At 36.6% G+C, this 127,191-nt stretch overlaps 1 protein-coding gene across 2 annotated transcripts; it reads right to left on the bottom strand.

Moving 5' to 3' along the window:
- Positions 1 to 68,170: 68,170 nt before the first annotated feature.
- LOC114360679 (irregular chiasm C-roughest protein) lies at positions 68,171 to 118,218 on the bottom strand. Of its 2 annotated transcripts, none has more exons than XM_028315442.1 (20): positions 118,110 to 118,218; positions 105,258 to 105,641; positions 97,680 to 97,830; positions 87,810 to 87,890; positions 87,213 to 87,364; positions 86,797 to 86,888; positions 86,303 to 86,411; positions 84,858 to 85,031; positions 81,532 to 81,634; positions 78,183 to 78,316; positions 77,220 to 77,349; positions 76,442 to 76,587; positions 75,738 to 75,891; positions 73,606 to 73,841; positions 71,981 to 72,136; positions 71,536 to 71,633; positions 70,946 to 71,097; positions 70,452 to 70,553; positions 70,037 to 70,129; positions 68,171 to 69,078 (listed from the first exon to the last, which is right to left on the bottom strand). In XM_028315442.1, the coding sequence occupies exons 2-20, from the start codon at positions 105,552 to 105,554 to the stop codon at positions 69,041 to 69,043; spliced, it is 2,598 nt and encodes an 865-aa protein (XP_028171243.1). In that variant the 5' UTR covers positions 105,555 to 105,641; positions 118,110 to 118,218; the 3' UTR covers positions 68,171 to 69,040. The 2 variants fall into 2 exon arrangements, with proteins under 2 accessions (XP_028171243.1, XP_028171244.1); XM_028315443.1 differs by having other exon boundaries at positions 77,220 to 77,346.
- Positions 118,219 to 127,191: the final 8,973 nt, after the last annotated feature.

Here is a 127,191-nt window from a genome sequence, read left to right as displayed (position 1 = left end):
CTAGGTAGACCCGTCTAGACGCTGGGGACGATCGGACGTCCTTGGCTGGTGCTAGGGCGGTTTACTTATGCCAAGAAAATTTTCTGGATAATGTATAAGATTCAGTAAGATACTTACACCCGTATTCACAAACGATGCTTGCTTAAGTGAAGCAGCAAATCGAACGCACAGTGTTGAATAGCTGTGTAATTAGTTCGTGTGTGTCACTTTGCCACTCAAGTCTTGTCTATGAATAGGTTTTTGGGACTCTATTGTTCGCTATTGTTGTGGATGTGGTATCTAAAATGATATCGTATTTTTATGCCTATTTGAGGAAGCTCGGGGACAGATAGGAGTAGGGACAAGCAAACAGATATCGAATCATGGGAGAAGAGTAAGCAAAAGTGCAAGCACAGCTCGTTTATATTTACAGTTACAAAACGATGAGTCAAAGTGGAGTGAAAGTAAAAATCGTTCAAAATTTTAAGGAAATAAAATATTTTGATTAACTTTTGTGTAAAAACTGCAAGGATTCTGGGGGTTTTAAGAGTTGGGGTGGACAGCAACACTACTTAAGTTGCCGATACAAACAAAAAAACAGAAATATTTGAAAAATGGTGGTCGTGGTAATGTAAAATATCATAAGGGGTGTCAATTTTCGAAGAATTTCGTAATTTATTGTGTAACTTAAAAAATAATTGAGATAGATTTTTTTCCTTATTTTTCGTAAAGTAGTCATGATTATGTCCATCCTGCGGCGCCGGCTTATCTTTGAATTTTAGGACGCGTTGTATGTATAGGTAGGTATACCAAAAGAACCAAAGTTGTTATTTATAATAACAAAAACGCTGCTAATATTAGGTTCACGAACAAAACACGTCACTATTACAAACAGACCTGTCACAGGGTATTCAGGGTATCATATTACCTACATTAACCAGGCCACACGAAAAGCGGACACCGTTTGACCTATGACATGTGAAGGATTTACTTAATACTCTATTGTACTTCGACTAATTTATTGTAGTGATTTACCGTAATAGACATGAGTTTAACTTTATACTTATACTAGCTTTTGCCCGCGGCTTCGTCCGCGTGGTATTTTGTCTGCCACAGAAAAACTTTATTGCACGCGTCCCTGTTTCAAAAACCGGGATAAAAACTATCCTATGTCCTTTCCCGGGACTCAAACTATCTGTATGCTAAATTTCATCAAAATCAAGTTCAGTGGTTTAGGCGTGAAAGCAAGACAGACAGAGTTACTTTCGCATTTTTAATATTAGTACCTATAGAAGTATAGATGTAACAAACTTGTAAGGCTGGATTGCACCATCTTACTTTAACAAATTTTAATGTCAAAAATCTGTCAAACTCCATACAAAAAACACCGGTTATCGTTATAAGTTTCTGTAAGTTTATGGTAGGTGTCAACATTTTATTTTTTTAATCAACGATCCATAACATTTACTTATACCGGTGAAAGTGTACATTTGTATTGATTATTCGTATTGGTTTTGCGAAATTTCTAAAAGAGAGAGAGAGAGTTATGCCCGTTTTCACCATAACAGGAATTTGGTTTTCATATGGGTCACTTAAAAATTAGGGATTGATGGTGAAAACAGGCGTTAGATTCGCAAAACTTGTTTCCATAAACGACGATGAAAATGTGTGTTGTTTTCCAATTTAGGTACAAATATTTATCTTCGCTCTAAGCTTTTAACAATTTCTCCGAAGGACTTTCAATTTAGACAAGGTGATATCGAATACATAAACAAACTTGAGCGTGAAAATGTTTGTAAATTGAACCAATTTTTGAAGAAAAAAGAAAACCAAAAAGTTTAAATTGCAGCATTATCTAGTTAAATATTCGAATTTTCCGCGAGCAGCCTTCGCCATCAATCTGATATATTGATTTAGGTCTTGTTTTGGTGGTAAAGTACACGATGAGCTGAAATTGCTTTTTAGGATATAGCGGGCTTGGATTGAAATTGAAATACCTTTAGTTTCAAATACCTTTAGTTTCAGTTACTTCCATCTAGGAAATATTTTTCTTCTCAGCACTGGCCAGTTTATTGTCCTGAAGCAGTGGTAGGGTTATTAATGGGACGTGTAAAAGTGCTTTTTAAAGCCTATTTGCAGAAATAAATGAGTTTTATGAGTTTTAGATACCCAGCTCAAGTCCTATAGAATTTTAGCACAATTTGTAACCTAAANAAGGAACATCTGACAAACACAATAATAGACTTTCAGAACTATCGCCAGCCACCGTTGACGAAATAAACAAAATTATAAATAACCTTGACATCAACACAAGCTCAGGTATTGATGGTATCAGTACTAAGTCGGTAAAATGTATTAAGAGTGTCATACTCGAAGAACTCACAGAATGTATAAATAAATGCTTAAAGCGAGGCATCTTCCCTGACAACCTCAAAATTGCAAAAGTTACACCAATACACAAATCAGGGAGTAAAAATGACCCGGGTAACTATCGTCCTATCTCTGTGCTTCCAGTACTATCAAAAGTGTTTGAAAGAGTGCTCTATAACCGACTTGATCAGTATCTCTCTTCTATCAGCTTTTTGTATCAAAAACAATACGGTTTCAGGCCCAGATCAAACACTCTTTCGGCTACAATAGACCTCATATCAAAAATTAAAATAAACATTGATCAGAAAAAAGTTTGCCTAGGAATATTTATCGATTTAAAAAAAGCATTTGACACAGTAAGCCACCAATTGCTTCTCAAAAAGCTTTTGAGTATTGGTATCACAGAAAATGCTTTTAAAATATTTGAATCTTATCTGGCAAATCGCTGTCAAATGGTAAAGATAGGACAGTACCAAAGTAATGTAACGCCCATTTGTTGCGGAGTTCCCCAGGGTTCGATCTTAGGCCCTCTCTTTTTCTTAATCTACATAAATAACATACAAGATATTGGTCTTGTAGGTGACATCACCCTCTACGCAGACGATACTAGTTTATTCTATTTTGGAAATTGTATTGAATCTGTTATCGAAGATGCACAAAAACATTTATACTTACTGAATGAGTGGTTTCAATATAATTTACTCACTATAAATACGAAGAAGACAAATTACGTAATCTTCTCGGCTAAAAACAAAAATATTAAAAACTATCCACCATTAAAAATAAACGACCAAATTATTGCAAAAAAATCTGCCGAAAGATACCTTGGCCTCATATTGGACAGTCAACTAACTTGGAAACCACACTTGGAAAAAACTAAATCCCAATTAACACGTCTCACCGGTATGTTACGAGGTATTGTTCGTCATTTGCCACTAAAAGTGCGATACAATGTTTACAATTCCTTAATTAAACCACATGTTGACTACTTGGTGGAGGTCTGGGGAACCGCGGCTAAAAGTAATATTGAGCCCTTACAGATAGCGCAAAATAAACTAGTGAAGGCTTTGTTCCATTACGATTTTCTGACACCCACAGAGAAAATATACAAAGAAACCAAAATTATGACCGTTAAACAGACATATACATACTTTACCTGTGTATTGGTTCGGAAAATATTTACTAAAGAAATCCATAGTCAATTAACATTTCTACAAAAGAAAAATATTCACACTAAAAGTCTGCGACGCATGAATGACTTGTGCTTACGACCTCCAAGAACAAATTATGGAAAGAAAAACATTATGTATGAGGGTGCAAAATTATATAATAAACTACCTAAAAATATTAAAGAAGCCAAATCAATGTCTTTATTTAAAAAATCCCTTAAAATTTATATTAAAAATAATTTTGAAAGATAATTTGTAATAAAATATTTATATTAAATTATTTAAAAAAAAAAATTATTACAACATTAAATATATTTTTAATTACATAATTAAATCTAAAGTTTATTTGAATTTTCTGCACAAAACTGTTAATGAAACACATCTTTACCTGAGCGTAGTTAGAATAGGCCACTTCCATTCCCGCGCGGTTAACTCTGTGTTCTACGTTTAGTCGGACTCGGCGCGCGCTGGCTGGCGATATTTACGGATCGCGCGCAAATTGTGAAGTACCCACTTATAGTTAGTTTATGAAATTGTTTGTTTATCTTTTAGTTTGTACGTATATCCAAAGCTATTGTTATCAAAATATTGTATTTAATTATCTCACGTAAGTGAATTATAATTCTTGTGAGAAATAATAAAGATCTTAAACCACAAATCCTCTTAAAAAATGTATAAAGCCCGTATTCACAAACGATGCTTGCTTAAGTGAAGCAGCAAATAAAACGCACAGCGTTGAATAGAGCTCTGTGATTGGTTCGTATGTCATCCTGTGCGTCCACGCGCACTGTGAGACCTCATAGTGATATTTGTGAATACGAGCGTAATTTCTAAAGAACAACACATAATTTACATTAAAGTATGTCCGGTTTTGGAAGTCGAAAGTAGAAATACCACTAAATACTACGCTTTAATTATAACAAAACGTCAAAAGTCTGCCAAACTCCAAAAACACCGGTTATTGAGTTACGGTAAAGTAAGATGGTGCAACTCATCCCAAATGTATTCAATGCTTGCACCCAAATGAAGGTAGTTCGAAGTGTACCAACCTACTGGTAATCTCTAGTGCCGGGTAGAAAGCACGCTTCCAACTCCAGTTGTTTGAACGCTGTAACATCGACAGAACGCTTAATTAAATAACTATTTCGAGAACTTCGGCAGCTATTTCCATTTGCTATAGTATCGTTTCGATACTCACTCTCGTGGCAATTAGTGTTGAATAAGACCATACGATTTTAGCAATTAGTGGTCTTTGGCACTAGTTTGGTAGCTAAATTAACTTCATTACTAGTTTATTAGCAACTAATATTATCAGATTTTTCACCCATAAACATAGGTAGTCGAATCAAATCAAATTATTTTATTTGCTGGCAACTTTGTCCTGCTTTCTTAGTCTCCAGCACTATTTGTTTTTGTGACAGTAATACGGTATCTTACTAGAACCACTTAGAATTACTACTTAGTGACATAAAAACTCACTAATACTTTAGTCATCAATCACGTCATTAACTATTAAAAGGGTAACATCGATTATAAGAAACCTAATATATTTCTGTCCCAATATAAAGTAGTGCTCTTACAACGTTTTACATCAAGATTTCAAAAGATTTTCAGTACAAGCATTTCAAGCACACGATCTTGCGGTTCAGGATAACGACCTTTAGGTTAATATCATATTTAATTCAATACGCATCAAAGACAATAACTATCGGGACTTTCAAATAATATCTACTACTATTACTTTGACCTTTAGCAAGTCTGTAAGTTATGAATGGTGTATTTAAGAGGTAAATAATTCTGAAGTTCGTGCGTGCTACTGAATGCTAACCAAAACCTTCACGAAGTAGGTAACTTATTATTTCATATTCTATGACGTCAGAGTTAATATTAATTAAAGCTGAAAATAGCCTAGTATTTGTAAGTGCTCATTCTCATTCTAATTTAGTAACTGTAACGGCTTTTTTGATAGAGTTTGTAGTTTGTTTTCAAAAATTTATATAAACAAAGATGTGCCTATTATTACCGTTGGAAAAGAAATACAAAACGTTTTTATTATAAAATTACGATCTATAGTGAATTAAGAAAAGAGAGTGTCATGTGTATGAACACTCAAGAGTGAATTAAGAAAAGACAATTTATTATTCTCTCCAAAATCGACAAAAACTGTTTGCGATTGCGGGACGTCGATATGAATACATTATTGAATATCTTTCGGAATCCCGGATCAGTAAAATCCAGTTTGCGGAAAAACTTTTATCGTATGAAAAACAAAAAACGGATTTTTCTGAAAAAAAAAAACTATGAAATATCCGATCAAAAAATGAAAAGCTGCCGTGTAACAAAGCCTAACAAAGCTCGTAATTCGTAGCAATAGTAGATACGCCGTAGTCAAATGCTACGAGAAACTGCTACGAAATTCATCAGACTTAAGATAAGATTTCAATTAAATATTCTCTCCTTTGACAAAAAACTGTTTGCGATTGCGAGACGTCTATGTGAATACATTAATTGCAATGAGTATCTTTCGGTATATCGGTTTTTCGATCGGTAAAATACCGTTTACAGAAAAATATGATGTATCGAATCCAAATTCCACTAAAACTGCGCTTTCGATATGTGATGTGAAAAACATTTTATAATTGAGTAACTATGTTTCGGAACCCCGGTGAATCCAGTTTACAGAATATCGTGTGAAAAAACCGGTCCTTCAAAATAAAAAAAACATAATACAATCGAATAGAGAACCTCCCCCTTTTTTAAGTCGGTTAAAAATTGTATTCTGTTGTAAAGTCCGGTCACCGAGCACGTATAATTTCGTCCAATGACCCCAAGCTACCTATCCTTATCGCTGGCGCGTAATTATATTGCTGTCGGGACTGAGCGACGGGCGGCCGCAGTGAGTGTGCGAGCGAGAAATTGAACGTGCTCGGCGACCGGACTTTACATGAGAAGCTGCCGTAGATACGTAGCCTAACAAAGCTCGTTATATTCGTAGCAATGGTAGATACGCCGTAGTCAATTGCTACGAGAAACTCAGAAATACTGGTAAAGTTATTATTCTGGTGTAAAATATTAATGGATTACTTCACAGTAAGGCTTTGTTGTTACTTGATTGTCCTATTTTAGGAACCTGTGTTACTTTGTTGTAACACGTTATCTTACTTTTCAGAAAGTTTAGAGCACCTCCAATTTGCTATTGTTTTGAAGCTTAAATTCAATTTAAACTTTTATATTCCTTGTTTATAATTAATCAGATAACTTGTTTGTAATTGTAAAGTTGTGATATAAAATCCCTACAATGTTAGAATAATTTCTAATTAAAAGGAGAAGCGTAGTACTTATTATTATTCTGTGGGAGAGAGCTCATATACCCCATTGATATCGGCATTGTGCTTTCAGTGGGGTGAATTGTGAATTGAAACAACTGAAATCAATTTAGTCCCACTCGATTCTGGGTTTTTGGAAAATAATTTTTAAAGGTATTTTATTCTAATGACAGCGATACTTACCTAATTAATAAAATTGTTAATTAGTTCTCATTAATCAGAGAATACGTAACTGCCTGATTTTCATCACAGCCAAAGAAGATTTCATACAAATTGCGACAACAAACGTTTTTGACTCACAGAACCCGCACGCGCTTTATAAATCCCATTCTGATCCCAGTTTTGGTCGTGAGAAGTCCCTTTTGGGGCTCAACATTCAGAGATGTTAAACCTTTTTTGTAAATATGACGCACATGGTAATTTTGAAATTCCATCACTTTGTTGTATGCCTTAAAGAGAGGAATATAAGAAATAGTTTCGTCATTTAATGCTGTGCCAAACTGAAGTAAGGTGGCGCTGCTTTTAAGTTTAATTCTCTTCAAGGTCGAAAAGCTACGAAAGTCATAAATGATATAACAATAGAAAAATCATTCAACACGCTACGATAGACACAGGTTACCCCCAAAGGCACAAAGCTTTAAGCCGATTAAAATTAATTATTAACGGTCGGTAATGTGGCCGACCGTTAATTTCTCAATTTCACAAGTAAAGCAGAATCTGTGGAATTTTTTCAAGCTGTGAAATTTTCTGTAAGCACCCCAAGAGACTGAAATAAGGTTAATTCTTAAGGCTAAGCCTGCTGCCTTTCCTGAACACTATAATCCGGGCCTTTTCAAGGCGGGAGTGAATAGGCACTTACAGGGCAGATATGTACCATCCTAGACTGCATCTCACTTAACATCAGGAGCGATTGCGGTCAAATAACTGCCTTGTCTTGCATAAAAAAAATGTACGGATCCCTCGTTAATCGAGCAGGGTTCTGCATTTTCCGAAGCCTAAACCATCCCTGCCTTCCTAATTTCTGTTTTCATCCCGCCCCGTCTTGAGAGCTCTATTTTGCATACATAGGAGTTTTGTCAGCTTTTTTGGTAAAACGTTGGGATTTTTTGCCCTGTTGATACTTTCTGGATAATTACGTTACATCAGTAAGGATTTTTATACAAAGGGCACTGTAAAGTCTACACAATCTGGTTTTTTGGTACGCAATTTGTTTTAATATTCTGATGTAAAGGTTTAGTCCATGCCCTTTTAATTATGAAACTAACTAGCTTTTGCCCGCGGCTTCACCCGCGTGAAATTGAGTTTGTCACAAATCGTCATAAATTATGTTATTCTGGGTTATAAAAAATAATACTGTAAAGTTTCATCAAAATCTGTTCAGTAGTTTTTGCGTGAAAGAGTAACAAACATACATCCATCCAGACATCCAGTCATCAAAACTTTCGCATTTATAATATTAGTAGGATTAATAGCTAGCCTTTAATCATTGATATCATAATGAAATACGATTTCTCTGTCCACCAGTTGAAACCACGTAATTATTCAAACAAGCATTTGCGCAGGGTTCCTATACAAATAGTCTAATAGAAAATTTATTTACTCTGTGAACATTGTTCCACAAATAAACAACATAATTCTTTATTTTCTGCCTCTGAGAATTCGCCTTAGGATCTCCGGGAATCAGGGTATTCAACTCTCAAAATATAAGAGGCATTCACTGGGCAGATTAATTGAATTCCTGTAATTTTGTGTTACAGACAAAACCATAATCTACTTATCTTTTACAAAAACCAAAATCTTTATTGTGAATCATGGGTGAAATGGAGACATGTTACATCAGTTTTACCTGATGAATAGGGGTCAATACCTGGGTATTCCAGATAATCGATTTCATAGTAAAATCAAACAATAATTAACTTTTTACTATAGAAAGCCATTGGGTGAATCCATTATTTTTAAACAATGAACCAAAACGACGTTTGAACGTGTTACGGTAGCGGCTCCAAGCCGTACGTATCACAGGTGGTGCCGTGCCGTTTTGATGGGTCTGGGCTCCAAATCGGTAATTAGAGCCGTGAAGAACGAGTCCGAATAATCGAGATTCATAAAAAATAACATTACTGTAACCTAAAGTAGGGGTCATCATTAATTGTTAAGAAGCGTTTATGTTTTAAACACACTTATAATTTTCACTAATCTTAACTAGTAGGTATGAATTTTGGCTGAGATTTTGAAAATGTTGAATAAGGCGAAACCAATTTTGACTGATTTTTGCAATCAAACGTGGTTTTGACCGATTATGAGTTTTGACTGTAACATAAACATACTTTTCACTTTTGTCTGCTATGTATCTTTTGAGCTACGTATCTTCAAAGAAATTTTACCAATCAATTGGAATGAACAGAATTCAGAACCATTAAATGTACGAAGTTATCAATAGAAGTCGATATAACTTTGTTTGATAGAAGAGAAGTCGTTAAAAGACGTAAAGTACACGTAGCACTTTGAATGAATTTCGGCAACTGGCAACAAGGAACTATGTAATCTATGAGGTCTTTTAAATCGTTTGTTCATTCGTGTCAGACAAATGACGTCCACTGCTGGACAAAGGCCTCCCCCAAGGATTTCCACTAAGACCGGTCCTGCGCTTCGCATCCAGGCACCTCCCGCGACCTTCACCAGATCGTCGGTCCACCAAGTGGGAGCTATGTGCCCCGCCCACTGTCACTTGATTTTAGCGATTCTGCGGGCTTCACCGAGCAATAGATGAGAAAATGGCTCTCAACCTCAAAATTTAAGCAACAGCGCGCGAACTTAAAAGTTGAGAGTTCAACAAAGTTGGTGTATGTGTTTGGCATCTAAACTTATTCGCTGGAAACATCATCCTGCTTGTTATAATCGCGTTGGAGTAATTCCCTCCAAGCCATCGCCTGGGGTGCATAAATTTTGCCAACATTTCCAAATTCAAAGTAATTAAATTATTTAGTTTGTAAAGGTTATGGTGATTAGTAAATCACATCAAGTAATTAGTAAAATCTTTTGAAGTATCAAAAGATTTTTACGGTTGAATTCCGACGGCTGTTCAGCTACGAAAAAGGAAGAATATTATGGTAGACTAGCGGCCGCCCGCGACTTGGTACGCGTGGATCCCGTTTTACCCCCTTAGGGGTGGAGTTTCGTAAAATTCTTTCTTAGCGGATGCCTACGTCATAACATCTACCTGCATGCCAAATTTCAGCCCGATCCGTCCAGTGGTTTGGGCTGTGCGTTGATAGATCATTATGTCAGTCAGTCAGTCAGTCAGTCAGTCAGTCAGTCAGTCAGTCAGTCAGTCAGTCAGTCAGTCAGTCAGTCAGTCAGTCACCTTTGAGTTATATATATTTAGATTTGGGTGGAGTGTTTAGGGATATACGAGTACTTTTATTAAATGTGAGGCGTGAAACGAGGTTAGTTTTATAATTAAACTCAAGTAGAGATCTCAATATTGATAAATGACAATCTTGAAACTGAGTTTTGGATGTCATTTTAAAGTGCCCTGAAACACAGAATCCTCTATCCTATAAGATCTACGACGTACCACTTAACTAGAGCTAGTAATGTTTTAACTGAAAGTTAGCTGTTATTTTATAGTATTCAGTTAGAGCTTTCAGTAAATAAACAGAGTAAGATATCATTTTCCTTGTTAGCTTAGCAATTAGTAAAATAATCTTTTGATTTTCAACATTATAACTTTATCTTGTTTTGACTTATTATCTAATATACAAACTTGAAATGATTATATTATAACTATGCCCTAATTAGGTTTACATTCCATCAAACTGTAATCAAAATGTTTCACTATTATTATAAAGCTATGACGTCACGCCCTACATTGCCTACGGAAGTCAACTGACTGAATTATTGATTCATTTTCAATAGCATAACTTCTATTAGTAACCTATAGAATATGTATTTTGTTACGTTTTTGAAAGAAATTTGTTTTGTGCCAACGTCGTTGGTAGATAAATGTTGGTTATTGTTAAACATGAATAGAGAACATATCGAATATAGTCGTGTGTTATCTAAACTTGATATCTGTGACATTAAAAACTAATAAAACTCATTTATTTTTGCAAATACGCTTTCAAAAAGCACTTTTACACGTCCCAGTGTTAACCCTACCACTGCTTCAGGACAATAAATGGGCCAGTGCTGAGAAGCAGCAGCGCAAGAAACTCAGTTACTATACTATGGTACCTATGTCTTTTTGCTCGTGAATTCACATTTTTTTCTATTTGTCACATTTTTTCATTGATTCGTTGCCTGCTGCTGTCTTTCCCGAAAACTATAATCCGGGCCTCTTCAAGGCGAGAGTGAATAAGCACTTACAGGGCAGATATGTACCATCCTAGACATCATCCCACTTAACATCAGGTGCGATTGTGGTCAAATACCTACCTGCCTTGTTATGCATAAAAAAAATAAAAAAATGTTCTTCGATAAATGGACTATTCAACACAAAAATATTTTTAAATCAAAGCAAACCAGTAGTCCCTGACATTAGCGCGTTCAATCAACCAAAGAAACTCTTAGGCTGAGTTGCACTATCTTACTTTAACTTTGATAAACGTCAAAAATCTGTCAAACTCCATACAAAAAACACCGGTTATCGTCATAGTTACAGTCACAGTCAAATTTGGGTGGTGCAACTCAGCCTTAGCTTTATAATATTAATTAGTAACTAGCGGCCGCCCGCGACTTCGTACGCGTGGATCCCCTTTTACCCCTTTAGGGGTGGAGTTCCGTAAAATCCGTTTTTAGTGAGCACCTACGTTCTAAAATGAACCCTCATGCAAAATTTGAGACTCCAGCACTTGTAGTTTCTCAGATTTCGTGATGAGTGAGTCAGTCAATCAGTGACTAGTATCTTAAGTCTTTTTTTTGCTCGTAAATTCATACCAGAATAGTAAAGTAATCCGTACATGAAACTCAAAGGCGCCGTACAAATAGTTGCACGTTTGTTTCGCCGTAAGAGCACTTAGCTCGGAGCGCTCTTTATTAAGGCTGTATGTAATCCTGCAGCTCTTATAGTGTTTATGCCTTGAGGCAGTACGCTACGTGGAGTTTTGTCCTATTTAGTGGTATTTTATAATGTTATGACAAGATTAAAGTGTTAATATTGATGGTATAATGAAAGTTGAACATTTTTGAAGATTTGTCCTTCAAAGTTAGCTGTCTACATATTTCACAAAAGATCAAGATGAAGAGAAAGAATCATGGTTTCTGCACATTATATCTGTCTATGTTAGGTAATTTTTGTAATTGACATATTTTGTTTTCGTGTTCTTTATTTCTATGACTGAAAAAAGGAATTTGCTGAAAACTACACTTAAAATGCTAAAATATACTTACTTTCTTACAAGATGATACAGGGTAGGTACTTATTCCATTACTTAATCGTTGAAAAATTTGGATATTTGTTTACAAAAAGTATAACTAATGCTACAGTAATTAGAAAAATAAAACAGACAAAAAAAGTCTAATCACGAAACTCAAACAGTGTCTAAAGCAGACCCTTTCGGGTAAAATTAAAAAAGTTGTAAGGCTCTCACCGTGGGCTGCATGTCGCTGGCTACCGGCCAGCTGTTCTCAATCGGAGGCCGCTATAAATACGCCCAGGATATCGATTTTGCCCGGAACAGTTACGTAACTAACATGCACGTCTGACACGACACGGCAAGGTTGGGCACCACTGGCTAGCACATCTCACGACTTGCACTCTGTTACAATCAAAATAAAAACGTTTCTAATCCAATAAAACTAGAGTACAATTTTGGTGTGGACGTTAAAGGAGCAACAACTGTCAAAATTGGAACGTTCTTAATTTAAATTTTTAAATGGAAGGCGGGAATTGACGATTGGGAAGGGGGTTTTATGCACAATTGACTGGGTACCGGGACACCCGGCGCAGCGCGACTTCTCACACAGCCGTGGCCAGTGGCGCCGCCGAGCGTACTGACGGAGGTTTCAGGCGACTGCGCGGCGTTCCACGCACACATACAAACCCCAGCCATATTTATAGCCCATTAGCATTTCTATTTCGACTTGTATAAAGCTGAAATTCATTTGACCTCGTTTACGTCACCACGTAAAACATCGTGCACGGTTATTTTGCCATCATTGTAACTCTTATTTTTAAGCATATAAAGGCTGAAGCAGAAATTTAAAATGAACGCGTAACTTAGTGCTGTCCTAACATTGTTTCAGGGATGACGGAAAAGCAGACATGATGGCGTCTATTTCCATTCATTTGTTAAAGATATTGTTAATTTATTCTACGTTTCAGGCCTTTGTCATGGCCGGTGTAATTTAATTAAATTTAGAAAATCTTACGTAAAGTATATCTCCCCTTCTCAGTACGCAGAAATAAATTTCACATTTACACAAATGTCGCAGGTCAAATTGGTTCACGTGAGAATGATCCTTTGCTAATTTTAGATTCTGACGTAAAATGCGAGTATATTCTTGTTTTCGCAAGCTAATTTACATTTATAATTAGGAGTGTACCTTTTTGTAACGGAGTAAACATAATTTCATATTAATTAGTTCTTGGAAACTAACGCCCGTATTCTCAAACATATTATGAGGTCTCTCAGTGCGCGTGGTCGCACAGGGTGACACTCGAACCAATCACAGAGATCTATTCAACGCTGTGCGTTCGATTTGCTGCTTCACTTAAGCATCGTTTGTGAATACGGGCGTGAATCTCTTGCAAAGAAATCACTACGCCCTACTACGAAACTACGACGATTAAGAGCGCTACGACGTAGCGAAGACTACGATCTTCGTAGGGCGCCGATTCGTAACGCGTAGCATTCGTAGCACGTCTACGGCTAAGGGTTCGACCAAACCAACGCGATCACACCGCGATCAGCCGGCGTGCAGCGATGGCGACCAGACCTAAATGCATTGATCGCCATCGCTGCACGCCGGTTGATCGCGTGTGATCGCGTTGGTTTGGCCGAACCTTTAAATTACGTTTTATCGTAGAGCTTCTTCGGGACTGAAGGGATGGGATTGTGAAAATCATCATCAACAGCCCTTTACAGTCCACTGCTGGACTATGAGCCTCCTCCACTATAGTGCAGGGTTTTGCCATAATCTCCACGCTAGGCAGGCGGGTTGGAGATCGCAGTTTAAAAGATTGATGTTTTTCAGAGAGCGCTGCTGCCCATTCTCTGTTTGATGTGTAGTCCCTAAGTCGCCTCTTACGACACCCGCGGGAAGAGTAGGGGTTGGTGACAAATGTATTCTACTCTGCCGTCACCACACGGCTTTGTTTTGTTCAACTTACTTTTGTTTTGTTTATTAACAACTAGCGGCCGCCTGCGACTTCGTACGCGTGGATCCGTTTTACACTCTTAGGGGTGGAGTTACGTAAAAGCCGTTCTTAGTGAGCAACTACGTCCTAAAAGGAAGCTATTCAAAATTTGATATTCCTTGCACTTGTAGTTTCTGAAATTTTGTGATGAGTGAGTCAGTCAATCAGTGACCTTTCGCTTTTAATATAGATTTCATTGAGTGTTGAGGGTGGCTAAGGGCAGGTTATTCACTTTTGCTTTATTTATAAAGCTTTTAAGCTTGGGGAAAAATCGTACTGTTAATAAATGTTAAATGATTTTTGCTTATTTTTTATGGCAATCAACAATAGAATAAAACAAAGTTTCAAAATTTAACGAATAATCTTATTGGAATGTTACAATTCTACCATACAGTTCCCTATTCGGTTCTTCCTCAAAATCATGACAAATGTTTATTACGTCAACTTGTTGATCCAAGTAATAATGTATGTTTGTACGTCAAATCACGTAGGTCATGCGATTTACCTTTCTGGTGGGGACACGCAAAACTCGGCCACGCAAAGCTTGTCACAATAAATGTAGTTGACACCACCAATCAATTGACGTAGGTACTTACTTTTTAAAACTGTGAAAACGGAAACATGACATAACGTTTAATTTTTTTTATTTTTTTATTTGTTTAACAATGTTTCAACACCATTAAATTATATTTATTTAAGTGTAGGAAAGTCTGTGTCACACAGACCACACAGAGGTTGTGTGGTCTGTGCTGTGTTACCATAAAAGCTTATTAAGGCTGGGTTGCACCATCTTAACACATTGATGGACAGTAATGTCCACAGGCGTTCAGGTAGTAATCATTTTACTGTACTGTCTACCAAAGTGTTAATTTAATAAACAATCGTCAAAAGTCTGCCAAACTTCATACAAATGGTTATGGTTACGGTTAAAGTAAGATGGTGCAACCCAACTTTTTAGAACTTAGATGGAATACAGAATGGATGGAGTAATTACGTCCATACTAAGTACACACGGCCACACTGTTCACTATCAATTTCCGTTTTTGCTCTCGTTCTCATCAAATGGTGATTCTTTGCGATAGAACGAGACGACATGACAGGCAATGGATAGTTAACACTGTTGCCGATGGTACCTTATGGTTGACATAACGAGAACTTATTACGGTTTTGTCAGTAAATAATGTACAAATAGACCTTTTGTGTTATTTCTTTCCAGTTTCATGTTAATGATTGTATAGCTTAGTCCGATCACAATATTGATGTTTTGTGGTACAAATAATTACGTAAAGCCTGCCTCACATTCAAAATACGCTTACAATAATTCAATTCAGCTTTATAACCTTTAACCAAGTCTAAACTTTAAATTATTAATTTGATAACACAATAAATTTATAAGCATTCACTCACTACTGATCTTAACATAATAATAAATTAATTGTTTTAGGTATCTTCTATAGTAGGTAACTTTTAAGAATATGAAATTACTAGCTTTTGCACACGACTTCCTCCGAAATTATTGTCACAGATTATAGCCTATGTTATTCTGCTTTATAAACAATAATACTGTGAAGTTTCATCAAAATCCCATCAGTAGTTTTTGGGTAAAAGAGTAACAAAGTAACAAACATACATCATTACGAACTTTCGCATTTATTATATTAGTAGGAAGTAAGACCATACCATGAGTTTACGTTTAGGTGTGCTCGCTAGCGAGTACGTCAAAAATCTCTATGAAGATTTTGTTTCTTGAAAGTAGCCGCGCTGCACAATATGTCATACAATTAATGTCATTTTTTTACGCAGTCGCTAGCGAGCACAACTAACGTAAACTCATGGTAAGCACACTGACAAGTAATACACTTTTATTAGGATTGTAAACTAGATAAGATTCCATAGTGTTTATTTACTTTGATATATCGTAATCCGTATTATCTCTACCAATAAATCAATACAGGATTCCGATAAATCCATAGAAAAAGTTTCACCATAAAGTATGTACCTACCTACCTATTTACTAGTTGTTGGTTTTCAAGTACAATGTAATTTCTAGAATCAATTAAATAATGTTCTAACAGAAGATACGAGTACAAAATAATCTCATCTTATGTAATGATCGAAAAAGAAAACTGGTTTTTAAAAGGTGAAAAAAAAAACTATTTGACGTTTCATCTTATTTCACCATAAATTCTACGAAACCTGTCCAAATATCAAACTTGTTATTAGGCGAATGCCCTAACCTAGAGCATAACACATGCTGTGGCTGCCATTTTAAGTATGTTGTAGTCTAAGGATTTTGGACTAAATAAAAAAAGTTTCCTTTCCTTCTTTCTAAAAACGGCTTTGTTGTATCTCAAACACCTTTTATCCATTAATTTTTCCTATCATAATTCACCGACGCGTTTCAGTGAGCGACGTCCTTTAGCATTAGTAAATGAATCCCCGATCGAAGCTCGTTAATGCTTCCATTATCTAGGGATTTATTGTAACCAAACGCGGGCGATGACACAGTCAAATATAAGTAGTAAGGCAGTTGTTTCAGCACTAACCAGTAAGCAGGCCCTTTTTTCCTAGTGAAAATTTGAGCGAGTACTTGAGTAAAAGTTGTGTCCGTAACTAATCTCTGAAAAGTTCAATAATTTGCTAACTGTTTACCGTTTTTAGAGGAAAAGTGCTTCCCTGAATGCTGCATTTAATGCACAGGGTCCCCATTAGGTTAAAGACAGCCTTGCTAGTAAGAAAGAAGAAGACTGCCTATGAGGGGTCTCTGTACGCTAGCTTTTCTTTGTGATAACTGGAGGTTTATTTATCAAATGGTAAAAATGAACACAACACAACACACAATAAAACACAGAAGTTTTCGTAATATTTGTCACTGAAAACACTTTAAACACTGATATTATTCATTAATTTATATGTTTTTATGCTTGTCAAAATCACAAGTATAACACATTTCTCGTTAAGGCCGGGTAACAGAGAAAATGGCGAAAATGAGGTTTTCATTTTTCATTTTTGAGGTACTAAACAGTAAAATAAAAGGCTAAGTTTTTTTTGGGCATAGTTGAGGATATTTTCTAGGGCTATTAACGGATGGAAACACGATTTGATGAAGTTGACTCGATAGAATAAATTCCCAAAGTTACCTCTATTCGTTTTCTAATTATGGTTTTATTTTTAAAATAAGCGATTTGAGATTCTGAATCTTTTACTAAACTAAAGTTCAGAAATAACTTGAGGGCTTTTAACGGATGAAATTTTTATATTGCGTCTTATTTAGTTACTATGTTAAAAAATGTGGAAAAAATCGCCCATGACGGCTTGGACAATCTCAATCAGTCGCGCGGTGGCGCTTACGGAGGACGGACGCGTGCCAGTTTTTTGGCCGTGACAGTTCTCGATTTGTCAATATTTTTGACAATGATGACTTTGATGAGTCACAGTATAATAATACCAGTGTTACTGGAGAAAGCTAAAATTTTTGATAATTAAGAGACAGACAGACAGACAGACAGACAGACAAAAATTTTACTGATTGCATTTTTGGCATCAGTATCGATCAATAATCACCCCCTGATAGTTATTTTGAAAATATATTTCATGTACAGAATTGACCTCTCTACAGATTTATTATAAGTATAGATAAACAAAGAGACGAAATCTTGAAATGCTTTAAGCCGGCGCAGAACTTCCAGAAGGTCGGGCGACGCCACGGCCACTTTGAACCGTGTTTACTTCTGCAGTTATATTTTATATTTATTCGATTCTAGAATATATTCCCAAAAAGTCTGAAAGGTGTTTTTTGTATCACTTGGATATGATTTCTATTAGAAAGTGTTGTGAGTGTGACGCTTGAAGGGAAGGAAGTCAACCTAACCTAACCAACTGCGTATTTCTATACTGTGTAGCTGGAAATTGTGGCGGGAGCTCTTTGACGCGCTATTTTCGGCGAAGAATTGCGCGCGCAGATTTTGACAGCGCGAAATACCTACTTTAGAAGAAATACCAAGCCTTAACTCAAAGATGATTTACTATACTTTGTGTTTTACTGTGGCGATGTTTTATACAACGACAAAGGATGGATTTTTCAAAACATTTTCTTGTGGTGAAAGGGTGATTACGGTCTTAAGTAATTAGAAAGAAACCTTTTGAAAACTTAATTTTATCAGCTTAATTTGATATTCAGTCATTAAATTTTTATAATAATCCTATAAGACAAGCAACAAGATAAATGAATAACAAAATTAAATCTAATAAGATATTTCAGTAACCAAGGATTCCTATAATGACTGATAAGAATTTTTCACCCATTTCAAATGGAATACTACTACAAATGCTCAATAGGAATCTAACTACCAATACAATCTAACCGACCAAAATAAAGACAGACATGACAAGAGTATTTTAAGGCTGAGTTAATTGCACCACCTAACTTTGACCGTAACTATGGTGATAACCGGTGCTTGTATGAAATTTGACAGATTTTTGACGTTTATCAAAGTTAAAGCAAGATGGTGCAACCGAGCCTTATTCATGAGTTCTTGTTTCAAGAACCACCGACGGATCGGAAAAGATTTAAGTCATGGTAGAGACCTCTACAGTAGTCAAATGTCGAAATATTAAAGTACCAACATCAACGTATACTGTTCACATTATTTGCATCATAAGCAGAAATAAAGGGTAATACAGAATACTGTAGCTATTAATATCTTATAGGAAAAATAGGAGATGAAAGCGCCATCTGTTGTGGGGTAGACAAAGCGTTTTAAGGGATGCGGCGGTACTACTACATGCGCTTGGAATAGCAGTGTCGTCTTTTTATTTTTGTAGCTCCATAGATGGTGCTAGTGATCACTTTTTTGCATTGTAAATAAATAAAATCAGCGTAAAATAATGTGGGGTAGTTCATGACACAAAAAGTAGCCAAAAAGGTCGCAACACATAATATGAACAGTATCATATTATGTCAGTGCATTTGTAAGTAACTAAACATTTATTTGCAGCAAATAAATACTTTACATAAATTGTTAAAAAAGTTACAATTATTAGTATATTTCACATGCACATACAGTATATCGTCTTTGTTTTTTGACCGAATATTTAGATGAATGTCCGTATTATTTTAACTGTTAGGTAGCTAATAATACTTCATTTCGAAACTTTTTAACAACCTATGTTAAGTTATAACACCCATACACATTATACTACAATAGGTAGTCTCTATTTAATTTCGACTTTTTTAAATGATTGGATTGAAAAAGGGAAAGATAGAAGATTGCGTGTGCTCTACAACTGTCTACTTACCTGTTCAGGATTATGTAAATATTCATCATCATCATTCCAGCCACAGGATGTCCACCTGAGCATGGCCTCCCCTAATGATTTCCATATTGACCGATTGGTAGCGGCCTGCATCCAGTGTAAATAATATCACCATGTTTTAATTCACAAAACATTATTTTATTATACTCATCTAGAAGTCCAGTTCACGATTGGGATAGCAAATGCAAACACTAACAGAATTTTATTCATCATCATCATTTCAGCCATAGGACGTCCACTGCTGAACATAGGCCTCCCCCAATGCTTTCCATGTTGATCGATTGGTAGCGGCCTGCGTCCAGCGCTTCCCTGCTACCTTTACAACTACCTAACAGAATTAAATCACCAATAACAAAATCGATTTTCATAGACAAATCTACATTCATTATAGCCACGATTTGCAAAGGTGACATTGCGGTGGGGTGTCAGTAACGGGATGGGTGTGTCACACATGTCACGGTGCGTTGCATTGTGTGTTACAAAAAATGCATTGTATTATTGCGCTATTGCAACGACTCTTGAAGTGTGAATTGTGGTTTAGATTTATTTGTTTTCAGTACTTACTTATGCTGGGGATGAGTCTGTGGGGAATGCAGCTTGTTATTGAAGTTGTTATTGAGTTATTTCAGTTAGGTTCGCGGATTTGTTAATATCTGACTGACTGACTCACTCACTCATCACGAAATCTCAGAAACTACTAATGCTGGGAGTCTCTTTGCATGGGGGTTCCTTTTAGAACGTAGGTGCTCGGAATTTTGCAAAATTAAACCCCAAAGGGGGTAAAACGGGATCCACGTGTATGAAGTCGCGGGCGGCCGGTAGTACATAATAAATATACATTGTCATACCACAGAATAATAATAAGTACTACCAGTCATACGTCTAAGGTAGAGCTTAAATTATTATTGCGAGTGCATATCTTTCAAAATAGTTTGAAATTGAAATCGATCCGGCAAATGGTATTATAAGCTATCGAAAAAGAAAAAATATATATGGTGCATGAGCTTAAAGTTAAATTTTGCCTCTGGTTTTACAAATAGTGACTCTACATTCTAAACTGATTGTAATCACAAGCTGTAAAAGTTACTTAAACGAGTTTATGTTGAGGTTACTTACTTTTTTAACTGTACTACGATTAACTACCAGTAACTACTCTACGAGATTTTTTCTCAATACATACACAATCTCAATAATTTATTGCTTTACCACATTAGCAGACATCTACGAGTATTCTAAGGATTTAGAATTTACCGTTGATCTCAAAACCTTATTAGCAAACACCTGAACTTTCGATGTCAAGCTGAGTCGTCGATTGAAATGTCGCCGATTCGCCACGCCGCCTCGCCCCGTCACACAACTTTACCAAAGTCAAAATTTCAATTACTACCACCAGCACCAATCTTCACTTTCATTTAAAATCATGACTTCAAAACATTTGTAACTTTATTCCCTGGTAATAAAGGCAACAATGTGTTTGTAACGGCAGGGATAACTGTGCCAAAATAAGTACTTAGTATAGATGACAATGTTGAAAAGATCATGAGTGCATTAGCTTTGTGTGATCGTACACAAAGAGAGCTTCAATGATATACGTCAACAGTACTGAAAAGGAGCTCTGTGGGTTATGTTTGCAATTATTTCTGAACTAACACCCTTATTCCATCGAGATAAGGGCTGGAATTTAACAATTGTAAGTCACAAAGGACTGAATGGCCCTTTTTTCTGTTGCGTCTCTAAATTGGGTTAGGATTTTAAAAGCATTATGTCGGCTTAAACATTTGACACTTCGATTGGACCCCTAAATACTTGTTTACGGTTTTTGTTTGTAATCCGATTAGGTGTGTTTGTTATTGTTTTGTTCGTCTTGGTGACACTTATAGTTGAATGGACAAGCAGGTGTATGGAAAGTGGATTTGGACGTAGTTAAGTCGCTTCAATACACAACACACTTGAAACAAATTGGCTGGATATTATATTTTAATAATAAGATTGAGTTAATGGGCATTAGAAATTGTGTGACGTCTTTCGCTGTATTAAAATTATAAAAGAACGAAAGATATCCCATTAAACAAAAATTCGATAGAATCCATTAAAACATAAAAATTCGACCGCAAAAAATACTTTTGAAGTGGTTTCAAAGCCACCACACATATCTTGAAAAGTTTTTGGCCCGTGTCATTTTATTAATATTTTTTCATTCGCGGCAGATGTGCGCGGACGCAGCCATAGCTACGCATTGTGTTGTGGCCACATGTGTCTGTGGTCGCGCCGCCATTTATATTATTTAAATTAGGAACACAGAAGACCGTTTCCCGCGCGGAAATAGTTTGCTGAGCAAAACCAGTTACAATATGGCGGCCAAAATGTGTCATCCGAAAATGTTGCATGCAAAATGTATATTCAGTTGATAATGGAAAAAAGTTAAGTGTAGGTAAGTAGGTACACAACAAAGTAACTGAAACAGAAAAGTTAGTTGCAATATAGGTACTTTGCTCCTTTTCTTTTTCTCCAATTCGACCCAAAATACACCGTAAAATACTGTGTCCGTGGGGTTATGGGTTTCCTTATTTCTTAGTTTGAATACAAAACAACTTTAAAAAGGTTTCGTTTCTAAACACTAGTTAGTTAAAAGTTTTGGTTGAAGTAGGCAATTTGTGAGCCTTACAGTACTTAGGTAGGTACCTATTAGAAGAATAGGTAGATTATTAATAAGTATTAATATTCTGTGGCCTTACTTACAAATGAATAGCTTGTGATAGGTATATGAGAATAAAGCGCAGTCAACGAGTTTCCTTTTGTTCCGATGCTAAAATTAAAAGCTTTGAAAGCTGAATAAGACGTAAATAATCTAACTTAAGGGCTTTTTGTAAATGACAAGTCCAGTATTTTAATAAAAAGAAGTTATGAGATGAGTTGGAAGATGTTGGTGACTTTGATCTATCCCGCTCTCGTCAGCAAATACATTTCACAAACTTTTAATGGTGGGATACAACCAAACAAAAAAGTCACTCAAACCAAACAAAAATTCGCCACATCAAGGCTAGCCGGTGACTTTAGTGTGACTTACGATCGATATAACAATTGCATTGAAGATCACACTGGAGTGATGACATGTCAATTGTCGCATGTCGGCGTAGGCGGGGCGCGGCGACGCTTTGTCGGCGTCTTTTGTCGGCGTAAGGATCTTTGTCGGTAAATGTCAGGTGGTTATTGTGATGGAGTGAGCAAATAATGTTTGCACGTCCACTCACACCGTGCTAATGTAGATTGGCACTTGTTTTTTTTTTGGTAGTAGTAACGCCGATTGGTGTTGTTAACGCATGAAATGCTGTATAATGTTAGATTGAATTCCAAAAGTGAAAGTTACTACAAAATTAAAAAGTTTTTCTATAAAATCACAAACTCTATTTGGTTTCAAAAGCTCAAGTTTTGCTTTCCCATATTATAAAAATAGGTCAGCAATAATATTCAAATTCATGTAGTCATTGAAGGATGGAGTCCTTATTATGTATTACCTACTTATCAGGTCAGTGCCAGTACCTTTGCTTGTAGTAAATTGCCTGAAATCATATATTTGATAGTAAGCGCCTTTTACCAAAGAAAGTAACAATCGATGTACTTTAGAGTTCAAATCGATGCAATCCTGCATAGGTGGCGTGGATACCGCATCATATCTATTGTTTATAAATAGTCCCGTAATTTGATAAGCCGACAGAAATTGGCCGAATTTTTCACTAATCAATAGCTACTCATTTGGTGCTTTGTCTCGAATAACATTAAAACAAGTTTTTATTAATCACTAGAAACTATAAAATAAAGTCATAATAACGTCTGACACTAGGATTTAGCGTAGCGTGAAACATACACGACACAGACAGATTACAAATTTTTCTACCAATTTCCATTAAAGATCGCTATCAAAACCGTAACAAATGTTTGATTCTTCCTATCTCTCCATCGGCCAACTCAACAAGCATCGATTCATTTACCATCTGCGGTAATGTCAGCCGATTGGGGCCAACAATTGTACATAGGTTTGATCCAATGTTGGCGGTCAGTGAAGCGGAACGAGGGATGGACGAAGGGCTGAAGGGTGCACATGGGCAAGGGCAGACTTTCCAGCACTACTCATAGTTTAAAGTTTGCACGTGGTTAGTTTTAAGATTAATTTTAAAAAAATAACAAGAAGCTATAATAAGTCAGCTGCTCTACAAGCATGATATTTACTGTTGACGTTCCTGTAAAATTAAAATCATGATTCTTGCATGACCTAAACTAATTTTGGTGTGGCGTGTAAATAGCCACACCAGGAAATAAAAAAAATTGCGGGGAAGAAAGATGATGCGGGGGTCGGCTGGTGACTCCAAACAACTCAAAAATACAGCTGCATAAAACGGAAACCACCAACCTGCGGATCAGGAGACGGAGACCAGGCTTCGAGGGTCGACCCGTCGATATTTCTTGCGGTTTTGATTATTTCAATATCTTCAGCAAATATTCAGCGGATTTTTACATGACTTCATTGACAGACGTTTCAAGACAACATAGAGTTTTTTCTTAATTTTCCATAGAGGTTTTTCGCGAAGGTTGGCTCCTGCGAAGGTGCTGGCCCCGAATCCGATAAACAGATTAGTGGGAAACCATCTCATGCAGCTAGATAATTTTGAGAGTTGGAGCCACCGAAGAAAAGGAAGATAAGAAAGATAAGAAAGTTGGACATAGGCCCAACCATGCTCCCCGCCTTGAAGTTCATTAGGACTTCAATAAAGAAATTATAATAAGAAAAGAAAGAAAAAGGGGGAACATGACGTATAATTGCAATTTGCTAAGTATAAACAAAAACTTCAAAATACATCCAGGAAACCGTAAAGAATCAATTCCCTAAAGAAAACAAAATGTATAAAAGTCCTCACATCGAAGAGCTTTAAAGTATTTAAATTAATGCATAATAATAATGCGAATAAATTGAAACAAGGCAATAAATGAGTAGTTAATGTAATAAATACATGCGTTATAAGTTGTTATTGTGTAGGTAACGGATATAATTTAGTTACTGGGCGCTTATAGACACCAGTACTGGTTCTAACAGAAGCGACTCTGACCACACCATCGGAACCGGGAAAAACTTCGGTAATTACACCAAGTACCCAATGCAAAGGCGGTACATTATCATTGCCTATTATTACAACCGTACCTAGTTCGATTGAACGTTCAGGTGTGCACCATTTCTGACGAACTTGCAGCGTGTGCAAATATTCGAGGCGCCATTTATTCCAATATGATAAAACAAGCTGGTCTAAAAGTTTCTTGCGGTTGGTTAAAGTTAATTTTTCATCTTTCAGTTCTGTTGAAGGCAAGTAACGCAAAGGAGTGGACATTAAAAAATGTGCTGGTGTCAAGACGTCCGGATGTGGATCAGCTGATATCGCTACAAGCGGTCGAGAATTTAAAATGCATTCAATTTGCACAAGAACTGTTAGAAGTTCTTCATAAGTAAAAAGTTGTTTACCTACAACACGGTACATATGCGTTTTTATACTTTTTATATTCGATTCCCATATACCACCAAAGTGTGGGGCGCGGGGAGGGATCATTTTCCACTCTATGTGATGATCAATTAGCATTCGCTTAATCTCATCTTGAAATTCAGTATTATTTAATACGTTATATATTTCGTCGAGCTGGGCTTTAGCACCGACGAAATTGGTGCCATTATCTGAATACATAACAGATACTGGACCGCGGCGAGATATAAATCTTTTAAAGGCGGAAAGGAACGCATCTGTGCTAAGATTAGAAACTAATTCTATATGAATAGCTTTCGTAACTAGACAAATAAAAAGACATATGTATGCCTTTTGAGAATGTTGTCCCCTTCGTCTAGTGGGAATGAAGCTAATAGGACCTGCAAAATCAGTACCAGTATGTACGAAAGCTTTAGCATCTTGAATGCGAAATGCGGGTAAATCTGCCATTTTGGGAGATGGATGCTGCGGGTTCAAGCGGAAACAAACATTACATTGTCTACAGCGGGCGCGTATAATAGATCTGGCATTTAATATCCAATAGCGTTGACGAAGAATAGACATGAGCAATCCAGGTCCAGTATGACAATTAGCGGTATGATAATGATCGATAAGAAGTTCGACGACGCGGTCACGTTTGGGTAGAAGCGCAGGATGTTTGGCTTCATAGGGAAGGTCTGATTTAGACAGTCTTCCTCCAATGCGAATTACACCGTGAGGGTCTAAGAAAAGTGATAAGCCACGGAGATGCTTCGAAGGCAACTCACCAGCCTTTAACAATTCAATTTCTTTGTTAAAATGAACGCTCTGAATGCTTTTGAGTATAAAAATCTCCGACGCATTTCTATTGGCTACGAGCTCATTACTCGGCAACCTTTTTGTGAATTTCAGAATATAATAAAACGTGTTTAGAAGCTTATTCCAGGAATTAACGTGGTTCGATATTTCATCAATTAAAGAAGGCTCAGAAGGAGCAGCAACAATAAGCGTATTGCTTTTATCTTTAAACTCTGGCAGAGTTTCACTCTCTAATGGAGTAAATATATCGATAGGCCATTCATTGACAGGTCTTTGAAGCCAGACTGGACCATCCCACCATAATGAATGAGAAATCAGCTGAGAAGGTAACATCCCTCTAGATATACAATCACTGGGGTTCTCTTTGCCCGACACGTGATGAAAACAATGAGGCGGTAGATTTTCTTGGATTTTGGCTACTCTGTTACTAACGAAAATAGACCATCTATGAGGAGACGAATGTATCCAAGAAAGTGCTATCGTGGAGTCAGAAAAAGCATAGATTCCTACAATTGGAATGCGCTCGGATATTCTCTCTCGGACTACTCGCACAAGTTTCGAAAGAAGTAAAGCAGCGACGAGTTCCAAGCGTGCTAGCGTTTGGATTTTACTTGGTGAGACTTTAGATTTAGCACATAGAAGCCTGACAACAATATTACCTGCAGGGTCAGTTATGTGTAAATAAATACAGGAACCATAGCCATTGAGACTAGCATCGCAGAAAGCAACAATGTTTACTGCGCAATCCAAGTTAACACCTATATGACGCGGAATACTCATGGTCGAAAGAGCGGGCAAATCTAATAGAAAAGCAGCAAAACGATTTTGAATGGATTCCGGAGGCACTTCATCCCAGTCTATCTTGCTTAACCAAAGTTCCTTAACCAAAATCTTGGCAAACAGGACGACGGGAGCAACTAAGCCGAGAACGTCAAATAAGCGAGCAACCAGAGAAAGAATACTGCGTTTTGTACATTTACTGTCGACTGCGGCAGTAGTGAAGGAAAAATTATCATCAGCAGGTTCCCAGGACAATCCCAGTATTTTAAAATTATTATTACCTGTATCAGAGAAACTGACAGGTGAGCGGTGTGAGTCTGGAAGAGCCTCAAGCAGTGCGGGAGAATTACTTGTCCATTTGATAAGATCAAAGGACCCTAACTTGAACAAATCAATTAAATCGCGGGATAAATTAATTGCGGTCGGTACATCGGGTAACGAATAGACAAAGTCGTCCATGAAAAATTGAGTATTTACTACTTTAGCAGCATCAGGGAAGCGGTCGCTATGGTCGTGCGCTAACTTGCGTATCGTACGCATAGCTATACAGGGTGACAGGTAAAGCGATACATTCCTTGATAGGGGTTAAAGTAGAGCTTATTTGCAGTCATTTAAGTCATATGACACCATGTCCGAAACTTGTTCATTTCCAAGTTATTCAAGATTTAAGTATTTTTTAAAAAATCTCCAGTTTTTATGTTAAAATGTACCCTTGTAATGAAGAATGCGGAATAATGTTAACTTTTTTGTTGTATTCGTATAGCTAAATAATAAGATTGACATTTTAAATTAAAATTTGCAAGAAAGAATCGTCATTACTCAAGTAAAAGCTAAAAAACCATGTATCATTTTGCAAAAAAAATATGATTTAGGTAAATAAACGAAGAATTTCCAAAAAAAAATGTATGGAATGTTGTGTACAAATTACATAATTTAGTTCCTTGATTCATTAGCTATTCAAAAAGGTACAGGTGTTAAGAAACACTACATAATTTTTTTTTTAATTGAATTTAAACGTCTAGTAGAAACTTTCATAAAAAATAAAAAATAAAAAAAGTCACACTAACAACTATTCTTGGGTCTCAATAAATGAAAAACTTAGTATTTTAATAATTATTTTATTGCCTACTTATCTAGGTACATTAATTTAAGTCCTGCTCAAACTGTGAGCCCCGTCTTCTAATACAAGCTCGTAGTCTGTTTCTCACTTCTGTTTTTGTGACTCTTGTTGTCAAACTTTCCTGAATATCTTGAGCTGCCCTCTGAATGCGTTCACGAAGCTCTTGCTCGTTGTTTACGGGGGTTACATACACGAGATCCTTCATGTGACCCCATAAATAAAAATCGCAAGGGGTCAGATCCGGACTTCTGGCTGGCCAGGGAATGGGTCCACCGCGCCCAATCCAACGAAGTGGATATTGTTGATCCATCCACTGGCGTACACTGAGCCGAAAGTGTGCTGGACAGCCATCATGTTGGTAGATAAGATGTCTTCTCGTAGCTAGAGGGACGTCTCCTAATAAAAGATTCACTTGGTTTCTTAGGAAAAGTTCATAAGTTTCCCCATTCAAATTTTGAGGAAAAAAGTACGGTCCAATCAGTTGGCCATTAATGATTCCCATCCAAACGTTCACAGAGAATCTTCTTTGATGTGCTCTTTCTTTTTTCATCCTTGGGTTCTCTCTATTCGGCGCCCAATAATGTAAATTGTGATAATTACTGATTCCGTCACGGTCGAACTTGGACTCATCAGTCCAAAGAATTTTCTCGAGAAAATGAGAGTCTTCCATGTCGGCATTTAACATGAAACGACAGAATTCCATTCGCCGGGCTGGATCGCCTTCTTCTAGAGCTTGGACCGGTGTGTAGTGGTAGGGATGTAATCTTGCTGTATGCACGGTAAACCAAACCATCCACTGGGATAATCCAAGGCTTCGTGCTGCAGTTCTGGTGGATATTGTTGGATTTCCGCGAAATAAATCCAATATTTCTTCTTCTTCATCAGGAAGATGAACACGAGGTCTACCAGAATCGCTTGTTCGCGCTGCGAAGCGCCCTGTTTCACGGACGCGTCGATACGTCCCCGAAAACACTCTTACGTTTGGTACACGCCGGTCAGGAAAACGCTGCATGTACACTCGTTGCGCTGCTGCAGCGTCGCCATCGCATAACCCGTAAACAAACAGAATGTCCGCGTATTCTTCATTACGGAAGGCAGCCATTTCTCAAGATTTCAGGAGAGACGTAGTTAGAAAGCAACGAAAGGTCTAACTCGAGAAGATAGTTGTAACTAACTGATACAGATAACTAATTTTTTACGAGCATTTGCAATTATTGTCCTTCATGACTAATCCCTATTGTTATAGCAGGTTTCAAGTGCAAGGCGGTGTCATCAAAAGAAGAAAAACTGCACACGTGCGCGGTAAGATAATGAAGAGGATTTCTAGGAAACGGGTCACTTCTTTTATTAGCAGGGTTGTAGATCAACCTCTTAGTATTTTGTTATAACATCTGTACCTTTTTGAATAGCTAATGAATCAAGGAATTAAATTATGTAATTTGTACGCAACATTCCATACATTTTTTCTTGGAAATTCTTCGTTGTTTTTCCTAAAACATATTTTTTTTGCAAAATGATACATAGTTTTTTAGCTTTTACTTGAATAATGACGATTCTTTCTTGCAAATTTTAATTTAAAATGTCAATCCTATTATTTAGCTTTACGAATACAACAAAAAAGTTAACATTATTCCGTATTCTTCATTACAAGGGTACATTTTAACATAAAAACTGGAGATTTTTTTAAAAATTCTTAAATCTTGAATAACTTGGAAATGAACAAGTTTCGGACATGGTGTCATATGACTTAAATGACTGCAAATAAGCTCTACTTTAACCCCTTTCAAGGAATGTATCGCATTTCCTGTCACCCTGTATAAGGACTTGGTTTGAGTCCAAAGGGTAGACTACTAAATTGATAAGTGCGTATAGGTTCTTGAGGATCGAAACGGAAGAGAATTTTCAAATATTTGCGATGGTGTTCATTCACACTTACGCGAAGAAACATTTGTTTTACATCAGCAGTGACTGCAACAGGAAATATTCTGAAGTCTATTAGCAGTAAGAATAGGTCAGACTGTAAGTTCGGCCCAACGTAAAGAATATCGTTAAGTGACAAACCAGATTGAGTTTTACAGCTGGCGTCCAACACGGCGCGAGCGCTGTCCTTTCCAGCTTTAAATACAGCGTGGTGCGGAATGTAGTAACCCTCATCTGAGTCTGCCTCGGGGGCTTCAGATAAATAACCTTGTTGAATATATTCATTTATGGTTTTATTATAGTTTTGACGTAAGCCATCCACTTTGTCAAACTTTCGTTCAAGCATTTGAAAACGTCTATAAGCTACGGAACGGGAATCTCCCAATACAGATGGGTCTTTGCAGAAAGGTAAGTCGACACTAAAGTGTTTATCCTGGTAAATCACCGAGGAGGTAAAAATATTTTCGCATTCTGTCTCATCTGGGCTAAGAAAGCTTTTAGAAGGAACCTCTTCTAATTCAAAGAATTTATGTAAACTTGATTCTATTTCCGTGTGCGGAAGTGCGGTAAAAAATGCAGTTGAGTGCGTCGGCAATTGACTAGAGCGAGCCGGTACGTCACCCATAAGCACATAGCCAAAACTAGTAAATATAGCAGTAGGCGCGCGTGAACCTGATTCCACCTTATTCCCCAAATAAATATAAGGGAATAATTGAACACCCAATACTACATCAATTTCACTAGGAATGTTCCAGGATAAATCAGCAAGCGGTAAGTTATTGAGGTAAGTCATATCCTCTGTTATATCAACATAATTCGCGGGAAGACGATCTGTGATGCAGTCGATCACAAGAGCGTAAATATGATATTTATTATTCGGATCAGTACGAGATTCGATATCAAAATAAGTAAAACCATGAACAGGTCTCGAAGACTTGCCAACGCCTTGCAGGTAAGAGTCATGCAATTTATTAACGGGCAAGTTCAATTTATTACAACAATCTAAAGTTATCAAATGATTTTGTGAACCATTGTCAATCAAACAGCGTACAATCTGTTTATTTTTATTAGCGCGGTGCGATGCAAATACTTGAGCGGTGGATAATAATATGGTAGAACTCGGTCTCACCTCCGAAGTGAGAGTAATAGAAGCATCATTCATATTTCGTTGAGTTGGAGTAGTACTACTGCACTTCTCTNTTTTTATTAGCGCGGTGCGATGCAAATACTTGAGCGGTGGATAATAATATGGTAGAACTCGGTCTCACCTCCGAAGTGAGAGTAATAGAAGCATCATTCATATTTCGTTGAGTTGGAGTAGTACTACTGCACTTCTCTATGCACTGTGGCGCGGTGTTTACGGCCGACATTGTTTGTGACGCGGCAGAGGTAGCGGGCGAATATTTTCGCGGTGCGGGCACGTCAAAATGAAGCAGCGAATGATGTTGCTTGCCACAGTTCTTGCAAGTGTGTTGTGAATTGCATTTACTTGCAGTATGAGAAACACTAAGACAGTTAACGCAACCGCCCTTAGATTTTATAAATTCGAAGCGTTTTTGCGGGTTAAAATTGTCTCGAAATTGAGAACAAGAATACAACCTATGGTCAGCTTTGCATAGAATACACTGACTGGTCGTTTGAGTTCGCGGGTGCGGATCGTTACTAGAAACGAAAGATTTGTATGTATTATTATTTTGCGATGCGTCCCGATTGTTATTATAATAATTATTTTTACGGGGCTCAGAGGCAGCGGTAGTGTTGGAACTACTATTATAGCGAGTTCTCTCTAATATTTTAACGCGGTCTTGAATAAAAGATATGAACTGATCACACGTAGGTATTTCTTTATCACCTACAGAAATCTCAAAACTCTGAAGCGTTTGAGAATCAATTTTCCTCAAACTACATTGCAAAATAATAAAATCTGCTAAGTTTTCAATATCTAATTGTTTGAGAGCTGCAATAGATGAAGATAACTTCTCAACAAATGGATTAAGACTCGCAGCGGTACCTACACATGTTTTAATGTCCAGGATGTTATTGACGTAGTGAACACCTAGACTACGCTTATCTTGGTACTTTTTGACGAGACTATCCCACAAGATATTATAAGTATCGCCGGTAGGAACGATACCTGCGGTCATTTTTAGGGCGCTGTGTGTTAATTTACTCATCAAATATTGCACACGTTGTGAATCCGTCAGCTGTTTATTAGAATGTACGTTAGTGCGGAAGATTTCATAGAAAATAGGCCAATTTTCAGCCTTACCGTCGAACGAAGGCAGTTCGATTGGTGGCAGTTTAATCACACACACACACACACACACACACACACACACAACCTGCATGCAAGCCTATGTTTCTTTTTTTTGCCCCTTTGACTGTTTTTTACGAGATTGTAATAATATATAGAATCCATTATTGGCTGTAAGAACAAAAATACCTGTTTGTATTATTATTATAAAGAGCTGTGGTTTTCTGAATAAAGAAAAATAAAATAAAATAAAACACAAACATTGTTTTCCTATTTGTTTCAAACACATGCACTATCTTTTTTAATATCAAGTAGTATTCAACAACCAAGTTAAATTAGAAGCTAAAGCGTTTCTATTGTCATGAAAAGCGGCGTCTTTTTGTCACAAGAGACCAACTCACTCGATACTGTGTTATTGTCTCAAACTAGATACATTTAGAGAATAAACTGGCCTATTCGAGCATAGTTCACAACAATATCGTTGGAATTCGTGCTCGCCGCAATGAATCTATTTGATTCAAAGGCATGTACAGTCAAGCTAACTTTCGGATCAATGGTTTTGATCTCTAAAACTGAAAGGGTAGGGCAAGTTTGGTTGTGTTGCTTTTGTGGGGGACTGTATTTTGCTAGTATAAATATGAGCAGTAAGCTCAATGTACAGGTACTCAAGAACTAGCAAGTAATGTGAAATTAAGTCAGTTCTACATAGTGTCTTTAAAATAAGCGTTTGATTATTTTAGTGCAAAATAGCTTTCATAAAAATATGTTAAATTATTCAAAAAGATAAATTTTTCGTGTCTTGGTGTTTTCGAAATTTAATTGAGCCCTTTGAGACACCTATATGGTCGATCATTATGTCTAACAGTACTATCATCTCAGTTTTCTCTCTCTCTTCTCTTCTTCGTTGCTACACTCTTAGTAGAGTGGTCGTGGTATACTACACACCTGGTTTGGTAGCAAGCAGTTTTCTCTACAATAATAAATAAATAAAAAAGCCTTTTATTTCTTACTATACACAAAATTAACAATAAAACTAATAAACATGCTAATAAAACTAATAAACATGCTAATAATTAACATACTAATATTTAGAAGTATACTTTATTATTGAGCAAAAAAAGAAGTAAGAACCCCCCGTTAGTTGGAGGTGAACGCCTCCTCTAGAGAATGCCAAGTGTCCCTGTCGCCTGCCACGTTCATACATTGCTCGCCAGCCACTTGCACTATGTCGTTAGCCCATCGCGTAGTTGGTCTTCCTCTCTTTCTTGTACCCGATGGACCCAGCCAAGAAGTTAATCGCTTAGTCCAACGATTATCTGTCAGACGAGCTATGTGGCGCCACTTCAGTTTCTTGCTATAACTTGTTGTATGTTTCTTTCTCTACAATAAACTCTACCAAATTAAGTGGACCTACTGTTTCTCTCTACACTATACCGCTATAGTCCAACTACGACAAACAGCGGTTCGTCTGGCTATCGAGGTAGCATCGTAGCAGGAAATTAAAAAGTTTCGTAGCCCGTAGCTCTCGTAGTCCGTAGCACAGCGAATGTGTTTTGAAATACGAGTAGGTTCGAAGACAATGTAAACAGTCGATGGGCAGTATGAAAAGTTTTGAATAGAATCGTGACATTTCAGCATGGCTTGACAATCACTAAAGTCGATAATGGCCTAACGTTGTCGAACTGTCGCTGATACTCGTAGTTCGACAGCTTAACTATTGCGGCAAACGAATTTGGTACTTACTTACTTGCACAATAATGTAAAAGAACAAAATTCGATTTCAACCATCAAATATTGAAGTTTGAATAATTTCTAGTCATGGGTCTCGAAGTAAATGACTATTTAGGATTGATTTAAAAAATAAGTTAATTATTTGCCCTGTTTTTATCTACAAGGTATCCTACAGATTAAAAGTCCTCTTCATATAATTTGATTTAGTTGCTCTGTGAAAGAAATCCTACGAATTCAAAGTCATCTCCATAATTATTGCAAATATTATTGAGTTCACAGAATTCTAAGTTTTAAGTAGCTTGTTGTAGTCTAAGAAATTTGGACTAAATAAAAAAAAACTTTCTTACAAACCAAACCTGTATAAAAGATTGTGAATAGCTAACATTTTCTTCAAAACCTTTTTTTTGTTTCATTAACTGTTAGTCATCATTTCAGATGCAAACTTTTAAAACCTTTAGCTCTAGAATTAATAAGGTTTAACCAACACTTATTTAAATCTATCCAGACATAAATCACATAACAATCCAGACTGTATAACAACAACGGAGCGTATTTCACTTGTTATTAATACTGTAACAATGCCTGAAGACAGATTGGGGTAATCAAAATGCTTGTAATTTCTCTGCGAGTGTTTGTGTAATAGGCTGTAATATATGAGATGTGTTATTGTATGGCTGAAGAGTTATGAAGATTACACGTCAATCTAAATATTTTGATTGCTAGCTTGTGTAAAGACAGTCCATGTAATTGCCGTTTAGCATGGAATATTTGACGAAAAGCAAATTGAAATTATGTTTAAAATAAGATAATATTGGATGCCATCCTAGACTATCTCAGTATCTGGTGGAGCGGTCAAATACCTGCTTTGTATTGCATAAAAAATCTATATTATAAAAGCGAAGTTAACTGATTGACATTCACTGACTAACTGACACATCACGAAATCTCAGAAACTACAAGTGCTAGTAGTCTCAAACTTTGCATGGGGGTTTCTTTTAGAATGTATGTGCGCACACTATGCCGATTCGATTTGGCCGATTCTTCATATAATTTAAAATCAGGCACAACTATCGGCCAACTAAAAATCAACGGTGTGCGCCTACTCTATGACGGATTTGGCAAATTTCGGATCCACGCGTACGAAATCGCGGGCGGCCGCTAGTCCGCAATAATTTCTAGAAACTGAAAGCTTTTCAAAATCGAAAATATGGTAAAAATGGTTAGTGTAAAGTATGAATTTCTACCAAAAATGTTGTGTTTTATGCAGAGTACAATAAGACCACACCCACTCTTTCCGCGGATGTCGTAAGAGGCGACTAAGGGAGAAACATGTGAACATCAGGCCTCCAACGCGACTGGCCAGTGTGGAGAGTGTAGGCCAAATTGTCTATTTGTGTCTTAATGAGAGAGTTGAGCTTCAACCACACCAAAGTGTGCAAATTGCCATCGCCGGCTCGATCATAGGGCAATGACAGGTCGCGCGACCCATGACAATCCACGCGACCCATGACAGTCCGCGCGACCTGTCATTGGCCTATGATCGCGCCGGCGATGGCGATCTACACGCGTTGGTATGGTTGAAGCGTTATAGGCGATTAAGGGAGAAACATGTGAACATCAGGCCTCCAACGCGACTGGCCAGCGTGGAGAGTGTAGGCCAAATTGTCTATTTGTGCCTCAATGAGAGAGTTGAGCTTCAACCACACCAACGTGTGCAAATCGCCATCGCCGGCTCGATCATAGGGCAATGACGGGTCGCGCGACTCATGACAATCCACGCGACCCATGACAGTCCGCGCGACCTGTCATTGGCCTATGTAAGTTGGTATGGTTGAAGCATTATTAGGAGACTGAGGGAGAAACATGTGAACATCAGGANACCTTTAGCTCTAGAATTAATAAGGTTTAACCAACACTTATTTAAATCTATCCAGACATAAATCACATAACAATCCAGACTGTATAACAACAACGGAGCGTATTTCACTTGTTATTAATACTGTAACAATGCCTGAAGACAGATTGGGGTAATCAAAATGCTTGTAATTTCTCTGCGAGTGTTTGTGTAATAGGCTGTAATATATGAGATGTGTTATTGTATGGCTGAAGAGTTATGAAGATTACACGTCAATCTAAATATTTTGATTGCTAGCTTGTGTAAAGACAGTCCATGTAATTGCCGTTTAGCATGGAATATTTGACGAAAAGCAAATTGAAATTATGTTTAAAATAAGATAATATTGGATGCCATCCTAGACTATCTCAGTATCTGGTGGAGCGGTCAAATACCTGCTTTGTATTGCATAAAAAATCTATATTATAAAAGCGAAGTTAACTGATTGACATTCACTGACTAACTGACACATCACGAAATCTCAGAAACTACAAGTGCTAGTAGTCTCAAACTTTGCATGGGGGTTTCTTTTAGAATGTATGTGCGCACACTATGCCGATTCGATTTGGCCGATTCTTCATATAATTTAAAATCAGGCACAACTATCGGCCAACTAAAAATCAACGGTGTGCGCCTACTCTATGACGGATTTGGCAAATTTCGGATCCACGCGTACGAAATCGCGGGCGGCCGCTAGTCCGCAATAATTTCTAGAAACTGAAAGCTTTTCAAAATCGAAAATATGGTAAAAATGGTTAGTGTAAAGTATGAATTTCTACCAAAAATGTTGTGTTTTATGCAGAGTACAATAAGACCACACCCACTCTTTCCGCGGATGTCGTAAGAGGCGACTAAGGGAGAAACATGTGAACATCAGGCCTCCAACGCGACTGGCCAGTGTGGAGAGTGTAGGCCAAATTGTCTATTTGTGTCTTAATGAGAGAGTTGAGCTTCAACCACACCAAAGTGTGCAAATTGCCATCGCCGGCTCGATCATAGGGCAATGACAGGTCGCGCGACCCATGACAATCCACGCGACCCATGACAGTCCGCGCGACCTGTCATTGGCCTATGATCGCGCCGGCGATGGCGATCTACACGCGTTGGTATGGTTGAAGCGTTATAGGCGATTAAGGGAGAAACATGTGAACATCAGGCCTCCAACGCGACTGGCCAGCGTGGAGAGTGTAGGCCAAATTGTCTATTTGTGCCTCAATGAGAGAGTTGAGCTTCAACCACACCAACGTGTGCAAATCGCCATCGCCGGCTCGATCATAGGGCAATGACGGGTCGCGCGACTCATGACAATCCACGCGACCCATGACAGTCCGCGCGACCTGTCATTGGCCTATGTAAGTTGGTATGGTTGAAGCATTATTAGGAGACTGAGGGAGAAACATGTGAACATCAGGATTCCCCAACGCGACTGGCCAGCGTGAGGAGTGTCATCATTTCAGCCACATGACGTCCACTGCTGAACATAGGCCTCCCCCAATGACTTCCACATCGCACGGTTGGTAGCGGCCTGCATCCAGCGCCTTCCCGCTACCTTTATCAGGTCGTCGGTCCACCTTGTGGGTGGACGTCCCACGCTGCGTTTTCCGGTACGTGGCCTCCATTCCAGAACCTTGCTGCCCCATCGGCCGTCAGTTCTGCGTACTATGTGCCCTGCCCACTGCCACTTCAGCTTGCTGATCCGTCGGGCTATGTCAGCGACTTTAATTCGTTTACGGATCTCCTCATTTTTGATTCGATCTCGTAAAGAAACACCGAGCATAGCCCTCTCCATAGCACGCTGGGCAACTTTGAGCTTCTGTATAAGGCCTATAGTGAGGGGCCACGTTTCCGAGCCATAAGCTCTGGCTTTCTGGCTTTCTTAATGACTCGGTGAGGAGTGTAGTCTCTTAAAATGAGAAAGAGTGTTCTCTCTCTCTTTTACGAGACTCAACTACTACTAAACTACTCTTCTCTATTCTATGAGAAGACTACTTGACTATGACTTGATGATGATGATGAAATGGTGAAGTTTATATTTTTTCTAAAAGACAAAGAACTTGCCAGATTTGAATACACAATATCTTGAGAAATACGGTCTTGAAAGTTCATTTGCATGCAAATATAGTAAATTGGCAATACGGGGTTTAAATTGGTACGCGTGTAAGAAGGTTCCAGTCTGCATACGATCATTACCATATTATAATACTAGTCTTTGCCCATGTCTTTGTCTGTGTAAGTTTTATTATTGTAAAGTTTCATAAAAATGCGTACAGTAAGTATTTTTAAGGTGGACCGACGACTTCATAAAGGTAGTAGGAAGGCGCTGGATGCAGGCCGCTCCGCTACTAACCGGCTTTTGTAAAAATCATTGGGGGAGGCCTATGTTCAGAAGTAGATGTTCTATGTCTGAAATAATGATGATGAAGAAGTATTTTTTGAATGAAGAAGTACGTATGTAACAAACGTCCATCGATCTTTACACACCTTATATTATTGGCATGAGATAATATGGTATTTGAAATAAGTTACACCATAGGTAACATAATAGTAGATTAAGTTACATTATAAATCTAACAGAGTTCAAATGTTAAGTACACTAAAGTTGAATTTTAATAAATAATTATATTAGGTACATTTATTATAACTCTGCCTGTCATTCTTTTCGGAATATTACGGTAATTAAATTACATAACATGACAAAAAGAAAACAAACACAAAATAATATTGACAACAATGGATTTTTTTATTTTTATAAAAAAGGAAATTTCCAAATGTCCGACGATAAATACACGGGGACAAATTACCGGACATTTTTAAGGCAAATCAGAGTTTGATAATCAGAACCGTGTGTTTAGGATTCCTTAGTTCGGTTGAGCAAACCTTCGCAAAAATTCGCAACTTACCGAAAATATTTATTTATTAAATACGCAAAACAGGTTACAATTAAGGTTTCACAAATTGTATAGCACGTAAGCTTATGAACTAAATTGTAACCCAATAACATCCTATAAAGTATAAGTTAGGTACATAATGATGAATGTTACAACAAAACTTCAAAAAATCAGTTTACATTTTACGATTTAAATCACTTAATAAAAGATAGATAGATTCATCCTAGACTGCACTTTCACATAACATCCATTCCATTGTAGTCAAATACCTGCCGTGTTGCATAAAAAATAAGATAGTTAATCTTTATTGCAACACTCCAAAATATTGTTAAAAAATCATAGAAATTCAAAATAACACAAACAGTAATGACTCAATCAAGCTAAGTGAGACTATAAATGTAATTAATGATAATAAGAAAGGAGAGATTTAATCTAATAATTATTATTTAATGAAATAGGATGAAATAGCCCAAAAGATTTTTAGACGACTTGGAACTTTTAGGGAAATTGTTATCACTTGCTGGTAAAGTCCTTGATTAGCCCATTAGGAATTTATCTATCAGATAAGTTCACCACAAACTAGGAAGACTTAGGCCCAGAACATACGGTGAAACGCAGCTGCAACGAAACTGCAACTTTCTGATGATTCTGATGAATGAAACTGAAACTGAAAGTTTCAAACTGGTCGCGTCATGTGTGGTCTCTCAACGGACGCACGCTATGGCAGAAACTTAGATGCAACTCAAATGTAACTAGCAGTTGCAGTTTCGTTGCAGTTGCGTTTCACCGTCTGTTTTGGGCCTTACAAAAAATATTTTAATTCACGTTTTCTCCCAAGATTCAAACCTACGCCTCCCAGATCTCTAAAGCCCAAGCTTTAACGATCATAACAAATGGACGGAACCATCGCCATTAAATCCAATGCCCTCTTACCCAATTCCTCTTGCCATTTTCCATCGTAAGCAGTAAAACAAAGCGCCCAAAACGGCCACCATTATGAGGCAATTATGAAAAATGACTCGGTACCCAAATTCGCAGTGGTCTCTTTTAAAAAAACCAAACAAAAGAACGAAAATCACGGCTATTAGTAATGTGAGGTGAAAAAACACGGTGCCCACTGTCTTATATTGTAATTGGAAGGGTTCCGTGTAAAATTAATGATTTATTTGTTATAACACAAATTACTAATAGTTCCATTAGCCCCTCGTACTAAACTAAATATGCTTGTGTCACGAGTGAGCTCGCCACAATAGTCGAGCGGCGGCGGGGACCGAACCAGAACCCGCGTTCCCAGGATCACGAGTCGGCCAGTCCGACCCCTTCACCGTTCGGTTATCGTGGTTTCAAATTGGATGGATTCCGATCGCCGTGGATTTTTATGTATAACGCAATGTCTTGGTGGTAAATACCATATAGCCTGGGTATTTGCAGTCCACTGCAGGACATAGACCTCCCCCAAGGATCTCCACAGGGATCCCAGGTACTTTTCGCGGCCTTCACCCGACGATCTGTCGGTCCATGGGGGGCCTGCCCACACTATGTCTTCCGGCCCGTGGTCGCCATAATAATAATCTTCTTATTATCTTTGAATGGTCACTTGAGAATTTTCTGTCAGGATCTTCAGATACTTTACACCTGTCCTACAAGTACAGTAGATGAACTTTGGCCTTTGTAAAAATTATATAAATTAATAATTATATTATCAAAGAATGGTATTCAGAAAATTTACATTACTGAACCCTAAACCCTGGACAAAGCAACAATGGAGGGAGTAATTTTTGCGAAAAAAAACTCTGTTCAGTTTTTTTGTTTTGAGGACTTAATCAGTGTTAGGACTGATGAATACTTCTCTTAGTACCTCCATAATGAGGGTAGGAGAAAGGGCCGTGCAACTTTTACAGTTTATATCTGTGTTTTAACAGGGCACATCAAGCTTTACACTGTTGTATCTTAAGCTGGGTGCAGATCCGGGACAGACGTGTAACTTTTTTTTTGTGTTGAGCGGCTATTCAGGTTCTAAGAAGTTCTAATCACATAGAATTCGGGTTATAGGTCGTTTCATCCACGAAGACGCGCCCCACCAATGTTTGGTCTCGGTCGCGCGGGGTGCGGGGAGTTTGATTCGAGCAATCCGAGGGTCATTATCGTAGTGTGCGTGTGCACTCATGGATAATTTAGCGTGTACTGATAGCACTCAAACATTAGCGGAAGAATGGTGGGGCGCGTCTTCGTGGATAAAACAATCTATACATAAAACGTAGTCTTACGTTACACGTTTACACCTGTCTGGTCCCGCCTTTATCAGTCGTAATAGGTGTTGTTTTGCAATAGAAATGGATAGGCTGATGTCCTGTCGACGGTATCACGACAACCTGACCCCGGGACAACTCGACCCTGATCGAATGCTGAGAAGAAGCAGCGCAAGAAACTCATTCACATTATAGTAATAATAAGTAGTTGGAACAATCACTACTATTTTTAAATTAAATATACCTTTTCAGCTTATTAACTCAAAATAAATTGCCTAAATGAGTGATTCTTCCGAATCAAAGTACAGATATCGAGTGGAGGCCGAGGGTCAAAAGCCGGTAAGAATGAAATTATTCTGTTTCTTCGCTATCTGCGCGTGCTTCCGAAATTCGTAATTGGGAGAAGAAATTCTTCAACAAGTATCTTGTATTTATACAGAGCTGATATTACGATTAAAGTAATTTATTTGAATTGAAATACAAATCAAGAGAGATATCATATTATCCTTTCTTCCACTATTACATTATGCATTCTTTATTGTTTCATCAAAATCCGTTCAGTAGTTTTTATTTATTTATTTAAACAATAACAATACAATTAACACAACATCATAGCACTTTTGCGTCAAAGAGTAACAAACAATTACATCCATCCAGACATCCAAACTTTCGCATTTACCTATAATATTAGTAGGAAGTAGGATACTGTAAAGTTTCATTAAAATCCGTTCAGCAGTTTTTGCGTGAAAGAGTAATAAAAATTATATCCGTCCATACATCCAAACTTTCGCATTTATAATATTAGTGGGATAACCTGAAAATGAGTCACGATCTGGTGAAGGTCGCAGGAAGAACGTTGATTCGAACAGTGCAGAACCGGTTGTTGTGGAAATCCTTGGGGGAGACCTTTGTCCAGCAGTGGATATCATTTGGCTGAAACGATCGAACGAAAATTGTTCAAATATTTTTTTAAGTCCATCAACTCCCCAAAAATAACTTAGTGAATTGTGAAACTAACTCTATTGGCTCCATTTTCAATGTATTCGATATTTTTGTCCCAAATGACGATAAAATCTTTTTTTTAATAAAATAATTTTAACGCCTCTGTGAAGATCCATATCGCTGCGTGTGACCTAATTTAGAGGGTGGGGTCAGCTCGGTAACAAGGTTCGTTCTTTATTTGAAACGCAAATTTTTCCCAACGTCTCTCTTATAAACGTTCACGTACCGACCGATGGACCTGACTCAATTCGGTAACATCTTTTTGTTAATAATAAAAGGAAGGTATACTTAGGGTGGTATGCACCATCTTACTTTGACCGTAACTATAACGATAACCGGTGATTTTTGTATGGAGTTTGACAGATGTTTGACGTTTGTTACAGTCAAAGTAAGATGCTGCAACCCAGCCTTAGTCAAACGATTCTGAAACGGCAAAATAAGGCAAAAATTGCAATTGGGTCGCAGCCTTGCAGTTTACATTTTAATTACTTATTTCATAAAAAGTGGTTATTTTTAGCTACAAATATCATTATCAGGAACATTTAAATACAAATAAGATGACGCCCACGTATCCATGGAAACTTTTTTAAATTGAAAAGTTAACTTGTTATAAGAAGAATAATTAAGAGTTTTGCTAAGTTAAAATTAAGATAATAATTAATAATGATTTACTAAGGGTTATAAAAGGCAAAAGGATAATTTTAGAGATTGGCAATTACTTTTGAAACTGCCATCTAAACAGGATTTACCTTGAAGCCATCCACTACCTCCAATGGGATTCGAACCCACAACTTTTCTTGTCGAGTGAATCACAAAGCAAAGGGGACATTGGTAAATCTGCCAGCTAGAGATAAAAAAAACGCTGAAAAATTTAATATTTAATACAATGGTGACTTCATTTCTGCGTTATGGCGTATGTATGACACATTATGACCAATGATTGATGAACCAAAGAATGTCTACTGATATTAAGTCCACAATTTTTACAAGTTTACGTGCAAAAAGATTAAAGGAAAGAAACATGGTAATAAAATGCATTAACACCCTGTATAACCTACATATAGTTACATTTTAAATGTATTCATCGACATCCAATTTAAATGTTAATTCACGTCACGTTGGTAATAAAAACGGAACCAAACGGCAAATGTTCCGGATCGGTGAAAAAGGTTTAAAAAGTTTCAAATACTGAAACCATAATCGAGTTGGAACACAGTAGAGAATCAATACTACGGGACTATTCCCACCTCTCGTTCCCACCACTGCAACTCCTGTGTAGCCAGGATCTACAGCTTGACCGCCATAAAAACCCAACCAATGAAGGTCAAGTTTGTCCCGGGGGAAAGTTAAACTGTCATTGGACCCGCAACGAAATTAATCAGAAGAACATAGGAGGAGTTAAGAGAATCAGTGCTGGTCGAAGTTTGCAGCAGATATTCATCGTGGAAAGCTAAAATGATATTGAATTCGTAGTTCGTTCATCCTATCCTACTAACTCCTATCCCATCCTACGTTTGATTTATGGATGGATGTATGATTGTTACTTTTTCACGCAAAAAGTACAGAATTATTATCGTTATACAGAATCTGGGGGCACGGCAGTGCCCCCACCAAGTCGAGCAAAAAAGCGGCACGGCCGTACCATCCTTTTCCCGAAGCAATTCAGGCCATTTTCGACCCCTTACATATTACTCATAACGCTATTGATGTAACGAAATTAGTTTTTTTGTGATAAAGATGATAAAATAAAATAAAAATGCCCTTTTTCCACACTAAAATTAAAAGATAAACATAACGGGCAAAGCATCTAACGTGTATATTGAAGTCTAAACTAGAGCAACCCTGTATTTCAGGACTCCAGGACCCATCCGCAGATTAAATCAAACAAAAAGAAAATATTAACACAAAGATCTTTTTTTTTCGTATCGACAACAAACCTACACAGTGTCAGCCTAAAACTCCGCTACAAGAGTGGCGTTGTCAGAAGCCTTCATTAAATCTTCCTGCGTGCAGTTGTTTGGGCACGCAGGGCAGCAACACAAAATGATGCTACCAACTTTTGTTCTCTTGTGGAAACCGTAATAGCCACCGAGTCGTTCAGGGGACACGTGTGTCTAATCACTTAGTATTTAATGGCTGCCCGTACATGACGCTTAAAACTTGGAGATTTATTTAATCTGATTTGTTGCTGAAAATCCTTATTATCGCGTAATATTAAGCCTTTCTGATTTCTCAGCCATAGGACTTATGTCTCTTTTGGTGTATGTCTTTTCTTAAAGGTTTCCTAAACCTTTGTTTTGTCCCCTATCATCCGCTTGGCATTGGAGGAAAGTCGAACTTCGAACTCCTATGTTCTTCTGATTGAACTTCTAATGACAGTTTAACTTTCCCCTGGGACAAACTTGACCTTCACTGGTTGGGTTTTTCTTGGTGGAGCTTGTCCACCTTGTGACTTTTTTGGCTTCTTTAAGCATGTTTATTATAAAAATATGTACAGACATCACATTACACTATCTATTATACTAATATTATAAATGCGAAAGTAACTCTGTCTGTCTGTCTGTCTATCTTGCTTTCACGCCTAAACCACTGAACCGATTTTGATGAAATTTGGCATATAGATAGTTTGAGTCCCGGGAAAGGACATAGGATAGTTTTTATCCCGGTTTTTGAAACAGGGTCGCGCGCGATAAAGTTTTTCTGTGACAGACAAAATTCCACGCGGGCGATAAGCTAGTATGTTATAAAAGGTCAAAGCCAATAATAAACATTTTCGCTCAATGGCAATTTTGTATATGAAAAAAAATGGTAGACGTTAAAATACTGCGTAAAATCAAAATTTTGCTCTGCTTTTGATTGACACATCCCAAAAAAAACATTTTACAAAATAATTCTTAAACGAAAGACTTACGGATGAGCAGCACACAACAAGCCTTTTTTCCAGAAAATATTTAAATAAATCATCTCGACGCGTCAGCCATGTTGGCCAAATGGAAATAAAATGCAAAGTGATTCAACTCTTTAAACCTTGGATATTACAGATTTCGTTCAGGAAGTTTGTTTATTTAAATCGTCGTTAAAGTAAGAGGATAATAAACTTGTATAGGTAAATTGAAAACAATACTAAATGAACACTGAAATAATACTGTTTTATTTAGTTATGGATTGGGTAACTGACACCGATATTCACAAACGATGCTTGCTTAAGTGAAGCAGCAAATCGAACGCATAGCGTTGAATAGAGCTCTGTGATTGGTTCGTGTGCCACCCTGTGCGTCCTCGCGCATTGTGAGATCTCATAGTAATGTTTGTGTATACGGGCGAGAGAAAATAATTTAACTGGCGTGCATTTTATGAGAAGTCAAACACGATTCCCGATTTATGAAGCATCACACAAAGTGGGCAGATGACCTCATAAAGGTTGCAGGAAGGCGCTAGATGTAGGCCGCTGTCAACCGGCCAATCTAAATATCATTGGGGGAGGCCTATGTTCAGCAGTGGATGTCTTATGACTGAAATGGTAATGATGATGACAAAACTAATAATTATTATTTTCAGAACAGACAGCCCTCTTCTCCTTACTCAAAAACTGAATTGACTATTAGTATTTAAAAGATTTTATAATTTACAAAGAAAAACGGTAGATTTGGCTTTCATTCTCCTCTCCACACTGGAGTGTTGTCAGTCTTTTTGATTCGCCAGAGGCCAAACATATTTGTTCTAATAAACGGGTAAACTCGCTAAGCAAAAACTACCTTTATCTCTTAAGGCTTTCATTGAAACACTTTGCGATACATCTAAATATTCCATAAGGGCCGCGGCAGCCATCACACTGGGCCCAGTGTACCATGGCGATACGCTGAGAAACTCGCCCGATCGGAAAAAGGTTCTCTGAAATTATTGTGCGAATGTGAATAGTGTACCAAAATTATTGTGCGTTTGTGAATAGTATAGCACTTGGAACGTGTTGGGTCACTTTGGGTGTATTTGTATGGGCGAAATTTAGTGGAAACTATTCTTTCTGTGAAGGATATGATAATTTGACATTTATACGGCGCAGTCTTTGGGCAAAGTTTATATTTTGTATCCATATTGTATTCATTGTCGAGCATCCTTGTATTATGGGTAATCGACAGAGCTTAAATGCCTTTTTACATATTATATAGGAAATATCTACAATATTAAGTTATTACCCACAAATTTATCCACATCTTAAAGGCCGGCAACGGACCTTTAACGCCCCTGGGACTGCGGGTGTCTATGTTGTGCCCGATTTTAAATTTTATGAAGAATCGGCCAAATCAAATCGGTGTAATGTGCACCATACATGCCCATATTGATCAACTGCTCGACTAAACTATCGGCCGACGAAAAATCGATAGTCTGCGCCTAGGCTTACCATCAGGTGATCCGTCTGCTCGCTTGCTTCCTGTCACATAAAAAAATGTTTGTAAGTATTTGTGTCAGAGGTCTAGTATTATACAAGGCCGTCTAGGTCATTGGTTCCCAAACATATTTGAGACGCGCCCCCTTTCGACCATACAAAAAATTCTATTGGTCGTATCGAGCAGTCTGGAATGCATTCTCTCAGCGGTCGCAGGTTTTTTATACTTAAGTATACAGATGCCCCCCCCCCCCTCTAAAGGTCTTTGCGCCCCCCATTTTGGGGACCAAAATGGTCTAGGTGGTATGGAACTCGTACTTAGTCCTTTCGAGAATACTCTGTAATATTTCCTCATTTTTAAACACCAAATTTAAGTCGATCTTTAATTTGCTATTTGCACCCTCAGCCACACTTCCCAGCAAGCGAAATTAATTCCAGTACGGATGTTAGTACGAACAATCTTGGCGGTTCTTTGCATCCCATTACCCGTCATTAAATTTCATTTTCACGTCATATCCGACGTGAGGAGAGACGTAATTTGTTTTGGAAAAGTCTACAGTTGTAGGTACTCTGTGAATTTGGATGTTCTGGAAAATTTCAATTTTTTTTTTAAGACGGGGACGTCAAAATCTACCGCTCGTTGATTTGTAACAATTTTTCAATGAATTGCTTGTCTCTTCAGTAGATTATTTTCATAGATAGATTTGATTGATTTAACTTTTTGAATTTTTCTACGTCAGTAGTAAACAATGCAAATGTAAGCAAAAATTATTCTGTGACAAAATATTTTATATTAATTTTACAATTATAAGGCATTGACTGCTTTTTTATTGATATTTTAAACAATACTTACTACCTACATAAGATGCGAATCATTTAAAAAATATGAATGCTCCAATTATTGGGTCTCCATCAAATCTGGGAACTTTGGTGTTCAAAGTGACTGCACCACTACGCAAAAAAAAAATACCAGTTGCTCGCAAAACTTATTTTTCTAGAACTGTTTTTTTTTTTGGTTGCTTCCCTTTAGAAGTAAGAGACAGTTTCCCAAACGCCTATTTCAACATTTGCCCCGCAACACTTACATTTTCACGTATGTCCTTCATTAAATTCCGTAATAAATTAAATGTTGTTTTGCAAAGTAATTTTACGTTTAATACGCTAACAAGTTTGTACTTTTGAACACAATATCCTTATCAACGCGCCTCTTATTATGAATTCATAAGCTTTACGAAGGAACAAATAACCGGTGTGCGGTTCTGAAAATTTTACAGGGTAGAAAAGCGAAATCCCTACTAATAATAAAAATGTGAAAATAACTCTGTTACGCTCTCACGCCTAAACCACGGAACCGATTTTGATTAAAGGTATAGAGATAGTTTGAGACCCAGGAAAAGTGCAAGACGGATGCAGGCCACTACCGGCCAGCCAATTTGGAATATGTTAGGAGAGGCCTATTCAGCAGTGTACATTTTGTGGCTGAAATTATCATTATCTAAATGTATTTAACTCAAACGTGACTGACTGACTGACATAGAGATCTATCAACGCACAGCCCAAACCACTGGACGGATCGGACTGAAATTTGGCATGCAGGTAGATGTTATGACGTAGGCATCCGCTAAGAAAGGATTTTATGAAACTCCACCCCTAAGAGGGTAAAACGGGATCCACGCGTACAAAGTCGCGGGCGGCCGCTAGTGAAGGATAGTCTTTATTTGAGAGGCCTTTACAAAGTCAAAGTCAAAGTCAAAATTTCTTTATTTGTTTGGACTAATAAATAGTTCTTACAAATCGTCATTTTGCTCTTAAGGAGCCTCTACATGTCTCATAATCTTTTTACCCTACCAGCGCTTCGAGACCAACATTTGGCAAGTGCTGAGAAGAAGCGCCGCAACAAACTCAGTCACCACTGTCTGCCGGTTAATATAAATAAATAGAAATAGTAGTAGTAGGTACATTCGATTCAGGAGCAGTTACTTCACCTTTGGTCGGTTCTGCGACAGAAATGGTCAGTCTGTTGCTACTTTAGTTAGCTTATCTCAGAGTGAAGACAAAATTATGTAAGCTGTTTATAAGAATTGAACGAGTCACAGAAGGAGAGAAAAGAGACAAAAATAGCTTCAACAGTACGTACTTGGTCGGTTCTAAGTTCATAAGGTATCAGACTCCAATCTCATACCGATTCATACCTCCTTGTACCTCAGCTATTTCGTACTTTGAAGTAAAATTATTGCTTTACCATATTATTCTAATAGGTATGTACACCATTTTGATGAGTAAGTACGGTACGTATGTATGATGAGTACAGTTTGTGTAGGTACAATGGATACTCGACTGTGTGTTATACGATTGAGGGTTCAAAATCCCGCTCTGGCTAAATATTTTTGCCTGGTTCATATCTATTTTATAAAAGCGAAAGTTCACTGATTGACTGACGGGCTGACTTACTCACTCATCACAAAATCTCAGAAACTACAAGTGCTAGGAGTCTCAAATTTTGCATAGGGGTTCATTTTAGAACGTAGTGCTCACTAAAAACGGATTTTACGAAACTCAACCCCTAAGGGGGTAAAACGGGATCCACGCGTACGAAGTCGCGGGCGGCCGCTAGATATGGTATATCTATAAAAACTATATAGCCGATTATTTTCTCTCTTAAATCCTAACTCAAGTTTTTTACGTTACTGTTTTGACTGCTTTATTTGCATTGCAATAAACCTAAGCATACACTAAAAGTCAAGCTACACGATATCGCAAGCAATTTAAAACAAGTACTTAGAGATTGAGACTCTTTTGACTCGGTCAGAGGTTCTGGGTTCGATTCCTTGGTTGACCAATATACAGTGTGTCCGCGTTAGTAGTGATCAAACTTTTAAGGGCGTGATCTTCTTATTGATGAAAATACTTTAAATTTTAATGTGGGTTCTTCAAAAACAAGCTACATGGCCTTGAGGTCTACAGGCGAATACTAAAAATTAAAAAAAAAATCCTTGTAATTTGGTCAAGCCCCAGATTTTAAGTTTCGTGACACCCCACTACTTTGCACCCAAAGTAGCCAGAAAGCTTGCAACACGTTTTTTTTTACACTTGGAATAAGGTTGTGTTGTCAACTTTTTGGCCACTTTGGGTGTCACGAGCTATTATGCTGTACCTACACTTTCATAATGCGGTTTAAGTCTGATATCCGTCACGCTGGACGCAGGCCGCTACCAACCGGGCAGCATGGAAAGCATTGGGGGAGGCCTATGTTCAGCAGTGGACGTCCTATGGCTGAGATTATGATGATGATGTCAGTCACGAGATATTAGAACAGAAGTAGTGTAAAACAAGCTTTAAGCTTAGAACAACTACCTGAAATTCAGTATGCGATGGTCATTCGGGTGAGCTCTGAATTGTATTGTAAAGTTCCAAAGCTCGTTCCGGGTTATTTAGGCAAGAATTTGCGTTTGTTGAGCTTAATTAATTTGACATTATCTTTGCAATTTAGGTACAAGAGTAGAATACGTACGGAGAGATTTGTCGTAAACGTATTTTAACACTAAATTACACTCACTTCTTTTATAACTACTTATACGACTATTAATTACAGCTGGATAGAGACCTGAGATTTTTGCTTTTACAAAGGTAATATTACGATAGAGAATAACACAAAGTAATAAAAACCACCTGTTATATAGGCATTATTTGGAGAAATTTATCAAATAACCAAAAAACAATGATTAAAATGCAGATTTTTCTCAAAATGTTATATTTTTATAATGTTTTGCCATTTTCTGGATATTTTATGTATTTTTTTAGTATTCCCTGTTATTTAGCATTATTACTGTTTTTATTTTATCAGGATATACCTCTTAGTTTAAAAGTAATTGAAAGAAAAATTTATATAATTTTTTTTAAAAAATCTTAGATATTTTTGACAATTTTTCCGTCGAAAAAAAGGTGTAGTTTCACCTATTTTCACACGTGCACTTTATCAAGACTCACACTGCATTTGCTTCGTCGATCCAACACTATATCCCACCCTCTAACAAACCCCACACACTCCCAACATTGGTCCCAACATTGGCCCCAACGTTCGTCCAGCTTAATGGCATCGGGTCTACAATACGAAATAACGTTGAGCGAGTTGCTTCCGGTTCGTTGGCAGCTTATTTACGACGACACCTAGCGCCGCGCTAAAATTGACCAGGGCCGGATTCGGGAAAAAATTCCCGGGAAATTTTGGGAAAATAATTTTACTGGAAAATTTTTCATTGATTTCTCTGATCTAGAAGTCATTGGTGGAGTGTCAAAGTGAAACTAGAAAATAAAATAATAATACTGTAAGGTTCAATCAGCCTGATAAGTCCAAAAATAAATTAAGAGGGTCGCTTTTTAAAACTATGACCTATTGAGCCGTATGAAACGTCTTTGGTGGCTCATAAAATCTAAGAACAGTTATCTAGATTCTTATTATAGCAGTAGGTTCTTATACCTATTCTTGACCCTACTATCAAGCGCGAAGCTCAAGACCGCAGATCAACTCAAGGAGAAGCGATAGAGGACTGTTGTGGATGCCCTCTGCCCCATCTAGGGGACATAGGACCTTAAGTCAAGTTTTATATCTATTAGGATCCTATGATCCTATTAAGAACCTACTTTAATAAAAGAATAAGTAAACTTAACAATAACGTCCACTGAATAGTAAATAATCCACTAACCACAACACAACTAAAACTACATAATAGTCCACACCAGAAAAAATATTCTTTATCTCAATTCCACAAAGTAAAAACACGAAAAAACATTCAAAACTTCGTACATAAACTATACTTTTCATTACAAAATCGACTCTATTGCAACGACATAACTAACAATTTAGCTTGAAGAGCTGTCATGACGAACCAAGGGACACATTCGGAGTTACATTTACAATTTGCTAAGTATTCCGCATCACAGTTTTATCCTGTCCAAGCTTGTTAACGTTCGGTCCGCTGGGAGACAGTTAAAAAGCCAGATGAAATAGCGGCCACAGTTCGACATTTGAATTTGAGCGGCGGTTTTAGGAGATATTTAAAGCTAGCGTATGGATGACTAAGGTCACTTAAAAATTAGGGATTGATGGTGAAATCGGGCATTATTATTCTTTATCATTAGAGAGTTTCTAACATGCTTTAAGTGAGTGAAAAGTTCAATTGATTTAAAAAAATGACGCATTTGTTCAATGGGCAAATCAATTCTTATGTGAACAAAGGCGACCACTTTAGTTGAATCTATTCACCTAGAAGATGAAGCTGGGTGAAATGGTTCTCAGGTTCAAAAATTCAAAAATTAAAAAAAAAACTTTCTTTGCTCATCCAGGTGATGTCACCCACTTAAACAAAGTGGAATAATCCTGAAAATTCCACCTGTCATAAAAATAAGAACAAGTTATATTACTTTGGATTAGTTAATTAATAAACTCATTTATTTTGCAAAATATAGGCTTTAAAAAGCACTTTTACAAATTAATCTATTGTAATGTACAAATCCGTAATCAATTTCTATTTAACTCGAAAATAAATTTCCTTTAAAACAAACACATTTGCAATCTACCTGAATACACCCCTGTCCAATTTCAAGTACGTATTACACTAGAAGTACTCCATAACCGTACTCTATCCCGATTATTCCCGGGTTCCCGTTTCAGGAATGGTCTCTATCCTTTATATCGACGTGGAGGTGAATTAAAGTAGGGTAGCTTTAAATATTAACTATACGTTTACTATAGTTAAAATACACACCTAATAAAAAACAGTTATAACATCAGAATAGCTATTAATTTATAAATAGGGTAGGTTACCTACGTGGAAATTCTTAGAGGAGGCTTTTGGCCAGCTGTGGACGTCATTTGGCTGAATCGAACGAACAAACGAATCTATATAATAAAAGAAAGTCGTGTTAGTTACTTCGCTTATAACTCAAGAACGGCTGAACCGATTTAGCTGAAAATTGTCAGGGAGGTAGTTTAGAGCTAGGAGAAGGACATAGGATACTTTTTATCCCGTTCGAATTTTTAAAAAAAGTCTGCTTATTTATTGCCATTAAGGCGGATCAAAGTTCGCCGGGTCAGCTAGTAGCATATAGAAAAGTTCTTGAGTGTTCACGGATCGGAAAACGTAATATGGGGATGCCTCTCATTTGGTGGACCGACGATCTGGTGAAACTTGTTATGGAAATCCTTGGGAAGGTGTTTGTCTAGCAGTGGACGTCATTTGCCTGAAATGACTAAAACAACTAATGAAAGCCTTAATCTATGCTAGAAATAAAACTACAGTTGGAGCTTTGTTCACACCTAAGTCCGTCCCTGTCTGTTTTCAAGTGGGTATCGCAGCCGAAGCAGACAACAGCGATATACTATTTGTTAGACTAAAACTGGTAAACAATAGATGACCTCATAAAGATTGCAGGAAGGCGCTGGATGCGAGCGTTACCAAACGGCCAATGTGGAAATCTTTCGACCTATATTCAGCAGTGGATGTCCTGTGCCTGAAATGATAGTGTGATGATGATGACCTTTGACCTTTGATTGAAATTCAAGCAAATGCTAGAAATTGAACCCAAGTTTAAGCCTAGGCGCAGACCACCGACTTTAAGTTGGCCGATAGTTGGGCCCGATTCTAATTTGTATGAAGAATCGGCCGATACCAAATCGGTGTAATGTGCGCACTTTCATACATCTCCATACTGATCAACAGCCCGATCCAACTACCGGGCAACTAAAAATCGGTGGTCTGCGCCTAGGCTAAGCTTTTTTCTGTTTTTGTTGTTCTATCCCTTAGTACGTCCCTGTCTGTTTTCAAGTGGTATCGCACCGAAGTAGTCAATAGCCGTATACTATAATTGTAATGTCTCGCCGCCATTTGTAGTCGGCACCACTAACTTGGCCGGTTAGTGTACGGAAATTAAGACAATGTATCGTTTTACGTTTTAGTTTAACTGGTTTAATTAAGGATTAACGTAGGCTTACGAAAAAGAAAAACTGTGGAAAGATGCAGGCCGCTACCAATGGGCCTTTGTGGCAATCATTTTGGAAGGCCTATAGATGTTCAGCAGTGGACGTCCTATAGCTGAAATTATGATGACAATGATGATGAACTACTCGTAAGATACTTTTTAAATAACATTAATTAATAAATAGTTCTAAGACACATTACTCTTTAGGTAACTCTTAATTTAAGATACAGAAACCCAAATTTTGGGTTGGATTTAGAATCAAGTCACCTGATTTTGAGGATACTGAATATGGAGGGGCTAAAGGGGTGTAGTCTAAAATACCCCCTTTTATTAAAACACGAGCCCCCTTACCACAAAAAATTAAACTCGCATTGAACCCTAGTTTAAATCTGACGTTAAGTGTGAAAATTACATTTTAAAGTAGTGTGTACACTACACTAAATTATTTATAACATTATAAGTTTCCATCATTACTTGAGTGACGGAGGGAGGAGTAATCTAACACCGAGCAATTTCTAGGATAATAAATTCTTCTTAACGCCATATAATCTAAATTACATATTACCAAGTAATACCTGCTTAGCAAGCACGTCACGTCACAAATGAATTTGCTAACAAACAACTATTAGCATAATGCCAATTTAGATCAAATACAGGATGATTAGGAATTTGTATTCGGTTCATATTCTGTTAAACTGTTAAATTAGATCAAAATTATGACATACCATACCATACATTTATACCTATTTACTTCATTAAAACGTTATAAATTTCTGTTTCATGATGTAATTAATTATAGTGTGTAAAATTACCTATAGTTTATTAATGACATTTGTACTTAACATTGTGTGACTTGTTTTATTGATTATTTTTGACTTTGCAATGATTGGTGTTGACTTGACCGTTTTACATCAATATGTTCTTCCTTGGACGCCTGTTTCTGGAGCTATGACTTGTACCTACTTGTATTTTAATGACCATTTGATGATAATGTATTTTATTTTTGTATTTGATTTGACATGGTAATCCTAATTTATGACCTGCATCTAAATGTTAATTTAATTATATTATACGTATGTATGTGTTTTGGATCTGTCTGTAAACATACATTTTCTGATAATAAATAAATAAATAATAGTAGATAGATGTAGTTAGAAATGATTTAGCTTCACCTGTGCAGGAGGAGGCTTTCTTCCTAATTATAAGTACTTACTCAAAACACATTTTAAAAGTTTCAGCGGATTCTTACTAACATACAGTAGTTTTTAGCCACGAAACCTATTTCATATTTGTAATATTGTATATTTATGGTTACGAGTAAACAAAATTGTTTAAGTTTAAGCACAAAGGGGTGTTATGAGCATAATAATATAGCGACTAGTCTGTAGGACCAAGACAAGCTCCAAGAAAAAAATTTTTTTAAACCCATTATAACCTATCTATTTTTCTCATTGCCCGCCTACAAATTATTTTATGATTTAGTTTTTCTAATTGCCTTCCCAACTTTTTCCATACACACCCTGTATATCAAACAAATGGCACACGTTGATACGCGGGATCGAGGGCAGTGTGACATGAAAAATTACCTTCTAAGGGCATTTTTCACCTTCCATAGCGGGAAGTTCGCGGTTATTGATATAAAATTACTAGAAGTGACATAATATAAAAATACAGCGACTAGGGTGAAAATTAAGGAAGGGACGCACTTTTTGTAATTGGTTTCCTTCAATGCAGATTTTTCAGATTTGACAGGTGTAAAAAATATTTAACCTTTTTCCGAGAAAGAAAGCTGTTTTCAGCTACGTCCGACGACTAAAAAAAGAAAGAAAATAACTATTTTTTATACCGTTAACTCTAATCGTTTTGAATTAATATTTTGAATGTTAAAAAATATGTTTGCATTGGGACTTACCTGGTTTTCCGATGATGCCGATCAGCCAAGATCCAACACGTAGTTACCCAGCGCTGAGCTCAGATAGGCTCCTATTGTCCCTGCAGTATTCACGCCAACAACTCCACAGTTTTCACACACTCAATGTTCATTCAAAATGTGTTATTGTAACACTATAGGTATGACACCACTGAGATGGGCGTTGTTTTACAAAGCCACACCCTGTATAAATTAAACTTTTTTAACTTATCACGTTAAAAAAGACCGGCTTTACCGCGATTCAAACCGAACACGACACCATGACAAATTCAACTGTCAGTGTTGCCACTTTTCAACTAATGTTTCAACTAAAAAAATCATAATAAAATTTCACAGTGGTGAGAAATTACAAAATTTTTTAGATTTGATTTGAAAAATTTTCAGTATTTTATTTTCAAATTCCTAGACAGTAAATATTTTTTATAACAACAAAAATTAGCAAGCATTTAAAGACAAAACAATAATTAAGACGTGTCAGACTTTTTCTTTCTCAAAAATTCCTCCTTAAAATTAGTTCTATCAAAAATCAAATCATACGAAGACGTAACCAAAAAAGTAATTCCAGAAACACATAACCCTCCTTCTTTCGCGGTCGGGTAAACGCTACGCTCACAATTATAAGCAACTGCGCTCACCGCTCTACGTCTGCGTCATAACTATGATTTATTAACACCCGGCTCCAAACATTTCAATTAGAAGTTGGACGAGTCACTCAACGTATTGATTTATAAACCGAGCCTTCTTATTTGCTTTGGCAACCAGGATTTATAGTGGGCAGGGAATTGAAAAGGTTTTGTTTTTTCGCGGTTCGCTGTAAACAAACGCAAGCTGTTTTGGAGTTTGACAGATGTCAAATTTGGTAGTAGACCAATTTTTTGATCCGTAGATAAATATGTATAACCAATTGTCAAATTTTGTAACGGTTATGGATAAATTAACAAAATGTAAACTAATAGTTAAATATTGTACTAAAAGTCCAAATTAACCATCTTCGAGAAACTATTATTTTCGATTAATTATTCAAGATTTCTGTACAGTACCTATAGATAGTACCTATTCTTTGCAAATACGTCTGCTATAGGTACACTTTTCGCAATTCTATGAAAATAAGATAAAATTTGTAGTTTTGTGTATGACCTAGGTACTAGGAAGCTCCCAGACAATCTTTTTGCATCTTCACAAATAGAGTTAGAGCTAGTGAACGCCAGACCTACGTCATTTTATAAAAGTTGAAAGTTTGTCAGCGTATGCTCCCAATATAGGTAGTATTATAATGTTGGTGAATTATGAAGTTTGGGTCATCGTGGCTTTGGGAGCTACCCTAAAAAAACTGTCTGGCAAGGAGTTGGAACTGTGAAAACCGTCTGGCTGTTGGGGGAAATACTTCTAATTATTGTCCAAATATATTAGTTTAAAACAATTAGTCTAAAACATCTTGACACGTGTATCTTACCAGTATGAAAGAAATTCACACAATAAAAGAAAAAAGTCTTTCATATGTAAAATATAAGCAAAACTCAATAACTTCGTTAGTAGCATTTTCAGGAATCTGTACCTAAAATGTTAATGCTCAATCTACACACAATGTTACCGGCATTCGACAATTTTCTAAGAACACCATTCTATTTGATAAGAAAACATACTTACGTAAACTTTCAGAATAATATGGTGCCTCGAATGCTAAGCTGAAATGTAATAAAGATAGAAGCAGTAAGCTTGCTCTGATTACAAGTTCTCGTGAGTCATGTGGTTCACCATCAGTGATTTGCAGTTTTGCCGCCTGTAGGCTAGTAAGATAAGGTATTATGAATAAAGCCTAGTAGGCCAGTAAAATCAGTTTTTCAGCCTACTCAGCCTGCTGGTAAATCTACCACTGTTCACCATCTTTGCTTCCCTGCCATCCCTATCCTTACTTTTTTGGGATATAATTTGAGGAAGTAACTAGGTGTCTGTTTGTTACGCTTTTACGACTAAATCGCCTCTGATGTTTAGTATTATAGATGTTCCTAGTCCCAGTCCCAGGAAAGGACATAGGATAGTTCCCAGTTTCGAAACGCGTGCCATAAAGTTTTTCTGTGACAGTAAAAAATTCACGCGGGTGACAACTAGTGCCAATACTAGACCGGTACGTGTGCGGTTCCCAGTAAAAAAAGTAACAAAGGTTCGAAAGACAAGCTGAAAAATCGGGTTCAGTGACGCACAGTGAACAGGTATCTTTTTCTTTCACAACAATTTATGCAAAGCATAACACCTTATAAATGAATCTCCTTTGAATTACCTATTTGTAATTATCAGACGTCATAAGAAAAAATGTGTGATCCAAAAAACAAGGTCCCTTTTTCTACATACATTATCAAAGAGACTTTATGTTACTCCCTCTTCACGTAGCGGACCTTCTCTACCTTTTTGCACTGCGGTCGAAGGTCAAAGTTGGAGGGTCGAAGTTTGAAGGTCACTGGGCCCTAAGAATTCGACCCACGTTTCCGAACGTCCATTGCAGTGCCATAAGTTTATAATTTGCTACAAACATTCACGTAGCTACGCGTAGTTGTAAATGATGCCTTCGTGTTTTTTCTTCTGATCATAACTAATAAATACTTTTAACACAAAAATAGGTAGCCCTGAAGTGGTCTAAAGTGGCTTTTTGAAGCCACTATAGCCGAATCTCTCTCTCGCTTTCTGAAAAACATCAATCTGCCAAGCGTGGGGATTATGGCAAAACCCTCCACTATAGTGGAGTAGGCTCATAGTCCAGCCTTGGACTGTAAATGGCTGTTGATGATGATGATGATGATGATGATGATGATGATGATGATAGCCGAATTGTGAAGGGGTCGGACTGGCCGACTCGTCATTCGAGGAATGCGGATTCGAACCCCGCTGACGCTCGACTATTGCGGTGAGCCCTCTCGTAACACAATACTTACGAGGGGCTAACGGGAAATTAGTAATTTGTGCAAAAAAATACTACTATTCTGAATCAAAAAAAAAGTTCTGTATTGTCCTGATGCTCCTGTCAGTAACTCAATCAGTTAAAGCACTTCTTTATTTTATCTTGTGACTCAGAAATTGTGGGTTACCCGCAGCAAAACGTAGCCTATGTGTTAATCCAGGGTGTCAGCCAACTCCATACCAAATTTTATTAAAATCTCCCCAGCTGTTTAGACGTGAAGAAGTAACAAACATACACAGTCACAAAATTTCGCCTTTATAATATTAGTGTGATAACCTGATCTGACACAATCTTAGTATCGAACTTAGCACCTCTACAGATAAGATAAGAAGCGTTTATTTGCCAGAATATGATTCTATCATAACCACTTTACTTTCAATTCTGTGTTACCAACAACCCACAAATAGGTTAAACCCGTAAATTGAATCGGCCACACCGTACAACACAATGTGCCAATAAAGTAGTTATTTAATATACTGTGTAAGGCGATAATCACATTTTTTACCGATCGTTGTAATACTTATTAATCTTAAGAAATTATCCGGTCGTCCCACGGTACCAATAAATTAACATATGGACAAAAGGACAACATTATACAAAGTGGTGCCAATATTTTTTAGGTTTCTTTTTTTATTAAAAAAAATGTTATAACTTTTAATAGATTAGAAAGTAAAAGTTACTAGTTAGTGGCTTAGTAGTATTAATAAAGATAAAATACTTCTGACTAGCAGCCACAGTATCGAAATCGGACATTATTTCCTACAAATAAAACAGACAAACAGACTGACTGTGCTGTTCCAAGTTTTTTTTTTATTTCTGTGGCAGTTTTACTGGCAGTAATCTAGCTGTCTATTAATCTATGTGTAGTTTGATAATAAAAGGTTTCAACGTTCTTCAACGTTTTTAATCAGTATTAAAACATCCATAAATCATGCTCTACCAAATTTTATATTTCTACGTCAGTTTTGTGTTAGTAGTTGTGCAGTATGACTAGGCGCAGACCAACAATTTTTAGTTTGCCGATAGTTGTGCCCGATTTTAAATTGTATAAAGAATCGGCCAAATCAAATCGATGTAATGTGCGCACTTCCATACATGGCCATACTGGTCAACTGCCCGACTAAACTATCGGCCGACGAAAAATCAATAGCGACTAGGCTAAAGGGTATCAAATCTAGGTATTTATCAATCCATTGAGTCATGGAGCTGTCTACACCATATTTAATCACCACAAAACATATAGGTACCCCTTTTAACCTTTCATATCAAATTTTTCTAAACCCGCATGAATTATCGCGCCCTTTGTCCGCCAGAACAAAGCCCGAGCCATAAATCCAAGCAATTAATCCGCGGAGCCGATGACGCTGGCGTGGAGCCAGCGGCTACCTGGAGCCGGCAGTCGTTGCCATTTGCATTCCCGTAATGTTGTGTTGACGTGCATAGATGGAGCCCGGGTGTTAAGTTTAAGGACTCTACAGGATGTTAGGTAAATGGGTATATGAGCCGACACTAGCCCATGTTAACATGAGCATATAAATGGTATGGTGAAGTCAGAAATTTGATGTCACCATTTTAATTTTTATAATTTTCACACAAAATAAATTTTATAAAATCCGATTTGTATGAAAATAAAAATAATTAAAATGAAGATATCAATTTTCTGACTTCACCATACCATTTATATGCCCATGTTAACATGGGCTAGTGTCGGCTCATATACCCATTTACCTAACACCCTGTATACACCAAGCCCGTCGACAGCTCGGCGGCTTTGTGTCGACGGCTCGTGAGTGTGCCGCAATTTTTTGTTTTGTGTTCAAGGTACATCTAGGAAAACGAAATTTTTTGGAGGTACACCATACATGAAAAATAAAATTTTAAGTAATTATAAACCTTAATTAGTCTTACACTTACTAGAAATAAGTTTATAAGATGATCTTATTTTTCCGAGGCATACCATCTAGTGACTACGGTACACCAGTGCGCCGCGATACACCGTTTGCGGAACACTGAAAACGATCGCTTTACAAGCTGTGCAATTTTAAAAATATAATATACTAGCTTTTGCCCGCGGTTTCACCCGCGTGAAATTTTGTAGGTATGTCACCTCNTCGTTCGTAAAAATGTTTAGTTTTTTTTATTTATAAGCAAAATACCAATGTATTTGCAATACTTTCATGTAGTAAATGACTCCATTGTTCCTGTAGTTCTTCGTTTCACTTGTTTTGTTGCACGTAACGACGCATTATCCAAAATATCGGAGAACATTTCCTTAGTATGACTGAATCGCGACTAACCTAGCTACGCGGCCGATGTTCGTTTCTGGGCATATCGCGGAGACACGCGCCACGCCCCCGTTTCACATCTATTCCCTTCTATGATCTGAGTATGTCACAGATCGTCATAAATTATAGCCTATATGTTAATCTGGGTTATAAACCATAATACTGTAAAGTTTCAACAAAATCCGTTCAGTAGTTTTTGCGTGAAAAAGTAACAAACATCCAGACATCCAAACATCCAGACATCATGACATCCAAACTTTCGCATTTATAATATTAGTAGGATTTCCACTAAAAGGCATAAAAAAGAAATTGCTCACACTGCATAAACCGGTCCTCAATTAACGTTATGGCGGCAAATTAATGGCGGTGTGTGTCCAGGGCGCGGCGTTAGTGTACACTCGTGCATTGCCGGCTGAAACCATACACTTACCTTAGTACACACTAGCTTTTGCCCGCGCTTTCACCCGCGTGAAATTTAGTGTCACAAATCGGCACAAATTATAGCCTATATGTTAATCTGGATTATAAACAATGATACTGCAACGTTTCAATAATATCCGTTCTGTAATTTTTGCGCGAAAGAGTAACAAACATCCAGACATCCATGCAAATTTTCGTCTTTATAATATTAGTAGGATTGCTCGTTCGTACTATACTATTTATTACAATAAAAGCTAAACAAAATAATATGTTTGTACGTTTGTTAAATTCTAAGGAAACTTTGTATCTATGTAAAAAAACATAGGATAGTGTTTACTCGGTTACTTTAGGAAGCTCTTAGCCTGCATCTCACCTGGTGGAAAGTAAGTAATGATCAGGTCATAAAAATATGTATTTTGTGACGTACCCTTTAAATTCTTTATTAATTACAGGTCTTGGTTGGCTAGACGTTATGAAGACACCATACAAGTACAGACAATTGTACGAGGTACCTTAGGCTAAGAACTCACGGCGCGATTTTCACCCGCGCCCGCGGCGGTTGTGGAATTGCGGTTTTATTTCAAAACTCACGGGAGCGGTTATTTGCGCGATTGCTAAGTCAATGGTACAAAATGGTCGCCCGCCGATCTCCCGATTACAACCGCGCCCGCTGCGAGCGAAAACCGCGTCGTGAGTTTGTGCATTCGTTTTCACATAAGTATCTGAATTCTACAAACGCTGCGGGTCCGCAACCGCCGCGGGCGCGGGTGAAAATCGCGCCATGAGTTCTTAGCCTTAGTGTGTAGGTATATTACTAACATTCAAACTACTTCTTAAATAGATTGACCTACCTTCGCGGCTACCTACGTTTTACAAAACTATATTTGTTATTTTTTTCTTTGTTCGTTTCATATTTTCGTGTCAAATAAAGTTTTTCTCTTTTTCTACGCGTCACATTTGTAAATTAAATAATAAATAACATAAAAATAACTCTTTTCATACGCCCATTATTTTCGCTATCAATTTTCATGCCACCCCAAAACCGATTCCAAGGTAGCCGCCATATGGAAAATAATAAATTTCTTTTATTGCAACGCAATAACCACGGTCTATTTGATGTAAAAAGAAAATTCAGGGCCATAAGAAGATCGTGACCAGTAAAATAATGTCGTATTAGAGTCGTAAAAGCGGTCCGCACAAATATTTGGCAATACGACACTTTCAGCCGTCTTTAGATAATAAAAACAGCGATATAACAGCTCTAGAAGAGCTACATAGTAAACAGAAATACCTTTTAAATTGTTTTTAATCAAAATTCAATACAGAAAAATAAAGTGATTGTATCTAGTTTTCTATTAATTTTTACTCGACTATGTCAGAAGAATGGTTATGTTTTTCACTGTTATTGTTCAAGATATATACTAGGTAAATTTTTAATAATTTAAAAGAGCCGGACATAAGGTAGGTACATTTCGTGGCATAATTTTCAACAACCCTCTGTAACATTATGGATGCAATAAATAATTGAGTATTGAAAAATTAAGAAGTTTTTTTTAATAAGCTAAATTATTTTGCATTAAAGTATGGAATTCGGACGATAATACTACAACACATAATTATAATGAAGACATTGAGCTGGTATGCTGAAAGAGCCGGAAGGTGGCAATAGCAACTCTTTGACTAGGAGCCTTTACATCCTACTTCCTACTTAATATTATAAATGCGAAAGTTTGGATGTCTGATGTCTGGATGGATGTTTGTTACTCTTTTACGCATAAACTACTGAACGGATTTTAACTTTACAATATTCTTGTTTATATAACCCAGAATAACATATAGGCTATAATTTATGACGATCTGTGACAAACTAAATTTCACGCGGGTGAAGCCGCGGACAAAAGTACATTTTTAACAATTTGCACAAAGTCGCTTCCAGTATCTACCCCCAAAGCTCCAACCATAAAAGCTCCACAGATGGCGGTAGTTCACGTATTAGCCCGGGTCGTTGCCTCCGAGGGCATTGTCTCTTACGAGTACCTACTCCCTCGGGGTGCAGTCCGTTAGGATCGGAGTTCGAAGCCGGCTCGAGCAGGCTGTTAAAGGTCTCTATAGAGGTAGGGGAAACCGAGGTGAGTTGTAACAGAGGAGGGTTGTGATACTGTCGATTTTTGGAAACCTATTGAATAGCGCACAATTGGTAGCTCGTGACTTGAACTAAAAAACGCGCACTGTTAGTTGATGCTAGTTCTTTAATAAGTTCGACATTGTCTCAACTCTCCTCGGTCTCCCCTACAGAAGGTAGGTTACATACATCAGAAAAGTTAATGCGAAATTGCACATTATTACTACTTATCTATTTTATTTATTTATTATTACTATTGATTTATGAATTCTTGCCAATTAATGACAGTCAATTTTAACTAACGCAATTTTATTTAAAAACATCCATAATGTTATGATGTAATCAGAATTTATCATTGTTTTAAATTAATATTATTTATTTAATTTAAAAGAAACTATGTAGGTACTAACTTTTAATTGAACTAAAATGTTTATTTCTTATTTAATTAGTAAGTTTACACTTTTAATGTTACCTTTACCATAGTGTCTATGCAAAAAAATATTTGAATGAAAGAAAGAAACTGATTTTATTTAGTCCATGATCCTTAGACTACATCACAATATAGTTTAAACTGACTTTAGTATAGAAATGTCAATTTACTAGTGTTCAACATGACATGTAACTTTTTAGTATTATGCACAAAACTTTCAAACTTTCACAATGACCAGGGGATGTCCATTCCATACCACACCCTTCGGTACCCTATAGTGACGTCACGTGGTAATGAACTCTGTGATTAATTATCCTAAAGCTTTTCGCCGTCAAATTGCGGCTTTTTCATTTAAAAGCTCTGAATAATACAAACTTCTATATCAAAGTTGCAAACTAAGCCGCTTTGGGTTGTAAAACATTAAAATATCTGTTGAACTGAGTAATTAATATTGTAAAATACTTAATTATTTGTGAAGTTGATAATCTTTTGTAAAAAAAAAATTAAAGCACTTTCAAAATGTTTAAAAGGTTGCCACATGGCTAGCTACCACCATCTTACCTAAGCCTGTTGCCATAACAAAAATGTAGTTGGAGGTAAGATAACCAGTTCCTCTATGGTTGAATTCAGGGTAAAGCTCGCTTCCTTCGGCATGATCATCATTTTCCATCAGAAGTACTCAAAAATAGTACTTCTACAACATCACAATAATCCATGGGAATATGAAAATCGAATAAAGTAAACACAAAGTTGAAAACAATACGAGTTATAATAAAGTTTAGCAATTAACTACTTGAGTAGTTTTAAATTAATTCAAGTTCTAGAGCGAGTTCGTGGCAATTGAAAACTTATCCCCGTTATAAATAATAGCTTTCATATATAATTAATATTGTGTCGGATTTCGAACTCTAACTTTGAAGTACGAAGGTTTAATTATTTATTTAGTTTGTTGACAATAGCGATGGGTAAAGCAGGCACAGGTATTCATAACATAGGGTATGTAATCACATTACATTACATTACATTAAATTACAACAGTGTGATAGTGGTGCCCTCCTGTCAATGTCAATGACAGATTTGGGACAGTGAAGTGTTTTTTAGGGTTCCGTAGTCCTGACAAGGAACCCTTATATTTTCGTTATGTCCATCTGTCTGTCCATCCGAGGTTTTGCTTGGAAACTATTGGCACTAGAGAGCTGTAATTTTGTGGAGGCATGTTCATCTTCTACCCCATGTGGGGTATCGTTGGATAGGTATTTTAAAATGGCTTAGGGGTTTCTAAGACTTTTTCGATTTAGGGATCCGTTTGCAAAATATTGCAGTTCAGAGTGCCAATTTTCGTTTGAGTAGACGTCCCCCCCCCTCTAAAAACTAAACATGTTGGCTTGAAAAATCTGGAAAAATTCATGATAATAGTGCTTTTTATGAACTTTCAAGGAAAACTATAACGATTATGTAGGTAGTTAGTTTAAGAGTAATAATCGTTTAACTGATGTATTAATAACATTTCATACCTAATAAAAATTCCTTAGAAGAAAATATTAAAAGTGGCTTTAGGTGAAGTAATTTCTTGCTTCTGAAATATTTATGGTAACGACGGACAACTACGGAACCCTACACTGCGCGTGGCACAAACGCACTTGGCAATTTTTTTTTTATTTTTTATTGTTGGCTGGAGAGGCACCCGCTGAAAACCAGCGTCAGGTCAGGACACGCGTGCGTGCAAGCATGTCTCGTCATTAATGCTGACCGGGTGCCTTTTTGGCACAAAAAATGTGTGTATAGTTTTAAATCTTTGTTCTTTTTCAATTTTCTTTTTGTGTCAAATATTTTTTTTCTCCTATTTTTATTAGAGCTTGCTGCATTTGCCTGCATTACTCGTATTCCATAACATTGTGGTCTACAGCAATGTCGACCGACTGGTTTAGCGATACATCGCAGCAAAAACATACGAGTGTTTGAGTTGAGGGATGTTGGTTCCGTATGCAATAAAATAAAGATACAAATATTTTTGGGACTCACCTTTTTTAGCCTATCAATAAATAGAAGTGGTAAACATTTTCTTAAATTCGGTGCTCTGTGGAAAAAAGTAGAAAATGTTGTTATATTGGAGAAGTTACCTATTTTTCTGTGATTAATTTATTTTTGTCATTTGCGAATTATGCAAAAAAAACGTAAATACTGATCTATCCTGTTGAAGCACGGGCAGTGATTTAACCAATGTAAATGAATACCAAATAAATATTTTTTGTGTCTTTCAGCCAATAGCAGGTAGTTACAGAAGACATGGTGAGTATTGATAAATTGCCGGTGGGTTAGAAAGTATTAAGTTTTGAATGGTCATATTTTTACATCTTGACAACTTATAACGCACTACCTAAAGCTTCAACCACACCAATCCATGAGAGTCCGCGCCGGCGATGGCGATCTGCACGCGTTGGTGTGGTTGAATCATGAAATGACAATAAATACATTCAATGATATACCTACCTAGTAGTACGTAGTAGTATGAATTGATTTCACAATATCTTATATATATAAAAGAAAGTCGTGTTAGTTACTCCACTTATAACTCAAGAACGGCTGAACCGATTTAGATGAAAATTGTCAGGGAGGTAGTTTAGAGCCAGGAGAAGGACATAGGATACTTTTTATCCCGTTATTTATTGCCATTAAGGCGGAACAAAGTTCGCCGGGTCAGCTAGTCTATATATATAAAAGAAAGTCGTGTTAGTTACTCCACTTATAACTCAAGAACGGCTGAACCGATTTAGCTGAAAATTGTCAGGAAGGTAGTTTAGAGCCAGGAGAAGGACATAGGATACTTTTTATCCCGTTCGAAATTAAAAAAAAAAGTCTGCTTATTTATTGCCATTAAGGCGGAACAAAGTTGGCCGGGTCAGCTAGTTATGTATAAAAGGAACCCTAAACTATCCAGGGATCTGTTTCAAGTTGTATGAATCCACGTAAGCAATGAGTTGGAGAGATTCTGTGTCTGCGGTCGCATTCCTTAGGGAACCCTATCCCTTAGATATCACGGACTACTAGTACAATAACACTGGTTTAATAACACAACTTGATATGAACTATTTACTTACTTCCTCATCGTTTCGGCGAAAAGTCATTATTTTGAAGAGCACTCATACGGCCCGTGTGCGGTGTGAGTGATCCTAAATAATCGTCATAACTTTGGAACGGGACGTGCAAGGAATTCCTGAATTTGTTAATAGTTTTAACATAATTTCTTAACAATTTTTTAATACTATAAAAAGAAGTGGAAAGGCTTTATTTCCTGAAATTAACATGTTGACGTTTTCTTAAAGCGTGCGGTATGAGTGCTCCTATTTATTGGCCATAACATTTTTATCTTAGGTTTAACAAATTTTTAAACTTCATCGCAATGTTTTAACATATTTTAAGTAAAACTTCCTCGATTTTTGTTAAGATTGAAGCAAGGATCACTCAATCCACATGCACATGAAAGGATGTCCACTGCTGGACAAAAGCATCCCCAAAAGATTTACATAACGACTAGTCCTGTGCTGCTCGCATCCAGGTGCTTCCCGCGATTCTGCCGTGATCTTCACCAGATCGTCGATCCACACACACAACTTGATATGAACTATTTAAAAAAAAAAGAAAGCACTCCTGCGACTTTCACCAGGTCGTCAGTCCACTGAATGGAATACCTCCATTGCGTAGAAACTTGAATTTTTTTTTACCTTTCTTTTCTCTTTGGCTTTAAATAAGTAAATCCTCAACTAGTGTAGAATACCTCCATTTGCACTCGATATGATGGATATGAACAATTTTGGTACCTTCAACCAATTTTGTTAATTTTTTTAATTTAATAATGTTATTGAAATATTTCGGATCTTTATTAGTAGTATAAATAATTTTCTATTATTGAGTGTCAAAACACAAGGGGTGATTCCATACTTTTGCTCGTAAGTATATCCTTGCTCAATAAAACATTAAATTACTCAATAACCTCTCATTATAATTAGCTAGCACTGATATCTTCATGTTCTAGTTTTACTGTTTTATTCCGTAAAAAACCTACAAAATGAGCTTTTGATGGCCTCACTAATGACGGCCGAGATAAGTACACTCGGCGACAAAAACTTAATGACTTGTAAGCCCGGCTGGATTGTGAAATCGCTGTTCGACGAGTTTCGCGTGTATTGTTACACTGATATTATTTACATTTAGATTAGGTACCTATTCTTGACTTACTTTGACTTCAGGCACACTTAAGGTCCTATGTCCCCTAGATGGGGCAGAGGGCGTCCACAACAGTCCTCCATCGCGTTCGGTCTTGAGCTTCGCGTTTGATCTCGCTCCTACCTATTCTAGGCATGATTTTTGAATTTTTCGATATCCTTATATAAATTAAATATTTTTGGACACTTATTATTTGGGATCGATTATTTAAATGATTCTTTTTTTTTATTTAAATAAAAAAAATCGAATCTTCGGACACAATAAGATCGACATTTTGCTAGATTTTTAGATAATTAAAATTAAATGTAGATCATTGGACAAAGCTTAATCTTAAGGGTGGATTCGACCAAACAAGAGTAAATATTAATCTCAGAATAAATCGTCAGTTTTGACATTTTTCCCATACTGAAACTGTCAATGTGCCAGTTATACCAGGAGTTATTCTCGGATAAAAGTTTGGTCGAATCGGGCCTAAGGAGTCATTAGTTTAAAATAAAACAAAACATTTTATGAAGTCAAATGTTTATTTATAGAACGATATGATAATGATGTATTGTCAAATAATATAGCATGCAAAGTACAAAACACTGGTTCATGCAAATATTTTTATACGTTTTACATTTTTAAACCACCAAAATTATATTTTTGCTAAAGCTTATGAATACACGGGAAAAAATAATACAATTAACTTTTTTTAAGTCTGAAAAAAAAAACTAAATTCAAAAATGCATTTCTATTTTACCAACACTATTTTTATCACAGAAAACATTTTTTTCTCATCTACTATCATTGATCACATTACAATAATTAATTTTTAAATGTATCAATTTAATCTATCTACTTTTCTTTCGATTTTGCTACATTTACAAATGTTCAAAAATTCGTATAGTTTTCTGAACATTAGCAAATTTAACGCATTTTTTATTCTCCAAAAACATTTTGTCAATGATAATATTCGAAAGTTATTCCACTATAAAGTTTACAAAATATCTTTGTCAGTCTGTATAGTTCTAATAAATTACTTTATTTTATATTAATCTACAAAGGAGAAAATGGAATAGTAAAAATCGATTTTGTATCGATACATAATTTTGTTGAGCAATAGCATTACAAGTCATGAAACATCTAGTTTGCAAAATAATAAGATTATAATTCAAAATAATCAATACATAATATTAAGAAAATCAAATGACACAAATCTATTTTAAATGCTGAAACTAAGTTTGTACACTTTTTTACATTAACTTTACTATTTACATTTATTTAAACACCATAAAATATTGTATTGCTCAAAATTATATTTTGTGTTTAAAAATTAAATAATATTTTTAAATCATGCAATAAAATAATCACGAAAACATTTTTGACGAAAATAAATTCCATTAAATTATTCTAAGTCAAACAAAAAATATCTAGAATTTACATAACAATGCCCTTTAGCAATAAACATTTTCGGAATAATATAATTTTTTACTAAAAAAGTTTCTCGACTCTTTTCGAAACAAAAAAGTAATTTACAAGTCCGAATCGGTATCTTAAATCGAATATTTACACATTCAGTCGCTTTTTATTCTATTTAGGAACATAGTATATTACAATAACTATACTATACTATAGTTATTTACACTTTATACTATACGTGGGTGGCTTGCGACGGCTGGCTTCCGTTACCTGTGAAAAATTATATCAATTTAGATAAATGGCATAATAATCGTTCTATAATGTTCTCAACGCAATATTTCGGATATTTTTTAAGAATGTCGCCTCATTATCGTAAGGTTTTTTTATTATACGAGTAATTAATTCGCTTGACGTTACTAGCTTTTAGCTGATTTGATAAATTGTTAAAATTTACAAAGAGGTACAGTCATGACCAGAAGATAAATATTCTTCATCATTATTTATTTTTAATATCCCAAATTATAACATTTTAAAATCCCTGCACTTCCAGATTTTGTATTTTTGTAGAATGTCCCAAACATTGTAATATAGGTAATTTATACAAGTTCAGACAATATTACTGACAAGCGTAATTTTGGATTTTGGATTTTTAATTAGATTTCTCGTAAAAATCCACTGGGATTTTGCTCACGCTTTTTGTCTTGTCACGCCTTACGAAATATCTAAAATAAGATCTGTAAAAAAAGATGTCAAAGATGAAACAGATGAATCGGCTGTCGGAAAAAGTTAAATATAGAGACATTCACGTGGGACTGGACCCATTTGAAACAAAGAGAAACTGACATGGATAATTTCAGAAACAATACAGGGTTGCCAAGCTTAAAGCAAACGAAATTTTCTATAATTTTTACCTGTATCTAAAAAAGTTTATAAAATTAATGATTATTGTGTTATTATGGAAACAATAAAATTGTTTAATGAAGATAAGAAAATGTCATAAATGTTTGCTCTTACAATAATTAGTGGTACTTGTTTTAACACGAATAATTTTATTTTATGCAAAAAAAAAATAAAGTACATTTTTGGCGAATTTACTATAACGTAAGTATTACTTTTGTTAAAAAAATATTTCAAAATGTGAAAAATGAAACTCAAAACTCTAATAATATTAATTAAAATCTATTGTGGTGATTGTAAAAACCTTACAAAATCAATAAACATGATTTACCAGTTGGCATAACCACGGAGCTTCTTACAGACGAGTATGGCGGCGGCGCGGGAGTCGCTGCGGGTTTAGCTGTATGCACTTGACTGCCGTAGCCTGGTCACAAACAAAAACAACTAAATAAAATAAACTGGTAGAGTAAGAATGAAACTAAGTCCGCTCTTTTATTTTTTTCCTTACAAAAAAATACAATAAATAATTAAAACTGTGTAACCTTTTCAAGAGTACCAAAACACAAAATAAGTTTGTTGTATTTTTTTGTTAAACTGTTTACTAAATTCGGATTAAGATGCTGGTTTTAGGAGTGTACTTTCATCTTTATTTTTTTTTTTTTTTTGTATACTTGTGCTGCTTCGAACTTAAGTTTCTTTTAAATAACAGTTTTGTGTAAAAAAGAATACCTATCTATCTAACTTACCAAGCGAGCTATTCCTCAAGTACGGGTTGCCGTATGTGGCAGCGTACCGCAAGTCCACCCCGCCGTGGACTTTCGCGCCTGGTTGCGCGTAGATTGGCAATGCTGTTATAAAAAAGACAAAAAATTCAAATTAATAAAGAAAATAATTAAAAAATATATCCCATCAGCCGATCTAAGTTCGATCTTTGTTTTTTTTTGCCCTTTTCGGAGCCAAATATTTTATGGCTTGCCCTAACACCTTCGGGACAACATTATTCGCATGTTATTGGAAAAAATTGCCTGAATCAAATCAGTCACCTTAATCATCTTTTTGTATATTACAGGAAACACAATTACTAGAAGGTGCGAGCTTAACTGTAAAGTGTCAGTCTAAAGAACAAAGTATTTTTTTTTTGAAGAAAAAAAAAACAGAAATATCTATAGATGCCTGACCGAAATAAGAGATACAAAGAAAAAAAAATATTATTTTCAGATTTTTTAACAATTTAACTTACCATCGCCATCAACAGGCAGCCCCAAGTTATTGATGGCGTCAGTTTCATCAGTCTTCGCTCGCTGCAGCGAGTTGCTCTGCGAGTTGTTCCCTGCCGACAGCGGCAGCGTCGACGCCGTGTCTATGCTGCGCGTGAGCGACCCTTGCAGGGAACTGTTTGGAAGAAGAATGATTTTTAATTTTTCACGACAAGGAAACAGTTTTTTTTTTTTTGTTAAAAAAAATTCAGTATTTTTCTATGATTAAAAAAAATGGTTAACACGACAAAATTGTAGTCTTTTTTTAAATATCGCTCATAAATTACTCGACGGATAAATTGAATAAGAGAGAACGTTTATTTGGTACAAATAAATAAAAATCACTTGTAATGTACAAAACGGGTCCCCTTTTTACCCGACTGCGCCAGAAGGAGGACTATGTTTTTATTTTAAAAAGATAAGGGATCAATTTCAATGGGTGTGTTTGAAATGATATTATAAACAATACTATTATTTAAAAATAATCACACATGTTAAGATGCTACAAATATAGAACTTGTTGTGTATGAAAAGAAAGTATTTGATGAAGTAACAAAATCAGAATAAAACTTACCGATTTTGAGGCACTTCCAATTGCGTGGGCGACTGTACCCTCAGGTTGGGAGGCGGGATGTATCCTTGGGGATAATCATAGACAAACGCGGCGGGATTCTGTTATAGACAAAATATAATGCGTTATATTAAATATAATATTACAAATTTAAAAAAATACGAAGCTGATTTAAAAAAAAAAACTAATACATGAAACCGTATCCTTTCCTCTCTGTTTTACCTCTTTTGACTACTCAATCAAGTAAGTGAATTTAATATATTTTTTCTAATAAAATAAAAAATGTTCTATCCATAAAATTGTGACTTCTACATATTTATTATTTTTAGGACACTAGAGGACGACAATATCTGGTAAATAAAAATAATGTTCCTAAAGAAATCGATAAACTGTAAAGTAGGTACCTGTTAACCAACCACTTACAAAAGAACCACCTTTTCAAACCTACCTTAAAGTAAGGATCGCTGTAAGTTGGGTCGGAGTAATCGTTGCTATACCGGAACGGCATCAGCGGATCGTCGTGAAGCTTCGGAAGCGGAACGGGCCCGGACAGGGGAATCCCCGCCGCCATCTTGGTGTCGGAGCGGTCTGAGCTGGTGTAGTCCTGATGGGAAAAAGCTTAGATAAGTTGTTGGTAAAGCCTGGTCCGTGAGCACGTAGAATTCCGTCCAATGACCCCAAGCTACCCACCCTGTAATTATGTTGCTGTCGCGCTCGCACACACTGCGGGCGCCCGTCACACAGTCGCGACAGCAACATAATTACGCGCGAGCGATAGGGATGGGTAGCTTGGGGTCATTGGACGGGATTCTACGTGCTCACGAGAATTAGGAAAAAATAGGAGGCTATCAATGATTTTTCAGTAGTTTTGGGTCTTGAGTCTTCGTCAAGACTCGTAGAAAATGGAAAGCTCAAAATTTTAATTAATGACAGTCCACTGGTAAACATCTTTCTCAAGAAGTGCCATCTTCTTCTTGTCTTGTCGACTACAATCGGTCTGTTTACATCAAAAAGAAACTAACGCCGTTGTGAAATGTATGAATATACAAAATACTTATTCAATACCAATATCTGAATACCTTTTATAAAGTTCATATTTCCATCGCTGAGCGATTTAGATAGACCGCACCGATACGAAGCGAATTCGTTCTGACCAACAATCGAATCTTTCCAAATCATTGGTTATGATTGCGTTCGTTATCTAAAAACTACTGAAACAGACTTGGGCAGGATTATCCCTACTTTAACATGTTCTTGATAATAGATAATAGGTTTTATTAGAAATATAGCTAACATTTTTGATAGATCCTATTCTCTATAGGAGGTTTTCGGGAGCTTTTTTGGGTGAACTATAACCAGTCTGGCCCGGACAATAACTCGCAGTTCGTCCCAAAGACTATGGAGGACACCGACAGGTTCTAGTAAGAAAGCCCTGCCCACCTGGCAGGGAGAGTCCCAAATAGCCCACTGGTCCCCCCAGACTCGTGGGTATATATCATAATGAAAAATGGTGAAGTAAAAATGGTAAAGATGTTTTAGTGGATACTAGTTACTCTTTCGTTGAAGATAATTAATGTTTGCGATAGTGCATTCATCACATTAGAACGACGTCTATCGGAGATTCTACTGGAGTCTGGACATCTCAGATCAATTACAGTCTCATGTGTTTGGATTATTTTTGCTAAATATTTACGTATCGCCTCTAGACCAGTGGATAGCAAGTTGAATTCTCTAGACTCTCAAGATGTTATTTTCCTAGGTCAAACCAACTAAATGTATCATCATCATCATTTTAGTCACAGGATATCCACTGCTAAACATAGGCCTCCCCCAATGACTTCCACATCGCACGGTTGATAGCGGCCTGCATCCAGCGCCTTCCTGCTACCTTTATCAGGTCGTCGGTCCACCTTGTGGGTAGACGTCCGACGCTGCCTTTTCCAGTTAGACGACTAACACTAAAGCATGACATCTTGATGACATCATGAAATACCTACCTACTGACGGCTTATAAAGTCTCTCACCTAGATTATAATAATCCTAAGGAAGAAAAAGAATATAAAAAGAACTCACCAGCTCATAGCTCCCATCGCTCTGGTGCAACTGCGGCTTCAAATCACTGATATTGGAACTCCTGTCACTCTCCTTATAAATGTCAGTGGTGGTGACAGTCACGTCTGGTTTCTCGCTCATCTTCTGTCCAGTCTGTCTCCTTCTGCGGTGACAGACGACTAGGAGGATGACGAATGCGGAGAAGATGATGACACCCGTGATGACCCCGATGAGAATCGTGATGAGGGGCAGGGTTTCTGTGGAGGGAGAGGTTCTGTTAGATAAGTACGATGATAAACAGGGTGGAATTTTGTAATGCAACCTGAAGGGAAAGTACTCTTAACACTGTAGATAGAAAATTTTACTGACAGGAAACATTGCTTTATTTTTGAAAAGAAAGAGAACTTTCCAAGATTTTCCAAAATTTGCGTGAAATATGTTTTATGTATCTAGTAATATAAGTTGATTTTTATGAGCGTAGATGTACCGATGTTTATATTCGTTGAAAATTTGCATGTATTAGCTAAGTATGTATCAGGCCGCTGCCAACCGGCCAATCTGGAATTCATTGGATTGCCATAAAGGCAAACACAGAGAATTCATTCATCCAAACTAATTAAATAATAGTAGTGTTATAAATGCGAATAATAACTCTGCCCGTCTGTTACATTTCATGCTTATTTGTTGAATCAATTACTGAATTAGCACAGAATCAGATATAAAGAGAATAATGGCGCCTGTTATTCCAAAAATTAGGGAATATAAGTCTATATCAGGAACCAAAAATAAAAATGTTTCAAAATGTTCTTGTAAGAAATAAAAATGTTTCAAATTTTTCTAACGCTTCCAGTGTGTTCCAACCCTAAACTATAAATGTAGCCTTTCAACACACTGGCTTACAAACAGGCTTACACGTAAAACCTTTGTAACTGACGTGTAAAGGCCACGATTATAAATTGACTCCGACAGGCTGAAATTACTGAAATATCTTAATATTAAATCAAAGGTACCTCAAACTAATACTCGTACAATACTGAGCAAACCTTCCCTATTTATTTAGGTCTGACCTTCCATATTAATAAACTTAAGAATGTGTAAAGAGGGTTGCCATAGTAGAAATAGAGAGAGTAATCTTCACAGATTGAACTAAAAACTGAGGCATCTCATGTTCTTGTGATAAGTATTATTTTGAAACAAAAATGTATAATGTACTGTCGTTTATATTAATAAGCGCATAGTAAGCTGTCGTAATTTCATTTTTACTCATTTATCTCTAGGTACAAGCAAACTCTTTACGGTGTCCTATTTATCACGTTCCCAATACTATACATTATGTACTCGTTATTTCCCTTTCTATTTTTTATAATATTATTATAATAAATTATAATATAATATAATAATTGCAAAATCGGAGTTCTAATTTAATCATTACATAAATGGATGATTTGTAAAGAAGTAAAAGCCATCTTGATTAGGTGGACGTGCAAAGACGACGGCATGATGTCAAGCTTGATGTGCTTAGCTTCACTGCACCACTTATACTTGTAACAGGGGTTATTGTGCAACAAAAATGTATAGTCTGATATGATTTACTCTCTACCTACCTCCATGTTTGTAATTTCAATGAGCCTACTACTTAAAGTTTACTACACTGTGACAATGCCCCAGGGTATAGGCGGTCAAAAGGCTTAACCGCCAAATATAAAGCCATAGAAGGATTGGTATAACCACAGTGAATAACATTCTTGTTTCCTTTAAAGCAAGTACTTACTTTAGGGTTGAGTTCCACCACCTTATTTTAACCATAACTTTAACCATAATGGGGGTTTTTGTATGAACTTTTGACGTTTGTTAGAGTTAAAGTAAGATGGTGCAACCCAACTCTAGTATAAAGTTACGAAAGGAATCAAAATTTGGTCTAGATTGATTAGAAAATTTAGGCATGTAAAAATGTATGCATCGCTGGATCCAGCACTGAATGCTGGATCCAGCACGTTTAAAATGGCGATGGATCCAGCTGGATTGCTGTATGCTGGATCCAGCAATTGTAAAATCCCTACACCCTGGAAAGGGCATAAGTACTGTATAAAAACTTTGTCTAAGACTAGTAATTTAAAAAAAAAAGAGTAGCAATATTATAAAAATATACTCACTTATTGGCTTCAAAACGATGGCAGCGTTTGCGTTCCCGTATTCGTTGGTAACACTACAGTTGTAGGTGCCGTAGTGTCGGGCTTGGCTCGCCTTGATGACCAGGCTTGACTTCACTACGCCATCTGGCAGGATTTCTTCAAGGGGTGCGTATTCCTGCAGAAAATATAGCTCTTATAGTTTCGGAAAAAAATGGCTGTGACATACTACGGAACCCTAAAAACTGGGCCTAACTCAGACTTTAAGCCATTGGGGCAGGGTCAGATTGAGTACCTACTTGATGCAATCTACATCTGTGCTACCAAACTGAAGCGATGTCACATTAGGAGAAAAAGTGACTCATGCCCGTTTTCACCATCAAGCCCTAAATTTCAAGTGATCCCTATGGTAAAACTGTTCGTTCGTTCGTTCGTTTCAGCCGAAAGACGTCGACAGCTGGACAAATGCCTCCCCCAAGGATTTCCACAAAGACTGGTCCTGCGCCGCTCGCATCCAGGCGCCTCCCGCGACCTTCACCAGATCGTCGGTAAAACTGAACATAAATTTCATATGTGTCACTTAAAAATTAGGGATTGATGGTGAAAATAGGCATGAGTTTCTCCCGCCACTTATTCTCAGCACCAGCTGTGACGTCACAGTCGCCAGGTGCGCAGTTGATTCTACAATGTTGTATTTTATTTCGTATAAGAACCACATTCATACTCACAGGGTTCTGTATAATGCTGATCTCCTTCCCTTCGAAGTACCATCTGACGTCATCTGGTTTTGGCACGCAAAGGGCTGCACATTCAATGGTCACTCTCTCGCCTTCCAATCCTTGTTGGGTTCGGTTGGAGAGGATCCTTGGTGGACCTGTGAATGGACTTGTATTAAGACTAGATTTAAACTACTTTTTAATCTAACAAACTTTATGTAGAAGACATATTTTGGAGTATTTCTTGTAATGAATCGAAAATCTGCGCCATATTTTATTTAGGTAAGAAATTATCTTTACTTGCATGTTGAAAGTTAGGTAGATTATTTGTTTTGCATGAATTTAATACAGTGCTCCAGTAGGCCTAAGATGCGCGCCGCGATAAGCGGTTATCACGCCATTTTACTGATTTTGCCCATACATTTTGACGTCGATAAAAGTTATTATGGCGCGCATCTTAGGCCTACAGGTCTTCCCATGGATGTCATACGTTCATCATCATCATTTCAGCCACAGGACGTCCAATGCTGAACATAGGCCTCCCCTAATAGTTTCCACAACGCCCTATTGGTAGCGGACTGCATCCAGCGCCTTCTTGCTACCTTTATGAGGTCGTCGGTGGACGCCCCACGATAATGCGCGATGAATTTCGTCGAAACTTATCGTGTGCTTCGCTTTTAAAAGGGTACTAAAGGCCAAATGTGTGAACATAGGCGTCCCTATCCTATCTGGCATTGAAAATGTAATGTGTGTTCAGTGATAAACGACCTGATAATGATGATAAGCTTACCTTTGATAAAAACAGTGGCCTCGCTCTCAATTTCAGGGTACCCTTCTACGGAAGCCTTGCAGATGTACCGGCCAGCTGTGTCCCAGCTTACCTGGTCGATCTTGAGGTTGGGCGCCCTCCCTCTAACCTGCTGAAGGTATCGGACGCTCATATAAATGGCATTAGGAGAAGGAACGTACTTAGGTACTAAGAAGCGTATTATTTGACAAAGATTACTGACATGAAGAACACTATTTTGGTCTAAAGATTCTGAAAAAGGTACCCACCAAGTGGCGAAAATAAATACTAATAATCGAGTATTGATAGTAGTGTCAATGTCATTCATGTGATAATATCTGGGACACTTCAATGTTACCCAACTTTTAGCTAACTTGGATGTGTTTTTTTATGAGACGTTAATTTTTTGACAAAACAACCTGGAATAGGGCACTTTATAGCAAATTGATGATAAAGATATGTAAAGGAACAGAGAAATAAAATATTTATTAAAACTAGATTTCAAGTATTTGTTGCCTAATCTTATCTTTACTTAGATTAAAATGTTTTCTCTTCCTATTTTTAAACCTCAACAAGTCAAAATATTAGTCCAATTCAGAAATTATTCATTAGCAATATCAGCTTAGAGTACTCTGATGATCTTAGAAACAAAACTAATAGACAAAGTTAGAAATAAATAAAATATAATATAATGATTATTTCGTATATATATCCAAAATAAAATCTTGAATTCAAGCATAGAAGAAGCTAGAACTTGTATGCTTTTAACGCAAAAGTTATATTATTTTGTCACCGTAAAATTGTGACTTCCGTCAGATTATAATCTGACCTTCGCGCACAGGATAAAATTACAATCTAACCTAACCTAACCCACTGTTAGTTTACAATCTAACGCGTTATATTATAAACTGACAGAGTTCACAATTTCACCTTGACATATTCATTTCAAGCATGGTAGCCACTTACCCCGATGCGACCAGGCTCGTGGAACAGCCACCTGATCTCCGGAGCTGGCTGGCCGTCTACATCACAGCTGAGGGTCACCCTCGCCCCTTCTTCTGCCTCGATGTTCTGCGGCCTGGATCTGAAGGTCGGGGGGTCTGGTGGGAGGAACGTTGTGTTTGAAATAGTGCTGGGTGGTCTTTGAATGAGAAAAGATGTGATTTTTTGAGGATTTTGTGTGGAGATCTGCCTGAACCTGAAGTTATAGCCTATTCCCACCTCTGTTGTTTAGTTAATTAAGTTCTAGTATAGTAATAACGTCTTCCGATTTCAAAGGTCATACACAAAAAAGTCTTGAAGTAATTTTAGGTGATTTTAGGCTTTTCCTTTCATTTTATATTTTTAAGCTTACTTAATCGATTTATAGCCTGACCAGGAACATAAAAACCCTCGCCATGTTGCGGAAAACTAATGGTACTAATTTCTTTTAATGGCAACAGTAACTGAAAACTTCATTGACATGTCACCTTGCATGTCAGTCTATTGCTGTCAAAGTGTAAACAAACTTTATTTTATATGTGCGCAATTGATTTTGTGAATGAAATTGCTAAAATCTTTTTATAGTCGTGAAAGACAAGTGGTTCACAATGTGTTAAAGTATTTGTCGAAGAGAAATACCAAGGGTTCGGACAATATTTTCATTGAATTAATGTTTCCAACAAAGGTTGTCAAATTGACTGACATGTTTATCGTATAGTACAGTCCACTATGAAAATTAGCTGTGGTTTGTTTCAACTACCTATTTTAAAGTTTTTTGTCACTTTCTAAGTGTTGAATTTTATGGAATTGGGAAAGAAGTACCGAGTTAGAAGCGTTCATGAGCAGACATTGCAGTTGAATATTCAAGTTCTGAATTTGATTATTGATGAATAATAAAATAAATCCTACTAGATGATGATGATGCTCGATTGATGGTTTCATTTAATTTATTTAAACCAGGTTACCTATAATAATATTTTTTCGTTAATTTATGAAAATATCAAATTAGCCCGTAATCCTAAATCCTGATACATAAAGTTAGCCTATTAATTTAACACAGGTACGACTGTACTCAGTGTTGCACTATCAAATGCAATTGACGCGCCTCTATGCCAGGGTTTTTATGTTCCTGGTCAGGCTATACAGATAGAAATGTAGACGTAAAGTTAGTCATTCACAATTTACCTACTCAAGATTATCATAGCAAGTGCCTCAACAAATAAAGATTTTGACTACAACAAAGATTATAACTAAAATCAGAAGTTCCATTGTAAATAATACTATGTAGCTAATTTAATATTCAACCTAGCTAACAATACCTCTTTCCATTACCACAAATAAACACTAACATTGAGCACTAAATCGCAATTCAAATGCATATTTTTCAATGCCCCACTTTGCATAAATCCTATGATTGATAAACACAATTCCCCGACTCACACTGGGGAGTTGTGTAATTCTATGTGCATAGTTGTTTGCAATAGAAATGTTTAATATATCCGCTCAATCGGGCTCTAGTACGCGCCGCTCCTTAGAGAGATGGACTGAATAGGAAGGCCAAAGCATAGGTAATTGCAGAAGAGTAGGTCAATCGATGCGATAGTAACAGCGGACTTTTTTGCCTACGGATTATAAAAATAAAAATAATGATTTAAGAAGAAGTAGTAGTAAAAAGGTAAGGTACACGTAAAAAGAGCTCAAGGTTAGAAATGGTAAATCTATCGGATCTATGACTAAATATTAAATAATGTTAAATTTCCGAAATCACAAAGTGAATTTTAAGATCTACATTATCAAGCTTTTAACTTCACATAAATGTAGTTAGTGGTAATAAATTTACCAGTGTAAGGAAGCATATCGAAAAGACGGAAAGTACAGGGCTAAAACAATAATCAAAACATTTGAAAGTAACCATATTCACTTAGTAAAAATAACACTTTTCAATTATTTATCTCGACAAACCACCCATATAGTATTTGATCGCATACAACTGTATCTAACCAATTTTTCTTATTCCAACTCTAACTCTTGATGCTGTTATCCCAATTTGGGCTTACAAGATACGTCTATCTTGAGTTATGTTTAGTGTTAATATCGAGTCTATACCAGCAACTCCCAAGAGAAACTAGACCGAGCCTCTCCACAATAGTAACAATTACAGTAGGTTTAATCAAGGAATAATAATATAATGAACAGATGAAAAGGCTAGCTGTTAGACTAGGCGCAGACCACCGATTTTTAGTTGGCCGATAGTTGGGCCCGATTTTAATTTGTATGAAGAATCGGCCAAATCAAATCAGTGTAGTGTGTATACATGCCCATATACTGATCAACTGCCCGACTAAACTATAGGCCAACGAAAAATCGATGGTCTGCGCCTTGGCTTAAAAAGAAATGTCACATTACAACCATCATTTTCTATTTTCCGGACTTGAGCATGTAGACAAAGTGACATTCGATTTCGATTCGAGATTAAGATTGCTAAGTATTGCTAGGATTAGCTTAAATGATTTTGGTATATCATTATTCGATATGGAATAAAAGCAAAAAGTCATTTATTGCTAACAAAAGGTTCACAGACAATATTGTACTTGCGGCTGCTGCACTAAGCTGAGCATTCTTGTTTATGCCTAAACTCTATTGTAGTGACACTTCTGCATCTTTTTATTTTATGTCTTTGGTGGACATAGAATATTGACCACTCTATGATATGTTACTTCTCTTTTTGGACGTGAAAGTATGAAGTATGTCTGTCTACATTTGGCATGCTTAAAATAACATATTTATTTGTTTTTTATTACGTAGGACCGCGACAGCGCGCGATTATGTAAACGGTCCTTATTAAAACGGTCCGGTTTTTTGGTTAGTAGCGAATAGTTTAGTTACCTACTAAAGGCACATTATTCTTCTAAATTACTTGACTAGAGCAAACAAGGCCTAAGGCAGACTCCACAGGTTGGCCCCAACATTGGTCCTAATGCTTAGTCCAATGTGTGGATGTAGAAAACAGATCGTCCTAGCGTTGGTGGCACTATCTAGGTGGAGTGGCATAAGCACCCATGTTGGATCCAACGTATTCAGCTATTGTAAGAGCCAAAACACACGATGCGTTGCAGCATGGTACGACTACAACGCCGAAGCAGTGTCGTTGCGTCATCTTACATAAAAATATCTGTGGCGGGCACACTAGCGCCACGTCGCGCGATACGAAGAAATCTTTGCAGTGCGACGCCGCAGCGCATCATGTGATTTAGCTCTAAAGCACTATCATTAAAAATAAACTACTCCACTACCCTAATCTCCCCTACGTGTTCAAAATGACAAACAAACTCACAAGTGACGTCCAACGTGACAGTCTGGTCCCGTTTCCCCACAGTATTGCTGACTTCACACTTGACAACCGCCTTGTTGTGCTTCCTCGTCACGTTGAAGATAATCTGAAATAACGACTTGTTAGAATGCCTTTTTACGAGTTAGTTTAATGTTTTCTGTTTTAGTTCTTTTGTGATGTTTAGTTTCAGTATTTTTAGGTAGTAGTTCACGGAAAAGAAAGGTTTTCTTTTCACTTTGTTGCACCACCTAACTTTAACCGTGACTATAACGATAACCAGTGTTTTTGTATGGAGTTTGACAGATTTTTGACGTTTCCCTGTCTTACTGTTTAAGGAAAAAAATATTTGCGGATCGCCATCGCCGGCGCGATCACTGCGCGATCATAGGGAAACTGTCATGGGTCCCGCGACCTGTCATTGGCCTTTGATCGCGCCGGCTATGGCGATCTGCACGCATTGGTGTGGTTGAAGCTTAACTTAAAACCTCAGATCATAGAAGGGAATAGATGTGAAACGGGGGCGTGGCGCGTGTCTCCGCGATATTCCCAGAAACGAACATCGCCCGCGACGCCAGGTTAGTCACGATTCAGTCGTACTGAGGAAATGTTCTCCGATATTGTTGGATAATGCGTCGTAACGTGCAATAACATAAGTGAAACGAAGAACTACAGGAACAATGAAGTCATTTACCACATGTAAGTATTGCAAATCCATTGGTATTTTGCTTATAAATAAAAAAAACTAAACATTTTTACGAACGAATTCAGTGCCGTGATATTTACTGCGATATCGCAATTAGTGGTGATAAAAATTCAAACACGTTGTACATTGACGATTTAGTTAGCAACCACTTTATGTCATGCGTAACTACTGCGCAATGTATTTTATTTCTTCCGATATCCACTGACGCGTGAAAATACACAGTACGGCCGCATGTGCCGGTCGTAACATAGTGCAGGGCTCGTGTTCTAATACGGTTTCCTATTATCGATAAATAGAAGTAAATTATTATTTTCTATTTTCTAATTTTGAATGAAAAAATCATGAGTTGCTTGCGATTTTTAAGTTTTTACAAAAACAATAACAATAGTAGAAGGGATTAGTAACTGTCAACTATGTAATTACGACAGACGGACAGACGGACAGACGGACAGACGGACATGACGAAACTATAAGGGTTCCGTTTTTGCCATTTTGGCTACGGAACCCTAAAAAGGTTTTCATACAAGCATTTTTAAACCAATTTCGAGCCTTGCCCCCAGGATTTAAAGTATCGATATCTTATCGACTCCATTTTATCTTTCTTCTCTCTAATTGCTTTTTTCAAAGTGTGCGTCACGTCACGCGGCCATTGATTGGCCATAAGGCACGCCTTCTGGCCAATCACAGCACTTTTAAGCCGGTTGCACATGTTGTCGTAGACTCTCAGTCGCTTTGTCTTTATACAGTTGAATGTGTGTGTGGGAGCTGTGGTGGGGGAAATGTGGGGACACTGGTTCTCGTTGTAGTTACGCGCGACTTCATATCTATTCTCTTTCTATGATCTGAGCTTAAAACTTTATAATTCCTACGTGGCTCAAAGCATGAAGGTGCTATAAGTATTACCTAGTTCTGCCCAGACTAGTTATGTAAAAAATATTGTACAATTTATGTGCTCCATAAAACATGGTTGTTTTTACAAATAACGATTCGTTAGGTCCCAAAGCATGGTACAATAAACGCAGTGCTGTACCGCGACTCAGTCATGCATACGATATTAAGAGGCCACTGAAAAATGCACTGCATGTTGCAGATACAGTGCGAATTCAGTGTTTGAGCTAAGTGAGAACGTCATGCTTAAAAAACCTTAGCTTACACTAAGGTTTTTTTTTACTTCTATGACAAAAAGAGGCTCAATTTTAAATAGTCATCAATATAATTTCGTACAAGCTCTTTTTTATCCGGTCTTTTGACAAAATGTCTGAATTTACAATTTGTCTACAACAAACCTACGTTCTTCAACCTACGTACTTACACTTATGTTACAGCTTGCATTTGCTTTTATTTCCATACTTTTCTCAGTCTATTTATTATACTAGATAGACTAGATCGTAGGTTTGACTTGCGAAGAAGATTGTGAAAATAGGACTGTGTGGGTTTGCACTTCAAACTGCATCTTTATGCTTTTGTGAGGGTTCTTCAAATTGTATTTGAAATTTTCTCAACAATAGTAACGTGCGTTGGAACACGTGTATAATTCCACTGTAAAGCTAATTTTCTTGTATGCTAGAATTTTTCTTAAAAGCAGTGTGACGGTGAAGTAAGGAAGGTATGGCAGTTTTCCCACCATCAGCGATGTTCTCTCTCTATCCCTTCTATTGCTATGGGATTTATAGGATATGTTTTATTTTTGATGTCATCATCATCATCATCAACAGCCCTTTACAGTTCACTGCTGGACTATGAGCCTCCTCCACAATAGTGGAGGGTTTTGCCATAATCTCCACGCTTGGCAGGCGGGTTGGAGATCGCAATTTAAAAGATTGATGTTTTTCAGAGAGCGCTGCTGCCCGTTCTCTGTTTGATGTGTAGTCCCCAAGTCGCCTCTTACGACACCCGCGTGAAGAGCAGGGGTTGGTGACAAATGTATTCTAGTCTGCCGTCACCACACGGCTATTTTTGATGTCAGTGGAAGACAAGTTCCTACGAAGTCGCCAGCCTCCCCAACAAGGCGTAGACTAAAACCTCTATTTGCCTCTAGTAAATTAGAGAGGGTTGCTGGTCCTCCCGTAGTGTTGGTGAAAAAAATTACTGACGATTATGGTACTTAGATAAAATGCTCCATTTACCTCTAGTAAATTAGAAAAGTTCTTCTTGCAGTGGAAACTAGCCTGCTTTTAGTTGGCCGATAGTTAGACCCGATTCAAATTTGTATGAAGAATCGGCCGATACATAATCGGCGTATTGTGCGCACTTTCATACATCTCCTTACTGATCAACAGCCCGACCCAACTCTCGGCCAACTAAAAGTCGGTGGTCTGCGCCTAAACTTAATGATGATACTCACCATTTATTCAAAGTAGTCCCCTATGACGGGACTGTCGTTGATGTACCACCGGTACATATGCGGCAGCGGGTTCGCGTCCAGAATCAGTAGGGTTACTCCGAAAAACGCTATCTGAAGTTTCGAATATTGCCTTTCCCCTCACACTAAGCGAGATGCCAGAATGAGCGATGGCGACAGATAGGTCCAGCGATAGAAACAACGTTTCGGAATAGCCCTGCCGACTATTTAGACGAGTTTCGTTAAGCTAGGAAACTAAATCTTATGATGATCATAATTACTCACCATTTCTTCAAAGTAGTCCCCTATGACGGGACTGTCGTTGACGTACCACCGGTACATCTGCGGCAGCGGGTTGGCGTCCACTTCGCATATGAACCTTGCTTCTGTCCCCTCTTTTATCTTCTCGTTTTGTAACCCAGACTTTATTCTTAGGTTCACTTTTGGCGCGTATTTTACCTAAGAAAAAAAAGGTATTTTGTTCAATCAATCTTTTGTTAAGGCCCCTCGACCACGGCGACTTTTTGTAGTGAGCGTTTCGTAAACGAGCGACATTATCGCTACTAAAGATGAAAATTGACTGAATCTGACCGGTCACGATGGTCAAATACCTTAAATGACCGGTCAAAAACGGTCAAATTCAGTCAATTTGACTCATTATTACTGTACTATCACCGAATAATTTATTTATTTAGGTATCCAATTTATTATATGCAATTTTAAAAGAAGGAAAGTTAATTTGCGTAGGGAGCACAATAAATCATCACAAAACACTTATTGTTACAATTTAGAAGTTGTAGACTCACTGTAAAACGTTTAACCATATTAAATCATTACAAACCACTTTTTTATTTCAATTAAGATGTTGTAGACTTTTATCAATCACAAAATCTAGGAAAAAACTAAAAATGTTCTAAACGTGCTCGATCAAATTGACCGAAATTGACCGTTTTTGACAGTTTGTGACTTGTTTGTGACCAATTTAGTCATTTTCAACACTAAACGCTACTAACGCGCGTTAGTCGCATTTGCCACGCATACAGAAGTGATGCCAACGCGCTACTAACGTGCTACATCGCTACTGTATCGATACAAACGCGCGACCGTGTCGGACGACATCGGGGAGAGAACGGAGGAAGAGTGGCGCGGCAAATGTAGCAATCACAGGTAATTGTGACGCTACTGAATCGTGTTGGCTTCGCGACAGTACCGCGTTTGCATCACGACTGAATCGTGTTTATGTGGGCGAGTGCACACAGCTAGCAACTGCATTGCGATGTATCAATGCGAACGCGCGACAGAATCGCTACTGCATCGCTACAAAATGTCGCCATGGACGAGGGGCCTATGCGCTATGGTTTAACAAAATCAATGGGGTGTTGTTACAACGTCATAACACACGTCATTGGTTGACAAGTGGGGATTTCCCCTCGATATACTTTCACCATTGATTAAATGACTAATTTACTATGAAAAAGCTATATTTTTCGCAAAACAAAATTCCGAAAAAGCATTTTAGTAAGATAAACAGTATGTAGATACTGTTATGAAAACTCTTTAAAAATCTGAGATAAATATAACAATTAACTATCTATTATGTCTCGATTCGCGGAGCTTGAAGGGTTACCTCTAAACGGTGGTAGATTTTTTCTAGTTTTGTCCTTGAGCCGGTTTTAGTCACAGTTGAGAGGTACATTGACTCAGATGCGCTAAACTTGTATAGTAATTACCTCTATATGTACAGTGGCCATCCTAAACGCCCTGTCGGCGGTGTTCTGCGCCTGACAGGTTATGGTCTGATTGTGGTGGGACTTCTTCGGTGTGAGCCGCAATACTGACCTGGTTGGGAGATAATAACCATGTTTATAAACGAAATGTATGGTCAAAAATTGATGATTTGTAGCATTTATAGTCAAAAATTTGCAAGGAAGAGACAAGCTTTTGACGTTTGAGTAAGATGTTGTAACCCAGGTAGAATTTGGTTTGGCATTTTCAGTCCGACTTACGAGTATGATAGGTACTAATTGACTTGACTATTATTTATTTTGATTATTAACCGCTTGCAATGTTCTAACCAAAGTGGAACTATTTCACAAAATATTATGACTTCCTTTGCGTCTTTCATCATGGCTTACTATACTATTGTTCGAACTCAAAATTCTGAATTACTCGTACTTCATTAGTTTTATCTATGTAATACTCGTAAGTTTAAGATATTTCTCACCTCGTCTGGTACGTTTGTCCGTCAGGCATCAGCTCTACTTGGTTTTCCACGTGCTTCTTGATCACAGCTTGGTTTCCATCCACCCATGTGATCTGGAAAACACAAAAATTAAACATCTTCGAAATAAACCAAGAGAAGTCCCGTAGACTGACTTGGATCCCAAAACGAATCTAAGTATAAAAGGTCACTGACTCACTCAGTCATCATAAAATCTCAGAAACTACAAGTGCTAGGAGTCTTAAATTTTGCAAGGGTTCCTTTTAGAACGTAGGTGCTCACTAAGACGGGATTTTGCAAAATTTAACCCCTAAGGGGGAAAAACGGGATTCACTGGAACTGAGAATAGAATAAGCGGTACAAAATGATATATTTACAATGTACATGTAAAGATTGAGAGAATAATACGTTATACGTACCTCAGCAGCAGGCTTTCCTCCTACAGACACGCATTCTATGTCCACGGGCTGGTCTTCCGTGGCGTCTATGAACGCACCCTGTATAATGCGGGGAGGGTCCGGCGCCACCAGTACTGTGAGCTGAGCGTAGCGGGAGCGGATGGCTGGCTCGCCTGGGCAAATAAAACAATAATTTGATACATTCATTTCAGATGACGTCCACTGCTGGACAAAAAGACTCCCCACGGATTTCCACAAGTAAATTAGAGAGAGTTGTGCTCCTGAAGTAGACGAAAATACCTGATGATCATAAGCTATGAAATATTGGATTGACTGACTCACTCACTCATCACGAAATCTCAGAAACTACAAGTGCTAGGAGTCTCAAATTTTGCATGGGGTTTCCTTTTATAACGTAAGTGCTCACTAAGATATTTGGGATCGCTGGGATTTTGCAAAATGTAACCCCTAAGGGGGTAAAACTGAGTCCACGCGTACGAAGTCGCGGGCGGCCGCTAGTCCTCTATATACCTCAGTTAAATAAGAGAGAGTCGTGCTCGTGCAGTGTAGACTAAATGACCTGATGATGAAGAAGTTTTCAAATATTAGGAGACTTACCGTTTAACCCTGAGCTGACTTGGCACTGGTACTTGCCGTCATCTTCTAGACTGATGTTCTGTATGTCTAGTGAGTAGTCCCCTGTAACAAAGAAAGACACAGTTTAATATTTGTAACATACATCTTTGTGCCCGCGGCTTCATCCGCGTTGTTTTCAGTGTCACAAAACGTTCAGAATTTCAAGGGTTTAGAAGTACTAGTTATAAAATAGGCTGTCCAGTTATTACAGTAGCGTCGAATTCGATCAATTCGTTTTGAAGATTGGAAAGATTCGTGTTGATTGATTGGGAAAACAGTGAGAAAACAATTTAAAGTATTTTTATTTTAAAATGTTTTTATGATATTCAGCTAATTTGAAGTAAGTATTCAATCATTTTAAACAATTAATAAAAACACAACATATAAATAAAGTTATTAGAATATGGCAGCATATTAAGCTAATATTTATCAAGACTGGTGTAACCTCACGGAGAATAAAGATCATGAAAGTCTTACAAACAGGAAAAAGTATAATTTAACAAGACAATCGCTTTAACCACCATAATAAACTGAAAGGTTTACGTGAACATTTTTATAAAACTCCCAAAACTGACCAAGTACCTTTAAGGAGATTTAATTAAGCCATTTTATAAACTGTTAAAAAGAAGAAGAAAATTAAAGTGATCTTCACGGATTTAATATAGGGCAACACGATAAAATAATGTTACTAAAATTGCGTTAGCAGAAATTTAGACGAGGTACAGTCGCGGGCAAAAGGATTGCATGCTTTTGGGAAGTCAAAGCTAAAATGTCGCTATCATTTTTATACGTAACAGTTGGCACCACTGGCGATTGACATGACCCCACTCTACGATAAAACAATGTTACGGCGTGGCGTGTCAACAAAGTGGCGCCTAAAAAAACTTTAAACTACTGAACAAATTTGGATGAATTTTAGTATTGACATAGATTGGGACCTGGAAAAAGACACTGGCTTAATTATTTTAATGGGACTATTTTAATTTCGATTGTCTATTAATAGACAACAAAAATATTGTTAAAATAGTTTATGGTATTGTTAAAGGACATTAATAACCTCCCATAGACAACAAAGAACAATCATAGAAGCACTCAAGCCACAGATAATGTACCGCAAATTGATCCCTCTATAATCACCATCTATCATCCCCTACGTTACTCGTAAAATATGTAAACAGACGTCCATTGTTGCAAAGTTCAACGAAAACAGCCCGACCATTAAGTAGTTGGAGAAAATAAAACACTACATTTTGGGATGGTTTAGGCGGTCTTGTGGCTGTGGCGAGGAGAGTCCCACATAAGCCACTGGTTATTCCCATCGGCGGGCCAGTAGGCATTTCCAACACTCGTAAAAAAGTGGTCTTATGGCTAAGAAACTAGAACTAGAACTCGGGCAGAGAACATTGAAAAATAGAAATAATGAACTAACTATTTTAACCAAAATTCTATAATGGACGTTGCATTTATTAAGTGGATCGAGCTTTTTCTATTTTTCTATTATTCTATCCTAAATATTGCACTTCCCTTTCCCATGTACTGTCTGTTACCGTTGTACTGTGTACTGACGACCAGCGCGAAATTAATGGAGTGGTTGGCATTACCTATTACATTACAATAATGATCTACCAGCTGCCTATCAAGCGATGTTGTTAGCTTTGTATGTGATATAGTAAATAGCTCGAAGAAATCTATTGCGTCATACTTGGTCTTGGTCATTTAAAACGTCATAAAAGACAATTTTATTTAAGCATCTAAGTATAAAATGGTTTATATTATAATTATGTCCCAATAGAATTTGACCTTACGACTGCTTCAGAACAATAAATGGGCCTTTATTTATTTATAATCTGCATGAAGGCTCACAGAAAGTCCAAAGCGCCAACAAGTTACACAATACAGATAATAATAGTATGTCATCTAAAAAAGACGAAAATATGGAATAGCAAACTTTTTAGCAAATACCTTAACGATAATCAAATTATAGGCCCTCAATAACTCAAAGAGATAAAAAAACAAGAAATTTAATTATCAAAATGTTTTCATGATATCCTATAAAAATAGGAAATCAACCAAAACAAATTAAAGCTGACAAATAAATATTATGATTCTAATGAACATTTCTCTAAGATTAAACGAAAATCGCAATCATTATGTTAACAATCCTAATAGCTATCAATTGAATTTCGTTGAAACAAAAATAATTGGAATCAAGCACTTTTCGTCTCGACTGTTCTTCAGTTAATTACATTATTGGACTCCAAAAAAGTCTACTGAATTTTCTGTTAGCTCATTTCTTTTTTATTAAGTCAAGAGAGAAACTGCCCTGACTGTACTTATTAAAAAGGATTCCCTATAGGGGGCGTTTGCCTATCGTTTTAGGGTGCCGTAGTGAAATAAGAAAGAAACCTTTATCTAAGTAGGTAATTTTAGGCGCAATATTTTTAAAAAATCCATTATTTGAGGCTTCTATCCAAATGTAGTTTAAGTACCTACTATTGTTACGAGGAGAAATTTTCTTTTAATAAATTATGACGGATATAATTTATGTAGAAACAACATCTATTCTATCTATACTAATAATAATGCGAAAGTAACTCTGTCTGTCTTGCTTTCACGCCTAAATCACTGAACCGATTTTGATGAAATTTGGCATAGAGATAGTTTGAGTCCCGGGAAAGGACATCGGATAGTTTTTATCCCGATTTATGAAACAGGGACCCGCGCGATAATGTTTTTCCTTGACAGAAAAAATTCCACGCGGGCGAAGCCGCGGGCGGAAAGCTAGTAATATTATAAAGATAAAAAGATAGATTACATAGTTCAGTGGATACATCAAAAAGGTCAAAATTGATCTCGAAGTGAATTTCGATAGAGTCACATCAAGCTAAATGTTGTGACTCTTATGACGTTGTAGTACGTGCTATTTTTCAATGAAAAAATTTAAGCTGCAAAAGATTTTTGAGTTTCATTGATGATTTTACGATGCGTCACTCAGGGGGAGTGAAAAAAAGATAGGGAGAATCCTTTGTCCTGTAGAAGGATAAAGAAGGATTCATGTCATTCGAGAAAAGTGAAAGAGGGGTGGTAAGGGAAAATATTTCCCCTGTTTACGGGGTTTCAATAGCGTTATCGTATTCTGCACTGTTTTAGGCTGAGTTGCACCGTCTTACTTTAACAAACGTCAAAAATCTGTCAAACTCCATACAAGAAACACCGGTTATTGTATAGTACGGTTAATGTAAGTTGGTACAACTCAGCCTGAATGTCAAACTTTAAATATACAGAACTCAAGTTATAAAACCGGCTCTAGCTTGGTGTTTCTACATAATTGCTAATTTAATTGTATTCTTTTCACTGTTTAATCAAATATTTGTTACTCCACATTTACAGATGGAATAAAGTGAAACTTGCTTTTTTTATGGAAAACATTTTATTATTTCTAGAGCTGAATACAGAATATTATTTGGAAAGATCGCATAATAAATTTAATATCACTGGGACAAGTTTGCTATTATATTATTTTATGTTAAGTAATTGTTTTCATGATCCTAGTGAATCGGTGCTCACTTTCACATAATTTTTAACACGAACTAGCTGCCGCCCGCGACTTCGTACGCGTGGATCCCGTTTTACCCCCTTAGGGGTGGAGTTTCGTAAAATCCTTTCTTAGCGGATGTCTACGTCAAAACATCTACCTGCATGCCAAATTTCAGCCCGATCCGCCCAATGGTTTGGGCTGTGCGTTGATAGATCACTATGTCAGTCAGTCACCTTTGAGTTATACATAATATGTATCAAATATATAAATACATAATATATACCAAACCAATATGTAATACATATACATATAATTTAGAAGTATTGTAGGTATCTAGAGTTCTAAACATAAGAGGGAGAGAGAAAGAGACGCCCGTATTCACAAACGATGCTTGCTTAAGTTTGCAACAAATCGAACGCACAGCGTTTAATAGAGCTCTGTGATTGGTTCGTGTGTCACCACTGTCACCCTGTGCACGCGCACTGTGAGACCTCATAGTAATGTTTGTGAATATGGGCGTTAGTCTCCATTTGAGAACCCTTTTGTACTTCTGTTTACCTCATCTTTCGTCAGTTCTGCTACAAATATGGCCGACCCATTTAGCTTTCTAAATGGACTATGTCTATTATTTTGGTCTTCTGCCGAATGACCTCATTCCAGATTGTATCCCTTAACGATATTCTAAGCACTGTCCTATCCATACCTTGCTGAGTGACATTTAGTCGCTTACTGTCATGTTTAAGGGTCACTAAATTAGGGTCTCTGGGTCATCTACTTACTAATAATTTCGTTTAGCCCTGATGACTCAATTAACTTTAATAAAAATATTTAGGTTTATGTAATACTTAGCCAGTTTAGTAGCCAATACAGTAAACGTAGAATCTTATTTTGATAGGTTATACTCGTAAAAATATTGTCTCAGATATCGTGGGTCGAATCACGAAAAGGCGTAACTGATTTTTATCAATTTTACAGGAGCGACGTTTAAAGATAATTTGAAGTATGGAAAAATGCATTTCGGGCCTACCTGTCAATACTGGCTTCCTGAAAAAGAATTCAGTTACTTTTTTTTGTGAGGTTATAAAATGCATGTTTTTTAATAACATGGTGTGTTTAACTCAATATCGCCATTTTGTTAGATACGCCTTTGTCTCATATCTAGTGTATAACAATACTAGATACTAGAGTAAACATATTATTTTAAGCCATTTTAGGTCCACTTTTGTCTGTAAAAAGTTTACACGTACCTATGCCAAAAACGCCATTCCAACACGTATTATAAGACACCTAATTACTCCAAAAGCTAACGTACTAGTGTTATTTTAATCATACCTATTACACAACCGAGTTACCATATTTCAAGCATCTCAAAAATAGATTTCTAAACGCAGGAAAACTAGTTGAAACATACAACTTTTTTTGTAGAATATTCGCATCTATTGCGACTATAATAAAGCATAGAAGCTTGAAGTGCTTGTACAATGTATCTAGGGCGATAGTGCCTGTTGAAAGATACAAATAGGCCACAGTACGGCACAGTTTAGTTCACAGTTGTTGCTATAGATACCTTTTTATGAAAGTTTAAAGGGTGACTATTAGACTGCCCTGATTCTTTTATGTAGGTAGTTGTGAAAAAGTCACAGCCCTGCCAGACACAAATGTGACAGATCTATTTCAAGAACGACTCGCTAAATCTTTTTTTTGTTTTAATTACTTTGCTACGTGAATCGATCACGAATTTGTGTGTCATTTTGTCTAAGTCAGACTTTAAGCCATTGGTGCAAGATGAGATTAAGTACTTGATGCAATCTACATTCTGTGCTACCAAATTGAAGCGATGTCATATTGGTAGAAAAAATTGGAATTCGCTGCCTGCTGCTGTCTTTCCCGAAGACTATAATCCGGGCCTTTTCAAGGCGAAAGTGAATAGACACTTACAGGGCAGATCCACCATCCTAGACTGCATCCCACTTAACATCAGATGCGATTGTGGTCAAATACCTGCCTTGTTACGCATAAAAAATACGGTGTCAAAGTAGCTCAGTTGGAAGAGCAGTCGCCCGGCAAGCGGAAGGTCATGGGTTGGAGTCCCGCCTTAGGCAGTTCGATTTTTTCAAGTTGTTTATTTTAAAAAAAAGTTTCTCCCCAACTTGTTCTAAGCACCAGCCAATATAATGTCCCAAAGTGTGGAAAAACAAGCTATATTGTGACGTGTATATGTCCTGAAAATGCCCTTTTGAGATAAACATACTATTAAAGAATTTGAATTTGGTAGATACTAAAAAGGTTAGAGCTAAGAAAATTCTGATGCGCGCACGGCCATGACTCAGTAAATAAAGTGTGTTAGCACCAACGCGATTTATTTTTAAAAGAAAACGGCTAGGAGTGTTATAACATTTTGAGCCACCGTTCCGCAAGCTAAAATATTTTTACTGCAATTTTTAATCTCAAAACATAAGGTGAAAGTAAAAAAAAGACAAAACAGTACCTAACCTTTGTTTCTTTGATTGATACATACCTACCATAAAGGTACTCATAAGGTATCGAACTACTGACCCTTCAATCGCCCACTGTTGGGCTATTATCGCCTCTTAGTATATGGGTATAATATTATACTGAAGAGCTTTACTTTCTTTAAGCTAAGTTAAAAATAATATTTTTCTAGTTTAAAACCAAAGTAGAAAGGAGTTTATTATGATGTACCGATGTTTAACCTGCCTAAGGCACCCCAAAACATTGATTATCTGGCACAACGGTTGAAATAATGGCGTAACGAAACATTTAGGTAGATTCTCGCTTCTGACTAAACGTGTGTTATTTCTGATACTCAAAAACAATAACTTTTAAGTGTATTAGTTTTGATACTTTATTTTATAACAACTAGTATAGACCACTTATCATGCAAACAAACTGATATAATTTGATTTGATTTGACACGTTTTATAGATTGATACTATTGGTTAATTACCTACTGATGTAAAATAAAATTAATCTACTGCTCCACACTCTTGGAAAGCCAAGACCACAATTTTTGTTTTAAAACATTGTAGAAAAATTAAGCCACATCCTTCAGATTATTAATTTTGTTTGTAAAATTAAGTAATAAAGTCTTTTTATTTAGTTTGTAAAATACTTCAATTTTTGTAACCATTATTAAGTACTACCTAAGTATTAACTAACGTCAAAAGTTTGTCAATATCCATACAAAAACATCTGTTATTTTTATGGTTACGGTTAAAGTAAGGTGGTAATACTCACAGTTCAATAAATAATTATGGTCGCGAATGCTCTTAGCGACAAAATCGAACCTTTTCTTTTGATCTTACAAATAAGGCAAAAAATGCCTATTGGCACGAGCTAAAGTGTTGTCATATAATATTTCAGCGTTCAGTCATATCCAGGCAGACATTAAGTTTTTAATGTCTCAGTCTGGAAGCCAGCCAAAAGAATGATTCAAAGCTGGTACGATTGCGGTTAACAAATTGTCCATTGAGTTGTGTTACGGTGACAATGGGTTAAATAAGCTGTGGTTGTTAATAGTTAATTTATTATGTAAAAAGAAAGTATAGTTATAAATTAAATAAGTACGAAGAAAAGAAGGTTCATACATGAAATACTTATATTATTACTAACGGCCGCCCGCGACTTCGTACGCGTGGATTTTTTTTTTATTATTTTTTTTTTATCCACAACGAGGAAGCTCTTGGCCTGTATCTCAACTGATGGTAAGTGATGGATCCCGTTTTACCCCCTTCCCGCTTTTCTGTTGAAATTTTTCCTGAATTTTCTTTGCTATAAACCTCACGGAGCCCGAGACCTTTCCAACGAATGCAAAACCGTGGAAATCGGTTCGTGCGTTCTGGAGTTATAGCGTCAGGGAGGAAAACCCGACTTATTTTTATATAGTAGATTATCTTATAGGAATTAGATGAAAGTGTTGCACTTGCTGATAACTTATTGGGAATTTTATCTGTCAGATGTTATACCCAGCCTTGCTGCCACGTGAATTTCAGGCCAAGACATTCCCCGTTGTGTGTACCAAAAAGATTAATCGCAAAATATTTATTAACGTTACCGGTTTTGGATTGAGACATCTGGCAGTTAAAGTCACCAGTTACTATAAAACTTATTTCTAACCTATGTATGAAAACTTTCATTTAATGGGAACAAAATGACCTAAAAACGCGCTACATTTATTTCTAGTGATGCTGCAATTTCATTTGACCTCTACATACGAGTAGGTGGCAATAAGAAAAGTTTAGTTATGCAATTTGGTAGGCCAATAAAACACGCAAAATTCAATTCCCCACTAAGAAAAACTACATTATCTACAGTTTTTCAATGTTCTTTGTGCAAACGTTATTATTAGAAGCCACATAGAGTTGGTGTCGACGACCCCACAATTTCAGTTGATGATTTCTTGTGGCATGTGCGTTTTGAAGGACGTCCGAAAAGTATCCGACCTACGTGGAAAATCAAATGACTTTTAATAGAAGTAGAATCATCATCATTTCTGATACAGGACGTCCACTGCTGAATATAATTATAACATTCCCTAATGATTTCCAGGCCGGGTTGAAAACAGGAATAAGAAAATAAAATGACAGTAGACCTTTTTGATTTATTTTTCATCATTTTCTACAGCTGTTTTGCAACAGTTTTCGTCTGTTTCCGTTTCACTCAATTTTTTTATTATTATACCTACCTAGCTCTAGCCATAAAGTAAAAGAATCGGTATAACCGAAATGGAATTACAGAATTAAAACACTCATGGCATTGAATACAACAGCAAGCAAGTTTTAATTATGAAAACGCCCCAAAAACGGTATTTTGAAAGAATTTTTAAGGGCGCCGCGCCAAAAACTGTGTGTTACCTATTTCACGTTTGCAAACAAAAATCTTGAAACTCACGAAGGTCGGATAGTTCCCGGACACTCAAGAAAATGTGTTCTCAAGGTCATCTGATTTATTTCAAAACAATGATTGAATCTCACGAAATAACGGATGACGTTCCCACAAGCGAAGATGTTATAAACATACATGATCAGTTTCCCACGACGGTAGTTTTGTTGCGAAAAACTTGAAAGTAAGGAACAAAATGATTTTTCGTCGATTTCCTGAATTGTATGAGAAAAACATGTGTTTGTGTTATTCTTGAAGATATTTTATTGAAAATCGATCGATGTGAGAATTCAAGCTACAAAGGAAGATCCATAATGTATGGACAAAAAAACTACAATCGATTGGGATTAAATGGGTATCAGTAGTTTCATTATTTGACCCCACCGAAAGCTCAATGTCGAAATCAATGGGGTAAAGAAGTTATAGACTGAGAAAATTGGTATGAAAAATCATGGGCTGTTTGTGATTTTTACTAGATTTTTTAATCGATTCTGGGTTTTTTGAACCATTTCTTTTTCGATTAAAGAACATGATTCGAAGAAGAAGAAAGCAACGAAATCCAATACTAAGTGACTCGCTGCTCTCACTGTAATTGCACAAAGAAGTTCCTTCGTGTCCAATCAAAGATAGTTTTTCCATAAAAAAACAATAAAACTACTCGCTAGTGACCCAAGATTCGTTTGAGAGCAGTTCATGTCAATTGATCAGGAGCTGCTTGATTTTTTTCAGATTGAGACTAAAATTTCCTTAGAAAGAACAATTATTAAATTGTACTCAAAGATTTTTCGCAATCAATCCAACAGATCAATGAAGAANTTTTATGGAATGACCCATTTAAGTATGTTTATATCCGTTTTCTAGTGAGCGGACGCTGTGAATGTACGTCACACGGGGTCACGTGACCGTCGGCGGGACTCAATATTTAAGCGAACTTTGAATGCCTATAAAATCATAACTACTGGGTATTTTTGAATGAAATAAAAAGTAATGTATTTGTAAATGTAAAAGCTTAACTGTAACATAGGTTTCAAGTGATTTTGCATACCTAGTAACATTCTCAATTTAACAGATCTCAGTCTATTAAAATGTTAAATGTGTACCTATCAATCTTTAACCCTTGCACTGCCTCGGGGCAATGTAAAAAATGTGTGACAGGGCCAGCTAAAGACACAGCCCAAAAAACTACCTATAAATACCTACGAAATATAGGATTTGTGCGGTCAACATGTCGAGACGTGGTATTGACTCATATTGCTCCTATATTTTATTGTACAAAATTTTTCCTACTTTACTTTTTTTAAACAAAAAATAGAGAAGAGAATGTTTTATTTTTATGCATAACAAGGCAGGTATTTGACCACAATCGCACCTGATGTTAAGTGTAATGTTCAATAGATTGATGATGCACGTACCTTCCTCGTCGCTCCCGATCATATGGTATCTCTCGTACCCACTCAGGTTCCGATGTGTACCGAGCCCGAAGTCGTCTTTGGTCCACTGCAGCGCCCCTGCCTTGTTCTCCACCCGGCACGGGAGGGTCACCCTGGATCCGACGATAGCACTCTGCGGGCAAAGGGTAAAATGGGTCAGAATAGTAAAAACATCGAATTGCAAAATTATCTACTGTTAGTTTATTAATTAATAACTCTTGCACAGGCAATTAACATTCTTGATTCTTTAGGGAGTAATAATTTAGTAAATAAGATGTCCTCTCTATTAGTTTAATGCCCGTTTTCACCAATGAAACCAAGTTTCTGTTATGGGTTATAATAGGGGTCACTTAAAAATTAGAAAGTGATGGTGAAAACGGGCATAAGTCTTTGTAAAAAAGAGTATTATTATCTAACTGCATATTCGGAAAAACTACTGCTTATTTTTGTAACTTCACAATATTTGCCTTAGAATTCAAACCCATAAAGGCATTTGATATTACGCAGATACTGAGCAGACATACGCGTCTCATACGTAATTTCAAAGCTCAAACATCAAAATTAGACAAAGATGTACCAGAATTTTAAGCTAGAAGTCAAAATTAAGATTTCTAGTTCAGACTTCAGTCCCGCAAGGACAGCTAGTCTTAGAAATACTTTCCCACAATCTTATTAAACCGAGACAGGTCATTGCATAACGTTACAGCTTTGTATAGGTCGCTCAACGAAAGTTGAGGCGAACGTTTACTCACATAGATGGTAATTTAAATAAAGAACACAATCGACACATTACGCATTCAAGTTTAAATATCGAATACACTAGCTAAAGGTCTAGATCGTAACTTAGTCAGTACAGTGGCACGGGAGGGTGATTTTGTGATGTCAAACGTCAGCGAGACTTCAGATTTTTCTCTAATAATTGTATGTTCAGTCACGTCATAAACAATGTCACTTCCCCCGTGCCGCTCTTATATCTCAGGCACTGTCTCACTTACGCCCGTATTCACAAACGATGCTTACTTAAGTGAAGCAGCAAATTGAACACACAGCATTGAATAGAGCTCTGTGATTGGTTCGTGTGTCACTTTGTGCGTCCACGCGCACTGTGTGACCTCATAGCAATGTTTGCGAATACGGCCGTTAAGCTCTATATCTATTTTATCTATACCACGCTCTTGTTAAGATTGCAAGCGAGACACAGCACTTGTCCCGACTACGCAAAAGTCTTCCAGCGACTTGGCCCACTTTTAGCTTGGTCCATGGGCCAAGTCAATGGTTTGAATCTATACTAATATTAAAAATGCGAAAGTAACTCTGTCTGTCTGTCTTGCTTTCACGCCTAAACCACTGAACTGATTGTGATGAAATTTGGCATAGAGATACTTTGAGTCCCAGGAAAGGACATAGGATAGTTTTATCCCGGTTTTTGAAACAGGGACGCGCGCTAAAAGTTTTTCTGTGACAGAAAAAGCTAGTTTTTAATATTTTTTTCTTCTAGCAAGTGGGTCCTACGCAAGACGTAAGCGCAGCGTATACAGATACAAATATTTGCTTGTGTCGATGGCCTCAACTTTATTTGCGCGAACTATACTTAAGCAAGCGCAATTCGCGAGCTTATCCCATAAGTACACTCCAGGCTTTGGTATCCTGGAGTTCGCAATATTCAAAATGTGTTGCAACTTGCATCCTAAGTTACGCGGTCGATTTTACAGAATGTTTCGGTGGTAATTGCGTTTTATGGGTTTTATATTTGAACTGGGAAATGTGAACTGAACTATTTCAACTTGCTATTGCCCACTACTTTGTATATTTTATGAAAGTTATAATTTAAAACAACAACTGCCTAAGTTTGGAATCGAATCCACGTTCTTTCGCTTGCCGGGCGACTGCTCTTGCTGCGAGAGGCGACTTTTAACGCCAGAAAAAAATTAATAACTATGAAAGTTATGTTTTTCTTTTATCTGAACCAATTTTAGGAAAGATAACACTTTTTAAAAGCAGAAGGATGAAATCTTTATGAAAGATTGTCAGTAAATCGGAATTCATCATATTTTCTTAGAGCAGTGAAATATTACAAATTAGAGGTATCTTTAAAACGTACCAGATGTAGAATTTAAAATAGGTCTTATAATTTCTAGAATAATTCCAATACAAATAGAGGGAATTAAACTGTGAATATTAGAACACTTGAAATTCTTTTGAAGGCGTTTTGCGAAGAAAATTGTTCTTTAATTAAATTAACACTGATTAATTAATCCTTTTAAGTGAAAGATCTGCGTGAAATTGAAATTAAAATGTTAGGAATACTAATTAATATAGTAATAAAGAAAGTAATTAGCATGTTTGTTTTAATCTGACCCGGCGTTTTTTGTATGAAGTTTGACAGATTTTAGACGTTTGTTATAGTTAAAGTAAGACGGCTGAATATGTGCCTATGTGTGAATCGACCATTACCGACATACAAAACAAGTTAATTTTGCTTCGCAAGCGTGCAGTGGCGGCGTAGCATGGGTTGGCACCCGGAGCGATCACCCCCCCGTCACAAGTCCTATGGCACCCCCTGGTACCCCCCAGGAATTTGAGGTTACCTACCGATTCGAAGATTGAAAGCCAATCGCACCCCCCGTATCATGACATAGACCGCAGATTTGTCATGCAGATGTGCCAGTGAGTACTAATCTGCGCGACTTGTGTCACCCCCTGATGCTTGGCACCCGGGGCGGACCGCCCCCACCGCCCTCCCCCTTACGCCGCTACTGCAAGCGTGACATTAAAGGCTAAGTTGCACCAACTTACTTTAACTGTAACAAAAACCGGAGTTTTTTGTAGATTTTTGACGTTTGTTAAAGTAAGGTGGTGCAAATCAGCCTACACCGGTTATCGTTAAAGTTACGGTCAAACTTAGGTGGTGCAACTCAGCCTTATAGATGACCTACACTGAACTGTCCCACCAAACTCAATGACAGGGGGGCGCTACCATCGTTCAACTGTATAGTTTCCATCATGGCAAAAATCGGAACCAGCGATCCGGTATTGACGGTGGCGCCCCCCTGTCAATGTCACGCGTGGGACAGTTCAGTGTATTGGGTCTATAGTATAGATTTCAGTGTCAGTTACAATAATTGACAGTAACACCGAATCTTGCGAGTGAACAAGCTGTAACAAGCTACAGACAGCAATCGAGTTAGCATCGAGCTCGATTGTGGCACCTAGTGTTACGGTAACCGCATGAACCTGCCATTAAATGTCTGCGATTTGATACGGGCCCTACTATTGACCTAGAGGTAGGTTTGAAGGCAGCTAACCATTTATTGATAGAAGCTATACATTTTTTTGATTAATAAGCACTTTATCACCATCGTCATTTCAGCCAAAGGATGTCCACTGCTAGATAAAGGCCTTCCCCAAGGATTTCCACAACGAATGCTCCTGCATTTTCCTTTTGAATACATTGGTAGTTTATAGCTTTACTATAGTCGTAATAAAAATGTAGTTACTAATTATTATTAGTTCATATTCTTCATTTTCTTAGACTGCCTACGTATCGTAGCTTCGGAGAAATAGGTTAAAAATTAATGTAGATCCAGACTTCAAAAATAATTGATATACCAAAGCATAAACTAGACATAGCTTAAATCGCTTACGTTCAATCCTAAAGCTTAGCTCAGCCCAATCAAGTAATTAAACACTGTACCCCCATACTATCTAAGTTCAATATCCCTAATTGCAAGTAACACTAGGCATCCATTGGCCACAATTACGTAAAGGCAGGACTCAAACAATCACGTTGATTACAAATTAAACCCAGATTCCATGTGTCTCAGGAAACACATAATCCATGTGTCTGAGGGAACACGTAATCGGTGTGGGAAAGCAATCTTGGGAATTGATTGATGGGTAACGGTGGTGCTTGGGAAATCTATGGGACATCCCTTTAGCGAAGAATTTATTGTGTCCTATGCTCTGACCATCACTACATAGTGTTATAAGTCAGTGACAAAGAAGGCCTTTAGAAGATAATTATAAAGATGTTTTTTCTCCAGTTGTTAGGGTTATGGAATTAATCATATTCTACGATTTCTACCATCACACTGTAACAATGAAGAATATAATATAAGCCGAAGTCGAAAGAACCTTACAAATACCAGTGTGAGGACACAAGGCAGACCAACAACCTCATAAAGGCAGCAAGAATGTGCTGGATGCAAGCCGCTACCAACCGGGCAACATGGAAAGCTTTGAGGGAGGCCTATGTTCTGCAGTGGACGTCCTGTGGCTGAAAGAATGATGATGAGGACTTGGTTTGAGACTCTATGTTTTTTTGGCAAAATTGCTTCTATTACAGATTACAGCAACTAAATTAGATCCTACAATGTAAAGCTTGGCGTGCTGTCTTCAGCAACAGCTATTTCTTATTAGTATTAACAGGTCAATCTCTCGATCTCCAACATCAGTAAATCTTATTATTCCCACTTCATTAGAAAGGCCTATAAACTGTTATTTAAATATTTTCTTTAGATCCTGATTAGCAGACGCATAATGATCAGCTGATTAAAAATCCTTAATTTATTCGTGGCTACTTCAAATTTTATGTCCGATTGTGGAAAGTGATAAACAAAACGGCATATACTAACAGAATACCTATGCAAATTAGGAAAATAATTATAAATTCAAATTATGCTGGTCGATGTGGTCCAAGTTTAATAATTAACTTTAGTTAGAAGATTTTGCTACTCGGCACATTTTAGATTTTATTAGATATAGCTGACCCGGCGAATTTCGTACCGCCTATTTTAAACAAAAATAAAGCAGGATTCCATTGAAAAAAAAAATCCCACTATCCCCATTTTTTTTTTTACTTTTTTCACAGGCCTGATGTTAGCATACCTAAAATATTTGTGCCTTTTACGACAACCATTGGAAGGGTAAGAGTACGATTTTATTGAAGAACTCCTTCTGCCTTTTGTCACAGAAGACAACTCACTCACAATTAAACAACAGTAAAAATAAACCAATTTCAAATCGCGTAAGTTACAGAACTAATATTATAATATCGCTGCAACTCCTGAGCCAGAATCTACAGCTTTACCGCCAATAAAAACCCAACTATTGAATGTAAAGTTTGTCCCGAGGAAAAGTTAAACCGTCATTGGACCCGCAAAGAAATTAATCAGAAGAACATAGGAGGTAACCGCGTAAGTTTTAAACTTGGGCTATAACCCCAAAATGCCGGTGATAGAAACAAACTATTATCTTTTTATGTTAACAACATCGATTCTATTACGAACCGGGTGATTATGCAAAGTCAAAGTCAAAGTCAAAATTTCTTTATTTGTTTGGACTAATAAATAGTTCTTACAAATGTATGTATATCAAGATCTGCTAATCCAAAATACATATTCATAGTACATTATTGTTCAAAACTATGCGTAGCGCCGTATTATAATTTACGGCTTACGTTTTTGGAGATACAAGGCAGTTTTTAACAAAAAAGGCAAGTTTTTTGTGTGCTAATGTTGATAGATTTAAAAATGTTTTGAATAAGGTACAAAAAAAAAAATGTTTTTATGTGACAGGAGGCAAACGAGCAGACGGATCACCTGATGGTAAGTGATTACCGTCGCCCATAGACACCCGCAGACCCAGGGGCGTTACAGGTGCGTTGCCGGCCTATAAGGTGAAGTGGTGAACTACGTAAAATTAGGTACTTTTATGCAAAGTTAAGTACCTATGTATTTTGTACTTCCAGTTTACTTTAATAGAAATAGAAGAAGTATATTAATTCGGTAATTAGACGCAACCTAAGGGCTTGTTCCCGGCAATCCGGTTTTGAGGGATCCATTGGGATTGGGATTGTGCATAACAATCTCGCAAAACTAGACTGTCATTTGTGAACACATGTGTCAAATCTCATAAATTGTTTGAAATTAAAATTCGAAATTACAAATTCTAACGGATCGGTTTTTTGACACTAAACGGGATTTCTTCGTGGGAACAAGCCCTAACTTTAGAATGAAAACCTAATTTACCTAATAGGGGTAAATGTTCATTTTGCAACAAAAAATTATTTTCTGAACTTTGTGCTGAAACAAACATTATAATAAATGATGTACCTACCATTCTCAGTGCAACGATAAAGCTTTCGAAATATGCAGGGAAATGAAGTGAATGTGCAGTGTTTGTGTTCGATGAGTGAAGTGAATGGAGTGATTCACAAACCGACTTTAGTTATTTGTTTTTTTTTGTCTTTTTCTTTCGTCGCGATGATCTTGCGATCTCGCCAAATTTTCCACGCTGTTCAATATCACGTGCGGAACTTTTACGTGTACTTATTCATTTATTTGAAAGTCATTTTATACTTGGAAAGAAATAAACAAGAAGGTAATCAAAATATCGATTTTCTACCTACTTGTTCGCAACTATCGATTTTCTGATCGGAAATCAAATGCTTATTTTAATACTAGCTTTAGCATAAAAAGTCTTTATCGCCTATTTCCCTTTCGAAACCGGGATAATAACTACTCATGTTTTCCCTGTCTTAAACTATCTCTATACCAAATGTTATCTAAATAAGTTCAGTGGTTTAAGTGTGAAAAGGTGACCACAGACAAAATTACTTTCGCATTTAAAATATTTGTTTTTTATTACAAAAATACCTTGATAAGTGTTACCACGAATAAAACTGGTAGTTTATCTTATAACTAGGTATTTACAAACTCCGAACTTTTCCGTTACATTTACAACTCCTTAATAAAATTAATTAGTAAATTGTAGCTGTAAAACACACACAAACTATTTATCTTTATAATGTAGTTATACTAGATCAGAGTTTAATGACATTAGGGGTCATAAAATATGGGTAATAAATGAGCCATTAGAAACTAGCCATCCTTTGGTTTGATGCGAACATAAAATCTAAAGATGATTGTTAATATTTTCGGATTTGTATGAATTTATGGGGTTCGCGGTTGCGTGGGCTGGATAGAATTTGTATGAAAGTCGAACACTTTCCATTACGGACGTATGATTTCATCGCATTCTTGGGTGTATGGGTTTTTATTTATGTTTTGAATATGATGTGTATGATGATTTGTTTTATATCTGTACATAATTATGAGATAGATCGATAAAAAAAATACTTTCAGAGTATATAGTCAGTGATTTAAGTGCATTTAGTTCCATTTCTAAGTACCTACTTATCATCATCATCATCATCATTTCAGCCACAGGACGTCCACTGCTGAACATAGGCCTCCCCCAATGACTTCCACATCGCACGGTTGGTAGCGGCCTGCGGCCTGGTCAGTACTTATAGGCAGTAGGAACTTGCTTCCAAGATTTACAAAGATGTACCACCGAGTACGTTTCGAGTCAAGTAGTTCTTTAATGCTTAATTGCCTAAACAGCCTTCTGCGTATATTTGCCGAAATAATGTTAGTAAAATCTTGCTTTTTTAATGCGACCATGAATAAGAATCTCTTTACGATTCACTGTGCCATCATACCTATCTATGATTTTAAAATGGAAAGTGTAATATCAAAAGAAAACAAATTTTGTTACCTGATCCTGCGGCTCCATGGCAAATCTCTGCTCCTCCCGCGCATGACAGCTGACAATCAACGCGAAAAACATCCATATTGACATCCATCGTACAGTTTGTAGTCTCTTTGGCAAACGGCTTATATTCCAAGCTATTCTTGAAGCGAGAACGCTTACGCTCGACGTGTTCCCGCTTACGCTCGAAGCCGGAGCGCTTACGCTCGATGCGTTCTCGCTTACGTTTGAATTCGGAACGCTGACAGCGCGGCTGAGCGCACGCGCTGCTATAATCGCCCTCTTTGACTCATTCGCTGCCATATTACAGCGTCAGCCTGACGCATATTGTTGAAGTTCGTTTCATTTGTTGTTTTTGTGTTATGAGGATTTTTGGATCATTTTTTTTATCTGGAACAAATGAAAAAAAATTAATGATATAATATATAATACATGCTACTACTATACTACTACTATATTGCTAGTCAAATCTAAGTTTGGGAACAATTTTTGGGTTATAATAAGTTAAATATCCTTGAAACTTTTCCACGTCATCCAAGTAGTTCCAAACTGACATTACTTGGAATGTTATTTTAAAAATTCCAAGTTATTCCCCACCAAAACCGACGCATCTCATTAGCGAATATTTTCCTTGGAAACCCCACAATCCCTTGAACGTTGGGGTGTCGGAGTGTTGCCATTCACCCTTCTTGGAACTAAAATTACAGTCCTCTTATCAAAACATTTTGTACAGCACATCAAGCTATACATTTTTTACCCCAAAATCGCCCTTATTACGACTGCTTAAGATGCTATAAAGTTTTACTTGAGATGCCGTTGTCTGTATCCTCCAACCGTTTCAAGATGGGTACAAAAATAGCAACATTTTGCTGAGAAATTCTTATGGACAAAACGCTATATTTGTTTTTCCTTGCAAAATGTGGGGCTTGTTTCAACGGTTTATATGATTAAATTCTGCACTATTGCATTCTGTAAATAGCTGAAATATTACTTTAAGTTTTTTTGAAAAATAATATTATGTTTTCAAAAAATTTATACAGCTCGTGGCATTTGGACGGTCATTTCATCAAAGAACTAACTAAAGAAGAGTAATGCATAATTGAAAATATTCTAATGCCCGTTTTCACCATCAATGTGACCCCTATAATAACACTTAACAGGAATTTTATATTCAAAGGGGCCACTTAAAAATTAGTGATTGATGGTGAAAACGGGCATAAGGCCCATGAACCTACCAGTGTCCTACCACAGAATAACTAATTTCCGCAAGTTTTGAACTATTTAATATTTTAAAATCCGTTGAGTGCGATCGACCGACTGTCTACACTTCAACGATGATTTCTAATATTGATATTAACTAAATCCTATATTTATCAATAAAGTTCATTTTAGTGGGTAAAATAATTTTATTGTTAAATATAGCTGTGTATTACAATAACAATTCACGTTTATGGCCACTTCGCAAAATTAAAAACATTCGCAACGCGTCCTGCTGGTTTAAGTGCAAATTAAAAACTTATTATAACACATTTATAGTTTGTGTTACTTTAAATTTATTTATCTATTTTTAAATAGTATTATAAAACAGCAGGATATTGAATAAAATTGCTGATCTATAAATAATAATTTTGGATTTTTGAACTTGAAACTGAGTTTGCGCTTTTCCTCAATCTCACCTGATGATAATTTGATAAAGAGACTTTTAGGATGATGATGCTTACTCAGTAAAGTACTTATCAGCATTTATTCGTTTTTGTTTTTCCTTTGCTTTCTAGTACCGCCAAAAGAATTTTTTCTGCAGGTAAACTGGTTGAGAATGCCTTATGGCATTAAATTCACCTTACGTAACAATTTATTTGGCATTACATATTATATGTATAAACAAATAAACTATTAACTCCTGTTCTAAAGATTAATTGATTTCAAATGACGTTATTTTTTGCAGTTATTGTTTTAGCGTTTCACTTCATTATGAACATCACCGCATGCAAGAAATAAGCCAAATTCTCCTAAACAGCTTTTTTATCACAATTACATAATTATTTAGTATCATAACAAGGGACAGCAGAATCATCAGTTTTTAGGTGTCCATAACGCACCACATGTGTGGCCATGTGGCAGCGATAGCTGCAATACGATAGCTAGATATGACAGGGGGAGTCGAGATGTCGAAATTGTGACGAAATACTCTATTTACCCAACTGGGCCAGAAGGAGGGTTATGTTTTTTAAATTTTCAAGTGTCACTGTGAGTGCGAGGATAAAAAAAAATAGGTGAAGATTTTTAAAAAAGGACAGAAATAAAGTACGTGTAATTTGTTGGTATGTAAAACTTAAGATCCAAAGCGACCCAAAGTACCCATGTCTTGACCTCCGACAGCAAGAATCGTATAGTGGTACGTAGATATACTCTCGAAACTTACATGGCGAATTTTAAGTCATTACGATTTTAAAACAAAATTCCTGTTTTGTATTACCATTATGATTGATGGTGAAAATGGGCATAAGTCAAATTCAAAGTAGTAATCTGAGATACCTGAAGTTCAAAACAGATTAAAGGTAAAAGACAACTTTCACGCGTACAAATTAATTTGCAAATTTTATCATTTTTATCAGCCACTAGGGGGAGTGGCTTCTTTCTGACTGTGACATAATTGAAAAGTAGATGTAGAGAAAGTATACGGGACTGTCCCCACCTCTCGTTCCCACCGCTGCAACTCCTGTGTAGCCAGGATCTAGAGCTTGACCGCCAATAAAAACCCAACCAGTGAAGGTCAAGTTTGTCCCCGGGGAAAGTTAAACTGTCATTGGACCCGCAACGAAATTAATCAGAAGAACATAGGAGGAGTTCGAAGTTAAGGTTCTGACTTCCCTCCATTGCAAAGCGGATAGAGGAGGTATAATGTACCATTATGAATCATTGCAATGAGTGACTCATCAGTAGTATCACGTTTTAGTTCCGTTACTTTGATCATTACAACTTCCGACTCAAAAATAGATGTTACGTCCGCTCTAGACGTTGTCAATCTACACCCTGTCTATTCTATTCTCTTTAGATCTGTGTGCAACTAGCACAGACGATAATAGACTCTACTGAATGGACTGAGAGTGGATATTACAATAACTATTGCTCGTTGTAGACTTAAGGTCATATGGTGGACAAATATTATTTTTATACACGTTTTACGATGCTATACACTCTGCCTAATTGTTAACATGTTTTTCAGTGGTTTTTGTATTGTTTAGTTTTACGTTTTATGTCTTTATAATTGGGTGTGAAGCGGCTTCTTTTACTTAAAAATTTAAGCATAATTGTTTATGAATTCTTGGTTTTAAAAGTAAATTCATTATTACCACATGCATTTTTTGGGAATGAATAAATTCAATTGCCATGTGTGTGACTGAGCATTACTTGAAAACGGCTCGAACTATTTGACTAATTTTATTTTTAGTTGTTTCCAAGTTAATATTAAGGCTGAGTTGCTTACTTTAACCGTAACTATAACCATAGCCGGTGGTTTTTATATCGAGATTGACGGACTTTTGACGTTTGACGACATAAGATGGTGCAACCCAGCCTAATATTATGCTTATTTAATATGGCTGCAAATTAATTCAAGCCTACATAAGCAAATGTTTTATTTAGTACTTACAAGTAGCTCTACTACCACTCTACAAAAACCAAAGCTAACATTGCTAAACAACGAACAAACACAAAAACGCACACTCATCTCTTACAAATCAATAAGTATGGGCTAACTGCTTTAAAAACAGTGTCAAGATAAACTGCGATTGTAAGAGTGAATTTCACGGATCTTTAGAACTCATCAAAGCGTGGTGTGAGGTTGGCATTTGGTAGGTACAATCAGACTTAAAAAAGTATGCATCCGTATTGTAAGTACCAGCTTTTTCGCTTAGAATTCGCTTGCGTGAAATTTAGTTTGTCACAGATCATAAATTATAGTCTTGTTATTCTGGTGTATAAAGTTTCATCAAAATCCGTTTAGTAGTTTTGAAAGAGTAACAAACATATGATACATCCTTACAAACTTTCGCATTTAAAATATGTATTAGTTAGGATGTGTTTTATACAGAAGTCAATTTCGTTTGTTTTTGCCTTATAACAAGACAAGTATGGTTTTATGACGTGTCGTATGTAATCTATGGTGGATATTTTTATCACATTGCGTTTGTATTACATTGCTTTTTATGTGATTAAAATAAAAAAGCAAAAAATAAAAAACATAAACAAAATGTGTTTTTGGAATTCATAAAGAGAAAATATCATTAACATCAAAGAAAAATATTTTTCACCGCCATCCGCCATATTTGAAACATCAAAAATACTCTGAAATCATGTTGGTATTACATGTTATAAACAATATGGCACATTTTCCGGAAATAAAAATCAATTAAATCAAAAACGTCAGCAAACATTTTTTGCGGCGAAAACCTAAGGCCGGCAATACACGGACAGCTCGAGCAGTTAGTCAGTGATCAACATACACGAACCGAAGTCAGAACTGCTCGAGCAGTTGATATTAACTGCTCAACAAATCACAAGCGCGCGCGCCGTGGAATGAAGAAAGTGGGCGGAGGTAACTGCGCGAGAGCTGTCGACAGCTCGAGCAGTCAGTGTATGGCTGGCGACTGCTTGACCGCACGATGAAAATTCACCGTGCTGTCGACCGCCCGAATCAGTTGCAACTGCTCGAGCGGTTCGTGTATGTGCGTCCATAGAACTCTGCAGTTCACTGTGCAGTCGCAGCTTGAAGCTGTCGACCCTGACTGCTTCAAGCGGTCCGTGCATTGCCGGCCTAAAACAACAGTTCGCAGAAATGTCACAATTTAATATCCTTCTATCAAACTGGTACAGTCAGTGTCAAATATTTCGTGACACCCCAAAGTGTGCAAAAAGTTGATGACACAACCTTATTCCAATTGTAACAAAGACATGTTACGAACTTATTGACTACTTTGGGTGTCACGAACTATTTGACGCTGACTGTACAGATGACAGTACTTCAAAGTAAATATTGTTAGGGCCCTTTCCCACAGAAATTAATCCAGTTTTGCGGGATTCTGCATTACTAGATCCCGCAAACTGTGGAAGTGGCAACCTGCGGCAGAAGGAGGGATATGTTTTTTACAGGTCCAGTTTAATGACAAAACCGAGGAGAATAGACGGGACGCTGCGTGATGTTCGTGTGAACGTTAATATTAAAGGTCGTCGCACATTTATCTACCCGGAAAGGGATCGTAACCGTATCAACTCAAGGCGGTCAATATTGTTTATATGAAACTCCATACCGCAATGCACACTTATCCGCACCGTAACGTAAACGTCTCGCCTCGCAGTTGACAGCGCGCAAAAGGCGATGACAGCTCGCGAAAGGCGATGACAGCTCGCGAAAGGCGATAAGGTGTTGATCCCTTTCCGAGTTGATAAGTCTGCTATGATCATTAAACGTACACGGGATCCAGCAGAAAACAGTTCCTGCAAAAAAACGGGATGTCTTCGTAGGAGCAAGCCAGTACTCCATACACCATTATGCAGCTGTAATTGGTACTATTTTAAAACAAATATGCACAGTCCCTTGTACTGTACAGTGTAACTATTCATGAAAATTTCAGGTGAAAATTGAACCACTCTTTGAGTTTCTCTCAAAGGTATCCCTGCCTTTTGGAAAAACTCGATATAATAGAGCTGTTTCAAAGCACGAATTTTAAAACGAAACAGAGAACTTTCACATTCGACACATTGCCATTTAACACTAGAGAGGAGACAAATTCAATGTCGATAAATTTATAAAAGATAGTTTTCGCCCGCACGAATTTCGGTTTTCTGTCACGGGACCATTCCCGTCTCTCGTTCCCACCACTGCAACTCCTGTGTATCCAGGACCTACAGCTTTGCTGTTAATGAAAGATGCGCGGGTCTATGTTTTCCCAAAAAATGTATGGAACCCTAAAAATAGAAACTGAATGGTTGCTATTCACAGTAAACGCGTACTATTACCCCATCTGTTTGCGCACAATGACGCCCTATGAGCCATCCCTTCGCTCAGCCATTCCGTTCCTTGCACTGCAAACATGTTAAAACATGTCTGAAATACAAACGAGCGTGTGAAACCACATTAAGATTCTTATTCTAATACACATAGAGCTCTAAATTAAACATGTGGCTTACGGATGTGACGGTACACATCCCGGATTTCATATTCATAAATAAAATTGCGTAGTCTACAGTCAACAGGAGAGTTTTCATTTTGAACTGGCTTACAGTTGTTTGAAAACGTTTTAATAAATGAGAAACACGAGTAAAAAGACGATTGTAGGAAATTTATCAGAAGGGTTTTTTAGCAAGAAGGCAGATATTTGATCGCAATCTCACCCGATGTTAAGTTTAGATGCAGTTTAGGATTTTATATGCCCAATAAGTAGCTATCAGTCTTGCCTTGAAGATTGTTTCCTTAAAATTTGTTCTTAGTTGAGTCTATTGTCATTATTATTTGGTGCATGGTAGAAGCGAGCTTCTACCGGAATCCTCAAACACAGAAGACCTGGCTGTCTTACCATCATATCGTTTATAATACAGTGTGAGTCACGTTAAAGTGTACATATGAAAATAGATGAAACTAGACCTATTTTTATCGACAAAAAAGAGGTCAAAAATTTTTTGAGATTTTTTTTTAATTTTTTATAGAATTTTTTTCTTCCAATTACTTATTGTAAAGAAAACGTTATAACTTTTAAACTAAGCGGTATATCCTGATAAAATAAAAACGGTAATGATGCTAAATAACAGGCGATACTAAAAAAATACATAAAATACACAAAAAAGGCCAACAAATAATAAAAAAGGATACTTTTTGAAAAAAATTTGCTTTTAAATTCGTGTTTTTTTGGTTATTTGATAAATTTCTCCAAAAAATGCCCTTATAACAGGTGGTTTTTATTACTTTGTATTATTCTCTATCGTATTATCTTTGTAAAACCAAAAATCGCATGTCTCTATCCCTATCACAACATTTGCTATGAGCGTTTGAACAAAGGCCTGCCACAACATTATTCTTCGCTGCAGGTAGAGAAAATTTTAATTTTAACTAAAATGCTTATTTTACTTCGAAATCTTTTGTTTTTATTTGAACTTTAATTTGTCTTTATCTAAATTACAAATCTAGAGCCATTTTCAGTTTCGTTGTTAATGAAGCGTTGAATAGCGCGCCCGGAGAGGCTTAGTTCAAACGATCATTGCAAATGTTGTGATAGGGATAGAGACATGCGATTTTTGGTTTTACGAAGGTAATACGATAGAGAATAATACAAAGTAGTAAAAACCACCGGTTATAGGGGCATTTTTTGAAGAAATTTAAAAAATAACCAAAAAAACACGAATTTAAAAGCAGATTTTTTTCAAAAAAGAATCATTTTTTTTTATTTGTTGGCCTTTTTTGTGTATTTTATGTATTTTTTTAGTATCGCCTGTTATTTAGCATTATTACTGTTTTTATTTTATCAGGATATACCGCTTAGTTTAAAAGTTATAACGTTTTCTTTACAGTAAGTAATTGGAAGAAAAAAAATTCTATAAAAAATTAAAAAAAAATCTCAAAAATTTTTTGACCTCTTTTTTGTCGATAAAAATAGGTCTAGTTTCATCTATTTTCATATGTACACTTTAACGTGACTCACACTGTATATTATCGTTAAGGCTTAGATAATTATGTTTTAGCTCTAAAAATTTATTTGTACTTATTGTATTTTATTTTTGGTACCAAATAAATATCTTTTCTTTCGTTTTAAGGTAGTGGTAGCCAGCCAGGCAGACTTAAAACCAATAACCAAACCGAACAGAAAATTTAACTCCCACTGGGAATCGAGCCCGGGACCTCTATATCTGAGAAAGGTGTTTTTTTCTTAAGTTTTATAAATCTAAATAACACTTCACCTACTTGTGTTTGTTGTAAAATATTAGGCAATACCTTTTGAATTTGATAAAGTTTAAAGATACTACTTTTATCATACAATGGGCTTACGTAAAATGATACTACACACATGTACCAACAATCCGGAATATTTCCTTCGCCGAAAAACATTCGCCAACAAAGGGACAGGATCAATTCAAAAACCGACACAAAATGTTTATTTATGAAACCATTTATCTTCCATCTATGTTTGTGAAATATTTCCCGCGAACAAAAACTGGAGATCCGGGCGATAAAGGAAAACAAAAGTTCGTTAGTGCTATTTTTATTCTATTAACATATTAGTAAGTAGGGCGTGACGGTTTAATATTTAGGAAAAACTAGCTGACCCGGCGAACTTTGTTCCGCCTTAATGGCAATAAATAAGCAGACTTTTTTTTTAATTTCGAACGGGATAAAAAGTATCCTATGTCCTTCTCCTGGCTCTAAACTACCTCCCTGACAATTTTCAGCTAAATCGGTTCAGCCGTTCTCGAGTTATAAGCGAAGTAACTAACACGACTTTCTTTTATATACAGGGTGTTAGGTAAATGGGTATATGAGCCGACACTAGCCCATGTTAACATGGTCATATAAATGGTATGGTGAAGTCAGAAAATTGATATCTTCATTTTAATTATTTTATTTTTCATACAAATCGGATATTATAAAATGTATTTAGTATTTAAATTAAAAAAATTAAAATGATAAAATCAAATTTCTGACTTCACCATACCATTTATATGCCCAAGTTAACATGGGCTAGTGTCGGCTCATATACCCATTTACCTAACACCCTGTATATAGATGGGTAGCCTTGACTAACGTTTTGAAACGATTACATCACTTTTTGTAAATTATGACTCATATAATAAAATTGGATTTTCCAAAAATTGTGTCGATATTGATACTGAAGTAACATGACGTCTCTACTCTAGTAATTATTTATCAAAGAAATCTCGTATTTATAAGTAATTTGTCATTTTACCAAAATAAGCTGTGCCCGCAACTTCTTATGTAAAAATTTTCTTCCAGTAAACGTCTAGTCAATCAAGCCCTATTTTATTATACTTCACATCCTTTACTTTAGAGATCAAGCTCAATCTCAAGATCGAAATTACTAAAACCATCCCAAAATCTATCATTTAAAAACTCAATCAGTAGTTTTCAAGACTTGATAATAAACTCTACATTTAAAACAACTTTACTTATCATAAATATCAAAAATTTCATTAAGGTATTAATGTCTTCTATTTCGGATCAATTCATAAAACTTGTCAAGAACTTAAATCTCTACCATCTAATAAAAAGAAAGAACTTTTAAACTAAGTAATTGCAATGTAAAGATAGAAAACCTTTTAAATTGACAGTGATACGCTGTCTTTTTCTTGTTCAATTAGGTCTAAAGATACTTTAGTAAAAATTCACGGAATTTCCACAGAGGCCGCTATTGCTCGTCTCTACGATAATTGGCAGTTCACAGTAGAGCTGTTACTTCAGGTTAGTTTTACCACAGAGAAAGCGAAAAGAAAGTTACTTTATTTTGCTTTACAAGTTTACTAGCTTTTGCCCGCGGCTTCACCCGCGTGAAATTTAGTTTGTCACAGATCTTCATAAATTATAGCCTATATGTTATTCTGGGTTATAAACAATAATACTGTAAAGTTTCATCAAAATCCGTTCGGTAGTTTTTGCGTGAAAGAGCAACAAACATCCAGACATCCAGATGATCCAGACATCCAAACTTTCGCATTTATAATATTAGTAGGATAGTAGGATATTGTCATTTCGTGACAGAAGTTAAATGTTTTCTTGGTTATGTATGTAGTTACTTTTGAACCAATCAAAAGTAAGCTGTAAAATCAAATTGTTAATGACTTTGAAAAATCAAATTACCTATTTATTCTGATTACATTAAATTTTGTACTTTTGGTATAATTAATTTGGTAAAGACAGTCCTGTTTCTTTTTGGGGTAAGTCAGAAATCAAGCTACCTACCATAGCAGTTTGATTCACCCTGTATACTTGTGGTGGGGTTGCGTTTTCAACAAGGATGCTAGAGTGAGTTACACCACCTTGTATGAATTTGACAGATTTTTCACGTTTTTCAAAGTTCAAGTAAGATCTCAGCCTAAGGCTGAGTTGCACCACCTAACTTTGACAGTAACTATAACGATAACCGGTGTTTTTTGTATGGAGTTTGACAGATTTTTGACGTTTGTCAAAGTTAAAGTAAGATGGTGCAACCTAGCCTAAGTCTTCTGTGTAATTGCGTACACTCGCTTCTTTGTGTGCAAAAGCGCCATAAAGTCTCTCTACTCTATTTCACTATGGTTTTACTTTTGTTACGTTCCATCTATATTCGTTCGAACGTTGAACTTCTGCAACGTTTGTCTTGTGTATCATTAGACACAGCAATTATTCGAGGAATGTAAGGGCTCATACCCAAAGCAATCCAGTTATGCAGAATCCTGCAAAACTGGAACACAAAATAATTAGCGTCCGTATTCACAAACATTACTATGAGGTCTCACAGTGCGCATGGACGCACAAGGTGACACTCGAACCAATCACAGAGCTCTATTCAACGCTGTGCGTTGATTTGCTGCTTCACTTAAGCAAGCATCGTTTGTGAAATCGGGCGTATGTGTGTTTTAAATTCAATGACCAACTCGAATGGATTGCTTTTTACGTAAATTTCAAAACACCATACCTACTTACTCAAAGGGAACCTGCAAAAACAGTTCCTGGAAAAAACGGGATCTTAGTTTGGTTGGAATAAGAACGATTTTGCGACAAAAATTTATAATGTAATGTGCGGTGGACTGTAGGTATCATTATATTCAGAAATTGGAAATAAGGTGTCATTATTATGAGAAATTGGTACAATAATGATAAAACAAAATAATTCTTCCAAATCATAATTTTTACCATGGAATTAGGAAGTTTTTAAGAAGCCTACTGAATATAATAAGACGAAATCTTTTATTTGTAATGTGTGTGTTCGTTATTCCATTATAGTAGTAATATTATCAGGAAATCTAAAGATACACGTGGAAAACTTTCCAAGTCAACACAATAGATGTCCAAAATTTATGAAATGTTTCCCCGAATGAGACTAAGCACGTGGGTATTTAGAATACATACGAAAAATACATATGAAAATTATGTTATACTCTTAAATCCAGGAATTTTCATCGTTTTCTAATCGAGGGTACGTCTACTGCATGTAAAGTAAAACTATTTGACATTTTATAGAATGTGAGCTCAGCTACCAAGCCAGACGTAGCGGGTTTGATTCCCTTAAGATACAACAACTTATTGTATGAATCTGATTGTAGTAGCCTGGGTTTTACTCAATTATCTAATAGAATAAAGTTGTAGTAGCAAGTGGTATCACCATTTATTGCTTACTAGCTTTCCGTCCGCGGCTTCGCCCGAGTGAAATTTTGTCTGTCACAGAAAAACTTTGTCGCGCGCGTCCCTGTTTCAAAAACCGGGATAAAAACTATCCTATGTCCTTTCCCTGGACTCAAACTATCTCTATCGGTTCAGTGATTAGGCGTGAAAGCGACACAGACAGACAGAGTTACTTTCGCATTTATAATATTAGTAGGGATGTTTACTTTGGGACTAGATGGCGTTGCATAAAAAACTGCTTTACTAAGCTTATTTCATAGTTTATTTTTAACCCTCTCGCAAACCCCAGAGGATATGGTGTCTATAAAAACAAATATTTGGAAACACACTAAAATAAGAATAAAGAATGTGTTAAAACGTCGACACTTTTACTTTATTGCAACGGACGGAAATACAACAAAAAAAGATTTAATTTCGTTTGAAATAAAGTTTGAAAGAAAAAGTATATTTCTACAAACTTCGAACTCCTCTTATGTTCTTCTGATTAATTTCGTTGCGGGTCCAATGACAGTTTAGCTTTCCCCCGGGACAAACTTGACCTTCACTGGTTGGGTTTTTATTGGCGGTCAAGCTGTAGATCCTGGCTACACAGGAGTTGCAGCGGTGGGAACGAGAGATATTCCTACAAAATCTATGCTATGTCACGTATTTTGTGTATAAATATTATGTAAGATTTTTATTTCAAAACGGACAAATTAATTTAAAAAAATACAAATTCGCAACAGCACAATTTAGGCGATCTTATGGCTAGGTAGCGATCTCTTCTAAACAATCCAGAGATAACATAAAACAATGTAGATCTTCGTGTACTAACTTCTCTATCATATAAAATGTGTATTTAAATCAATCATTTATCATAAAAAAAGCGTTTTTCTAAGGGCTCGTTTGCATGGCAATCCAGTTGCAAAATCCAAACTGGACTGTCGCGCGATCACACATTATCTGTGTTTGAAATTCGAATGGATCGGTTTTTAGCGGGACACTGCAAAACGGGATGTTCGTGTGAACATTAATATTAAAACACATTCGTATACTATCAAACGGAACCCTGCAAAAAACGGGAATACTCCGTGCGAATAAGCCCTAACACGTGCTAGAATGAGGTAATCGTGCGAATATTTTGTATTTAGTTTAAGTAGGCAGATACTAGATCTAATGTTTTGATGTTCTATTTGTAGTTGTGGAAATAGGTCTAGTTGTGCTCTATAGAGAACAAACATTTTTAGTTTATTTGCGAACGTAATTTTGGTAGCGATAGATAGAAAAACTGTTCAGAATTTTTCACGCTTCTTTTTTGTGTAGGACGTATCTTAAAGATTTTTTAGATTATTAGGAAAACTATAGAAAAATACTTTCAAAAATAATCTCTTCATGACGCTTTTATGATTTGAAAAGTTTCATAACATTTCACAAATTTTCACCAAAAAAAAATTTTTTTTCACCAAAAAATTTTCATTAAAAAAATCACTCACCCCAAAAAATACGTCACCAAAAACGATCCTCGCACAATTTGGAAAATATCGACACTACCACATTTTCGATTCGTCGGATGCGACGCGACGGTGTGCGCTAGCGCAGCATACTAAACGCTTTCAGTATTCAGATGTAGTATTTTTAAACTCACGCCCCCTCGTGGGTTAGGGCGCGGGCGCACCACGTGGCACCATCCGGTGTGGTTCAAGGAACTTAGCGAAAAAACTATGTGGCAGTCAAATGGTGATTTCAATTTGTAAATAAATGACCTTTTTTGGAGAAAAAACGGGTTAGAAGTACCAAGAAACCCTTTTTTTGAAATATTTACATGCTGGGTGCGGAAATAAAAAAGTTTTACGCACTGTTCAAAAGGCAAATTGAAATTTAAATGAGATTATTACTTTAAATGAGGTTTTAGATATTAAATAAGTTTCGCATAACTAAACTTATATTCCAAAGCATACTTTCAGCTAGCAAAAATGATTTTGATCCTGAAAAAACCAAATGACTGCTCATAAAAATGTAAGATACTTATTTCAATTTATTTAATTTATTGGTACAAGTACCCGATTTTCAAAATATTTTGAATGCCCGCTCACATTATCTGTTTTTTTATCTAGTTTTTGTGTCTTCTTTTATCTGTTTTCCACAGTTTCCGACATAGAATTGTACCCAAAATAAAGTTAAAAACTCATTTCGTTTCCAATCACTGCAACTGCACCCTCTAAGCTATTCCTGTCTTCCCCGTCGATATCCTGATTCCGATTTGAAAGACAACAAAGGAAGTCGGTGAATTGGCTATTACGTCTTATTCGTAGGATGTACAGGGTGCACCTTAGAAGAGAAGATATATTTGAAACTACAAAAAAAGATCTTATGGAATTTTTCAAGGGAACATTGATCAACTGTAAGAAATAGCGAAAAATAACTTAGTTCTATGCTGATTTTGATACATTTTAGGTGTTGAAAAACCACGTACATTATCATCACATCAATATGACATAGATTTTGAAATAAGCACTCAAATTTGATGAATAAATCAATTAATCATCTTTATTATCGTCTCAACAGCTGCAAGAGCACCTTTAATTTACCAAAGGCAATACAGGATTTGTCGGACACTTGCTATACGCTGGCCAAAAGGGTTGGAATGACCTGATGTTCTCATGTCAAAGTCATCTTTCATGAATACAAGGGAAGAGTGACAGATTCGATCATTTGAATTTTTATGTTTCATTGTCCTTGAACTTTGATAATACTGTTCAGAAAGCCAATATTTTTGTAAGATAAAATACCTAAGTACTCACACTTTAAAATTATTAACTGTATAATGTGTCTTCTAAAGTCCTAATCCATGTATCACGACTAAAAACGTTATTTTTGTCAAATATATACTAATTGACCATAATGACCATCAAAGCTAAATGACGTGAGTGGACTGACGCTCGTATTCACAAACATTACTTTGAGGTCTCACTGTGCGTCTGCATAGGGTGACACACGATCCAGTCACAGAGCTCTATTCAACGCTGTGCGTTCGATTTGCTGTTTCACTTAAGCAAGCATCGTTTGTGAATACGGGCGTGACTCTGGCTGATTGAAATGTTATTCGATGACAGCTGTCCACAGTCGTGTCTAATCAACAACTATCGGATGTCATCATTGTAATGTTTTGCTAAATGTGCAAAATGATAATATTACCTTACAGAGATATTAAAACTGTTGGAACTAGACCACTTCAAAGTCTTTTTGGTGATTCTATGAGACGTAAGACGAAACACAGTACATCAGGCGTGACATTGTGGAAGCAAAATAGCACATAGGTAATAATGTACTTTATATTCTGCACCTATACTTCTGAAGACACAGTATGTAAATTGATGTAAAAGTCATAAAACTGATTTATTTTTGCAAATAGGCTTTTACACTTTATCACGTCCCAGTATTAACCCTACCACTGCTTCGGGACAATAAATGGGCCAGTGCTGAGAAGAAGCAGCGCAAGAAACTCGGTCACTATTGTCAGCCTCCTTTTTAAGGGTTTACTAAATGTTACCCTCCACTGAAACTTATATCTTTGAAGCCTTGGCTAGTGCTGATTAAATCAACTACATAGATAGGTACACGGTGCCTAGAATACGAAAAATTAAGTACATAGTTACATTTATTGAAAATTAAAACTCAAATGACCTACACTAAGGACACGCGTGACCTGAAAATTTAAAACGTACGCTCTGAAACTTGTCTGAAATACATGGTATCTCTAAATTAGTTTTCACCAATAAAAAGCACAAAAATAGACAAGTTTTTCAACAAACTGTCGATTTTCCCACTTTGAGCGCAACATCATTCACAAGATGTCAAATTCTCATGCTATCAATGAGTCATGACTGGTGATAACCACATGGGCATTCATTAAGACATGTAAATGAAAGTAAAAAAGTGTTATAGCTTTTTTTGTAAACAAAAAAGTTAACACATTTTGATGGCAAAGCATGAACATTCTTTGAACAAAATATACTTAGATAAGTACATTTAAAGAATTGTGAGAAACTCTAAAAATGTTTGGAGAGATTTATTTTATGTACTTACTTGAGTACAATTTTTTTTTAATTTTCATGCATGGTCATATTTCTTTATTATTTTATCCACAACGCGGAAACTCTTGGCCTGCATTTCACATGATGGATAGTGATGATCAGGCCAAAGGTGGAAGCGAGCCTCAAATTTTTGACAAAAATCGGTATTTTAAAATCAGAAGGTCGGTTTTTAAGCGAATCTATGGCGAATTATCTAATGCGAATTTATCTAATATACATAAGTAGAGGGTATTTCCCACAAGGTGGACCGACGACCTCATAAAGGTAGCAGGAAGGCGCTGGATGCAGGCCGCCACCAACCGGCCACTGTGGAAATCATTGGGGGAGGCCTATGTTCAGCAGTGGAAATGATGATGACGATGAAAGGGTATTTTTTCCTAAAAAAAATTAAAGAAACCCGATGTTTTTTCTAAACTAAGGAATCCTAACCCGTCCTAAGTACTCCGACCTACATCAGCCGTAGGTAATTAAGGGCATCCCACAACACTGTGTGGTAGATCATTAATAGATAGCTACAAGTAAAACTATTTCGCTACTTTTGTTCTATAAATAAAATAATACATAGTAACGAGTTATAGTGAGAAGTTTCATTTAGGTTACGAAGAATATAGCAGGAGATTTTGATGATTCCAATTCAAAGGGAGAGTGAAAGCTTTTAACGTAGTGGTTCCCAAAGTTGCCTGGGCTACGACTCATCTAATACAAGTTCCCAAACTTGGGACCCACCTATAGGAAATTTCTCCTGCTGCCCAGCGGTTAGATACACGAAGGGCCCACTCAATGTTCGCTCGCGACCCACCACTGGGTATAAGGCATTATTATTTCATTTACTCTTTTTTACAAGGGGTAGCGCTAGCTATGTTTTATAGACTTTCTTACTCACTTAAGTATAGCTTGTTCGCACGGCGACACTCCGTTTTTTGCAGAATCCCGTTTATTAGCAATACGCGTTCACACGAACATCCCGTTTGCAATGTCCCCCAAAAAAAAAACGATCCGTTTGAATTTGTAATTCTACTATCAAACGCAGTCAAGTGTGTTTACACGACATTTCAATTTTGCGGGATCCTGCATTACTGGATCCCTCAAAGCAGATTGCCGTGTGAAAGAGTCCTAAGATTTTGTCAAAAAGTTACACACCTACTTGTACATATTATTTTGTTTTCATATACAAATAAGGTGCACAGTGGTGCAACCCTGTGCAATTTTTGTGCCAAATGCCACGAACTTCACGCACCGTTTCTAACGTGTTATAAGCAGTTTCAATACCGTATTAATACTGTCTAGTTAAACGCCCGTGACATTGACAGCTGTCGTCAGCCCCCGATAAGACAGTGTCTATAATTACATCGGATCTACCCTCCCAGCCGGAACTCCGGACGGAAATTAGACATTCACGTCGAAAATAGATAAGAAAACTGTTTAAAATCAGATTTTCTAAGTCTTTGAAGATGCCACAAATGACAATACGTTGACAGCAATTTAAAAGTGATTTTTTTATTGAAAAGAAGTGAAAATAAACTTAGAACCATACTTCAATAAAATGTAATTGACTATAACGAAACCCCTGGGTTAAGAACATAATTTTAAATAAGTAAACCATTATCGTATGGCTGCCATAAAATATCAAGTAAAAGAATCCCTTTCTCCCATGGAATGAAATAGAGCTTAGCTATAGAAAAGCTTAACATTTCATTGTGTGAAATCTTTGAGTTAGTATTCTAACATTTTATTTAAAAATATATATTTGTTACTACAGGCCTAGTATCACAATAGATTGCAATATAATAATACTTTAGCATATTTCAAAGCTTTTACAAATATCCACTAATAAACTACCTCTAAAAAATTACTCCTGACGATCCCTAATGCGTCCAAAAGATTAATGTTTTGAATCAATTGCCATAAAATATTTAGTACCCGATAATGGACATTGGGTTGTTACCTGTCACTTTGGGGCGTAAAAATGACACGAGTGGTTCCAGATGTGGCACGATGAATGACGGCAAACACTTAATTTGTTAAATGCACAGTGGGTGAAGTGGGTTTGTCAATGTGGGCAAAAAACGCGAAGGGCGAGGTCAAAAATGTAAAGCGATTTGAGATGTTGGCAAAAAATTTGTGAGTGATATTGGGGTTTAAGTGGAATGTTTGGATGTAAATAAACATTTGGGATGCCATAGATGAGCTTTTTTTAAATAAAAACTGAAGAGAGCAGTCTGTTATAGAAGGCATTAAGTTCGAATCCTTGTTTTTATTTTTGTTCATAAGTAACTTGTTGTGTGTAATGAATGTAATGATATTAGATATTATCGCCTTTTTTGATTGATACTAGACAAAAGTTTGATTCAAATAATTATGTATCAGAAAATCTAATAATGTGAAAAAAATACGATACCTACTAACGAAAATTTTACAAATTAAAACTAAATTCTATACTAAAAAGACCGCTCTCACAGTCACACTCTCTTCGAAATCATAACAATTTTACAGACTCCAATAAACGCAACACAACTAAATGTAACAAAGTAGTTCCTAATTTAGAAATTAAAATAAAAACATTCGCGACCGCACTAGTCGGCGATATATCTGTCTCGCTCGCGCTTCCATAAATCGTCTGCGCGCGCGTCGCTTCGCATTTAACCCATTTTAAATTTAGACTCAACTAATGTCAGTTGTAATTAGAATTAGGTATAGTCTAGCGGAATGGACATTTAGGATTTATCATTATTGAATGCTAATTTGTGATAGTATGTTACATTTAAGATGACTGCAGATCAAGGTAAACACTATGGCTGGGGTGGCCAACCGGTTGATTGCGACTATTAGTCCAGTCGATCGTGCCAAGGCAAAAAATACTACATGATTGTGTACTAACTAAGTTTTCAAGAAGTAAGTAAGTGGAAGATCGCCCAGGGTTTCGTTAGTAAATAGTAGATCTTATGTCTAATCAAGTTGGCCACCCCTGCACTATGGCATCTTATGTAGTTGTAATAAAGGTCCTTTTCCAGCATAAATGTATACTGTGTGTATCAGACAAAGCTCAATCCACCTGACTTCGACATGCCTTCTAAAACAGAATTATATTTCTAAGCCTAGGCGCCGACCACCGACTTTTAGTTAGCCAATAGTTGGGCCCGATTTTAATTTGTATGAAGAATCGGCCGATACCAGATCGGCGTAATGTGCGCACTTTCATATAAATCTCCATACTGAACAACAGCCCGACCCAACTATCGGCCAACTAAAAATCGGTGGTCTGCACCTAGGCTAATAGGTACCAGGAATCCATAACCACAGAGGGAGTGGCTATCTTCTTACGTACAACTGCCGATCCGAAACACCATAAAAGTTTTGCTCGCACAGAAATTCGAACCCCGGACCTTTAGGTCTGAAAACGGTAGTTTACCTACAACAGCCGGTTTATGCAGCTAAAAATCTTTTATCATTTAAAACTAATCCACAAAAATATTTCTTACATTTTAAAACACAACTCCACTCACGCAAGGCTGAAGGCAACACTAAAATAAAATTAACCACTCTCATTTATATTTCACTAAAACATATTACTGTGCAGTACTTATCATTCACTGTTAACGTTTATGACGTAATTGTAATTATTATTGATGACGTTAATATTTTTCCAGCGGTAATTATGTAACGCCCACTGTGCTAGGGCGTTGTACAAAGCATGAAAAAGCATGTGGGAAGAAATGAAATTAATTAAATGGGTTTGTTTCGTAGAAAACAAAATTGGTCATGGACAAAATAATCTTCAGGGAAACTTTCCACAACTTGCAAAATAACCTCTGGGGACAGTACCTAATTTGTTATGTAATTTTAGCGATGAACTTTCTTTTTTGTCACTTCATTGGTCTTAAGCACATAATTTCTTAGTTAAACTCTGACACACACGACTCAAGGCAAACTTGTTAAGCGATACAATCAGTGCACTTAAAGTGTGTAGAATAAAAAATATTAATTTATTTTTCATCAACGATCTAAAACATTCTTGCTAATATTACCTACGTAATCCTTCAATTACTTGATAATAAGTATTTCTATATTAATTGGGTATTATTATCTTGGTTAGGGAGACACATAATTTTACTGTTTCCACATTCAGAAGTAGTAGCATAAAGTACCTATGTTATGGTTTTAAAATAAATATTCTCCATTATAATTTCCCAAAAATATTTTATAGCCTGACCAGGAACATAAAAACCCTCGCCATGTTGCGGAAAACTAATGGTACTAATTTCTTTTAATGGCAACAGTATCTAACTGAAAACTTCATTGACATGTCACCTTGAATGTCAGTCTATTGCTGTCAAAGTGTAAACAAACTTTATTTTAAATGTGCGCAATTGGTTTTATGAATTAAATTGCTAAAATATTTTTATAGTCGTGAAAGAAAAATGGTTCACAATGTGTTAAAGTATTTTTCGAAGAGAAATACTAAGGGTTCGGACAATATTTTCATTGAATAATGTTTCCGACAAAGGTTGTCAAATTGACTGACATGTTTATCGTATAGTACAGTCCACTATGAAAATTAGCTGTGGTTTGTTTCAACTACCTATTTTAAAAATTTTGTCACTTTCTAAGTGTTGAATTTTATGGGATTGGGAAAGAAGTACCGAGTTTGAGGCGTTCATGAGCAGACATTGCAGTTGAATATTCAAGTTCTGAATTTGATTATTGATGAATAATAAAATAAATCTACTAGCTCGATTGATGGTTTTATTTAATTTATTTAAATCAGGTTACCTATAATAATATTTTTTCGTTAATTTATGAAAATATCAAATTAGCCCGTAATCCTGAATCCTGATACATAAAGTGAGCCTATTAATTTAACACAGGTACGACTGTACTCAGTGTTGCACTATCAAATGCAATTGACGCGCCTCTATGCCAGGGTTTTTATGTTCCTGGTCAGGCTTATCCGGCCGGATACCGGATAGTAGCTCACTATCCGGCCGGATACCGGATATTAAAAAAACTACGAAAATTTCCTATAATAAAATGAAACACATTAATCTTTGAGTCAAATATCAATAAAATGGCTTATTATAATGACGGTTTTTATCTAAAGTCCAAAAAGTTACAAAAAAGCCATATTAAGGCCTTTCAAAAAACTAATTTCTTTTCTGGGCTATTCACTCTAATGACGAATGCATAAATAGTAAATACAGGGTGACTGGAACTGAACCCGCCATAGCTAATACGCGTATAGAGGAGGTTATTTGTAAATTATTGAACCTTACTTTCTACAACAAGGATAATATTTTTTGTATTATTATTCCATTTTCTTCCATAAACTTTGAATTTTTGACAAATTTCAATATAAAAATAAATAAATAAATAAATATCCTTGGACATTTTACACTGCGCTTCTAGTCCCAAACTAAGCAAAGCTTGTACTATGAGTACTAGACAATGGATATAAACATACTTATATACTTTTTTTTGTAAATACATACATATTATACATAGAAAACACCCAGTCCAATACAAACAAATATGTTCATGCACACAAATGTTAGTACTGTGCGGGAATCGAACCCGCAACCTCCGGAATAGTAGTCCGATTCGAACCACTACACCAAACGGCCGACGTTAATCGAAATAAATCGTCGTTTATATCTAATTACAACGTGTGATATATCATTGGAAAGAAGAGAAGCTAGAGATATTTTTAAGATCATTGGAAATCCATTATCACCATTAATTTTTGTTTCAATCGAATTCGAAGTAGAATTTTTTATCGTGGTTTGTACTTTTGTTAGACTTTGGCGGCTCGTAACTAGCTATCCAATCATTGTCTGGATCAGAAATTTATTTTATTTTAATAAAGACATATTCGATATTAATGTCAAATAAAAAAAAATTGAAGCAGTTTTTAGGTCAAATTTCGGAAAAATCTGAAAAAAGTATAAAAATTGACATATCTCCTAAACTATAAAACTTTAGCCATAGAAAGTAAGGTTCAATAATTAGCAAATGACCTCCTCTATACGCGTATTAGCTATGGCGGGTTCAGTTCCAGTCACCCTGTATATTATAATGTCGAAATATTACCAAATAAAATAGGCGATCTTTTTTTTTCACTGATGGTCTGATGACATACAGGGTGACTTTGAAATCGTTGGCATCCTTTTAATGTAGACTACTCATGATACATGGTGCATTCCCCAAATATGAGACAACTCCAATGAGATTTTTTGTCATTATTTTAACTATGTTTTTGTATTAGTGTGGTCTTAAAAAGAGTTTAAAACTATTGTACAGTCAACAGCACATCATCCTATACATTTTGTTGCAAAATAACACTTAATAGATTGAAATAAGATGCCACAATATGAAGATTGATGTGCTGTCGTCTGTACAAAATTTCAAATATTGAAATTTTAATTCATATATGACTCATATTTGGGGAATCATGAGTAGTCTTATTTTAAAAAGAATATGCGCCCTG

The sequence above is a fragment of the Ostrinia furnacalis genome, unplaced genomic scaffold (genome assembly GCF_004193835.3).
Source record: "Ostrinia furnacalis isolate ACB-3 unplaced genomic scaffold, ASM419383v2 OfSCF5128, whole genome shotgun sequence".
In the NCBI taxonomy this organism is placed as follows: domain Eukaryota; kingdom Metazoa; phylum Arthropoda; class Insecta; order Lepidoptera; family Crambidae; genus Ostrinia; species Ostrinia furnacalis.
This window is presented reverse-complemented; position numbering and strand designations above follow the sequence as displayed.

Coding starts and splice junctions, on each gene's coding strand:
- LOC114360679 (XM_028315442.1), bottom strand. CDS start 105,554: ATGGCAGCGAATGAGTCAAAGAGGGCGATTATAGCAGCGCGTGCGCTC. Junction 86,412..86,796: donor GGACAAACGTACCAGACGAG/GTGAGAAATATC, acceptor TCTCCCAACCAG/GTCAGTATTGCGGCTCACAC. Junction 81,635..84,857: donor GGGACTACTTTGAAGAAATG/GTGAGTAATTAT, acceptor TCGTTATTTCAG/ATTATCTTCAACGTGACGAG.